Source organism: Phyllopteryx taeniolatus, chromosome 7 (assembly GCF_024500385.1).
Source record: "Phyllopteryx taeniolatus isolate TA_2022b chromosome 7, UOR_Ptae_1.2, whole genome shotgun sequence".
Taxonomy (NCBI): domain Eukaryota; kingdom Metazoa; phylum Chordata; class Actinopteri; order Syngnathiformes; family Syngnathidae; genus Phyllopteryx; species Phyllopteryx taeniolatus.
In genome coordinates this window covers 10,293,463-10,437,641 of record NC_084508.1, presented here as the reverse complement: position 1 = coordinate 10,437,641, position 144,179 = coordinate 10,293,463, and the positions used below count along the sequence as shown (strand labels likewise).

Below are 144,179 nucleotides of genomic sequence, written 5' to 3'. Positions count from 1 at the left end.
CCCTGTCGTAGTGCATTGAAAACATTAAATTTAAAGAACTAGATTTATTAAAAGCCACTGATGGTGTAGTGGTCCATTCGTCTGACTTCGGTGCAGGCACCACCATTTACCTGCTGGACTCCACTGGCAACGGGGAAGACGTTAGCCAAGCCTCGTTAGTTTCCTTGCTAGCTGGCCATTGCTCCGTCTCGCTCTGTAGCCCGGACCGCGTCCAAACCACCATCCGGCGCTTTATAACACTTATTAATTCACGCGAGTAGAATAAACGGTCGAGTTGTTGTTTACAAAAACGAAAGAAAACGAATGAGGATCATCTCCACTATGCTAACGTGCTGTAAACACGGACACTTCCGGTATGGATGAACCCATCCCAGTAGGTTAATACATTCGTAACGTGTAGAAATTCCTATTTACGTCTAGTTGTTGGAGGTATTCCATATATAAGGAAAAGAACAACTCTCACAATCAAAAATACTTCCTAAAATATCTTTTCGCTGATAAAATAAATCGGGACGAAATAAGAACCACCCCTGTTTGCAGTACTAATGGTCTTGACTACAGTGGTGTGAGGTAGTGACGCTTTGGCAATGTGACTTCTGCCATATTGTGGCCAAACAGTTTCTTAAAAGTTCTCCTTTTATTGAACTGATCAAAATATTATTAAAAGGAAAATCGTTTTATTTTATGCATGCACTGCAGGCTCTGGAATTATTCATGTTTTTGTTTTTTTTTGGCTTCAAGATGTTGATTTCAAGTGATAAAAGAACCTTTAAAGTGATATAATAAACTAATATAATATAAAATACCCCAAATATAGTCGTAAATAAAACACTTTTTTTTTTCAATTCCGTTTTTAAATGTTAAAATATTTATCAAACATGAATGCAGCAAAGAAAGTCCTGTGATTCGAGATGACAATTCTGGCTGCGGCCTTTCTTATGTGGTGTTTCTATATGGATCACACAGCAACATGGTGGTAAGGTTGACGTAAAAAGCATTATCCTTATAGCATTCTTGTACAAGTCATTTTCTTAAAGCACAAACTCAACAAACAAGAAGAGTCGAAGTTGCCTTAAACCTTTGCGGATTACCACAGATGATGTGAATTACTGAGAATCTGCGCAGACAAAGAAAAAAAAAATAAAAATTATTAGCAAGTTGTTTTTTTGTTTTTTTTTAACTGATATTGTGACAGTAAGTTAAAACTGACTCAGACAATTTTGCTATTAAACCGTCAAACTATTAAGTTAGGTCACTTTTTTTGTGATGGCTTTCACAATATGTGCATCTAAGGGATGAGTTTAAGTGGGGGAAAAAGAAATGTCTGAATTCAAAAATGTCAACAGAGGAAGTGAAGATATGACTTGTGGTTGGTTACTTTGGCAACAAAGCAGTTGCAGGAAAACAACATTCATGCAGTTCCATTCTGAGAGAAACATGGATGAGCTCGGTAAGGCAACTTTTTAATGTTATTTTCAGTGATTCTCAAATAACTCAGATGACCCTGAGTTTAAAGCAAAGTGATATGTACTCATGATTTAGAACATGTCTTATAGGCGATGTACATGTTACAGCGCATAAAAGTAGTTTCCCCCCGCTCACTAATGTCAATGTTGTCTTTTTTACAACTGCTTGCAGTTTTCGAATGACTAACTTAATGGTGCACTTTCACAGCCTAATGAGATTCAGTGCAAAAAAAGCTGGGCCCAAAATATGCATTAATAAAGTTAATAATGCTCACATTTGATTGACATTCTCAGCGGTATTCAATAAACATGATTGTTTTCGTGGTTCTTTCTAATATGACATTACGTAATATTTAGCAAAATGAGTATGGCAAAAACATTTGCAAAAGCTGTCAGTATAATGCCGAGCAGTTCCACACCACTGACAACTGTATCGTACAATCATCATAACAAACATGTTGTTCGATTAATACCATCATTAATATCTGTGCAGGTGCACCAAGCGTGAATAAACAGGGTTACATAATTGCCACGAGATTCTTTTAGCAAATTTTACTTCTCTAAAACGTTCTGACATCACTTCCTGAGGAAATGTTTGCACAAGTGAAACTCAAAAAGATGACAGAAACATCTTTTGCAATCCGAGATAGGCTTCACAGGAAACATAATCACACCAACCTGTTACACTGTTTACACTGCAAAAAGTGCCATTATTTTGGTGAATGTGTAGACTATAGCGTTTAAATGAATCCTTGTGAGTGTCTGAACGTGTTGTATCGTGTGCCAGATTTGCTTTTGGAGGAGCTAGCCCTCAATCCGACTGCTTCAGAAGGCAGTCATGCAACCTCTGGAGAGGTAAACGTAAAGCAAGCACAATATCCCACTCACACTGAACACAGCTTTCTAATAATTCATTCATTTAATGATTAAAGATCGTGTAAAGTAAATTTGTAAATTCACTCATTCATTCATTCATCTTCCGTTCCGCTCATCCTCACTAGGGTCGCGGGCGGGCTGGAGCCTATCCCAGCTATCTCCGGGCGAGAGGCGGGGTATACCCTGAACTGGTCGCCAGCCAATCGCAGGGCAAATTTGTAGATTTGTTTCGAAATACATATATACATTTTTAAAGATAATAGCTAAAAATGTGCAAAGACTGAGAACTATGTAGTACTCAATTGTGATGATATGCACCTTCCCTTCGGATAGTCCGCTGGCCTGGTGGCTTTAGAGCGCCTCGTTGTAGGCCGTGAGTGCACGCATTGTCAAGGGGCGAGGCGGAAGAGCTGTGACACTGGGGTAACTGGTTACTAGCAGTACCTTAAATGGCAGCCCCTGCTAAAGAAAAACAAATTTAAAAAAAACTGTTTTCGTTGCTGGTCTTGCTGGTGTCACCAGCTTGGTGTTGTTGCCATGTTAGTAGCTGGTGACACCACCAAGACCAGTACAAAAACACAACAAAAACAGCATATGCTGGTGAGCAGCACCTTGCTAGTTGCTGTTTTTTTTTTAGCAGGGTTGGAAGTGGTATTTGATTGACAGTTGACAGTGGAGCAGTGACATGCCCACAGCATCTGAGAGAGGCGAGAACGATTTTTCATGATTATTGAAGCCTCATTTTATATATCAGGTGATTATTATTTTTTTTTAATCATTCAAATTTGTCAGGATTGTTAACAACACTCTTCTCCGTGGTGCCAAATTTACAATTTACATTAATTTTCACTTTACAAAATGAATAACCACATTTGAATGAAAACATTTTAAGAGAAAAAAATGGTTAGATTAATGCAGCAAATATTACAGGACTCTTGATAATGTAAATGTTCGGGAGGCTTATGTACCCCGAGAGCCATACTTTGCTCATCCCTAAAAAAACATTGCTTCATCTCGACACTCTCTCAACCAACAAGTAAATAATTGCAGGACTGAATAGTGAAACATTATCGTTTAAAAGGAAAAACTGAATATTTTGTTGGTTTATTTTATTATTACTTGTTTTTCTGCAGGTGTCAGCTGAGACTAAAAAGGGGTCTTACCTGGGAATTTTCAGGTGTGCACTCATCTAAATACAGACAAATATAACATCCACAGTTGAACACAATCCATTTGTTGACGCTGGTCTGCTTGTTTAGACTTTATTTCTTTATTTGTTTTATTTTTTTCTTTGCCCGTTGACATCAATCATATTTGAGCTCATCCATCATGAACCCTTTACCTGTGCAGGGATTTGTCAAGTAATATTCTCTATATAAATCAATTGTACAATGAAATTAACCATGTAATGACATTAAATACAACTAACAAAAACAAAAGTACGAGCATGACATTTTAGCTTGGCACAAACAACACTGCTTATCACCAAAAGAACCTTCAGTTATATTTCTTTTTTTTGTATCACTCAAACCTGGTATTTGAACAGGGGTGTGTAGACTTTTTATATCAACTTTAATAGGGTATCTAATGTTTGTGGCTCTTATGATGTTTTAGTGAGTCACCCCCTCTCCAGGGAGCTTCCCAGGACTCACCCACCATAGAACTGGACTCAATTTTGCAAGATCTGATGAGCCTGGGATCAGAGGTGAGTCTTGTATTTCTTCACATCTACCTGACAGTCAAAGGTTCCGGGTTTGACCCTTAGCGCCGACCTTTCTGTGTGACTGGCAATCAGTCCAGGGTGTCCCCCTCCTCTCACCCAAAAGTCATCCTGAACAGACTCCAGCTCACCTGATAAGCAGTTAATGAATGAACGGATGGCTGAACTTGTGAACTTTACCACTCTCGTCAAAAGGGGGCAGTGTTGTTCCAATAAGCACACTGATGCAACACCATGTCGCCCTCCCTCAGCTGACCTTTGAGCAAGCGCCTCATGTCCGTCCTCTTATGTCCTCACAGGATGCGGCGGCTTCATCGCTTTTACAGGAGCAGTCTGTTGAGAAGAAAACAAAAGATGGATATCAGGATTTAGATGCAAATGCTTCAGCAAGGAACAAAGACACAGACAGCATTGATGATCTTCTCGGAGGACTGAGCACTGACTTGGAAAAGATCGGCGTCCACACTGCAGCCAAGGGCCACTGTGCCGCTTGTAACAAAGTTATTGTGGGGAAGGTACTAGAAGGCTGCACTAACCAACAACACGGCAACGTGTTGCTGTAGACTTGAATTTTAGGGAAAATATCTTGTATCACCTCTCGCACACACTACTGATATGCTCTCACGTGTAATAATGTATGAGAGCATTTTAGTAGTGTACGTTTGTGAGTAATGTGTGTGAGAGCATTTCAGTAAAGTGTGAGAGTATTAAACCAAATCATTACAGTAGTGTGTGTGAAAGCATTTCAGTAGTATGAGTGAGTGAAAAAACTTCCACGGTGTGTATGACAACGTTCTAGCAAGTGAATGCGAGTGGAAAAAAAAGTTTCAGTACTGTGAGAGTGTTTCAGTAGTGTGTGAGTGAAAATACGCAGTTGGCTGAGAGTATTTCAGTAGTGTCTGAGCATGTTTCATTCGTGTATGTGAGTGAAAAAATTCAGTAGTGCGTGTGATTGAGTTTCAGTTGTGTATTAGAATGTCAATAGTGTGTGTGTGAGAGAGAGAGAATCCTGAATGATGTCCTCGACAGAGCCTCATACGAACTGTTTCTGTGCCGTCTTGCTCAGATAATCACAGCAATGGGTGAAATGTGGCACCCGCAGCACTTTGTGTGTGCGGTGTGTAAGACGGAGCTGAGCACCACAGGCTACTTCGAGAGGGACGGACGTCCGTACTGCAGGAAAGACTACGAGCAGCTTTTCGCGCCGCGCTGCGCCTACTGCAAAGGGCCCATTGTGCAGGTGAAAGGTCATTCATTTGCAGTCATCTATATTAAACCAACAATGGGCACATATTGACAAAAAAATAAATAAATTCACTCCTATGGAAAATGTAGTCTTCAGTGAACCTAACATGCATGAGGGAGGAAACCTCGTACAAAGGAACATATGAAATATAGGACATCTATGCCATTACCATGACAACCCCAGATCACCAACGATAGTGCGGCGTAATGCAATGAACCCCCTCCTATTCGCAGTTTGCTATTCACCAATTCATTGTTGAGCGCCAAAGCCCTGACTAATTAGAAAGTTGCGATTGGTGTCAAGGAAGTGCAGTACATTGAATTCATACATCTTGGCTGTCAGGGAGGGCCTGGGTTGTTTGTCCAAGTTACGGAAAGTCTTAGTTTTGTAAGATGAGTTAGAAATGATAAAGTATTTTGTTATCACTGTTGAGTATATAGGCACTTCTAAAAAAATAAAATAAAATAAATAAATATATGTATATATATATATATATATATATATATATATATATATACATATATTATACAGAGCTGTATGCAGTGCTTCTACAAACTTTGCTTCACTCTTGAAAAATCCGATTTCATTCATATTTATACACATTCTTTAGCATGACTTAGCATCTAACCATTACTTTCCCAATTGGCAAAGGTGTGTTTTGCCTTTGCTGATGAGGCCATTAACATGAGCAGAAAGCCAAGCGTCTCTTATTGCTGCTTTAAAAATCTTTATATATAAGTACCTACCATAGCTAAGACAACATAAGCAACGTTATATGTTATGTAAACAGCCTATTTTTTCCATCCATTTGGGTGATCACGGGTGAGTTGGAGCCTATCCCAGCTTTCACACCTACAGACAATTTAGAGTCTCATGTAGTTTTATTCCACATTTAATACTGTACTTCTCACACTCAATAGAGTTATACAGCATACCAAAGTCAGTCATTGGGGATTAATGTCCAGTAAACTCTGCAAAGTCCAACATAATACCGTAGAGTTGGTAATGGCGATATTATAAGTAATTTGTTGATATTTTGTGTGGCAGAACGTCCTGACAGCTCTGGACCAGACATGGCATCCTGATCACTTCTTCTGCGCACACTGTGGAGACTTCTTTGGCGATGACGGTACCATGACGAAAGCTGTGCAAGGGGCCTTCTGAAAAAGCAGCAACTGAGGTCACTGCAAATGTGTGTTCAAAGGTTTCCTGGAGAAGGATGGGAAGCCTTATTGCTCCAGGGACTTCTACCGCCTCTTTGCTCCCAAGTGCGCAGGCTGCGGGGGGTCAGTGTTGGAGAACTACCTGACTGCAGCCAACGGCACGTGGCACCCGGAGTGCTTCGTCTGCGCGGTGAGCAAATGCTTATTAATACTTTGTTACTGTAATTTTTACTGTAGATTTTTAACTACGTATCTGTACTTTCTCCCACTTACTTTTTTCACCCTCAGCACATTCAAACACATTGAAATAAAAGAGGTAAATAGAGAGGGCTAACGGAAACCGCTGTTGAGAGCTTAATTGATTGAGAGCTTTGGGTTAGGCCCAAGAACAATTAGTGGTGAATGTGTGCTGTGCGTAAAAGCCACAAACATCTGGCGTGAAAAAAAAAATAAAAATCTCTGTTTAATCTGGGGAAAAAAAACAAAAACACATACAGGTAAGATGTATTTTTTTTTTTTTTAGCATAAAAGCCCCCCCATTGTGCCAAGCTATCAAAATAGGAATTGTATATTGACAGTAAAAATTAAATGGCTCTTAAAGTATTTTTTGTATTATTTTGTCACCAGATGGTAGTACCTTTTTATATTCTAAGCATGGAGCTGAATTTCACTCCTTCTACTGTTTTCTGTAACGGGGCCTTGCTACTGACATTATGTGTGTGTCACTAGTACTACTAGATTTTTAGGGTTCAAATTGTATATTTCGCCACAAGATGTGGCGCTACTGCTACTGTAGCTAGGTAGCTCAATTAAAAGGGAGCAGTGGACTTTAAACTGTCAACTGTCAATCAAATATTTCCTACGACCTGGAAAAATATTTGGGCTACTTCGTCTAGCACCTTCCTTATGCCTAAACCTCCCAACATGTTTGAGCTGTGAAAATATATTTGCTTAAAGCCTCCAGTGGCTGGAAAATATCCAACCTGGTCATCGCTGTGCTTTTCACTGCGACAATGAGGCGCTCTAAAGTGGCCACGCCAGTGCGAAGCCCCTAGCCACACATTGGTTGTCAAGTGAGACTTTTTAAAAATGTAATTCCCCCTTGCTCTGTCGTTTTTCCTCTGAGTGATGCGCACACACTCGCGGCCAACAACAAGGCGCTCTACAGTGACCACGCCATCAAACGATTTGAAGGGAAGATGTACTAACAAAACAACAACAAAAAACAGGAAAACTGAAATAGACATTTTAACGCTTTATCTCCGCAACTGTTCAGCAATTAGCTTCAAGCATGTATAATGTATTTAGAGACACATTTCTGAATTCACATACAGGATCTTTAAATAGTCTGTACTTTTTTTACGTTTAATGAAATAAGGAGTTGAATCGGTATTTGTTTTTACACAGCTATCAGTTGTTCTACTTTAAGTAGAGCGTGTTAAGTCCTTTTGCCACCTCTGCCCTTCCAGGACTGTCTGAAGCCCTTCCCTGACAGTCACTTCATGGAGCTTGATGGCCGCCCACTGTGCCAGACGCACTTCCACTCCCGTCAGGGAACTCTGTGCGGCGGCTGCCATCAACCCATCGTGGGCCGCTGCATCTCGGCTCTGGAGAGCAAGTTTCACCCGGAGCACTTTGTGTGTGCCTTCTGTCTGCAGCAGCTCAGCCAGGGAATCTTTAAGGAAAACAAAGGCAGACCATATTGCTCTGCATGCTTTAACAAACTCTTTGTGTAATGTGTAAAGGTGTAAAAACAGCAACATTAAGACTCGGGATTAATAAATGCTTTATCACTGAGGTTAGGATTTAATTGTACACCTAGGGGACAAAAATATTGGGCCACACCCTTTCACCCAAAGGAATCCTAGAGACATTTGAATGAATTCAAATAGCGTGTAGGTCGAATTTGCCAGGGGATATTCAGTTTTTCTTAAAACTAAATTTCATCTTTGTGGCTACACACAAACCCGACACATGTTAATTGAGATAAAAAAAACTGTTCCATTGAAAACCACTGATATTGGCAGTTTGCTGCCACACATTTATCTCAACACAAACCAACGCAGTCTTTAATGTTAAGATTTCAATTTGGTCTACTGCCCACTAGATGATGCTCCTTTTTTCCATTCAAAGCATGCAGCTTTATATTTCAAACTATATTCCGTTACCAGCTGGTGTTACTTTTGTTTTGAAGTTGTTTCAATATTTTGTTTGTGTTAAGTGTGCCTTACTACTGAAATAATAAGCGTGTCACTACTGTACAACTGGCTTTTCCAAGGTTATATACTTTGCCGCCAGATTGCGCTACGTATTCCCATTCAAAGCATGCAGCAAAATTATTATTTTTACTTTATTGTTTTATCTAAACGTGCCTTGCTTTTGAAATACTAAATGTATGTTGCTACAACTACTGGATTTCAAATTAAAAAAATTATCACTTTTCACATCCAAAGTTTCATACCTTCTACTCTTGTGGCGATCATACACAAACCGTGTATGGACAACAACTACTCGTCCTAACTGGTCTTTTAGTACCTGTTTTTGTTCGACGCACACGCAGGAAGACATTCAACTGATGTAGCATATGTAGATTTTGCTCAGGAAGTCTTAAAAGCGCAAATGCCACATCTGTGCTGTCCATGGTCCGCAATAGCCAGTTTGGCGGCGATGCACTAACATATGTCGACACTGAACAAATTCCACTTCTTCAGTCCCCATCCCTCCTCCAAAATAAAAAATTCAATCCATGGATATGTGGTGCATAGTGCGTAAAAGTCACCCAAACGTCTTTGTTCTGGCATTGACATACGGACAAAGACTGTATGCTGGGAGCACGACCGAGCAGCTGCATGCAAGCCTTACATCACCTAACACGTTGCCAAGCATCCAGTGGAGAGTTGAACTCTAGAGTAGTGGAAACTTAGCTTGTGGAGTGACGAAGCATAGTCAATCTACAGTATATGTACAAGTCTGATGGACGTGGCTGAGTTGGTGAATGCCAGGACGATGTTGGCTCTTTGTAAAGCTTGATAGATGAGGGATAATACTCGTCGTTTCAAGGTTGGCCTTAATTCCAGAGAAGGGAAATCACTGGAAATAAACAGACTGAGTAGAAATAATCCAAATAGTAAAAAAAAAAAAAAAAAATACTGTGTATATGTTAAGCTCGGTAACACACACATTCTTTCATGAATGTGATTGCTCCTCTCGCTAGTTATTAATGATGCCTGCCAGCTTGCATAATATAAGTAAACAAAACAATTCAAAATAAACATAAAAACACTCATATGTCAAATAATCTTTTAATAATATTGTACTTAATAAAAATATGCAGTAATGATAATTAAATAGAGTGTAAAGAATGAAATAGTTTTTGTCACACATTTTGCCTCAATCTAATGGACATTGTGCTGCTCCTTTGCAGGGGCAGTGTAATACATCCATCCATTTTCTGAGCCGCTTCTCCTCACTAGGGTCGCGGGCCTGCTGGAGCCTATCCCAGCTATCATTGGGCAGGAGGCGGGGTACACCCTGAACTGGTTGCCAGCCAATCGCAGAGCACATACAAACAAACAACCATTCACACTCACATTCACACCTACGGGGCAATTTAGAGTCTCCAATTCATGCATGTTTTTGGGATGTGGGAGGAAACCGGAGTGCCCGGAGGAAACCCACACAGGCACGGGGAGAACATGCAAACTCCACACAGGCGGGGCAGGGGATTGAACCCCGGTCCTCAGAACTGTGAGGCTGACGCTCTAACCAGTCGTCCACCGTGCCGCCTGCAGTGTAATACAGAGATATGGATATACATAGAGACAGAGGTGACATCACACCATCATCAGTAATATTAGTTGTTCCGCGCAGATTATTTAAATATCTGTTGCTTAAAGGTGTTATAACACCGCCAGAGAGATGCTACATGCTATGGTGATTCCCATTATCTGTAAGCATTAGCATTAAGCTACCGGCCTGAAAGGCTCAATGGTGTTCGTTTTAAATACATATTGTGTATTTCTCTTGGTTTTATGTTTAGTGTCGTTTTGGAAGTGTTCATGTCCAACTTCAATATCAGCAAGGAGGATTTTTTTTTCCCCCATGTTCTCATTTCAAGGAGTGTGTTCACAGACATGTTTGAAATGGGTGTTAGACATGTTATTATTTGCTCTCCATTAAACTGCTTTAATGTCCATATATCTTGATAGCTTGCATTGGCGGAGGCTGGCGTAGGATCACCACGCCAACCGGAGTTTCCTTTGACACCGATTGCCCCCCCCCCCCCCCACCCCAACACTGCACGCACTTCACCCTGCAGACGCCCTCTTCATCCTCCACACAGACTCCTTCATAGCAGCACGTGGAAGATTGAGGAGGGGACTTGAGTCAACAAATTCGTTTTTACTGTAGCTGTAGCGTCCAAACGTCACTGCAGCGCTCAAGCAACTCATTCCAGGTGACGACAGATGTTTAGCCCGCAAATTGCTCTCGTATTTTATTTTATTTTTTTAGGAAAACTGTACCGCTGATGTACTTTGCGTGTTGATTGATATGATTCATTCATTCCGATATAATAACAAATAACATCGTCTTGCATTTCCTATTCAGATATTATTAATCGACATTATCTTTTGTTTGCACCATTACAGACCATATTGCTAACTACAATATATTGCGGAAATCTGCAGTTTACAGTGACCTTATTTTTTTAAAATAGGTTTTTACTACATTTACATTAAAATAACCACACATCTACTGACGCGCTGGTTCTGAGGCGCCATGTACACTGTACTCTACTGTTAATTTTAAAAAAAAATTAAACCACCAAAACATGGCGTGATTGTCAAGGAAGAAGCAGCAATGAGCACCCCCATTCATTGATTGCACCCTTGCTTTTCGGCGACAGAGTCTCTTTACGCTTTGTTTTTTGGCCACAGGTACATCAGAAATTATAAATACAGTACAATGGTTCCTCACAATAATTATCAACAATGATTGAACAAGGTAGGAAACATCAGTATTTACATTTTCAAATGATCACTTCGACAACATTCCAATTGGAAGTCACAATGTCCCATAACTGGTGAGCAATTTTTTTTTAGAACAGGTGCTACTGTGCTTCTTAGAGTATGAAGTCCTTGGGGGCCACGTTGGTGGGGCCCCTGCCTTGGGCATTACTGCCATCTAGTACACGGCACCTATCAGTACTCTACAGCATTTTCTGGACATTTTATGCTTGCAAATTTTTGTATGTGTTCAAATACATTAACAATTTGTTTAAAAAAAAAAGAAAGTGTGTTTTAATCGCATTAAATGTGTTTGAAGTGTGTGCGAGGGGTAAACCTGTAAGAATATGTTTTAAAAACATGTTACATGGTCACGAAACATCAGAATTGTGGGGCAGATGTGCTATCACTAGCCACTGCACTGCTAAATTGTATCTTGCCAAATTAAATTATGACATAATACCAGGAACATATGTAACACTGAAACATTTTACTGAGTTATGAGAGTGCTGACATTTTAAAATTTGTTTTGTTAATGTTTTTGTATTTTTTTTTAATTTTTTTTTATTGCATCTTCAAATCTCCCGTTGTCATCAAACACAGCATTTAGGCCATTGGTCAACAAAGGTTTAAATACCTGTCCAGTTCTTTTCACACTGAGCCAAAAATGTTTATAAAGAAAGTAGGAAATAAAAAGAGACTGTTAAACTTCAGAAGTGCTAAGTAACATGGAGCCACGGTGCTCGCATAAAACTAAAAAAACCTGCACTTTTATTAGTCTAACGTCACTTTAGAACAACCTTCTTATAAAATGAGCTAACAGTGCCTTTAAGTTGACTCTTTCATTGTTTCGCCTAAGTGATATAATGTAGTTGGCCTTGCAGTGCAGAATCGTATCTTGAGTTGCCTGGTGCTTTTTCTTTTTCTTTTTTTGGCCCTGTGAGATGCTTTCCTTCAGCTTTTCTCTGTTTTCTCAGTTTTGTGAGTGCTTGCAGAGGTGGGCATTCATGATGCAGTCACCGCTCGATTCTATAGTGTGTATACGCCACGTAAGCCTTTGCATCATGGAAGAAGTGCTTAACGCTTCGTTAAGTAAAGTCCAACAATGTGGGTTTACTTCAAACCTCCAAATCATGATTATTGCTATACATTTGGGAATATATACAAGGAGTACATGAAAACTGGCAAGCAATATAACAATAATAAAATAATCTTTTTTTTTGGACGATATGCCTAAATTAAATATTTTAAAAAACGAATAAATGGAAAATGCAAATAATTATGAATTAATTTTAATGTAAAATTACAGAATTGCCCATTCGTTAAAAAGTCCCCTTCCATCAGAATCACTTTTTTTCTGCCGTTTTAAGCATAACGTTTAAGTTTGACATCTAAGCGGTTTGTCAATTGAAAGCAAAAGGGAATAAACGGAGTAAGCCTTGCAAAATGGGCAGATTTAAAATCGCCGACAGTGTGACGTAGTTTTGGCAATTCATATTCAAGTACCTGCCCACTTCATTCTTGGTACCACTCAACTCAGCTGAACAGTAACACGACATTTCTGGGTTTTTGAGTGGGCTAAATACAGTCTATACAGTCTATAAGTATGACTGGAAATAGAAAGGAAATAGCGAAGCTTAACAGCGTTCATGATTGTCATGACAACTTCCATTCACACGAATGGCAGCGGATGACGAGCTCAAAATATCCCCTCTTTTTATTTTTGCCCACGTCCCCTCTCAGCTCAATTAAACTAATTGAAAATTAAAATACATTTTCATGCGGACAAGCCTCCATACATGGATTTTTTTTAACTTCCATATTAAATATGTCATAGAAAAAAACTGTCCGGTTTATGAGAAAACACAACGATGAAGTAGAAAAATATGATAGGCAGAAAAGACGTCATGTAGAAAATACAACTTTTGTTCTCCAGCTAAATGGACAGCTAGAAGAGAGCTCGCTGACACGTAGTAAAAGGGAGCAAACATGAAATGTGAGCGTGGGTCTTTTTTAAAAGGGTGCTGAATAAAGGGCCGTGTGTGCGGATGGGATCAAGTGTAACTGAGGTGACATTTACAACAGTGAACCGGAGGAGGAAACGTTTTGGGTTGGGGTGCATTCATCCGTGAGATGCTTAGATGGGATGGGGGGGGGGGGAGTGAGGGGGCATAATTGACACTGTGGGACACAGGGTGAGGAGGGCAAGGAGGTGTAGTTGCAACCTCTGCTTGAACCACTGAAATCCAATCCACTTACCTTATCTGGCTCTCCTGGGGGTGGAGAGGTGGGTGGGTGGCGGGGCGTGTGCGGCGGTGGGGGGGGGGGGGCATTGGGTCCCTGCGGCCCCCACCAGGTGGGCTGTTGTCGGGGCCCCTCCGTGGGGCCGGCGGACCACCCTGGTTCCCTCAGTGTGGGACGTATCCCGTCCACCGGGCTGCTCTCGGGTGGACCCCTGGGCCCGATCGCGCCCCTCGATTGATTGGGTGGGGTCCTCAGCCTCCGCGGTGCGGCCACAGCAATTACAGGACACTTCTGTCTGTCTTTGTGCATGTAAAACGATGTCAATTCACTTGCATGTGTCTGCAGGCGCACACCCCTGGGACTCTTTCATTGGGTGTGGTACCACTCACTTATTGCGACAAATAACTCATGGATATGCGAATTGCTTGTGTATCCCCTCACTCATACTCTCGTCCTATAGACTTTTATAATGTACATAGTCAATGCCATCCCACTTCAGTTGTACAGCTGGGTTCACGACCCTTGTCCTGCATGCTTCTTCTCCTGTCCTTGTCCTGTTCTATCTTGTCCTGTTCTTCCCTCGCAGGGTGTAGCACTGCAGCACAATGCAGTGCTTTGTCTTTTGTTTTCGTTTCTCTCTCCCCTCGAGAAACTTTGTTCTGTTTGACTCTGATTCTCAATAAACTTCAATTATAATACTCAGAAACCACAGCGGAAGCTTAAGAACTGCACTGTGACTGAGTAAAACTGTTCCGGTATAAAAGGGATACAGATCTTCCATTCTGTTTGATCTAACAGCCGAACAGGACAAAACAATAAAAATAAATAAATAAATAAAAAGGAACGGTGGCCCGACCCACCCAAAAAGACCATGGTGGGCCACATCCGACTGGGCCCATCCTACCCTGTAAAATAACAGTTTCCATCAATACTCAGCCCACTATTGTCAAAGGGGGTCCAGTAAGAAATATCAATTTATCACTGTGATTGATAAACCAAACAGGAGAGGAATCTAAATCGAGAGTTTCTTCAGTATCCAAGAGCGCAAAATGTCAAATGTTTGCTCAGCCTTTCCAGTTTGAATTGCAGTGTAACCTTCGCACACTTTTCTCCAAAATGAAGAAGATCAGAGACGTGATGAAGTGCGAAATAAATCATTGGCATCTGTGCTGCTGGGCGAAGCCTTCAGCAAACCAGAAGTGTTTCCGTGTGAGTTCAAATGAGCGTGTTTAACCCATGTAAATATATATATATATATATATATAGCAACTTCAACACCTCAGTAATAACTTCCAGCCAGGGCGAGCTCCTCCACTTTTCTCTGGTGCTGGTGCAGGTATCGCACCTGATACCATGACTGCTTCCTCTGTCCAAAAGAAACATTGCGCTGTTCTCGAACTTTACATTGAGCACCTCTTAGCCATTGCATGCATGCATGCATGCGTGTACTCACTCACACACGCACACATATTACCTCCTCTAAATGTCTGCTGATCCTTAAAACAGTTTTTTTTTTGTCAGCTCCTGAGGGCCAAAACTATGGGAGGTTCTTACGAAAATGACAAAACATTAACTGTAATCCCTTTCCGTCTGTCAGACTCATCTTGCCAACGGCCCCTTGCCAATGTTTCTTGTTGGAACTCTGTGCTAGACACACACTGACGGTTTTGTGCAAAACAAGTGGTGGGGCACCAACCACTTAGGAAAACGTCAGAACTCTCTTACTCTCTTGTTTTTTTTTTCTTATTACCAGCTGCAATGGACTAAAGTAAAACAATAGAGGGTACAGCAACTCAGGGGCGGATTTAGTCATTTGGGGGCCTAGGTTTTTGATATTAATAGTTATCATTAACTTAAAAATGTAAATGTGAGAAAATGTTCCTATTTCCTGAGATAGATAAAGTCCTTAAAATCCTTCTTGAGGATTATTATCTAAGAGGTAAATCAGCTCAGTGCTTTTACTGTAACTGATGAGCATTAATCATCATTGAATATACTGTATAAGCCTAACAATTTTATTTTTGTCATTTCTAATTGTGTATCCTTACATTTTACAGTGGTATTGGCCTGGGCATGCTTGGAACTTAATGTTGCCCACAAAGCAAACTGGTTTGTGTTTCATTGGAAAGGAAGAGACAGCGAGATGTTTTTTTTTTCTTTTCTTTTTCCTCTGTCAGGATGATGGATGGCTTCATAACGCTGCGTTATTGTGTGCGTGTTTACATTACGGTGTTCCAGGGAAGCCTAAGATCGGTGGCACTGCATGTTCACTGAGAATGAAATCCCTCTTGGGAAGGTTCGAGATGGTTTTGAGTGTTAGTCTTTCCGGGTCTGTTGACTTAATCTACTTAATCTAATCGACTTGGATATTACAATTGAGGTCAAAGTTGTCTCCATTGTCACCATGTACATTTATTGATTCGGGAGATGGCTGTATTGCAGAAGCCTCTGAACCAGATCAAGTGTCAAGGCTGAGGTAGGGTTAAGGTTGTCAGACAACGACCTGAACAGTTTAAGGGCTGGTATAAGTCCAGTTGTAGATAGACTGCTATCCAAATCCACTGCCTGTGTGGCCGCCAGACTACACATCATTATGGCATTTGCTTGAAACAGTAATGGTTGCCTGTAATAACGCCCAAGAAAACTGATCTGCCTCTTGGTGTTTAAACAGTCTTGTGGTTTTCTCAAGGCTGGGAAGAAGAAGGCCTGCAAGGCAAGTCAAAGATCACTGCAAATCATTTGACAGATTACAGTCACGCCAGAAGAAGTTAGAAACGCTCTGCTCAAAACCTAAGAGGCAGACGTCAGGGGGTAGGTGTTCAGTCTTTTTTTGTTCTGAAAAAAAAAAGTACCAATGTACCCCACTGGACTAATCATGAACACCATTGAAACTATTTGTACCAGGGATGAAAAGGTTAAGGTGTGTTCTCTCAAGCTGCAAAAGCGTACAAACGTCAACCTTCATTGAAGTCCAGCTGTGTTTGATTATACTGATTGGACGTGATTAGGAAAGCCACACACCTGTCTATATAAGACCTTACAGCTCACAGTGCATGTCAGAGCGAATGAGAATCATGAGGTCAAAGGAACTGCCCGAAGAGCTCAGAGACAGAAAAAAAATGTCTGCTGCACTTAAGGTTCCTCAGGGCACAATGGCCTCCATAATGTTGAAATGGAAGGCGTTTGGGACAGCCAGAACCCTTCAGAGAACTGGCCATCTGGCCAAACTGAGCAATTGGGGGAGAAGAGCCTTGGTGAGAGAGGTAAAAAAACAAAAAACAAAGAGCACTATGGCTGAGCTGGGAGAAAGTTCCAGAAAGTCAAGCATCACTGCAGCCCTCCACCAGTCGGGGCTTTATGGCAGAGTGGTCCGACGGAAGCCTCTCCTCAGTGCGTGACACATGAAAGCCCGCATGGAGTTTGCTAAAAAACACCGGAAGGACTCCAAGATGGTGAGAAATAAGATTCTCTGGTCTGATGAGACCAAGATAGAACTATTTGGCCTTAATTCTAAGCGGCATGTGTGGCGAAAACCAGGCACTGCTCATCACCTGTCCAATACAGTCCCAACAGTGAAGCATGGTGGTGGCAGCATCATGCTGTGGGTATGTTTTTTTAGCTGCAGGGACAGGGAGACTGGTTGCAATCGAAGGAAAGATAAATGCGGCCGAATACAGGGATATCCTGGACGAAAACCTTCTCCAGAGTGCTCAGGACCTCAGACTGAGCCGAAGGTTCACCTTCCAACAAGACAATGACCCTAAGCACACAGCTAAAATACCGAAGGACTGGTTTCAGGACTGTTCTGCCCAACCAGAGCTCTGAATTAAACCCAATTGAGCATCTCTGGAGAGAACTGAAAATGGCTGCCCACCAACGTGCAAATCGCAAGGAGGAATGGCAGATGATCCCCAAATCCAGGTGTGAAAAACTCATTCATCATCATTCCCCAAAAGTCTCATGGCTGTATTAGCTCAAAAGGGTGCTTCTACTAAATACTGAGCAAAGGGTCTGAATACTTATGGCTGTGTGATATTTCAGTTTTTCTTTTTTAATAAATCTCCAAAAATGTCAACAATTACGTATTTATTGGGTGCTGTGTTTAGATTAATTAGGGGGGAAAATGAAAAATGATTTTACCAAATGGCTGCAATATAGAGTGAACATTTTAAGGGGGTCTGAATACTTTCCGTACCCACTGTGCGTGGTGGCACGGTGATCAACTGGTTAGCACATCCACCTCACAGTTCTGAGGACCAGGGTTCCAAAGGGTTCCACGCCTTTGTGGAGTTTGCATGTTCTGCCCGTGCCTGCGTGGGTTTTCTCCGGGCACTCCGGTTTCCTCCCACATCCCAAAAACATGCATTCATTGAAGACTCTAAACTGCCCGTAGGTGTGAATGTGAGTGTGAATGGCTGTTTGTCTATATGTGCCCAGCGATTGGCTGGCGACCAGTTTAGGGCGTACCCTGTCTCTCGCCCGAAAATAGCTGGGATAGGCTCCAGCACGCCTGCGACCCTAGTGAGAAAAAGCGGTACAGACTTCGGGCGAGAGGTGGGGTACCACCTAGCCATACCAATAGGGCAATTAGCATAAGCAGTATATACAGAGTATATATTGTGTTTTATACTTAGCTACTGTATATCTAAATTTACACACATCTAGTTATTTGAAGTAAAGTCCCAATGGCTGATGATTGATGACGACGATTACACTTTTCTCCACAAGGCGGAGGAGCGCTTTTGGAATCCTGTAATTGTGGTTGTGTATAACATTTCTTTGGACTATTTCCATCAAACTTTCATTTTAAAAAAGGTGCTGTAATTAGCGTAAAGACCATAATGTCATAATGTCCACTTGTAATTGTGTTGTGTATTTAAAAAAGAAGAAAAAAAAAACCCATACTCTGACCTAACTGGAGCTAAAGATAGGACATGGTGTCAAGGAAATCAATTGCCTAATTAATAAGGACAAACCAAAATAAATCCTCCAAAACCAGCACATTTTTACAACTTTGTTGTTTTAGCAAAATGTTCAATTTCCAAAATAATTAATGTCTTCTAAATATGCAACACAAGTTCTTCCAATCTTTTGTCACATCATTGTGTCATTTCCAGCCAGAAGATGCACAACCAACAGACAAAAAAAGCACTTACAGTAAATTTGGCCAGGATAGGAATCGTTTTGGGCTCAACTGTATGTGTCTGTCTCGGTATGGTAGCCAATAAAGCCAAACAAACAGGAACATTGGCATTATTCATTCATTTTTATCACTTTCCTCCATAATGTCTGTCTATGAAAATATTAAACCGTCAAGTCTCCATTAAAGGATTACAGCTCAAATTACTGACTGCGTGGCTCATTTATGCTCCCAATCCAAGTTGCTCGTGGACATGTTCAGTGATACAATAATAACATAAAATGCGAAACACATTTCAAAATAAGAGATTCTTCCCAGCATTGCTGGACTGAGGTTTTAATGTTGATGATGTTTGATATTTTAACACATCAAAAATGTGAAGGACAACACAGGAGGAGAAAATTGAGATGTGAATTTCCCTGAATGACTGAGCATGCATGGGAATATCTGTCATTGATATTGTGTGGTGTGCTGTTTGTTTTTTGTTGTAAAAAAAAAAAGGAAATGTAACATCTCAGGAGCAATACCGTAGCACTTTGGTCAGAATGTCTGCCTCACAGATTCTGGGTTCGAATCTGGTTCAAGCTCACCCTAATGAGGACAATTGCTATAATTTATATAATTAAAATAGTCCCAAGGCCACCGACTGTGACCGACTGGATAGCACATCTGCCTCACAGTTCTGGGGACCGGGGTTCAAATCCCGTCCCCGCCTGTGTGGAGCCTACATTTTCTCCCCGTGCCTGCGTGGGTTTTCTCCGGGCACTCCGGTTTCCTCCCACATCCCCAAAACATGCGTGGTAGGTTGATTAAAGACTCTAAATTACCCGTAGGTGTGAATGTGAGTGCGAATGGTTGTTTGTTTCTATGTGCCTGCGATTGGCTGGCGACCGGTTCAGGGTGTGCCCGCCTCCCGCCCGAGGATGGGTATGATGGGCTCCAGCAGCCCGCGAACCTAGTGAGGATAAGCTGTATAGAAAAATGGAGGGCTTGATGCAAGATTTCAAAAATCCCTGTGTGTGCCAGACCTAACTTAATGCTAACAAACAATGCAAAATGCCATAGACGAGCTAACAATTAGCATCAGTGTCGCTGTGTAATAACCCTCATAGCAATAGATATTTGAACACAAACGATGGTGCAACACGTGTGGAGATTAGGCACTGAACACAATACCCACATATTCTTTATCCTCTGTGAAGCGCGATTACTATTACTGCAGTTTACTGAGTGGGGGTGACCGTCTCCGTGTAGTCAAGTGTCCTGTATATCCTTATGTCTGTATTAGACTGCCCCCAGTTAGCCAAGGTGCACACCAAAAGGAGCAGCACGCCGTCCATTGAATTGAAACAAAAACCTTCTTTACATTTTATTTATGTCATTACTGTTCTGTATGTTTTTATGAACTTTTGTTGTTATTTTTGCGAGGCTGAAACAGATAAATAGACAAAAAATTGTTTGAGATACAAGTGTTTTGTCACGGAACATATTGAACTTGTATCTCAAGGCATCACTGTAATTGCTGATCCTTGGGGTATTTTGGCTGAAGCTTGCCACAGACACCTGGGAGCTGCCTTAACTTGCAGAAAGAAAAATCGCATAATGAATGAGTCTGCGGGTTAGGCGGCGAGGGGAATCTGTGGTTTCCGAGCCTCCGAGGGACAAAATCCAAACACCGCCCCGTAAGAACAGTAGAGTCAGTATCCTATACGCTCAGATTACTTAGTAAATGTTACGCTGTCAACTTCGTTGGGGAGCGCGCAATAGCAAAACAGAATCCAGTCATCTGTGGGTGGGTGCGGCATGATGGGTGAGGGGTCTGCAGGGCTAGCTCCGAAAGGGACTTTCAATCACCACGGTGCGCCCTGGACCCAAATACGGTGAAACGGGCTCAGTGCCAGCTCATAAATCAGTTCTGAGCTCCTAAGAGTGAAATCTATAATGTGACCCTCTTAGTGGTGGGTACAAATACAGTACCTCATTACTGTACTTAAGTAGATTTTTCGGGTAACTGTACTTTACTTGAGTATTTCTTTTTCTGGTGATTTACAGTGGCACTTCGACTTACAAGTGACCCGACGAATGAGTTTTTTGTCTGGAGTTGAGAGCAAAAATTTGAGTTACAAGCGCTAGCTATGATGGCAGCGAACTTCGAAACAAGCAGATTGGCAGATTGTGAACAATTCTTCATGCTCAAAAGCCGTTTATTGCCACTCCCAGTTGAAGTTTGCTTCCGAAAATAAAGAGAATTACGCATTGTGTATTTAAACAAAGCATTTTAACTTAGTCTAATGAAATTCTACTTGCTTAGTGCTAACACAAAATGCAAAACGCCATACATGAGCTAACTAGCATTGATGTCGCGGTAATAAACCTTTAAACAACTCTTGAAATGCTTCACAAATAAAGTTAGATTGGATTATATGTGAACACAAGCAGTAGCAACTCACGCAAGACAGAGTATACAACAATACAGCCATTCGTAATCCTTTGTGAAAAACTCATTATTGCAGATTAGTCACACGGTCTCGTGAGTTTTATTAAATCTCCGCGTCGAATGTCTGTATGAATTCTAATGCCCCCTGGTGGCCAAGGTGCATCAGCATCAGACTGAGCAGCACAATGTCCCATTGAATTATCACGATGCACAAACCGTTGAATTCTTTCCATTCCTTCATTCGTTCATGACTGCGAAGCAGTGAAGAAGACTAATGCTACTTTCTCTTAAAAAGCTATTTGTGTTGCCATCATCTTGAATGAGGAATGACACACTTGCAGATTAAATGCCCATAAAGCAATGTAATCCAATCAAAAGTATATCCACTATATGTGCATAAACCATATATTTCATATAAAAGCACAGTAGCCTGTTTGCGCATACAGTAAAGTGTGCGTCTGCCGATGCAGTTTGTGTACGCACGTGAGCGGCTCCCAGTTTATTAATGGCTTCCCTGGTGGCGAATAAAAGCGGCCTCTTGGTTCTCCACCTGGCGCTCCGTCTGAACCACGTCATAATTCAACACTTCTACGAGGCCCCCGTGGTGACTGGAGAATGTCTGTGGCATTATTCTTATTGATGGTCGCGCTTCAGTCACGCATTCAAGTTCATATAGAGGTGCATTTTTGTTGTTGTTTTTTTTTTTGCACTCAAGGTAGAAGAAATAGCTTTACTTATAGATATGCAGGGTCTTATTTGCATTTCAGAAGTTTATACTGTATGTTAATAATGCTCCACTGTTTATTTCTATTGTGCTTGATGGCTGTTTTCATGAATAACTGGCAAAATGAGCCATCATAGTAAATACAGGTCAAGTATATTGTGCACGTGTGACCGAGAGAGTTGTGCACTTTTCATTCTATGGATAATTTCTAGTCACTCTCTTTATTTTGACTGTGTAAGGTGGAGGTTATCACATAGGTCCTGACATGTTTGGAAATTTCTGAAAGCCTAACCCAAGCGAAGTAGGCGGTGACATCAGCAACACACACACACGCACACACACACACACACAAGGTAGAACCACACACAACGACTATAAACAGAGCTCGGGGCTAAAGCGTAAATAAACGTACATAAAGTTGGTGTATTTTCTTTTGTCAGTGTCTTCAAGTATAGATCACAGCCGAACACATGTTCGGGATCAGCTGAAGAAGCGGAAAATGACCTCACTCGACGTTTCCTATGAGAGTTCTGTGCGTGTATGTGTGTCCTTTATTGGAGAGCCCTCCAGTCATACAAGGAGTGCTGTTTCATATTTTTTTTCCCTCTCCGGACCTCTCTGTGCGTTTGTTTTTACGGTGCCATAGAAGCCATGTTGCTGATTGTTGACGTGTTTCATCTGGGCGCGCGTCTGTCGATCTGTGTTCATGTCACTGCGCACGCGCGTGTGTGTGTGTGTGTGTGTGTTTGTAGCACGATCGAGCCAGACTGTTTCCTAACAGGCTGCGTGCCTGTTGACAGCCCTTCTGCTCCCTGTCAAGCACCAGAACAGCTCTATGTGTTGGTGAAGAGGAGATACAAGAGGGATGCTCGAGTGCTATGCATGGCTGTGTGTGTGTATGTGTGTGTTATTATCATAATCCACAGCCAGGTTATTATTAGGAGACGCGGCTTCAAAAGCTCCTCTGCCCTCTTCGTACACACCATCCATTATAGTCACTTGAAAGCACAATTTAAATCAATGCATTATGTTGGGCAAACCTAATCTCATACATCTCTCTCAATAATATGCAATTACACTTCTTCCTGTACATACAGTACATAATAAAAATGAATGACACACACAGACAAAGATTCAAAATATAAGGAAAAAGTAAGGCAAGTTAAATAGAGATGTAGAAGACATTCACAACTGGCCACAATATTAGGTAGACCTGAGCAATTAGATCATTAGAGTGAATTCTGAGATTTGTTTCTGAATGCAGTGCAGATGTTTGCAGATAATTGCTGAAAGCGCGCAAAGGCTGAGAACTATGAAGTACGGCGTTGTGGAGGTAAAGCATGAACTGTTTTATACCATTTCCGTTTTCTTGATTTATTTATTTTTTTTTCGGTGTCGTGCGGCTAAAATGGTGCAGAGTTTTATTGCATATCATTTCTTGTCATCTGTCATGCACCATAAAAGAATTTGAGCGGTTTTGCTAGCATCACTGGTTATGCGGTACAATTTCGAGTGACTTGTTATTATTACTAGGCTAATTTCTACCACTACAGCGTGCTGTCAGCTTGCTAGCTACACCGTGAGAATGCATCTTACCTGGATGCCACAATGCACAGAACAACTCTGTGTTGATATTTAAATTCCCACAGTGATGGCACGGGTGAGCATGCTGCACATACACTGTCCGGGCAAAAGGAGCCCCAGAATCCTGTTAGCTCACGAGCTAGCTGGTGGCTAGCGGCGCTTGTCGCGGCGTGGAACATCCAGGATGGATTCTTTAAGTGGATATACCTGTATTTTCACTGCTCAAACATGTAGCAAGCATAGCATTCTAAAGCTTCATTTGATGCGTTTGGTAATTTTGTTTTTAAATATTCAAATGCGTCAGCGTTGTGAATAACACTCCTCTCTATTATGTGTCAAATTTAGAAGACATTTTCAGCTGGGCTCAGTACCCATCCATCGCAAATAGCGGGGGATTACCACACATCTCGAAAAGTCTCAATCAAAACTGAGTATTGTTATCTTCGCAAAGGGAGATTTTTGTTTGGAGGCATCTCTTGCATTGGGCCTCATTAGACTGTGCAGGTGTACCTAATGGTTATGAAAGCTTTTCAACTTTCTCCTGACAACTAACAATGTTACTCGACAGCGGATTACCGGCTGCTTCCTATCAATATCTTCATACACGTGTGAGCTTTGATGCCCTGCAGTCAGCATACGTGTGCCATAAAAGCCCCCTCACTAAGATAATCTTCAAAAGAAGCATGATGCCCGTCTTCAAAAGAAGTCCAAATCCTGACTTTTACGTCTTATAAGAGGAGTTCATGTGGAAGTCACGCGTGTGATTCATACAACACATGCTGTTCATGCAACACCCCCCGCCACCAAAACGGCAAAAGGCCTCATTTGGCACCATCATGTGACTAAAATGAGATTTTTACTGTATATATGTTTACTATTTCCATGATATTATGTAATAAATGGCCTCTTTTGTTCAGCACAAAGACTTGTAGCAAGGACAAGAGGGGAGAACATGATTATTCCTCCATATCTTAACCAGCCAAAAGGTAGATTTGCCGAACAGCAGGACGACTCTTCTTCACTCGCCTCCATCCATCCACTTTGCTTCTATTCAACGAGCCGAGCGAGAGAGAGAGAGAGAGAGAGAGACGAAATATGGTTATGGGATAATACAATTACTCACAATGGCCCGTGATCAGTGGGAGAGAGGATGCATCGCGGGGCGCCCTCGCCAGCCAGCTTTGATGTGCTGCAGTCCTGCATGAGGAGAGGCTGTAAGTGTGTGATGGGGAAAAAAAGAGGGGGGGGGGGGGGCACTATAATCACAATAGTTGATGTCTGAGGTCTGGTCAGGCTGTTGGGATAGTGCTTGTAATGGTATGTTTATACCCCATAGAAAAAATATATCCTTTATCTCTAATTAGTATTGAAGCGCAGAAAACATTTTTGAATCTTGGCCTCGATATAGAAATAACGTGCGCACAAAATGTGCCACCAAATACACATTTTTGGGCACAAAATTGGTATAGCATGCGCACAAAATACTACTTTGGAGCTACGAGGTAGCTGAGGCTTATTTTATATTCAGTACTTATGATTATTATTTTTTTTAATCATTCAAAGTTGGGTTGTTAACAAGACTCTTAGTGGTGTCTCAAATTTAGAAGACATACTTATTTTCACTTTACGGGGACGGAGATTCATTGACATGAGGTCGACTGGCAAAATGGATACATAGCGCGCCATTTTTCCATAAATCAAAACAGTTCCCAGATTTGTTAATTGCCAAGCTTAAAAAAAAAATACGGCGAGGATTAAGATTTGCAGCACCTTCCCGAAACAGCTCTTCAGTTCAGAGCAGCCGCTTTCGAAGCCCGTCCTCTCTCTTGAGAATGAGCTCCTGCTAATCCCGCCCCCTCTACTGCGGGTTGTGCCGAGTAGTACGACTTTGCGTTATCATCGAGACTACTGAGCGAGAAACACGGCTGTACAACAAGTTCAAGGGTCACGGCTACAACAGGATGCCACGGAATTGTTAGTTTGTCACTTTGTGGTCCTACTGTGTTTGTTGCTGCGTAAACAAAGTTCAAAATGTGTTTTTCTGACCGCGATGGATATGCGAGTCACTACGACCATGTATCGTTGTACAGCGTGCTCATGTCCCGGTTATCAGAAACCAACACTGATAATGTTGTTAACTAATCTGTGCATCCAACAACAATGTAGCTCTGCTAAGCTTTTGGCTTCGACGTGATAGCCAGAGAGCCAAATATGTGCACACAAGCAATTCAAATGTCACTTTTCCATAATATGGCCCCTTTAATTAGTTAACTCATTACTTTTTATCAAGTATTACATATTGAAACCACAACAAATAATTCATGTGATTCTCTTCTGACTTCAGCCCCAAACTATGAGAAGAAAAACAACTATCATATGAGACACATTGCTTTCAAGAAACAACCCCCAGTGTGACCCCTGTCACTTTATCTTTTCCCTGTCCTGCCTTTTGTCATGTTGACCCCGGAATGATGAAGATTAGACGGACAGGCATCCTGTGCGCATGTTGACGTGCCCTGAGGGGCAAGACTGTGCAGGGATCGGCGGGGAACTAAATGTGAATCAGAGAAAGACACAGGAAATCAATTGGTGGACACAATTTTAACATGCAAGATATTTTTTTTTATAGTCTCTCTAGAACAGCCTAAGATAGCACCAAGGTTAGCCAGACTTGCCTTCCACTTGCCTACCAGTCTCCAGCTGGCGGACACATTCACTCCCATACTGACGCTGTCCTCCTCCTCCTCCTCCTCTAGCGCATCCTAATTCCCTCTTTTTTCCCAAGCTATCTGGTAAGGGAAACCACAATAACATCTCACCGGAGACTGGGTCAATATTATTCTTTGACATCTTCAAAGCGGGACAGAGGATATTGGAGCCCAAGCTGGAGACGGGTGGAGATAGAGCACGAGAGTGTGTGTCTTGTATGTGTGTGTGTGTTTTCCAGCTGAAGGAAGACAGAGAGGCTGTTCAATTTGGCTGTCCCGATCTCTCAAGCATGGATGCCTGAAGCTATGAACCCCTCCTTGGTATCCATCATGTCTATCGTTTCTTTGAAGCTCTGTCTTTGCACCTCGGGGTCAACCACATATCACCCTCAATCGGCACAGCACGTGAGCCTGTGTTCTCCACTAGGGGGCCCCGTCCGTGTCTTAAACAACCCAGCGGTGCCTCATGTGGTGCGGTTTAGAGGGGAACAGAAGAAGCACCTCTTTCATTACACGCTCATAGACAAGTTATGGTTTCTTAGGCGGAGGCGGTGAGTTACAGCCGCATTTTTGAGGCACGATTTAGATTTAGACAGAGAGGCAGCCACGGAGCTACAAGGACAAGCAGACACTGGATCTTCACCGTTGGGGCCAACTTGAGTCCCTTTTCTGTCCATTTACGTTAAAATAGCTTCCATGAATTGGCATAATGGAAGCAGGATTCTGCTGCAGATCTTTAACAGCAAGAATAACCACCTTGGTGCCAATTTTCTAAATTATTACCACTTTAAGAGCTTCGCAAAGCAAAGATTCTTTGCCCAAACAAGACACAGAAAAGCTGGTTCACGTGTTCATTTTCAGTAAATTGGACTATTGTACGTGGGTTTTTACAGGTCTAAACAAAATGGCAATCCAAAAAGCTGCAACTGCTCGAGTTCTTTCTGGTAGAAGGAAACTGGTCAAAAATCTCTAGACTTGCTACCTGTGAGTCGAAGAATTTATTTTCAAATCCTGCTGTTGGTCTAAAAGCTCTGAATGGTCTTGGACCTAAATACATTCGAAAACCTTTGCGTTTGTGAGGATACTTCCAGATCCCTCAGGTTGTCGAGTGCAGCCTTATTGAGTGTTTCCAGAACTAGAACGCAGCGTTAGTTTTTTTTAATGCTCCTCTAATGTCGAACATACGTCCTGATCACCTGGGATCTGCTTCGATTATACAGTTAAATCTAGCCTGAAAACTTTATTGTTAACTACTGCTTTTCCATAAATGGGCTATAGCAAAGCACTATGGATTTGTCTTGTGTAAGAATGGTGCTATATTAATAAAATTGGCTTGCCTTAACATTTAGTCATTACTGACTGAAGAACTGGGGGAAATGTGAAAGAAGAAAAAAAAAAACATCCCTGTCACACAATGATAACAAAAATCCAGACGCCACCCTTTAGCTGGAGAGCTTTACGGAAAATGATTGTTGTTGCATAATCCGGCTCACTTACAAATGGCCATGAAAGCATAATCTCCTTGGTGGAGGTAATTACTCCTCTTGGGAAAATTCTGTTTACACTCGTTATTTTCAATGTCTCAAACTCATGATCTCTCCTGTATTCAGTTTTTTTTTTTTTTTTTTAAATGAGTCTAAAACTTCATCTTTTGGTTTGTAAATATTTGGCCTGCGATCCCTCCAAGAGCCAGTCCTGACCTTCGAATCCTGGTCCTCAAATCCATGGCCAGCAGTCAGTCTGACGCGTGCGATCTCGCCAGCTGGCACTCCCAAACCAAATATTGGACCACAATGGAAGTAATATTAGTAGTCGTAAGCAAGGCAAGGCCTCTCCCAGCGTCCAAATCTTAGTACCGGTAAGTGTTTGGCCCATTGCGAATCTCAAATCTGCGATGTCATCAGCGGCCATTCCCAAATGCCTGAATTCTGGCCCACAAATGCATATAGTGGGTCTCCACCCTGCAATCTCGCTAACATTTTTCTTGACTTGACCAAATTTGGGTTTCCAGCAGCGACCTCCAAATATCGGTTTGCAACTGAAAATCTCAGCGCTGCGATCACTTCAACTTAGTTCCTTTGGCGGCAAGTTGAGTTTTTTTTCCCCCAGCGAATACGTTCCACAGAAAAAAAAAAATTATTGTGGTACGATGAACCGTGATACAGGGAGGGGACACTAGATGAATTTGTGAATATTGAATCCCAAATATGCGTGGGATTACAGTACGCCCTCTCACCTGTGACGACCTGTTCACCCCCAGCCAAGTCTTGACATTCTCATCTTCCTATTCTCCCTAGATTTGTGCTCTTAACTGGACCACCGATTTCCAATATTTCAAGTTTAAAGCGTACTCTGGTCACTGGCTGGTGCGCAGCATGCCGTAAGGTCCTGGAGCTGGTCCAGGGATCTCCTGCAGCCAGCAGCTTAGAAGCCCACATTCGAAGCGGCCAAGAATGCGCCAGAGCTCCTTCGAAGGAGCGAAGTGCGGTTAAAGCAGGTACACCCGACTCCACAGGTGCCCACATTAGAGCCGCCGCAACCGCTAACTGAAATCTCACACCTGTACCAGAACAAAAGCAACAACAAGTGGACAAAGGGTAACACGCACACACACACACACACATACAAAAATATGTGGTTTAAAGGCTGCAGAAGAACACGGTACGCTTTCAGAAACCTCTTGATAAATAGTGCCTACGAAGAGAAAGACACAAGAGTCAGGGCTCAAGAGTTTTTTTTTCCCCAGCGTGAGACTGTTAAAAGACAAGCCGATCAAAAGAACGCATGATAAGTGTGGCGGAGGGCTGCTCGGACGGTCGAAGAAGACGCGAGGAGAACACGGCCGTGGACAAAGAAGCGCTTGTACCATACCACGTCCATCAGCTCCCAGTCCGCCGGGAGGGGGTCCCGGGGGCCGCCAGTGTGAGGCCTCTCTGTGATAAATGTCCCCGATACTCGATTCTGTCACCGGGCCCTCGGGACAATGGCCGGGGGTCAGAGCGCAGCAAAGGGACCACTTTCCCTCTCGCTGTTTATTTCAAATGAGTCTTGCTGGACTGGAAAGTAAACAAAACACTTCTCACTGTCTTTACTCAAGCCTGTTTATTTGTGACCATTCATCATCCCCGTAAAGACTCGGCGCTGGCCGCCGCAGTCGCGCTCTCGTGCCGCCGGCGAGTCAAACACAAACGCACATGACAACATTTGATGTCTGGTTCATTTACATTTGGGGAATGCTTTGAAAAACACACCCTACCGGACCTCCAATCAGATGGTTTCCCCTTAAGGCAAAATAGCACAGCAAAGTCAAGGTGCATATAATAAGTCTACACACCCAAATGCCAGGCTTTTTTATTTTTTGGGTGAAAATAAGTAATTTCACAACTTTTTCCAACCATTAATGTGGCCTATAACTTGTGCAACTCAGGGAAATTAAAAATAACTGAAATAATAATGCAGTTGCACAAATGTGCACACCCTCATAACTGGGATGCGCTGTGTTTAGCATTAACCAGTCTCATTCAAAGTCATGTTAAACCGAGTCAGCTGATCACCATTTAAAGTGCCTCTGTTTAACCTCAATTAAATTTCAGGTTTTCTATGGCTTTTCCTGATTTATTTATTTTTTGCTTCCTAGCAGAAGCCTTCAAGTTTAGAGCTAATATTGACTTATTTCGAACTGTTCATAATTTCCTCCACCTTGTCTAAAGCCCCAGTTGCAGCTGACGAAAAACAGCCCCAAAATACGATGCTGCCACCACCGAGCTTCGCTGTCGGTATGCTGCGCTTTTGCTAATGAGCAGTGTTGTGTTTGCACAAAACATACCGTTTGGAATTATGGCCCAGAAAGTTCACGCTTTCTTTCATCAGACCATAAAACGTATTCCCAAGTCTTTGAGAGATTTAGTTTTGGTCCAATTAAACCAAGGTTGAACTTTTGGCCGTTGTCGCATCACAAAAACCTGGGAATTGAACAGGGGTGTGTAAACCTTGGCTGTCCACTATAGAAGACACGTGCTACAATCATTGGCCACTTCGTGCACAGTAGCAGAAAATATGAGATCAGAAAAAAAACAAAAAAAATGAATGATAAAAAAAATTTCAATCGCAGGAGTAAGAATGAAGATCTCAGCCAGGGACAAATTTTTTTTTTTATCTTTCCGCCTATTTTGTGATTTTTTTTAACCTATCCTCCGTTATTTGCTGAAAAACTTGCATGTTTTTTTTTTTTGCTCAAGTCACAGCCTTGTCCAATATGAACATTTTGCTTTGGTTCCATCTTCTGGAATCTTGGTGCCAGGGAACTCTGTTAAAGTGAGGGGAGGCGCTTCATTTAGTTCAGCCAATGCCTCTTTTTAGGAGGCTCACAGATTTTGGCTATTCATGGCAGGTCTTGGTTTCCTGTCAAACACGAAGAGCGGCGGAACACTATTACCAGCAAATCTAATGAGATCGTATACAAAAATGCTGCCTTTACAACGATAACCACAATAGCCCACAGTTCAACGCAGACCTCCACCAAGGCCAAACAATTTTTAAAAAACATGCAAGTATATAATGTTTCACTCAACAACAAAAAAAAGTCCTATAAAGTAAAAATGCAGATTTTAAAATGACCTTTAATTCCGGGCAGCCTGAGGCACACCTGTGCAGTAATCATGCTGTCTAATCAGCATATATTGATATGCCAAATCTGTGAGGCGAATGGAGAATCCCAGCAAAGAAGTGCCCAATAACACAGATTTAGACAGACTTGTGAACAATATTTGAGAAAAACAGTGTAGCCTCCATATAGAAAGAGTCAAATTTTTGAGTTCAGTTCATTAAAATGGGGAGGGAAAAAAAAAACCTGTTGCACAATATATTTGTGTTCAGTGCATTTCAGCTCAATTCATGGTTTGGTATTGTCCATCCATTCATTTTCTGTACTGCTTTATTCTCACAAGGGCCGCGGGCGTGCCGGAGCCTATCCTAGCTACCTTCGGGCGAAAGGCGGGGTACACCCCGAACTGGTCGCCGGCCAATCGCAGGGCACATATAAACAAACAACCATTTGCACTCACATTCACACCTACGGGCAATTCAGAGTCTTCAATCAACCTAGCATGCATGTTTGTGTGATGTGGGAGGAAAACTGAGTACCCGGAGAAAACCCACGCAGGCATGGGGAGAACATGCAAACTCCACACATAAAATGTATACACTTTCGATAAAGTCACAGTCCAATTTATTTTTCCCCGCGGGAAATTTATTTTTACATTTTACAATAAAGTCACTTTGAAGATAATTTTTTTTTTTTAAAGGACATATATAGTGAGTAAATTTCACATTAATTTGTAAATGTTATTTAATTGACAATAGCTTTTTATCAAAAAATATCAGCAGACTTGAATATAACTGATCAATTTGTAAATGTATAGGCTGCATTCATGCTAGCAGAAAGCTTTGTGTGAGGCTAAAAATACTTCTGTTCTGGGGGGCCCCCCCCATGAACGGGCTAGAACCGCCACTGCTTGAAAATTGGCCTTCAAATGCATTCAGAGTTGACAGCAAACCTGTCATCCCCCGCTTAACCTGCGCCCACCCCACTTTCCCTCCTTTTAAAGAGGAGGCGGAGGCGGCGCAGGAGGAGGGGGGCACGCCACCTCCCACTCCTCCAGCACACGCAGAGACGCTCCAAACTTGTGGAGCGCACCGCGGAAACTTTTTAACAGTGGCTTTCCCCGCACCGACAGGAGAAGAAACGCTTTTGTGGCTCCGGGGAGGCAAAAGTGCCGCAAGTGGGATGGCGAGGAGGCGCGATGGCCACGCCGCCGCGCGGCTCATGTGAGACTTTCAAAGTCCACGCGGACAGAGCAGTGAAACACGGATTATAGGGCAAGCCGCAGGTCGTCCCCGTCACCTGGACACCATGGTGGTGTGTGTGCAGGGGCTCGCCTGGGTGCTCCTGAGCGCGCTCCTGCAGCCTGTGGCGCTCTGGGGCGCGCGGCCAGCCGGCAGACCGAGCCAGTGCGACGTGCCAAAGTTGGTGAGTGCGCGCCCTGCTTCCTTTGGAACGCACAACACTATCATACGGTCACTTTAAAGACAAAATGATTGTGGCCCTGTGAAAAGTTTGTTGAAACAGTTTATGATGCTGACAATTGCTGAATTTCATGAACAAATTGATGCGATAGCACCGTCATCATCCATCAGTTATACAGAAATAAATGTGATTGTAATATTATTCATCCAAATGCGTCAACTACTTTGAATAACAATAATAATATACAGTATCGCCTTGGCCTATGGGCCTTGGTGGAGGTGTAAGTGTAACAAACAACACAAAATCAAGTTGTATTATTAGAGAAGGTACAATCTTAATTTTGCCAGGAAGAAGTAAAATTGTGAGGAAAAGCAAGAATTAAGTTGAACAATGGTGGGAAAAGGATTGAAAACATACACATGAAATGAAAGTCACAATATTAAGAGAAGTAGGATAAAGGTGTATTATTGAGAGCAAAAATAGAAAACATTTGACAAGAATACTCATATCACAAGGAATAAGTCAAATCAAGTAGCACTATACTGTATACAGTATTGTGAGATTTTTGTTTTGTTTTACACTTTACAAGAATAGTCATATTACAAGAAAATATATAATATATTCTATTGTAGGGAGATTTCCAATAATGTAACATAAGAATTAAATAAAAAATGTGACTATTCTCACACCTCAAACCTTTTTCTTGAAAAGAAATTCCACTATTTGCATATGATTTCCCCCTCACTATAATGACTATATTCTCAAACTTTACAACTTTAATACCTGTCGCAATTTTTTGTAATATGAAAAAAATTAAAATATCTACATCTTTTATAATAGGAAATACAAATTCCACTCTCACTACTCCCCACTGCTACTGTATCACTTCTAATGTTGATCATAATATTGCAGGTTTCTTGTATTTGTGAAGTAAATTGTCACAATCAGAACGTTTTGGGAAATCTCTGGAAGTCATTGCCCAAGAGAAATGGCGACCTCTTCAGTTTTCAAAAGTGGTTTATGTGACAAGTGCAAGTGGGGAACTTGACTTCATTTGAAACATGGTTACCGATCAGCGCTAAGTGGCTTATTTAAAAAGATCCATTTAGCATATTCAGGCCAAATTTAGCATTTTCCACATTTAAAAAAAAAGAAAAAAAAGGGGAGCAGAAAATGCGGGTGTAGTCTCCTTAATTCATTCAACTGCAGCTATGATTAAAAAATAAAAAACAAATAAAAAAAAAAGATGAGTCATTTCCACAAGTGGACACAATTCATCCAAGATCATGAGCTTCAGGAGATGGTGCTCCATAACTTCACATGACTTTAACGCACAACGCCGCACTCTGGTTTGTGTTAAGAGTAATTACCGCCATAAAAAAAAAAAAAAAAAAAAAAAAAAAAAAAAGGAGCCCAGCGCGTCAAGGCTCTGTGGAGAGGTCCAGCACATAAGCTCACCACTTTTCCATGTCTTAAAGTCTTCACTTCAGTGTGCACGATCTTCTCACTGCGTGACATGATGACTAATGGCATGAGATGCTGCACATACACCCAAGAAAATGAAAATGCCTTCCACTTTGTCTGAAACTGAAAATTGAATTAAAGTTCTATATTTGCATATGTGCCACAAGGAACGACGACGCTCTGGATTAAATAAAGCACACTGGATTTATTTCGTCTGGACGGAAACGGTGCCAGATATTGCAATAGGTTCATCGCACTTAATTTTGATGATAAAAAGCAAGTCCCGCAAGACGAATAGTTTTTTTTTTTTGGGTGGACGTTCCCCTCCCCCAACGACAAATGCGGCGTTGGCAGCGTGCTATAATTGGAGCCGAAGGAAACCTCAGTCAGATGTTTGAAGTCCACAATTTCAAAGAATAACTTGAAATCCCGGCAATGGGCTTGATCCCTCAAATGCCTGATTACACCGTGTCTCCTAAGCCAGAAGATTGTTTATAAAAGCCAAAAGTGGCGATCGTGCCAATAGCAAAGTCGCAGCACATGCACTTTCGCAGAGCACTTAACAAGAACCATATTCATAAGGCAATATGGCTTTATGCTGCTTTAATTTGTTGTAACATAAGAGGTACACGTCACAAACAATGCAGTATGCTTGTCGGCAACAGAGCCCCGCCCCCCACCCCCAATGGTGTCACAAATGTCACAAACCAAAGGTCTCGCAGAGTCTTCCCAGTAAGGAACCGACTCCTTTCAGCTTTTTGGACTTTATGAGCTCCGCTCAGTATATTTGCACTGCGGCCTTCAAATGCTTCCCCAGGCCCAAAGAGCCTTTGGCAAGCGAGCTATTCGGAGCTCGACAATAAACGGAGGTCTGTTTACAGCCAAGAGGGCCTCTCTATAAACGGCAACATGGCAGCACAGCCTGATGGGGCGTCATATCTACTTAGCATCCCCAAAATGAGATCTTGGTCTTATTTGAGGTGATGAGCATGCAACGCTGTAGTCATGGCAACACTGGATCTGAGCTTCAAGAGGCATGAGTACCAAAGGGCTTCATTTTCACATGAATCTTTTAAACATTTATTGAATTGTTTGTTTTATCGGAGCTTTTGTAGGTAATGGGCAAACGTTTGGAAACAAAAACACTTTTCAGGAGAGAGTTGATTATTTGTCAGTATTGGAAACATTCATCAACCAACAGGCAGATCCTCAGCAGATTAGAAAGAACTGGCAAACAAACAGAAAGGACCAACAGAAGCTAATCGACACAAGATTAACAACAACAAAAAAAGACAGAGGCACAGAAAACTACTTACAGTCGACTGAGAATGAGGAAAGGCAACCAGAAACACTACATTAAGCACAATGAAAATAAAAAAAATAAAAATACAATAACATTTAAAAAAAAAAAAAAAAAAAAGGCAACAGTGGTAAGGCAACAGTCCGGCATTTGTCCCGTGCTTAAAAGCTAAGATGATAGCAATACGAGCCAGGTGGGCGCAAGAGGCTCTGTCCATCTATGACACCAATTGTAAAGAAAGAACAAGAGAGACCAGGCAGGCAGGATCACAGACTCATGAAACCGTCCGGCAAGCAGCAAATTTTGTGAGCTCTGCTGTGGCCGAGCCAGCTGCACTCCCGTAACGATGACGCTGCTGCACGGCGCGTTAAAGAAAGAGAAGTAAGCCATGGTGTGATAATGTATCTCTTCAGCTATCCTCTCAGGTTTTGGTTTTTTTTTTTTAATAAAAAAGAAACAGTCTTGTGTTTCTTTTTACTCTCACTTTGTAATTAACACACACATCCATAGCCCGACTTGCACAGCCACCAGGTTCGACATTTTTCTTCCTCTCTTATCGACCGTGCATGCAGCTTCTAAATAGTGCCCCCTAGTGTTCAGACTGAGACACCACATAACTGTATTGGCTTGTTTCACAGGCTATTCTGCAGTGAGACTGGGAAAAAAATGCAGTTTTGTTGTTAAATTGTCAGTAATGACAAATTGCTACATGTTATATTTCAATGGTATGCCATGTTCAAGGAAAGAAAATGTTTTTGAACAATATATCCATCCATCCATTTTCTACCGCTTATCCGAGGTCGGGTCGCGGGGGCAGTAGCTTTAGCAGGGACGCCCAGACTTCCGTCTCCCCAGCCACTCCATCCATCTCTTCCGGGGGGATCCCGAGGCGTTCCCAGGCCAGCCGAAGGATGTAGTCTCTCCAGCGTGTCCTGGGTCGTCCCCGGGGTCTCCTCCCGGTGGGACGTGCCCGGAACACCTCACCAGGGAGGCGTCCGGGAGCCATCCGAATCAGATGCCCCATCCACCTCATCTGGCTCCTCTCGATGTGGAGGAGCAGCGGCTCTACTCTGAGATCCTCCCGGATGACCGAGCTTCTCCCCGAGGGACACGGTCGAACGCCTTCTCCAAGTCCACAAAACACATGTAGACTGGTTGGGCGAACTCCCACGCACCCTCGAGGACCCTGCCAAGGGTGTAGAGCTGGTCCACTGTTCCACGGCCAGGACGAAAACCACACTGCTCCTCCTGAATCTGAGATTCAACTTCCCTTCTCTTGAACAGTATATGATGAAAATAAAATTGCAAAATCCAACAGCATTATCAAATATCGGAACTCGTTATGGGTGAGTACTCAAATGTAAGTAATTGTACTTGGATGGGAAAAAAGTAGTATGGGTGCATTTTCCATTCACATGCAACCCTAATGTAAACATGTCTGCCTATTCGGAATACAAACACCACAGCGGCTAAGGCCATGATGAAAACCATGAAACCGCAGTGTTATATTTTCATTCACATTGCTTATTTTTCTGGTTCCTCTGCTTCTTTCACAGCAAAGCGACATGAACTCTTTCCTGTGGAAAGTCAAGCGCACCCCCCCGCTTCCGCCTTCCTACCTGTACGGCACCATCCACGTGCCTTACACCCGAGTGTGGGACTTCATCCCGGATGTCTCCAAGCGGGCTTTCCACAGCAGCCGCAATGTTTTCTTCGAGCTGGACCTGACTGACCCGCTCACCGTCTCCAAACTGACCAGCTGCCAGCTGCTTCCCCACGGGGAGAACCTCCAAAGCCTGCTACCTCGAGACTTATACCGCCGCCTCAAACGCCACCTGGACTACGTCAAGCACATGATGCCGTACTGGATGACGGCGGACCAGCGCGGCCGCGGCCTCTATGCCGACTACCTATTCAACGCCATAGCGGGAAACTGGGAGAGGAAGAGGCCCGTGTGGGTGATGCTGATGGTCAACTCACTGACTGAGTGGGACGTGAGGTCCAGGGGGACGCCGGTGCTGGACTTGTTTTTGGCTCAGGAGGCCGAGAAGATGGGAAAAACAACGGGGGCGGTGGAAAGGGTGGAGGAGCAGTGTCACCCCCTCAATGGCCTCAACTTCTCTCAGGTAACGAGAAGAGCTTTTTCTTTGTTTTTGTACCTCTGCCAAGGAAGTTATGTTTGGCTGTTGGTTTGCAACTTCATGTAAATAGATTCACCTATGCGGGGTATTGATTCCAATTTTCCACTGATTGAAATCCCTATTGTTTTTCTGGGCAAAGCTTGAAATAAGTTCGGTACAGTGAACCCGAGCTATTTGCAGGGGATATGAACCAGGCCCCCCCCCCCAAAAAAAAAAACACCAAGTGATAGCACAAACTTTGGCCCATAAACATTTTAATATAATTTCTAACTCATTATTACTTTGGTACTTTATTACACTTACATTATTACTCAATGTCACAATTACAAATAAATGGCCATCAGATCATTTGACGCCACAAAGATTTACCGGAAGTGATAATGTATATCGCTTTGGCAATCTGTGAAAATACCAATTGTCTCAGCAATAACGAGATCTTTACTGTTTTTGGCTTGAGTTTTTAATAGCCACCAACAGCGAAGCCTCCCCAGGCCCTATTTTCATAGACCGCTCATCTGCAGCGGGGCTCAAACGCCAGCAGATTCTGATTTTCATGCAAGCTCTAGGCCTGCTGCTGTTTGCCAGTTTGTCAGATAACGAAAATAAGGCCCGCTGTAATTTCCGCTAACAACCCAGACTAAATTTAGCTCCTCTCTGAAATGCAAAAACCTTACAACAGTCAACGTGCTTCAGTTCAACATACTTCTTTGACACCAGTTACTACTTTCCTATTAGCCAGGGCTTTGGCACTATCGTGTGGCATCTTAGGGCATTTCAAAAAAAAGCACCAAAATGTAGATAAGAGTTTTGTTTTGTTTTCGACAATAGCTGAAGATATGTTCCACAGAAAAAAAAACGTTCAAAACATTCAACACTGTAGCTCCAAAACTTTTCCTCACTTAGAATAAAATATGTTAAAGTTAAATTTGTATCAGATTCAAATTGTAAATTTGGCAACGATGTAAATGTAACATGGCAAATTCCATTTACCAACGTCCTATGCATATACTGTGTCTCTCTCAGATCAGGTTGTAATTAGGCCTCTTGAAATAGCATTTTGTAATCCTTACGGCATTTTGAGGTTTTCTCATACTAAAAAAACACATTTTGTAATCTAGGTGAACATTTACATTTAAACCACATGAACCCCAAAAATCACTTTCTAGAAGACGTGTTTCAGTTTTTAGCCCTCAAAGTCAGTTTCACTGAGCAATATGAAAGTTGGTAGTCATGTTTATTACAAGAAGTCTCACAAAAAGTCACAAGAACCTGTGCCTGAAAAGACAGGAAATCATCCACTTTAGTTTGAAGCGACCATTTTAGGGTCAATAAGACAATATCCAGCTGTCCTTCAAAGACAAACATCCTCGAGAAATGTTGTTGGATTGCCCCCAAATTCGAATGGATACTAGACAGATAAGTGACACTAGATTGTGAAAGATTTGTGTGTGGTCGGAGCATGGCAGCAACCTTTGTCTTAATAGCTAAAAGGAGGTAAATTGGCAACGACATACCAGGCCTTTCGGGGGCATGAGAAGATACATACAAGCCAAAAACCATAAGGCACCAGAATCCAAAGGAGAAATTCAGCAGTGTGCCTGGATGCCTTTCCCAAAGAAATGTGAGAGAAGAAAACATTAGGAGGGGAAAAAAAGTGATTAAAACGTCTCTGTCGGTGACAGCTTTACGGTTATGGATCTCCCAGCGCCTGCGTCGACAAACACAGTGCACATAGAGGGTGTCAGGCTGACCGATGTTGGCAAAAAGAACAGATTGGACAAGGTGAGAAGAGCACAATGCTCTCTCTTCCATGAACGCAAACATGTTCTCTGGCTTTCGGTGGGACTTGTGATGAACGACCAAAAGATAACGGGAACTAACCCATCCCACCACGAGCAAAACACCAATCTTTAATTAATCGTTTTGGGATGAACAAATTAAGGGTGCGTGCAACGGATTAAATAATGAGCGATGCTAATCCTAAACTATTCCTCTCGTGGTGGGTCCCATAAAAATCAGCAAAGAGACCTGACAGCATGAGGAAGACGCCGCGTTGTAATTTATGTTCTCCTTCGCTCTTTGATCTCCACGGAGGAGGAGAAATATCTCAGTTATGCAAGACTCCCTCAGCTCCGCCACATGTGCTTTGTATGCACGCCATGTCCACACACACTCAACTCTCCATTTCGCACACAACGGAATATGTAAGGGCCTGATCATCCACGTGATAGGTCAAAGGGGACCCGGAGGCTAGTTTTAGGAACAAACTACCATCCCAGCATCTTCGCTTTCATCGGAACCTCCTAACGATGCTGTCAGTGACAATGTATGCGCGCCCCTTGCGTGCCAAGAAGCTTTGCGGCTCTCTAAATAAGCTCAGCAGTCCTCGTCAGCGTGGAGAAGGATGCTGTTGGAGGGCTTTGCAATTTGCACAGTTAGAAGATGGAATGCCCGAATTTAGTGCAGTAGTAAGCCAAGCATCCTTTTATACACTGCACGGACAAAAATATTGGCACTCTGGCCAATACACCCACAAAAAGTGAAAATGGAAGAAAATATGTTGTTGTGAGTGCTTTTCATATCTCTAACAAAATGTTAAGGTTCGGGGTTTGAATCTCAGCTCTGCTTTTCCTGTGTGGCGTTTGCATATATAGGCCTTAGATGATCACAATTTTTGGTACCGATCACCGACCGACTACTGAGTTTAATCATCGCCGATCCGATCTCAAGATGGAGCAATGTACTCTATGTATCCGTCATGTAGGCTCGTTGTTTATTTAGCCTGCTAGTCTTCTATTCATATCTATAGTTATAACGCTACATCAAACACGTAACCTGTGCGCTATGGCTAATGAAATTGGCATCTTTAGCCTTAACCTCATGTTAAAGTTTACAGCTACAAGCAAGTAGCGCGCCAACGTTGACATTTTAGCGGCTAACTAGCCAAATAGCTTACAGAGATGACTGTGCCTCCTTGTGAGAAATAGAATCAGCCAGAACGTGTTTCCTATTTACATGGTCGTCCATCACTGTCGTGCTGCTATTAAGGCAATTTCTGTCTCGAAGATTTTGCATCTTATCCTTCTTTACTACGGAACCTTCGGGCTTCGGTGCTAACAAGGATTAGCCGTGATTCTGGTAGCCGTAGGTCTACCGGTTATATCACGGTTGACCCGGATTACCACTACTGTGCATGTGTTTCAAGGACGGAAAGCATAAACACAAGTAGCTGTTGGACTCAAACATACACGACGCCGACAAGCAATGTCCCCACAGCAAACGAGATCGTGTCGGCTGTAATGTCTTAATTTGCTGTTCTGATGGGATCTGCGTATTAACACATTGCAGCGGATCACACAAATTTGCATGAAATAAAAAATATCGGCTGATCCGATCAACGAAAAGTCAAATATATATATATATATATATATATATATATATATATATATATATATATATATGTGTGTGTATGTATACATATACAGCATTATAACGATTAATGTTCGACGAACGAATCTGGGGTCCGGTCTTTTTCGAATTTTCTTTCCAACCCGAGAGAACCTGACATTCAATCTCTTTTCTTCCACACCACTCCAAACACAAATTGTCGACGCCAATTTGAAAGCATACAGTTGTCGAAAATGTCTTGAGGAGTTAAGGTTTAGAAGAAACTAATGCATGCAGTCAAACCCTGATTGGTTAAATGACTGATTAAGAGGCATGTCCCAAAAAAACTTTTGTCTAAACACTGTATCTGCCAAGTTTTTGCGATTACTGTACATCTCCAACACAACAATGGTTTAATAACAGTTGAGGCAGGGTTGGAATTACAGTATAACCTTGGCTCTATGGGAACTGGGTAGAAATGAACATCCATCCATCCATCCATCCATCCATCCATCCATTTTCTGATCCACTTCTCCTCACTCGGGTCGCGGGCATGCTGGAGCCTATCCCAGCTATCATCGGGCAGGAGGCGGGGTACACCCTGAACTGGTTGCCAGCCAATCGCAGGGCACATACAAACAAACAACCATTCACACTCACATTCACACCTACGGGCAATTTAGAGTTGTCAATTAACCTAGCATGCATGTTTTTGGGATGTGGGAGGAAACCGGAGTGCCCGGAGAAAACCCACGCAGGCACGGGGAGAACATGCAAACTCCACACTGGCGGGGCCGGGGATTGAACCCCCGTCCTCAGAACTGTGGGGCAGACGCTCTAACCAGTCGTCCACCGTGCCGCCATAAATGAACATGTAGGGGTCCAATAGTGTGTAATGTACTCCTTGTGTAAACTCCTAATTTTTGCCAAATGCTCAAATGTTTCAGTGCCATGGAACGTTTTGTTGAAGATCCCTTAGCTTCCAAGCTTGTTTCCAAATATGTGTGCGCAAGCCCAGCTGACATGGAAACCATTATTGTCAATTATAACAATTTGTGATTAAATCTGAACACAATGGTTGATTGGCTCCCTAAGAGCGACGAGGTCAGAGAGGTACGTCGCGGACAGACGTGAAGGCGGTGGGTGGGAATCAGAGGGAAGTCAAGTGAGATGGAGACCGACTGAGCTTGTGTGGTCGCTGCTTGAGCTAATCTGAAACATGAGCCACGTTAAAAAGGGAAATCCGTCTTGGGAACACTTCCAAACGCTGCTGGCCAACATGCTATTTGTTCCCAATAAAAGCAGCTTAAAATTTTCTGCGGCTGACTTTCGCAATGGACTCTTTAGAAACAAGAGAAGCGGTAATTCATCATCTGTAAGCACCTGGTCTCCGTACTGTTACTGCAGCCATGGTAGAGCCCTGTTTGTAGTGGCGATGGTGCTAATAGCGGCGAGTCGTCGGTGCATCAAAGCGGTCATTGTGCTCTAATGACAGCTCCGGTCTGCTCGGGACCTCTTCACAGGCCCTGGAGATCACAGCGAGGTGTGGCCGTCTCATCACGCAGGAGCGACTTCACAGAATGTGAAAACAATGGCCGGTCATGGCGCATGCTTCTTGTCTAGTTACGTTGAGACTGAAGTAGCTTGACAATCGGGTTCTGCGGTCAGCTGTGAAGACTGTTGCTTAATGCGCGCGGCACTCGGTCTGGAGAATGCGAAGACTTGTTAAAGGGTGCGAGCTGCACAACCGCAAAATTGTCTCTCTTCGAAGGCACATGGAGACCATATAAGTCAAAATGTAATAGCTTGAGATACGAGTGCCCTGACTTATGAGCAGTTTGGAAATGAAAATTCTGGAAATGTAGTTAGTTACAATTACAAGTTACCCTGTGGGAAATCTAATAGTAGTGTTAAGTATTTCAATTCCTAAATTAAAGATGAATTTGATTAAGATTAAAACCATAGATCATGATTTTGGAATTAACCACATATTTGGTCTTTGCACAAAAAAAAATAAACTGATACAGTAACACAACATGATGAAATGTGAAATACATAAAAATGTGTTTGCATATATAGCTATATATTGCGCTTTATATGACAACTCGGTGAATATTCCACGAAATAGTCAAAACGGTTCAAAAGTGTAACTATTAGTCTAACATTTTCAAAATCGCAGACAAACTAACAGATTGGACCACAAAGTGGCGCTTCTAGGTCATATTTGAAAAAATATGTCATGTTTGAGACTCCGGCAGAATGGCACATGACCAGAGTGAGCCAATCACAAGCGTCGGCTTTAGGAGGAGGATGTGATATGCAAAAAAATAACAAAATCTGAGCTTTTGCATCTATTTTTTAAATGTAACAAAAAATTGTAATCATGGAACTTTCCAAAAGCAACTGTCATTCATTTACACGTTTTCTCCCAGTAATGTAAAGAATTACAATTACATACATTTTGTCATCAAATTACGTAGGGCTACACAATGAATACAATTTTAAACATGATCGCGATTTTGGCTGCCATGATTAACTAACGGCATTTTTGATTTTTTTTTTTAACATTTAAAATGCGGGCGCTGCTAAGTATGAAAAGTGCTTCATTTGTAGCAGTGCCCACAACCAAGTCAGCCAGCCACCAGGGGGCGAACGTATGGTTAAGGCTTCATTACGCTCCGGCACTGCGCTCCGGTGCCAACTTCCAAAGCTTAAAAGCAAACTTTTCGGCTGACCTGCCTGCAATGAAAAAACCCTGAGAGTAAGTCGAAAGGGAAATCACTGTCGAGTTATTTACAGTTTTGTGACCAATCACAACTGACCAATGGTCCAGCAGAACAATGGCGACGTAGAGTCTTTGACAATTCACTCTATTGACAAAGAGGATTTTCAAATGAAAAGTCGATGCTTACAGCCTAATGTTATTGCATTTCATGGATTCACTGTATTTGCTGGTTAGAGCGTCCTCACAGTTCTGAGGAGCGGGGTTCAATCCCTGACCCCGCCTGTGTGGAGTTTGCATGTTCTCCCCGTGCCTGCGTGGGTTTTCTCCGGGCACTCCGGTTTCCTCCCACATCCCCAAAACATGCATGAATTGGAGACTCTAAATTGCCTGTAGGTGTGACTGTGAGTGCGAATGGTTGTTTGTTTGTATGTGCCCTGCGATTGGCTGGCAACCAGTTCAGGGTGTACCCCGCCTCCTGCCCGATGACAACTGGGATAGGCTCCAGCACGCCCGCAACCCTAATGAGGAGAAGCGGCTCAGAAAATGGATGGATGGATGCTTCCATTAAGTTGCAATTCATGATTGCACTTTGTAATAGTGCATTTATTCCGTTCAACCTTGGTCAAGTAGAATTTTTTAGGGTACATTTATTTTTATTAATGTCTATCATTTATTCTTATTTAAATATTCATGTTACATATTGTTTGTTGAAAAATAGTACAATCAAATAAAAACATTTCCCTGATGAGGAATAATCGTGATTAATAATCGTGATTACAATATTATGATGATTATTTTGGCCATAATCGTGCAGCCCTAAAATTACGTAATCTTGTTACATGTAATTACTTACGTTGGAGAGTAAGTAATTACATGCTGCTCATGAGTCATTCAAGATATGAGCAGTTGTTCCGCCGATTTATTGCTTTGACTTGCAAGCAAAAATGTAAGATACAAGCATTGTATGGTGGCAGTGAACTCAACTCAGTTCACAACAAGCTGCAGTTCGGAAGATAGTGAACAGTTCTCCAAAAAGGAGGCTTCAAGCCGTTTAAAGCCACTCCAAGTTAAAGGTTACTCTCAAACTAAACATTTACAACATATATTGTGTTATTGTCTAAAACCAAGGCCTCCACAGATAATGTTATTGCCATCACGGCCTATTGTTCAAAGACATAGATATGCCACAAAACAGCTCAGGTATCTCCAGGGTGGCTCCAGTCTGTGGGCCTCCCAGCAAATAAACACCCTTTTTATTTTCCCTGGGTCACATTGTAAGTTGAGGCCACCGGCCCGCGTCGGAGAAAAAAAAAAAGGATCATATCGGTGGCGCCTGACTCCTGGGCAGGGGTTCAGGGGTCACGTGGGAGGTGGTATGGGAGTCAGAGGTGCAGCAGAGCGCTTCGGAGACTGGCAGTTTGCCGGGGTCAGTCTGGGCAGCGGAGCACGGAGGCCAATCTTTGAGGAAGGTTTGCACCAGTTTGGACTTGAAAGATGTGACTAATTGTTGTTGGTGGACATCCGACTATCATGGAGGAGATGACAGCAGGAGGGTGTCGTCCTGCTGGTAAGGTGGAGCTCATTTGACAGCTTCAAGCAGAGTGCCCACTTCCATCAGTGTACCTTGACCGGAGTTGACCGGACAACTCCAAGAGTTGTTCTCAGATGGGGTCTTTAAGCAGTAACTTGGGGTCCACAAAATAATTTACAATAAATTATGTCATATCTTTGCATTGCTTTTACTGAATACAGGTGATCACAGAGGGCTACCGTCTGCTGTCACAAGCTATGCATTGTTTTTTTATTTTTTTATTTTTTTACATTAAACACACAGTTAGAGTAAGCCCAAATTAATTCCTAGCATGGCCGAATTTTGGAGTTTAAGTGATCTTTTTTAATGTTAAATATAGAGACTGGAAATAACACACATTTGCCCGTTTGATTGTTTTCTACAGTTTGAAAATTGTTGCTATCCCTGACAATTTTGAGGGAAAAAAAATCTTTTGCACAACAGGGGGTGGGCAAAGTATGGCCTGATCCATTTCTTAATACGGCCCACCATGCAATCACATTATCAATAGTCCTGCAATATTTGTTGCATTCATTTATTTTTATGTTTTCATTCAAATGAACGTATTTTTTTTATTTATTTTGTATTTATTACAAATTGTTCAGTTGATTTATTGTAAATAATAAAACAACAAATATTAGTAAAATAATTTGGCACACAAACATTTGTATTTATTGTATTCAATAATTGTCAATTGATTATAGTTCAATTAAATTCAAAAAACAATTAAAACTGTGGATTCTTTATTTTATTATTAAAATAAACCATTTTACTTTTGACTATGCCATCTGTTCAATTTAAAAATCAAACATTGCTTTTGAGGACTAAAGTCTGCACACCCCTGATCTAGAGTATTCTAATAGACTATAGAGTTAGAATTTTGGATATGTGCATGTATTGAGAAACTGATTAAAACAACAACAACAACAACAACAACTTCTTACAGTCTTGTCATTTACACCTTAAAAAAACAACAACAAAAACACATTCACCCCAAATTTGGCCAGGGTATGAATCATTTTGAGTGTTACTTCATTTAAACCCATTTCACACCCATGGAACATTTTAGATAATATATAATATGTTTTTGGACTGTGGGAGGAAGCTGATCGCTAAGGTGTTCCTAATGAAGCATCTGATGAGTCAGGGCTACAGAGAAGGATTCTGTGTTTGAACTTCTGCTGCTGCTTCTCCTCACTCAATCATTCTGCCTGACATGTCCTAAGGCTGCTGTTGTCCTGCCGCTCACCCACTGCTCATCTCCACACAACATACACACACACACACACACACACACACACAGGAAAAAGGGGGATGGCGGAGCAGGAGATTTGCTTTAAAGTGTGCAGGCATACGCGTTTCCTCTCTTTAAGCAGGACATCTGAGGTTGTTTCACATACAAGCTGTAATTACCTGCGCAAATATGTGGAAAAACTGCAAGGCAGTGTGTATCAACCCCGATCATCTGCTCGTGTCGGCAGGCAGACGGCGGTCCCACTGTTGCACTAATGACTTAATTGGCCCCCTTAATTACCAAATAGCCCGCTACCATCCAGAAGCATTTAGACAATTACATGCTGGCCAGGACTCTGCAGGCTGCCTGTGAGACGGAGATGCGGAGAAAACAAGGGACGTAAGTGTACTGGGGATAAATCACAGTGTTTTTACATGAATTGAATTTTACATGAATGAAGGAAAACATGCGATAAAACAAGAAAACACAGTGAAAGCCAGAAAACAGTCTGATTGCGGGCGGGAAAAATCAGTGAGGCGTCAAAGTCAAAAAGTCTTTTTGTCGAAAGTTGAAAGAGCTAAATAGACCAACTAATACAAAAATCTGAAGAAAAAAGGTGTTTGTTCTAAAATCTGAGAAAAGCAGCAGAAAATCAGGCCAAAATCCAGATGTAAGGGGGCGTGGCAGGTCATGAAACTAGTTGCATACTAGGTGCAGTTTAACCAAATTCGAGAGTATAGTAATAAGTCTTAATTGGAGATTTAACTAGAGGGAGCTGCTGTCATTTCTGTGAGTTTCAACACAAAGGTATTATTCTGTTGTATGAATGCCGGGCGTGGATACACAGGTTAATTGTACCTTCTGCCATCTAATGGAAGAGCATTTATTTGTTCTGCCTGTCATTATATGTCGCTGGCATGGGATAGAATAGAATAAAACAGAAAAGAAAACAATAGAATAGAACCTTATTGTCACTGTCACAAGAACAATGAAAATCAGTTTGGCATCCATAATTTGCAGTTTTGAGGTAAAAAAAAAAAAAAAAAAAAGAAATAAGCACAATTATCCAAAGACAGCATTTACACAACAAACAGTTGTTCACATTTGGGAGAATGACCATATTACTGTATATGTAGTTATGCATATGGGTATAGCACAATTTTTCCAGATATTTGTTGGGGTGAATGGGAGAGCAGTCATATGCAAATAGGGAGTAAAGGTGGGGGCTGAAGACACACCCCTGAGGTGTTCCCGTGTTCAGGATGAGAGTGGAGGAGGTGTTGTTTCCCATTCTGACATTGTGGGTTCTGTTGCTGAGCAAGTCCAGTGTCCTGGTGCGCAGTGACTGGCCGATGCCCAGGTTGCTCAGCTTTGTAACCAATTTATGGGGTACAAGTATGAGCGTATGTGCACAGCTGAAATCCACAAAGAGCATCCTCGCATAGATGTTCGCACTATCCAGGTGTGTGAGGGCTGTGTGGAGTGCTGTGCTGATTGCATCTTCTGCTGAACTGTTTGCCCTGTGTGCAAACTGATGGGGATCGAGGTCATCAGGAAGAGCGTCCTTGTTGTGAGACAGGATAGTCTCTCCAGACATTTGGTGTTAGAGCAACTGGGCAATAGTCATTCGGGGAGCTCACTGTATTTTTTGGGTACTGGGACAATGGTGGTTGATTTAAGGCAGGTGGAGACTACAGACTCCAATAGCGAGAGGTTAAAGATGGCTGTTCACACTCAGGAGAATGGAGGTAAAAATACACAAACAAACAAACAAAAAAAGCCTGCTAAAACTACTAACTTTGCTGCAACTTGAAGAGCGGCCGGGTCGCTGCGACTGCTTGCGCCGCCATCTTGCCATAAAAAGAGGAACAAAGATGTTTGTAAGGTGGAACCTCGATTTAACGGACTTAATAGAGGTGAGGCGTCGTCCGTTAAAGCCGTTTGTCCATGCATTTGAAGCACTTCTTTTCATGGCCTAAAAACATCCAGTAAAACAAAATTATTATTTTGTACTTTTTTTTCGGTGGTTTAAAAACAGCTCCAACATTATTATTGTAAGTAAATATAAAAAAGCGTGGACAGGTTTTGAAGTTTATCTGAGCAAAATTTAAACATTGCTGTGATTTTCTAATACTGCTGTGACTGTGCCGTTATCACTGTTGCTTGGGAGGGGTGGTCCCAGTCTCGGAAACTAGTTTCTGTCCATTAAATTCAAAGTCCGTTCTTTCCTGGTCTGTTAAATCGAGGTCCACTGTATTAAATACATTAATCATTTTGGAACCAAAATAGTGAAACTGGATAATTTCTTTAAGTACAGTGTTTGGGAATCAGGGCCTTAGACTGCATTCATGTACCACCAAGTACATGAATGCTCTCACAAGAATTTAGCAGATCATACGAAAAATGGGTTCTAATAACAATGCCGAGCGCTGCCCTACATTAACGCCATCCGTAATGGGCGCCCTGCGGCTTGGCCCACGCTTCACCACAGATGCCAGTACATTCACTCCCTGCCCGCCACATTCTGTTGGTCTCCCACATTTCTCACATTCTGTCAAGGCTTTCTACAGATAAAATGTGGACGCCGGACAGCTTTGGAGCCCTGGCACAGTCGAATTAAGCTCCTGTGCCAGGCCCGTCTCCAGGGGGCATATATTAGCTAATTTGTCGCCAGTTTAAAAATCTATTGGCCATCCCCGCATTGTCTCAAGCCCATCCAGTTTGGTCCACGGTGTCCTGAAACGGAGCCGTAAATGTAATGTAAATACCTAACCTGCAAAATCTTCGAATTAGATTTCCATTGAAAATATTCGACACTGAATTCTAACAAGAGCGGGCTCTTTGCTACAGTCAGCGCAAAGGCCATGAATTTCCCTGGGGATGAATAACAAAACCATCCACCATTGTACACTGCATTTCTGCTTTTCCAATCAAAGGTGACACACCAGCGGTGAGGGGTTGTTTAGGGATGGAAGACAGGTAGTTTTCCAGAAGGACTGCGTGAGGTTAATCTCAGGTTGTCTGGGCCACAGGCTGATTGATCACAGGCTGGAATGTGACTGACTGATTTCCTCTGAGACCCACTTGGCCCCTCTGGAATGTTGTTGTCTTTTGGGATGTCACTGTTTTATAACTTTAGTTCATCTTTAGTTGAAATAGATGAATGAGGTCCAAACCCAGGATAGCACCTTTGATGTGCGTGTGTATGTTTGAGTGTTTTTCTTACTATACAACAGACAGTACACCAGACCCACGGACCATGGAAATACTTAAAATAATGTCATAACAATATTTTTTGCTTGATTCCTGAAAGAAGAGGAGAGGTTGTACCTTGAAGATGCATGGAATGCACTATACAAGGTCTTCTGGCTAACACGGCAGCTGCTGTTCGACAAAACTGAAACAATAAGCCAAATACATCTTAACTGGCGTTCAATAATTTAGGTTAATGAGTCACATGCTGCTTAACCAAGTCTTATGACAAATGCAGCAAACCCTCGCCGATTCACAAGTTCCCCGATTTGCATGTTTTTTGTGAATCCTAGCTCAGCTATTTGCTGAACAACTCACCTATTTGTGTTTTTTTGTGCGCGTTCTGTAATTCCATAAAATGCCACAAGATGCCGCCAAAGCCCTCGCTAATAGGAAAGCAGTAATTGTTGTCGAGGAGGTATGTTAAAGTTATACACTTGTATGTCTTCGCTGCATTTGTATGTTTTTGCTCTGCTGCCCGGCTATTAAAAATATCAAGCTAACTAATGTTGGATGTCTAGTGATTGCTTGACAATTGGTATTTTTGCGGGTTTTGAAGGCGACATACAGGTGCATCTTCTATAGATTAAAACATCTGTAAGCCATTTTGAAGGGTTCTGTTGTGAGATGTGTTTGAAATGAAAAAAATGTTTTGGGATCATAGTTATCATATAGTTGATCATAGTTGTGGTATATTTACAATTGAAACTATTAATATAGGCAATTATAAACATTTTGGGGGCATCAATAATCCGAATACATGTAGCAGGCTATTCTGGTAAATTTCTATTACAAATATCAAGACAAATAGCGTTCCTATTAAGTGACAATAACTATGACAAAATGGTTAAATGGTTTATTATGGCCAAAAAGTGCAACACCTGAATTGGATTCATTCTTTTTCCATTATTTGAAATGAGGAAAAATAACAGCAAATCCAAAACAAAGCACCCAACAATCAATTAGGAGTTCTGAGGGTCCATTGTAGTTCTCTGCAGGTCAGTTTATAACGTTGATCTCGGGGTGTTTAACGCTGGACAGTGGCCTGCACATTCTCAAGAAAGTCTGTGTACGGCACAGGTGTGTGGAGGAACAAAAAAGATTTCCAGTGTGCCTAGGCATGCAACTTTCCATGTGGGACACTTGTTGGTCTCACATGAACTCAGCGTCCGGGGTCGTGCATACTAACACACCCCTCTCTCACTCTCACTCAGACACACACACACACACACACACTGACAAGCAGTCATAAATAGGTGCCAGCAGAGAGCTAGTGTATGTGTGTGTGTGTGTGTGTGTGTGTGTGTGTGTGCGCGCATGTGAGGCAGGCTTGTCGAGGATGAAGTGGAATTAGCGGAGCCCTCTCACTGAACCCACTTCTAATATGACCCATGCATCTCCTGTGCTCCCTTCGCCTTGCCCCCGTTATACACAAGCCAGTGGAGCGCTTCAGCAACGCCTTGCTCACCTCTCGACATCGTTTGGGCTCTCGTGTTCTGCGCCCTTCTTGCATCATGCCTTTTATTTTTAGCTGACCAGTCACTTGGAGGAGTAGGTTGGTAATTAGAGGCGGTTCACGTATGAATTTAGTAAGATTTTGGACGAGAGCAATACATTTCTAGTCATTGAAATTATTGGGGGGTATGACTTGAAAAAGGCAAATAAAACCCTAAAGCTTCAAAATGATGGGGGAAAACTATTACAAACATATTAGTAAATTAGTACACATAAATAGAACCTAGACTGCAGAAGCACTTTAACCAAGCTGACTAAATTCTCACTAGTGAGATTTTATTTTTCACAAAATGATGGTAAAACACAATATAAGTAATCCACAAAGGGCTCGTACGGAGCATCATTCAAGCCACGACCGCCAAAGGCCGGAGTACCCAGAGAAAACCCAAGACTCGAAACTGTCCCCGAGGGTAAATGCTTGTTTTTCCTATACTGCATTTGACCTGTGATTGGCTGACTACCAGTCCAGGTTGTACCCCGCCTCTCGCCCGAACTCAGCCGGGATCTAGCCAGAGTATTTGGAAAAGAATACTACGCAAGCAAGGGGAGAACATGCAAACTCCAAATACGAAGGCGTGAACTGAGATTCAAACCCAGAACTGCGAGGCAGACATGCAAACTACTATTCCACCTTTCCACCTCATGTTAAGAAAATGGACAATAGAGGAGCAAAGAAACAAAAAGGCAAGACAATATGAAGAGGAGGCAGTGAGGCCGAAGGTTCTGGTACCATTACACATCAGTTGATGTCCTACTGTGTTAGATGACACCCAAGAGTGAGTACGCAATAGCGTAGGGGTCGGTGGGGGGGGGGGCTTCTTCTTAAAACCCTGCGGGTCAGTTAGAATTCAAGGAAAACACTAAAAAAAAGAAGCCAGCTGTCTGTTCGGGACAGGCAGCCTCACGTTACATCAGCCTTCATTAAAATCGGTCTGATCCCGCTGGTTAATGGACGTGTTTTATGACGCTTTTGCCCAGCGACCGTTCCAGGAGAGAAGGGTGAGGGTGAGAGACGTCTACGTGTTCAGAACAGCACTTCAACCCCTGAAATTCCCAGGACTTTCTCTGAGCCTGATTGACTGAAGGGGGCGGTTGCCTCCCTCGTTAGCCTCCCTATGACCCCCCCCCCCCCCCCCCCCTATCCCTTTGGATAAACTCATAGTAGCCCCCTGAATTTACCCTCTCAAGCAGCTCAATGTGCAACGACACCACCCTGAGCCAATTAGTCTGCGCAGATGACATTTAATAGGATAGGCAGGTGGGAGAACATATCCAGATATTTGAGATATTTGGTGACGGTAACAATATCAGGATCATGAACAGGAAGTTGAATCATTGAATATTGTTGGATTCTTCTCCATCTCACATTCGGGAGTAGAGAAAGCAAAGATAATTTAGGATACCCTGCATTGGACGTGTGACCTGGTCAATCCTTACCACGGGAGGAAAGGAATCATGAGAAGGCGGGAATACAAAGGGTAGCAGAATATCAGAGTGAGGAAAATCACATAGTCCAGGTTGATGGTAGTGGTCTTAAGGGAGGAAAAGAAAAACAAAGCTGCAGGCAAAGATGAACAGGCCCTTACATGTCTGAATGGCGGAATTGACGTTAGAATACCGAATATGAAGAAAATCAGTGATAGTGAAAAAGTCGAGTTATTGCCTCCTCACATTTCACATTGTCACCTACAAGAAATTTGACCTGGGCTTGTGAAACTGAGTTATTATAGTTGAGCCTTTTAAGGTGAATAGTCAAATTTAGATGCAATGCAATGTTTAAAAAAAAAAAAAAAAGAGTTCTCGCCACTTAGCGCCACTCAACATCTCTATGAAAACATTGTCTATGAAGGACTACTGGAAATGGCCAAAATGACACTAACATTTTGGTTACATACTCAAATGAGTCTTAGGGTGGGACCAAGAACAAGATCTGACCTTGTGGAGATGGGTTATTACACTTTTCTGTTTCTTGTTGAGTCATCATATTTCGCTGCCACATACATCTGTCTATCTACAATCTGTCTAGTATATGTGGTTCAAATTTTATACTAGTGATTTGGTACTAAACCTCAAGAACTCGTTCATCTTTGAAGGACCTCTGCAAATGCCCCAAATGACCATAAAATTGCTGCTTTGAAGCAAAACAAGTCTCTTCAAGGCAACACATAACATACAAGACATTTGATCACAATCTAACCTTGTGGAATTGAGTGATTAAGAGTTTTGCGTTTTCTGATGAGTCATCAAAACTATGCTATCAAGCTGCGCTCACATGCCATGACAAAAACTCACATTTTTCACCAAACGTGGTTCCAATTTGGCAGCAGTCAGACAAAATCTTTAGGACGAATTCATTTTTGAAGGACCACTGGAAAATATCCTGAATAAGGGCGTGTTTTTTAGGTGAGTCACCAAACATTACCACTACCCCCCACCCACATGCAATACCGAAAATTCTAATGTTTGGCCATTTATTGTTGGTTGTCTGCCTATATACTTGGTTTCCATTCGGTAGCATTGGGCAAATTCTCTAGTAGTACTTTGTTTTTGAAGGACCTCCAAAATGGCCAAAATAACCTTTACACAGCCACTTCAAACCAAAATGGCAGACTTCCTGTCTTTTCAGACATGGGTTATTGAGACTTTTTCTGTGGGTCTATCCATGATAAACATGGTCACCAAATTTCAATGTTGATAAATGACACAGGATTTATGTATTATATATTTTTCAATTCGGTGTCATTAGCGAGATGGTTTTTGGGAGTTACAGAACTCCTACCAACATTTGTTGAGTTTTTGAGTGTGGGATATATATCTCGAAAAGTCAATTTATTGGACCTGATAAATAGAGTTGGGCGAGTACCGATACCAGGTATCGTATTGGGCTGATACCGGCCTCATTTCAAGGTATCAAGTGCTCGCGAAGGCTGCCGATACTTAAGGCAACACAAAAAAAAAAAAAAAATGTTTTTTTAAAAAATGGCTGAGTAAGCCTTCCTCGCCAATAGTTGGTGCTCCACTGCAGCGGTTTGACACATCAGAGAATCATCATGTATTGTATTTTCAAGAGGCACAAATTAGTTCATTGCGCACTGTTCTAAACACCGCATGTCAGTACCATCGTGAACTGAGGACCGTGTATATGCAAACAAAGTGATATCACAGTGAGGTCCCACTGTTTTCTCTTTTTTCAGTTGTATTCAAGGTGTTCTTCGTCCCTTCTGCGCCCTCACGCCCTCACGCTCAATTTCACCTGTCACTCGGCAGTGTGGCTTTTCCAGCACTGGAACAGTTTAGACGTAATATCGTACACATGGCAGAGTTTACCGAGAGCAAATGAGACGAGGAATCAAATGTACTTAGTGAGTCGTCTCAGCTTTCCGGGAAGGATGGGCGAGAGGAAGAAGATGGGAAAGATGAGACAATGCACGACGAGACTCGGTGGGTGGCTCACTTCTCATCTTCCTTCATCTCACGTCTTTTCCCGGTCGACCACCTCAGTGGCCCCAAACCTTTTAAGAAGCGGCAATTTTTCCACAGACCGGTTAAAAGAAAGTTATTCTTTCTTTTTGGCCCTTTACCAAATGATCCTCAACTCAGTACCGGTCTGCCAGGGGCAGGATGTGAATTTGGTACTTGTTTTTTTGAGTGGGGATTTACCCGACTTGATCTATCGCTTGGGAACACCACTATTCAAGTCGCAATTATAGACACTATCAATACGATGCAAAAAAAAACAAAAAAAACACCGCAATATAACTGCATGCAGCTAGGCAAGCTTTAAAAAGGGTATCCTGGGCATTTCCAACCTAAATTATCTTGCAAACCCGATAAAAGAACAAAGATTATGAAAAATATTTTAAAAAATAGACGGCATGGGACCTTTAAGGGTTTTTCTTCGATGATAATGTTTTTATGATCGTGAGGAGCCATAATTGAAATCCTGATTACATTTTGATAAATCGCACAGCCCCAACCCACCGGTGCGGTCCGCAGACCAGGGGTTGAGAACCACTGCACCGGACGACCGAGCGTGTGATTGGCCGTGGTTGGCGGCAGAGTTGTGCAAACAGATTAGCAGGGAAACATGTCAGCGTGCGAGTGCGCCGCCAGATGAATGCGCGCGCTGTGCCGCTCACACACGTGGGATTGTCCGCTTCTGATGGGGCGGAAGGCAAATGAATGACGAGCAGGTGGAGGGGGAGTCCAGAATATGCGCTGTCTTCGAATATAGAAGTCTATTAATACACAAATATTAATAGAGTGGAGTAAATCGCGTCTCTGGCAGGGAAGAAATCACCGAGTGGAAGTTATGTGCAAAAGGCCTCTGACTGCACGTTAAATGTGCTCTCGCGCGCCGTAGATATGACACTCAGCAGCCACTTTGTTAGGTACACCTGCGCGATGTAACGCGATGCCGATCGGCAGCGGTGAGGCCCCCGAATTCCTCTTTTGCATGAAGCGGCTTTTGTTAACGCTGCCAGTAGTGGCAATCATTTTACTTGATGTTCATTAGCGAGGGCCGAGTGGGTGGCTGCTCGTTGGTCTCTCGTCCACATGGAGTGGAATTTTATGGAGAGGTGTGTCAAGCATGCTGCCAACCTCCCGTATGAAAAATAGGAGCGCTACCTCAGGTCAGTCTAGACTATATTGATGCTATAAAAATATGAAATGATATACACTCATCTACTCGCAAAACAGTTTCTCAGCTAAGTCGGCCTAGACACGGCTGTGAAGTTCCGACCTCAAAGCATTCCACTAAAAACAAAAACAAAAAAATGGCTGACCATCTTGTGAATAGCTCATTGTACTGTCGGCACTTACAAATGAGACGTAATTAATTTTCTTTGCATACACTTGAACTAATAACTTAATAGAGAGATGATATAGCTATATATCTACATTGACATATAGATTTTTCCATGCAAAAATACTTCGGTGTCAAACAGCAAAATCAAAACGCAGATAATCATAGATTGTATTTTGTTGCGGGCTGTACGTGTCCACACGTGTAGTTTGGGCTTTTCCAGACGAATGCACTTAAATCACATTTGGTAACAGTTTGAATAGTACAACAGAGTACGGAAAAGAAATACAGCGGACCCCCGCTATTCACAGGGGATAGGGACCGGGCCGGACCACGAAAAGCGAAAACTCGTGGATAATTGACGCCCTTTTATAATTGCAGTGGGAAATTTTTTTTTTTTAAACTCCCAAAAAGATAGAATAAGGGAGAATAAACCACCAATGAGAGTTTTTTTTGGGTTGGTTCCGCCCAAAAAAAGAAAACTAACTAATAAATGAAAATTGAAAAAACTAACAAATCAAAATTTAAAACTGGGTCCCGAAGCGCGAGTATGCGGGGCTCCACTGTATATACTAAAACAATAAAGTCATAATATAGTAATATAGCTACAGGTAAATTTCCCATGCAAAACCTACTTGCAGTGGTAAATGGTAATATCTAATTAGTATAACCAATAATCCAGATAAATTGTATAAGATTTATATTGTCTTTTAGGCTGAGTCCACACTGCACACATTTCCCAATTTCATGCTGCCAAATAGAAAAAAAAAAATTAAAAATCCCCAAATCAGTCAGTTTTTCCCCACGAGCGACTGGCCTGTAAAATGAGGTACATGTTTGTGAACGCTCTCAAAACTGTGAATTATTTGTCCTTAGAATAACAATGACAACGAAACCCAAGAAATTCAATAGGGCCTTTGTTTCAGGTGCTCGGAGCCGAAAAAAAGTGAATGCCGTCATATGTCAGATTATTGCATCTCAATGAAGTCGGGAATATCAGTTTGCCCAGACTCTGAACTGCGTTCCAATACGCTTTTCCTCAACATTTTCTGACTTCCCAGTTGAATGGAATGCGGGTGGGTGAGATCTTTGGCCCAGTGCGGATTCCTGGTGCACAGCTGAGTAGACCGAGAATCAGAGAGCAGCAGATCAATCTAACCATCATTCCGTAGAGTTTAACTTGGCTGCGCGCACGCGCTTATTGCTTCTTGATGCATATGTCGACTCACTGAGCCAGACCACCCGCGCTACGGTCGAGGCAGCGTCCCATTATGAAGCCGTATTTCATCCTCCGACTCGTCTCGCTACAGTATAAGCGACTTATTTCCAGTGGGTGTCGGGTTTAAGGTCAATGTATGTTTGTACGGGGATCCGCTGTAATGGGCACAACATGGCTAACAAAGCATTGATTTGTAGTTCATAAGTAAAGTTCACTTTTTAGAGGTTCTTTTCGAGTATTAGGGCCACAGTGAAAAAAGAAAGAACTTACACCATGATGTTAAAGTCGTCCTCATATGAGAACAAAGTTGGGTATTTTTGAGAAAAAAGAGGACATTTTGTAAATTAAAGTTGTAATATTACAATGAAGTCATTTTTTTTTAATGAAAAGTTGTATATTTTCGACAAAGCCGTAAAATGACATAACATACGTTTTAGAATAGTTGTATTCTGTATTTGAGGGAAAAAGCTGTTTACGTTTTATAAAAAAGATTTTCTCCCAGTACTAGGAAAATAAAGTTAGTAAAGAAAAGTTAGCAAAGAAAATGTTCAAGATAAAAAGTTTAATATTTTTAGATTGACATAGTATTACAAGAATAACGTTGTATATTTTAAGATAAAAAGTTGTATACCTTTTAGATTAAAGTCGTAATAAGAGAGTAAAGTTGTATATTTTTTTATGAAAAAAGTTGTATATTTTCAACAAAGTTGTTAAAATCATGAGAATAATTTGATTGATGAACAATTTGAGAAAATAAAGATAAAAAGTTGTAATATTACAAGAATAAAGTTGTATACAGTAATTTGAATTTTTTTTTAAAATACAGTTGTATATTTGCCATTAAAGTCAGAATACGACGTGAATAAAGTTGTTTATTCTATAGAATACAGTTTTTCACCAGTGCTAAAACACATTTCTTGAAACCTGAACCCATTTTCTCGAAACCTTAAACACAAATTGAAAAATTCAAACTACATTCACAAAACCAAACTATTGCCTCAAAACAGACCCCCGAGTCAATCGAAATGAAAAATACCACTGAACAGTCACTACACACAACATGGAAAAAAAAAGAAAATGATTAAATTATAAAGCTATCGAAATCATTTTTATTGCTCACAGTAGAAATGCTTTTTGCAAAACAAAAAAGCTGTTTAGCACAAACAAGTATTAGGCCTAAAAGTATCGGTATAATTGAAAATTGACATATTGAAACACCTTTTTGTGTAATATATACACTAATCACTGTATTGAGTCACTCTGTAAACGTACATAACGAAAAAAGCAATTACCTTTTGTGGTTTAGCAATTGAGAAATACCATAATATCATCAGATTGTGAGAATCGAGTCATATTTTACCTGCATAAGAATGAGTCATGTAGATTGAAGAGAATCTTGTCAAGTTACACTTTAGGTTTAAAAAAATAAATAAATGAATTACTCAGTATTCTCTCACATCGACATCAGATTATCATCAATATCAGGACTTGAAAATCATTTTGACCTGTTGATTGAAAGGAGTAGTAGGTGTTAATTGGGATGGGGATTTTGAAATGTCCTTGTTAAAATGGGATTTATCTTGAAACAAATCTTTTTCTCTTGAAAATATGACTATTCTTGTAGAATTACGACTTGAATCTTTGAGCTTTGTTTTTTTCCCCCAGCGTGTCCATGACACTTCATATTTTATATACTGTAACAGAACTATTGCCTTGTCGTTGTGCTGCCATGTGGATCTGGAACAAATCACGGGTTCCCCAAAAAATTCTCCTCCCGTCCTTAGCTGATTGTCAAAGGTAATGGTTTCAACACGTCGGGAGACACAAGGCGCAGGCGAGCGTGCCGCTGTTGACAGGCAACCAGAAAAAATAAAACAAAACAAAAAAAAACTCAGTCTTTGTGAAAGAGATTGCATAGGGAGCGAGAGTTGGAGTGGAAACAAGTGTTTGTCATCAACTTGCCAACACGTAGAAAGGATGGGGGGGGAAATGAAGGTCACACAATTGCACTAAACTTCGGGGATGTCAGACTACTGCACATTGCCTTCCTTACCTTGTGAGAGCAAAGAATGAACTTGTCTGTGTCTTTTTCTTTGACTTTTCTTTCTTTTTTTTTTTTTGGGGGGGGGGGGCAGAACACAAATGGTGGAGCAACATAGGTAGACAGAAAATATAACAATACTCAGAGGTATATATTCTTTTTCCTTTGCGAAGAGAGACTAATATTATTGTGGCTTACTTAGGAGTTTTGTACTGGATATCTGCATATCTATTATACTGCCCTCAGGTGGCCAAGGTGCACACACCAGAAAGAGCAGCATATTGTTCATTAAACTGAAGTAAAAATGGGGCAAAAACTGTCGAATTCTTGACATTCTATTTCATTAGATCATTGCTGTAGGTTTTTTTTTTTTTATAAAGAACAATATTATAGAGTCCGATTTTCCTTATTTAAAAACGCTGAAACAGCCTAATTGCATTTCCATTCTTTTTGATGGGGAAGATGATTTGAGATATGAGTGTTTTGTGTTACGAGCGGGGTCAGGGAACAAATTAAACTCGTATTTCAAGGCACCACTGGACTTTTGTCCAGTGCGGCCATTGCTTGATATTAATGTTTTGTGGTTTGAACGTTATATAGAGGTACGCTCATTTTTACAACTTGTATGTCACTTAAGAATGTCAAAAATGTTACTTTAAAAAGTTAATAAAGGTGGGAAAATTGTGACAGACTAAGTCGGATTCATTCGTTCCGTTATTGTCTATGGGGAACAACTGGATGTTGACCAGGTGCGACTATTGTTGTTATGGTAATTTAAAACGGATGTCTTTTTGGTATTATTTTTGCCAGAAGAGGAGAGGTTGAATAGAGGAGATGCACGAAATGCATTATATAAGGTCTTCCGGCTCACACGGTAGCTGCTGTCTCAGACTTGTAGTTAACATTGAGCCACAAACACACGATTGCTTACAGTTACTTGGAACAGGGAGTCCAACTTTGGGCAATGAGCCACATGTTGCTTCACCAAGTCTGTCACAAAGAAGCTGCCAATGCAGCTTCCATTTTCACAATTCTCTTATTACGCCACGTTTCGCTTCCTTATTGAAGGTTATTGAAGCAGTTTTGTAGATGTTTTCTTCCGCTTTCTTTATGTACCGCACTGTAGATTCATTCACGCCATAATGGCGTGCCACAGATGCATAACGTCTGGCGTCTTGGATCAAACCGAAAAGTTTGACCTTTTCGCTGATGGTCATCATCTTCTTCTTCCTCTTGAGACGAGTCGGAGGAAGCTTTCGCAGGGGCACAGCGCTTCGGCAGCATTGTAAGGGCTTGCTTAACTTATCAAAAAAATGATGGCTTAAACAAAAAAAGTTATTGCGAACACAACAGCGTGGACGAGACTGGCGAGACACACTACAAGGGAAGATGCTGGGTGAGGCTGCGATGATGTGCAGACAATCAGCTCACGGGATAAATCCGCTCGTGCTCTCATTGGTCGATGTCGCGCTGGGAACCAATCAGTACAGGCATGTACAAAGCGTTTAGCCTTCGCAAGCTGTAATCATACTCATTTTCTAGCCTAACGAGACCGCCGTCTTTTGTTTTTCAATTTTAAGCTTGAGCGTTTTCATAGCCACTCAGCAGAACAAAAACACACCATCGCAAGGATTTTCCATAACTTCCATGCACAACCTCGGCTAATTAAACTGACTCCTCTTACAGTAGTTGAGATGTGTCACTTCAACATACTTCCTTGAGACCAATTAATACTTTTTTATTAGCCAGAGCTCCCTAGCATCTGAGTGTGTTACAGAAAGAGCAAAAAAAAAAAAATATGAGATGTTCCCCAGAAAAAACGTGACTTTGTGAATAGCCAATCGCGAATAGACAGCGGTTCACCGTAATAATATAGGCAAAATGTTTTTTAATGGGGGCGCTATTTGTGGCAAGCCTTGGTCCTCAACCCCCGCGAAGACCGTGGGTCGATTATAATTGCTTTGTCCTTGTAGACCATGAAGGCACCACCAGCACCGTGGCGGCAAGACTTAAACACAACATTTTCTTTGACTCCATGTCCATTTTTCTCCGTGCCTTTTTATTTCCCCCCACAAAGCTGACACATAGGACGACTCACTTATGTGGAAATCACAGCGGTAATTGCCTTCATTGCTCTCTCAACACCCCTAAGGAGTGTAGATTTATAGGCTGCTGAGAAATGAAGTCCAACGCAAGTTTGAAGTTAAGTATAAGATCAATGGCAAAAATCTGACACATTTGCACTCTTCGTTTGTTATTGCTAGTGTTGGACTGACACTTCAAACGTTTGATGGGCCCCACAGTGAGATCTTTTCCATTTTTCCTACATCTTTTACATCTGGCGATAGATAGATCACATGGCTTCCATTTTTACTTTTCAAGCCATGTCCACACACTTGGCAGATTACGGGCAACTGTAAATGATACTGTCTTTACACAAGTGACTGTACACGGGCTAATAATAGATTTAGCAGCACGCTGACTTTGTGTGCGTTAGCATTTGGGGGGGTTCCGACACCCATATCGCTGATTATATTTGTGCTCTGTTGCCAAGGCACACCAAGGTGTGTCAAATCCATTGAAATCCATTCTGGAAAAAATACCTGAAGATTTGGGAGTATTTTACCTGAACATAAAAACATTTCAGCCACGAAGAGAGACAGAATGCATTTCAGCAAAAATTATCTTGCTGCTGTTTGCTTCCGAATGAAATGCTCTGACCCAAAGAAATGCTGAGCATCACCTCTGGAAACTGAGACAAGAGACAGCCCTGCAAATGGGCTGGAGACACACGGTCTCACTCATCTAGTCTTATGCTGACTAGCTGTCATGTTCTCATAATTAGTACAATTATGGGTGAAAAGCAATGCACAAATTGAGGGAAATTGGTGCTAAAATAAAGAAAACAAACTTATTACCTTAATCCAAAACAAGAGGCAGTGAGCACAGACAGCAGCACGAACATTAGCGTCTATCCTTCTGGCACGAGCAAGGCTAGCTTGTCTCAGTGACTGTTTGAAAGAGAAGACATTTGTTGGTGACTCACGAGAAACAGCAACAACTGTTGTTTAGGTTAGCGTATACATTAGGGCAATAGGGACAGAACCCTGCCGCGAGTAACTGACGCAACCCCCCCAAAAAGGTTTACAATTACGTGTATTCATAGTTTTAACTAGAAATATACCACAGGCCCTGAACCAAAAACACTTTCATTTTAAACTCATTTTACAAGGTTACCCTTAAACATAAATCATAAACATAATATCAGTCTGTCAATTGAGATGCATCATTTCAACAGTATAAGACAACAATCATACTAGTACTACAACATAAAAAAATATGCAAATAACTTTCAGCAAATATCTGTGATAGGTTGCATAGAAAAAAAATGTAAGTCGACGAATTTGTGAATGGCGGACTGCGAATACGCAGGAGTTCACGGTATACTTATTTTAGGGGTCTCAGAGGCAACAACCCTAAAATGTATTGCGGAGAGTTAAAAAAAAATTCGACTGCATGCATGTTCATCATCATAACAGGACCTCTGCATATTAACAGCAAAGGTTGTTGGCCATTTTGATTTCTTGCCCTTTTCCATGGACTTTGGCCATTTGCAAAATCATACTATAACCAACTCCCCTCCTAGGGATTTTAGCCACTTGCCCTATATTTAATTAACAATACCATTACATTTATTGGTCGGGTTTGAATGTCAATTTTTGAAAAAAATGTTTACATGGGAATTTTCTTGGTGGATAATCTATCTATCTACAATATCTTGCTAGCTAGCTAGTAATACAAGTTTAAGTTTCCAGAAAGAGAACAAGTAGACTGCAATATGAATCTTCAAAAACTGGTTGTATGAACTTGAAGAAATATTGTGTTTGTTTTAAAGAGGTAGATGCCAGGGTAGGAAAACCAAAGTTTTCTTAGCGGCAGGAAAAACAAGCCCAAAAAGCGACGCTGGTCTCAAAAGGTTATTGGCGATTATGGACGCATCAATGGCTCTGGGTGAAATCATTATGATGGATGTCTGTTCGGGTTCGGCTCTTCTGCGGCCTCTCTGCCCACCCAGGAGGACAAGCCGCCAATGTGGCTCTTGTCCTTAAAAAGCAAATCTATTCCACTTTTTCCCCCTTGGAGAAAGACAAATAAATTTTGTTTTAATCAGCCGTGAGTTCTTCAGGGGCTCATCTGGAAGGAATGTAATTGATACTGAAGGTATCCTAATATTATTCATACGCAAATGCGCTCTCTGCGATGGAGTGGCTCCGATGAGGACGCGGTTGTTCCAAGTGGCACGAAATCCTTAACGTGAGTCACAAATCATCCAAGTTATTTCAGCAAATGATTACAATAACGAGAGGCCCTCGGCGTTCCCTTCCTGTCTGTCCTCTTTCCTCCCCACGTTGGCTCCCGCCGCTCTCTGGAAGTTCCTGATGCGGGGAAAAGGTTCTCCTCTGAAAAGAGATCCAAACCGCAGGTACAGGAACGCCAAGCCTAACAGGCTCTGACAGCTCATTGCACTGAGGCGCTTATGTGCGTCTTTAAGGGCCGCACTAGCGGGCCAAATATCTGTTTGCACTGGTTATGAAAAAGGCAAACATCCCTGGAGGAGCTCATTAACTCACTTTTCCTTTTTGGGGGATTAATTTGCTGGTTTTCCACACGTGTGCATGTAGGAATGCTTCCACACAAAAAAAACAAAAAACAAAAAAAAAACAGTTGGATGGTTATTCATAGTCAGAATTTGATAGGAAAGGATAAGTGACTTTCTTCTCCTTCTACTCTATCTCATCCAGCTCCCTCGTGGCCACAACCAGCAGACTCTCTGCTGTGTGATGAGAAACAGATGGGGGGGCAAAAGAGTGAGAGTCAGACACAAAAGGGGACAGGAAGAGGAATAAAATGGACATAAGTCAAACGGAGGCGATGGGGTGAGCAGATAACGGCAAAACGAGGGGTCAGGCAGGATGTAAGCGAACGCGCAGCTGCTAAAAGATGACGGTGCGTCTGCCTGTGACGATACACGCTGACAACTTGTTGGCTGTTTTGGCAACAGCAAAAGGGTAAATCTAGAACCATGAGAGTTTGCCGATAGAAACCATCACAAGCTCAACACCGCAGTAGATAGCAGCGCATCGCATCTGTGTTCCACTACACAGTAGCTACTCGGTCCGGCACGTTTGTACTCAGGCTTTTTGATCTTCGAAAACATGTCCTACAGTGTCCCCCCTCACTATATCAGTTCATCGTTCATGCTCCTGCTCGGTCACAGATTTTTAAGATTTTTTTTTTTTTTCTAATGGGTTACTACAGTATACAGCCAAGTCCAAATTAGGAGAAGAAACTCAAAAAGAAGAGGCAAATAAACTTCAGTCGTAGTCATTGTTCCCACAGAGCAGAGAGAATATATGCCGGTGAATATCATCGTATGCGGTGTTTGTATGTCGTTGCTCCATGTGTGTTAAAGTAACAGTTGTTTGAGGGTTTATATTTTCAATAACCTCTATGCTCATTTCAATTAGTCTGTCTGTGGTGTTTCACATTATGCTAAATGTTAGCATTAAGCTAGCAGACTTTTTATGTGCATTTCCCTTGTGGGTGAATAAAGTACCTACCGACCTACATACCTGTCTCCGTATATATATAAACGGTGAAGTGAAAGTATTTAGTAGCCGTTTGTCTGCTCACTCTCATTTCATCCTGACGCAGAGGATGGGAAGCAAGGAGCTCAGTGTTGACTCATCCACCGTTTTGGAGGGTTGCTATGGCCACTTTGGTGCAATGAACCAGGTGGGGGCGGGGGGGGAGGGGGTTGATGTGGAGGATAAAGAGACGTGGGGGTGAAAGTAAAGATATATTTAGGAGAAACACAGTGGAGAGCGAGGGAGTGTTTTGTTTTGGTGGAGTAAACATTCTCGTTCTCCAAGTGGCACAATGCAAACATATTCAATCTTTGGTCTAGCATGTGTTTGCATGCGTTTCCATGTGTGTAAACTCCTTTGTAATCTTCGCGCCGCACCAGAGTGTGTGAGTCAGTCACAGCACAGTCATCCCTTTTACATTCTTTTGCAATAATCCCAAAGTGTGCAAGACATCTGTCAGCATGTGTGCACATACATGCACCGCCCGTGAAACCACGGCCGCTCACCCGTAACCCATCGGAGAGCACATCAACACTCCCACTGCGGCGCTTCTTGATGTGGTTCCGTTTCTGTTCAGTAGACTTTGACAGTTTACAGCTACTCTTGGCAATGTTATAGTGTGCGTGTGTGGGTGTGAGATGTTAAGTGAGAGCTCTATGTGGCAAAGAACAGAAAAACATAGGTCCAGAGTGATGATAAGTGGATCCTACCAATGATACACAAGTGCATTGGTCCATCAGAATCAGAATCATCTTTATTGGCCAAGTATGTTAAAGCAAACAAGGAATTTGTCTCTGGTAAATGGAGTCACTCTAAGACGATAGCAAAAAAAAGACACTATAACAAATTATACATTTTGGACATAAACACAAATGTACGCTAGAAAGTACATTCAGCAATCTCAAGTCTCCGTGATGCTGATCAAATGTGCAAATGATGCAGAGTGGCCGATGCAGTCACAACTACTACAGACAAGACGCGTGACATTTTAACTCTTGAAGTTTTACATTAAAAGCTTTTATGCTTTTTTTTTTTTTTTTTTTTTTTTTTAGGCCGATTGGTATCTAGTGGGAATAGTCTGTTGAATGATTTTTATGACATGCTGTTTTACATCCTTATTTATAAGTCATTTTCATAAGTTGTATAATTCTTGAAGTGATATTTTACACTGTACAACCCGGGAGAATTTTGAAATATCTTTTCTTAACTAACATCTATGAATGGGTTTGAACCAATTGAAACAACAGTTTTAAAAAAACAATTGTACATTACAATCACCATTGTGCACAATAGAAATGAACAAAACTACAATAAACCGCACAAACTAAGCTCTAACTTTAAAGCTCTCAAATCAAAACAAAATATGCTTGTTCTTAAGACATTTCTTCTTACTGTTTTTTTTTTTTTTTGAAAGAGTATTTCACTTGAATCAAGCATTTCCCCCCTTAAATATCTTAAGTTATAACTTTTTTTTTTAGATTTTATTATTGAGTTTAGTTTAAAATAAGAAATACCATAAATCTATTGGTGTAGGTAGTATAAATACACTAAGACATGGGCGGACGTTTTTGAGGCTAGCCGTGTTTACTCGTTTTCAGAAATCTTGCCAAGTAAAATTTTCCTGTTCAATTGGCCGATAATTTAGCTTAAATCAAGAAATATATTGCTCATTTATTACTTGTTTTCGTTGCTTGCATTGTCAGTATGTGTAGAAATGACTCTGTGACAACCATCCTAACACTAGTCCAATTTTATTTACCACACGATTCACACATAACTTGTGTTGTTCTCACACAAAATGTATCATCCGCATCTATGAGATTCCTCAGCATCGCTGTGGTCCCTCTGATGATTTGTGGACCTTTTAAAGGCCGCAGTGCTGTGATGTGCTGACGGGGAGACCACAAAACCCCCGAGCATAGCTGCCCAAGTCTGCCCTTTGAGCCCCTCTGGGCTGCACGCACTGGCACACATACAAGCGTACACACACGCACACGAACATATGTGCGAGTGCCCTCGTGTTTAAACAGCGCGTGCACACATTCAAAACGCTCTCTGCCACTGGTCAACCCCCTTGTTCAGAAGCCAGCGTTTAGCTGCGGTTCAGAACCAATGTTTGCCTAAGAAGACGGTCTGGGTGCTAAAACGATCAAAGACAACAATCACACAGTTGTAATCGTATTGTATTTCTTCAGAGCATGCATTTTCCTGGAAGGCTGCAGGGCTGCCATCTCTACACGTGTGTTTTTGCGAGAGAAGAAAGAATGTCTGAAGGAGTCGGGGGGGAAAAAGGCAACAGTAAAAGTTAAAAGTTATTGCTGGCTGTCTGCTGAAATCTGTTTTATCTCATTCCAAGAGGGCAGCCTTTGTCAATTCCTTAAGTCATGAAGTCGTACCTGGCAATACCTGCTTTTATCAAACATACTTGTGCAGATGTGTTTTGCCAGGTCAATATGTTGGTCTGCGGCAAAGCGGACTTTAGGTGTTAAGTGGGCTTAAGCGCGGTTCAAATAGAGTATGCCTTAACAGTAAGCAGGAGCCAGAACACAACAAATGGAATTTCATACGCTTTCACAGGGCTGGAATATTCCTTTCCCCAGACCAATCGAAAATCATGTAAACGGTTCAATTGGAATTGTCAGGCTGCGTTCTGTCTGCGGATGTTCTGTCATGACGTGCATGTGCGGTGACGTCATTTACGCACTGGAAAATATGGCTGCTTCCAAACACAGCTGGTCTGCATTGGAGAACTTGTTTTTAACTAACTTGTTTTTTTATCAAGCCGTTACTTTCATAAAAGACTAAAAACAATCGCAACTACCGTGCTAAATAGATGACTGATTTCCATCTTGATAAATGAAGTGACATTTACATAGATCTATGCATGTCTCACATCTGTAGAAGGGCTAGTCTGATTAACTGTCATAGCCCAAGTAAATACAGGTAGACAAAAAAAAAAAAGATTTTCCAAATAATTCATAAATTCAAGGTACTGTATGAATGACTTTGTGTTTTGAAAACTGTCTTGTACGGACAATATAGTCACAACAAACTGAAAATGTTGTAATAAGCTTGCCAAGCCGGTAGTTGCAAATGTCACCTTGTAGAGAAACAGTATGTGAATGGGCAGCAATAGCTTGTACCGCCAGTGTTCTTATCTGTAAATTTGTCTGGAATTCCTTTTGTCAGGATGTACTTAAGTTTAAAAAAAAATGCATGTGCTTCACTTAAAAAAAAGAAAGAAAAAGAAACACTTATGCATGCATCTGTTCTGTTTTCACAGATGACCATTTTCACATAAACAGCCAACACCAATTTCTAAAATTCCGTTTTCAGTGGAAAATGTATGAATGGTTGTGGGAAGCCAGACACTGTAACACAACCAAGAGCAGAACATGTAGCAAAGTCTTGTAATGGAACAAACATATTTATCTTCAAAACAGATGAGAGAACTGCACTTGTTGCTTAGTTGCTCTTCTCGAACGATTGCTATCTATTGCTTAGAATGCTCAAAACACAAGCACACCCCCGTGTGAACTACACATACTTTCCATACTTTTATAAGCCTCTTATCACAGGATTCAACAAAAATGCAAAATTCATTGGGCTAAGAGTCGACATCCCACAAATGTTTAGTTTCTTGATAAATATGAAATCTCCAACATTCTCCAGCCCCATGCTTAGTGTCTGTCCCGAAAAGAGTCACAAGGTCTTCAAGAGAGCTCTCTGCCTAAAGAGCTGACCGGATATATTGGACGTACAGTAGGATGACCTCACTTTTGCCAGTCAAGGGCAGGAGAGTAAGGCGAAAGATCCCCTTTTTTTTTATTGAAACCATCACATGCCATTGACACCAGACACAGCATAGCAGTTAGAGACACACTGATGCAATCAAAGTTGAAGATGTACACATTCATACGCACTTTTCTAGCAGTCAAAGATTTAAAAAAACATTTATAATGAGCACACTTGCCACAGTCTGCATCCCCTTTGGTTGAAAAGACACCACCAATGCTCCTTGCCGGGTTTGTTTTTCCGCAGGCGCGACACGATTGCATGAAATTGAACATTTCTGCGCTGATTTGCCGTGACACGGTGTGCTTGTGAGGGATTACGCTACCTTAGCTCTCGCGACAGAGTCAAATAAGGGCTGCGAAGGTCTTCCTGCTCCCCAGGTCATGATCTTTTTTTACCATTGATATCAGTGTCACAATATGTGTGCAAACATCTGCAGAATCTACCAAGATAGCAGTCATACGAAGGCTATACTACATTGAAAACTATGGTTTTGTAAGAACAGGAATTCTGCCATTCTACTAGTGTGAGCAGGACTAGTTTGTCTCAGTAAGCGGAAGCCTCATGGTATCCTCACAAAAACCTTTGAGGCTTTGTCCTTTGCTCAAATGATCTTTGAATAATTTCTATTTTGGTGATTTGTAGTTGCAGAAAGTGATCAATAGCGTCTGCGTGCATGGAATCGCAGATGCATGTTTTAGGACCGATACATGGACAACAACTGGAGTTGATCAGCCAGTGGACCACATAGTAACTGTATGTGGTAAGATTGGCGCCCTCACAATAGGTTTAAATGTTGTTTTGGGGGGCTCTAGAATCCACAATCCATGCGAAAGTGCGCTAACAAGAACAATGTATTCCTGGTGGGTGTCGAACATTTTTCTCTAAAAAGGGGATTTGACTTGAATCCGTTCCACACGACTCGCATGACGTGGTCCGCCCAACGCTAGAAGGGCGTACGAGACGCAGGGATGTTCGCCACCGCCCTGACTTCAGTCACCTGGACCTCTCACAGGTGATTAGGTGGCGCTCTCACATTTCAGCCGCCCCTCTGAAGTGGACTTTGAAAGGGACAAATCATTCTTTTGGACTGATCGTGTCCAAAGCCGTAAGCCCAGGCAGATAAGAGAGGGGCGATGTTGGGATGTCTTAAACATATGCCAATGGTTCTCATCTGGTTTGGATAGTATCGCACACATTGTTGGAACCAATAAGATTTGTTTTTTGTTAAAGCGAAAAATGCGCTGTGTGAAATGTGTTGGGATTAGTGGAGGCCACGATGTTCGTGATGGGCGACAAGCTTTAAGAAAGCGATAAAGTTACCGCGACCTGATCTAGAAAGGATGCATAACTCGCACGATGAGGCCCAGAGACTAAAGGTTTTTAGGCTCCATTAAGCATTTAAAGGTCGTTTGCAGTTTTCAAAACAACAACAACAAAAAAACGTTTCTTTAGCCATACATGTTAAAACTGTGTGTATGAACTGAGAGTAGAATATTATTAAAATGATTGTTTGAAAAATCATCCCTGCCTCTAATTTTATTTGAATTATAATTTTATAACTTGGTACGGCGCGACAGGAACAGCCTATCAGAGACTGCGGAGACAGAAGGCATGACCGAACAGATGTCAATCATTTGTCTCAACACACAAGCAGCACGTGTGGCACGCCAGCTTCACGGTACACCCAGCACCCACCCACAGACTTTTTTATTTGCCTGAATTTTTTCCCTCCAGGTAGCAACAAAAGTTAAAAAGAATGAATTGTACAGATCCCAGCGTACATATAGACAAACAACCATTCACGTACACCCATTAGGACAATTTATTCTTCAATGAACCTAACATGCATGTTTTTGGAGTGTAAGAGGAAGCCCTTGCAAGCACTCAGAGAGGATGTAAACACCATTTCGAATCACAAACCTGATAACTGTGAGGCAGACAGCAAACAAATTGGACGGACGACGGCTCATATCTAAGCAAAACTTGACCACCATACAACTTTGTTTGTGGTCACAAGGCAGCTCATGTTGAATATACAGTAAGTGTGAAAGCAATTCTTGGCGCTTCCCAGGTGCGTATTACAGTCATATGGGACAATTATATTACTGGAAGCCAAACAATTGCTCACATATGCACATATTAACCTACTGAATAATTCACAGTGGTTTTGAAAACACTTCAAGGCACTCCTTTACCCTCGTAACACCTCATAAACACTCAATCGTGAGATGTGTTTGATTCCCTCAGTGGCCATTTTGAAGAGGCCGAACAGAAATCGTTTTATAGACACCAGCGTCTTAAGTGCGAGCTTCACTTCCGACGTGTTATAAAAACGTCAAGGAGTGTGGCAGCTCTGCGTTCACTTTTGGCCAGTTGGCATTGCAACAAGTTGTGTAAACAGACGGTGAAAAACACAGTCGCTATATTATCACCATAATAAGGACATTAAATGTTCATTAAGAGGTTCACTTGCTAACTGGCTGAGGTTTTTTTTTAGGGGATGCCGTCGTGGTTTTAGGAGGCTAGATTCACGTGTGAGGAAGGCTGGAAACTTTTAGGTAAATTATGAAATGGAAATTATCAATAACTTATTTGGCTGAGTACACTAAGAGAATAAAAGGGATTTTGGTCAGTTAAGTGTCTCTGGATGATGTTTTCTCCATGGAGCCAATTTCTTAGTTTTCGTGCAATGTCCGTGCACACACACACACACACACACACACACACACACACAGCCACAGCCACACTTCATTCCCAGCTCAGACACAGTTCCATTACTCGCTCACTCGTCCCTTAAAAGGGCCGCACATAGCACAACACAAGGGACTTTTTCCATTTTTCTTTTCCTTTTTACTATTCTAGAGAAATGTCACTTTATATTAAACTGTCCGTTTGATTTTGGCCAAGGATAATTGAGGTTTTCCACTGTTCTGGAATACCGTTGAAAGTAAAACAAAAACAAATGTGTTTTCAAGTCAGTGAAACTGCTTGAGATGATCCTTTAAAAACTTGAATTTTGGCAACTTGAACGCATGAGTTAGAGCCTTATGAATATTGTCAGCTAAAAATGGAGCTTGAAATCATATTTGATAAAAATGCCACAGAAATGTTTGTGTTATGTAGTAGCCTGATAGGGGGAAAAAAGGCATTATTGGACTGATTTCTTTTTTTGTTGATTGAGTTTACATATGAGTTTCATGTTCCAGGACTGTTGTCACAAAAGATATATTTCAAACTACACTGTGTTCCAAATGATTACGTGAATGATGATTTTTCCCAAATAGTTGATACAAATCACAGTCGGGATAATTGTCAAGTCATCAACCGTCAGACTATAATTAAAAGGTTTTTGAACAAACCTCCCAATGATAACTATTTTGTTTTTTAAAAAAAAAGTTGAAATGTACTGTGCTGTTCCAAATTATTACACACAACAGTCTGAAGACACTCGGCAGGTTTTAAGAACTAAAAATAGTCCTTTTTTGAATTTCTAGCGTAAGAAGGTCATACTTACTGAAATCAAAATCTATTTCAATCAAAAACATAAAAATCAAGTTACATTTTGACATAGGACCCCTTATTTGACAGCAGCTTCACAATTCTTCCATCCATCAAACTTGACTTTTTGGAGAGTTTCAGCTTGAATTTCTTAATGGTGCATTGTCATGCTTTCAGTAAATATGACCACCTAAAGATGCAAATTCAATAAATGACTATTTTCAGTTCTTTAAAACCTGTCAAATGTCTTGAAGCGCTGTTGTGTGTAATAATTTGGAACAGTGTATTTGAAGCTTTTTATTTATTATTGGGAGGTTTGTTCAATAACATTTGAATTATATTCGGACAGTTGTTGACTCGAATATTATGCCAGCGGTCAATTGCATCAACTATTCAGGAAAATCTGAGAAAAATATCATTCGCATAATAATTTCAACAAAGTTTATGTATTCTTCAACAAACAGACTTTTTGCTTGTCATTTGGTTCTCGGGGCCACCCAACATGCCTAAAATTCCATCGCTTCATGTTAATAAGGGGCAGTTGTGTCAGCTTACATTGATCCGTTTCAAAGTAAGACGTTTGCCACATCACCAGATGTAGGACCGAGTATCAAAAGAAAACAAAGATTAGCGAGATTTCACACTGTATTTTTCACTTCTCTTTCCAGCACTGGACTTCCACTGCGAGGGACCGGCTGTGAGCTTTTTCTGTGTGAATCAAGTGAAACTTTATTATGTTGGGTGTTTTCTGGGGGTGGGGAGCAGGAAAGCCGGGATGACCGGCGCAGCGGCGGCCCTGCCAAGTCAAACACCAGGGTTTATTTGTAGACAAGTATACAGAGAGCTGGGGCAACACCCAACACCCCCCACTCACTCACTTTGATTAAATGGAGAAGCAGGAGTCCTAGGAGCACAGGGGCAACCAGCGCCAACGGGGGAGAAACAATTGCAAGGTGCATGTGGAGAGACAGGAAGGATGGGAGACAAGCCGAGACGGGCATATCTGCCCTCCCCTGCCCCGGAAGGGTGGAAGGAAGACGGAAGGGGAATAAAACGAGGCTTTTCTGTGGAAGCTGCGAGCAGCAGGCCTCCGCCACTGGGATTGTCCCCGTGGTAATCCCTGGATTTCCTTCTCTAAAACAGAAGGTCGAGTAGGCACAGCGGTAGAATGAAGCAAAAAAAAGGAGAATTTGTATTTACGCTGGGGTGCGTTGGCATTAACGGGGGATAAAGAAAGACGGACGCGGGCGATGACTCATCGCGAGGCCGACGCCAGATGGGATGAGTTGAAAGTGCAGCTTACCTTCAAACAAGCGAGTCAAGTCCGCATTGCTGCAAGGCGCCAAGAGGCCGTAAAACGTCTTCTGGCGAGGTTCCGACGCAGGGAGGCGTTTAAATTCTGCCTTGAAAAGGCCCTGACAGGTTACATGGATCCCTGGAGAGCAGAAACCCAAGAACGTCACGAGGAGCCGCTGATAAAAGCGGATGAGAAAACGGCGGATCTATCGTGCGAGACTGTCCACATGACTTTGATGGGCTCTTGGGTGACACCATCGCTTCCTCTACTTAATGTATTCAAGGTGCTTCTCTGACTATAACATCAGACAATAGCAGGATTTGTCACTGCCAATTACACGTGCATGCATGAAGTCATATGAGATAGTACAGCTTTGATGGTAACGGCCACAGGGGCGTTTTAGCGCGTACACACTGTAGGCAATCGGTGCTGTGCTTGGGCCGACACAAACTCCAGAAGTTTCGCAATAGGTGTGGGACTTGAGTTATTTTAGTGAGAATTAAACAGTTTGCCCGTCACGATGTCATACATTCATTGTGCGACTGCTTCTGGTGTGCTCAACAATGGCCGCCGGGAAGCAGTGTGAAACATACATACAAGTATATACTGTACATGAAAAGAAAGGTTCACAACTGCTTAGTAAGCTGCAGTAATATTCGTCATTTTTTGAGGGTGTAAAGAATATGAGCCTGCGAGTATTGCTATATTGTCATTGTACATGTGCTAGTGCGCCATTTGGGTTCAAATATCCAACAGCTTGAAGCAAGCACTTGGCCTCTTATTTTGAAATTGTTCACACTCTGTCAAACTTTTGCTTGTTGTGAAGCGCTCGCAACTCCAATTTTTGCTCGCAGCTCGAGAAAAAAAAAAAATTGGCCGAGCGACGGCTCGTATTTTGAAAAACTCGGAAGTCTGCTCACTTGTAAATCGAGGTACTAATGTATACTGAAATAAAGATAATGTTAATAGTAATTCTGTTGTATGAATGCCAACAGTTGGATACAGGGGTTAATTTGACCTTCTGCCATCTAGTAAGAGTGTGAAATCATTTTACCTGTCACTAGACGTGGCTGGCACGGACAGATGAACATAATTACATTATTTGTAGTCAAGAAATACTTTTCTGGATCATTTCCCACGATAACCTGATGATCATCTCTCGCAGCACTGAGGATGGGACTCACTGGCCTTCATGCTTTATTTTCTGCTTCGCCACTGCGATCATGATGGGAACGTGCTCTCACCCAAGACGTTTTGGAGCTGCTGGGAACCCAGCACTGATCTCTCCTATTCTCGGGCTGCCCTGGATGTTATTTCAACTCCTTACCTAACTCTGGGCCCCGCAGGGTGCCGCGAACCCAATCCCCCCCTCGCCCTCTGTCCCCAGAGGGACGCAACGGTGCATGTCTTGGGGGTCAGGGGTCCAGCGAAGCCTTTTCAAGCCGTGAAACTCAAGCGGCTCTCTGGGGAGGCGAGAGCGGCCGAGGGGAACGTACCACCCTGTTTTTCTTCAATCAGCGCCTGATTAAATGACGGCGAGATAAAGACGCAGAGAAACGACTCTCCTCGGGTTTGGTGGGTCACCACAGAGTCTGAATATATCCGTGATTATGATAACAATAATCACACTGCATCCTTGTGAATTTAGGGGCTCTTGCTTGAAATTAAGACCACATTTCGCTGTCACGTAGTCGCTTTGTTACAAAGACAAACGAGAAGATTGTGAGTGCTCTATTTCCATTTAAGAACATGATCAACAATAACAAAACCTGTTTTTTAAATGTATTTATTTATTCAAATGTATAACTGGAGCAATCCCTGCATATTCGCAGTCCCCAAATTCACGTATTCACATTTTTTTTTCCGCAGAGGAATCTTTCCCCTGGCATTTTCTTTGCTGTTTGTTTGGTTTCGTCACTTCTGTTTCTTGTCTCGTGCACTGATTGGCTAGCAAACAGCCAATCAGCGTGACCAACTGTCACCAACGGCTGACGCCGTTTTGCATATTGAATCTGGCCAAAACTGGTCGATTTGATACAATTTTTCTCAGGAACACTTGTTACTGTTGTCAAATAGTGTTGGTATAATTTACCCTTTATTTTATAATTCATTTACTATCTAAAATAAGTACATTTTTGATTCTTTTCATGGATTACATTCACCACTTTCCAAAATCGTTTTGTTATTACTGGTAAGTACATTTCAACTGAGAGACAACTTTGCATGTTTGGGAGAAAATCCATCCATCCATCCATTTTCTGAGCCGCTTCTCCTCACAAGGGTTGCGGGAGTTGCAGGAGGCAGGGTACACCCTGAACTGGTTGCCAGCCAATCGCGGGGCACATATAAACAAACAACCATTCGCACTCACATTCACACCTACGGGCAATTTAGAGTCTTCAATCAACCTACAATGCATGTTTTTGGGGATTGAACCCCGGTCCTCAGCACTGTGAGGCAGACGCTCTAACCAATCGATTACCGTGCCGCCGGGAGAAAATCCAATCATCTCTAAACCATTTATTCTTTTAGGGTAATGTAAAATGAGTTTGAAATTATGTGATAGTGTTTGATCATAGCTTTCGGTATTTTTACAGTTTAAACTATTAGTATAGGCAGTTAAATACTTTTAGGAGGGGCCTCAATTACTCAGGTCTCACGAAAAGCGGGGATTTAGAGTATTCAGCAAATGGACGAACATCTGTGCAAAAGCAAGAAGAAAAGAGAGAAATAAATAAGGGGAAGGCATATGTTTGTTTTCTTGCACCTGATTTATAATAGCCTGCATGCGTGCAAAAACCACCGACCCAAACTCTCCACCACTTGGTAATCCTGGAGGATCATCGCTTCCATCTGCGCAGCACATGCTCCCCTCCTCAAAAACAAGCTTTTCATCCTATCGGACAATTCAGTCACATTTTACTCTCTCTTTGACTCAATTTAAATGCCCTTTCTTGAGGTTTCAAGGAAAGCATAAAGGGGAGCAGGCTCATGTGTATGTGTAAATGCAGTAATACGTAATGCTTTATACATTTTTATTTTTTCTTGTTGGACCTCATTTGTGGTTCGTAAAGTTCGCCACGCCCTCGCGCAAGCTGGCTAACATAATTCTGAGCCAACCACCAAATACTATATAAAGGCCAATCGCTGTGAATGCACGTAAACTTACTTTAACATGAATGATTTTTAACTGTTTGCTATCCAGAAATCTAATGAATTGTTGGACATCAGGTAAAAAAAGAAGAATGAATGAGATCCTCAGTGTGCGCTCCACTGTCCAGATCGGTTCCGTTAAAGCTTTTATTTGATGACAAAAATCTAGGCTAGAAAAAAAAATAGACGCTCTATCAGAGGCTGAGATCACTGGCCACTTCATTAGGTACACCACAGACTGACGGAGCTGTTTCGAATATTACAGCTACAGGAGTTGTATTTTTGTTTGTCTGAATTGTTCATTTTGAACATGAAAGCGAAACAATCAACAATACACAGTGTTCCATGTTTAAAAAGGAGCGAGAATAAGCCTGGATTTAAGAATTTAACCACTTTAAGTTCAGTTCAGTTAAGGTATATTCAGCATCTATCCCGCTTCCATGACAACAATGCTATAATGAAAAACGAACATGATCATATTAAATAATATAAAGAGATATTTACATCATCATTATGAATTGGCATGGAAAAAGGATCTAAACAATAACACATTCATCAGATAGACAAGTACCAAATAGTAAATGTAAATAAATAAAATACTATAATAACACCCTTGTGAACACCTGGCAACTATCACAACCAGGTTTCATCTGTGTATCACGTGAAAATACGATTTTTATATTTAGTTTTAAATTGCTTTAAGTTTGGACGTTGTTTTAAGCCCTCAATTAAACTGTTAAGCTAAATTAGTAAAATACATTAAAATGTTTAATCAGAGTTCTACACCACTAATAAACCTGAATGTGTTAAGTCATTAATTATAGAAAATTGTTAAATGTGTTATGACTGAAGCACTTCAAACATAAACTTGTTTCGGCGAGCACAGACACCGGAGCTTACGTTATTTTCTACTTGTAGTATGAGGGAGGCTTGTTTGGAAAGGTAACTTGTCGAAAAAGAAGTAATAGACATAATAATATGTATTGGGAGGCCAATGGATTTTTTTTATTATTGGATCAAAAGAAAATCTTAAATTGTTATTGCCTATATTGCAACAGCGTTTGAGTTGACAAAAAGTCCTTTTAAAAGCTTGAATTTTATGGATATTGTGAACAGTGTCCATCAAAACTGAGCCTTTTTAGTAAGCTTGTAAAGGTTCTTCTGTATAACCTCCGTCACCATGGCATCAGCTGCAGTTTCGTTTTGTACCCCGGAGAAAGACAATATTGAACTTGTACAGCAATACTTTCATTCACCAAGATTTCTGTGTTTCTTCTGGCTGTCTGGTTTGTTCAGAGAAGTGTTCTAAAGCATTGAGCAGGTGTTCTGACACTTTCATGTACTGACTCCAATCAAGGGTTTTTGTTGGGGGGGGGGGGGGGGGGGTGGAAATTCCAGTGGCAGTCAGGGATTTAAGAGAGTGGTCACTCATCTAGAGCAGCAAAATTAGCTTCTCTTGCAAATTTGTTGGAATTGGCCTCTTTGGGTTGTCGTTTTATGGACGATAGAAAGATAAATTGAAGTATGATACTATTATTGCCGAGCCAGAAGATCGAGGGCTGAGATATGATCTCAAAAGAAACACAGAAGGTAGTTATCTCTGCCAAAGAGGTTATATTTTTTGTTGCCGATTGTGGTTTTGTTAAATAGCAGAATTACATATAAAGGACTTTTGGGTTTTCTGCGGAAAAAAAAACAATGTCAAAAAAATTGAGTGATGCATCTGGTTTTGCGCTAGCTGTTTTTTTGCTGTATGGATTATTTCTAGTCCGTTCATTCCTATGGTGCAAATTGGTAGATATCATAAATAACTGGCGAAAGGAGCCGTTGCGTGAATTCATCCTATTTCTATGGATGCATAGCAGAAACGCATTACAGTGAACCCCTGCCCATTCGTGGTTTGCTCGTCATGAATTCACCTCTTCATGCTTTTTTCTGTGGAACCCAACTTCAGCTCTTTGATGGAAAGCTCACCAACTCTTGTTTTTTGTGCTCTTTCTGTAACACTCTAACTAAAATGGCTCAAGATGGCACCAAAGGCCTGGCTAATACAAAAGTAGTAATTAGGGTCAAGGAAGTATGTTGAAGTGTTCAATCTCAACGGACTTTGTGTGTTGGGGCGGAGCTAAGTTTAGCCTGGGTTGTTATGGAAGTGGAATGTACACTACAGAGCTTTTTTTTTTGTTTTGCTTTTTTTAAATTAAATAATCTGGAAGCCATTTATTTTTAAGGGGAATATTGTTACATGGTTTGAAATTACATTAAAGTGTTTTGATCGTAGTTTGTTGTGTATTTTGAACCTTTAATAAAGGCTATTATATAATTTTTTTACCAGTTTACCGGTGGTCCCTCCCTAGAAAATGGACTTGGGGATTTACTGTATCTCTTTTTGAGGGCACATCATTTGATAATGCTTTTGCACTGGCGCTCATTAAATTGTGCAGCTGTACCTAATGACGTGTCCGGTGGGCATACAGTATGGTTGCGAAAGCAACATGTAATTGTGTAAATTACGGCTTCAGGGTAAATGAGTTGCGCAGCTGTATCAGACTGTAACTGCTATGCGAATCATCTACATTCCAAAAGTTGACTTTCTTGGACGGCTCTCGTCCTCCAAAGCCAACTGAGATTTGAAGTTATGACGAGATGAGTCATTTGGCGTAATCAAGTCAGTTTAGGTGCAATGTAGAAGTGTGTGAAAGGGCTTCACGTGGGCCTCCGGTTCCTGTAGGGGAGCGCTCAGCGGCGATCAACTGCCCCGGCCCACGTCAGGCCGATCACATGTGGCACGGCACTGCAGGGGTCGGTGCGAGGCGGGGGGACGGCTTCGATTTGACCCATCGAGCGTAGTCGCTATGCTGAACGCCGGCTGCATGTAGTAAATTCTCTTTAAAGAGGGTTTACTTTTGCTATTAATGGCCGTTGTAGATTTACGGTGCCCCGGTGACAGAGAGAAAGGTTTTAAAGAACTCTTTCCAAACTTTCTCCTCCCTTCACCAGAAACACAGTGGTGTGCATTTGCGGTGGGGTTTTACCTGCAGCTGACCTCAAGGGAAAGTACCTTACAAATTGCTAAAGACAGGCTCTTTGACACAGAGATTCCACAACACAGTCGAGCAAGCCGCCATTTATTCATCAATTCAAAATATATATAAAAATCACCTTTTTGCATTTTTTTTTTGTCTTGAGCCTTCAGCTATTTGCTGGGAAAACTCATCTGGGTAGCTATCAATATGAAATGCCTTTGGTGTCCATTGTCATTATTGGGAAACCGCCGCTTCAAGAAGCCCTCTGATATTTTCTTTGATGGAGGCTGAAACAGTGGCTAGCTGCACAGTAAATATTTAAACTCATGTTTCACAATTTTCATCATATTAAGAGTGTAGGTTGGATGTCGTCAAACTTAATATGTGCACTCTGTCATAGTGAAATTTTAATTAACATAACCTAATGTTCAGAAAGATTTAATCCATCTGATGAACAGTTCGTAGTCTTCTTGCTAACTAAATCATGTTCCTCAGTGAAGGTGCACATTATATGCTAACATTAGCCAAAATTATCAACCCTGTCATTGTCTACGCTGTCAGCAAGCTCACATATTTTGCTGTTTGAATGTAAATTGCCTGCTTGCAGTATTATTATTTTTTTAATGAAAAAACATATATATGACTTGACCAATGTGCATTTCCAACAGCATACCATCTATTTAATACAATGAATATGAATATCTCGGCGTATTGTGCTCTTTCTGTAATGACTTAAAATGTGCAAGCTCTGGTTAATTGGAAAGTAATAATTGCTGTCAAGGAAGTATGTTGACGTTATACATCTCGACTGAGAGACTAAGACCTTTGTATGTCAAGGAGGAGCTAAGTTTTGATAGCGGAGGAGTCATGAGTCCAACAGTCTTGACTGTGTGTGTATATTTTTGCTCTGGTGAGTGCCTATTAAAAAGCTAAAGCTAACAAACAACAGAAGTCTCGTTACTGCTTGACAGTTGCTATTTTTACAAATTGCGACGGCAATATACAAGCAAGCATGGACAGCAGAGCTAATGTTAGCTTCAAGCCTACGAGTAAGGCAGGCTAGTTTGTCTTGGAATCAGGCTGAAAGAGAAGGAAGTGACTGACGCGTTGTGTTAGGTTTGTTGTTATTACGTAAAAGTAAAATAAAGAGAAAATTGAATCAGCGGACGCAAAATCTAATCTCCTCATCTGTCTGTGTGTTTCTTCCCTCAGGTGCTGTTCGCCTTGAACCAGACGCTGCTGCAGCACGAGGGTGTCCGAGCGGGCAGTCTGCAGGGCTCCTACACCACCGAGGACCTCATCACGCACTACAACTGTGGGGACCTAAGCTCCATCATCTTTAACCGTGACAACTCACAGGTCTGCATGATCTACCAAATCCCGTTATATCCCACGTTTTCATGGGCTATTCTGTATCCGACGATTGATAAAAATTGTTGTTATGTTTGTTTGTTGACATGACAACAGCATTCTGGAACCTGAAAATCGTTTTAAACAGCACTGTCTAAACACTGAAAATTGCCATCAAAGAGAGTTTAAAAGATGGCTCAGGATAAGACCTGGGTGGCCAGGCAGTTGGTCGTGTTTCTTTACAAGATAACATCACTGACTGCTGGTTTGACATCCATCCATCCATCCATCCATCCATTTTCTGAGCCGCTTATCTTCACAAGGGTCGCGGGCGTGCTGGAGCCTATCCCAGCTATCTTCGGGCAGGAGGCGGGGTACACCCTGAACTGGTTGCCAACCAATCGCAGGGCACACATAAACAAACAACCATTCACACTCACATTCACATCTAAGGGCAATTTCGAGTCTTCAATTAACCTACCATGCATGTTTTTTGGGATGTGGGAGGAAACCGGAGTGCCCGGAGAAAACCCACGCAGGCACGGGGAGAACATGCAAACTCCACACAGGCAGGGCCGGGATTTGAACCCCGGTCCTCAGAACTGTGAGGTAGACGCTCTAACCAGTCGACCACCGTGCCCTGGTTTGACATGTGTAGTGGATATGAAAAGTCTACACACCCCTAATTCAAATTTTATTTCATATCTTTTTTGTTTTTGATAAATCATTTCAGAACATTTTCCATTATTAATGTCACCTTTAACCTGTACCACGCAGTAAAAAAAAAAAAAAGAAAGTCAAATAACAACTGAGATCATGTGGTTTGCCCAAGTGTGCATACCTTCATAACTGGGGATGTGGCTGTGTTCAGAATTAACCAATCATTCCTGTTCAGTGGGGAATCAGCACACACCTGCCACAATTTAAAGTGCCCCTGATTAACCTCAAATAAAGTTCACATTCTCGTAGTGTTTTCCTTACCATATATTACGTCAATTTTGTAGGTCTGTAGAAACCAACATCATTTTGACAGTGTTGTCATTATGTCAATCTTTTCAAAAGCACAAAGAAAAAATAGATTTTTAACAGGTCTGTCATGAAAATCGGACCCTTTATCAAACATTATTTTGTGTTAAGCCTGGAAGCCACACAAAGATAGTTTTGAGCCCAATTCCCCTCTTCCAACCATCAATTCCAATTCCCCTGTAGCTGCTTGCAACCGGATCCAAGAGTTAGCGTGTCGACAGTTGGTAAAATAAATACAACAGACTCGCTACCAAGCGAGATAACTAGCTAACTAGCATGGCTAACATCAGTTCGATCCGCTCTGGCGTTGCTTCACAAAGTGGAGAAGAGCAGAGAAATAGCTTCAAGAAATAACTATTTTTCTGTCGTAGGCTATTACATTTATATTTGTATGTTTTTATTATGTATTGTTATGGAAAAATTCAATGGAAAAATATTATTATTTACCGAACTTCAAAATAATGCATTTTAGAGCTGTAATTGCAGTACTGTAATACTTTGGAACAGTGATATTTCTGCTCAGCTCACGGTTATAATACCGTCACAATCGGATACCGGCCCATGCCTAGTTGTATCTAAAGCGATAGGCTTGCGTGTTAGCTTGTAGCATTAGTTAACTAGCTTTGTAACTGACATGAAATTTGTAAATTATGATGTTTGCGTGAATTTGTTTTCAATGCAAAAACAAAACTGCAAAACAAGAATAATACCTTCACTTGTTCATGGCCACCCACACGCAGTTTGTGAAAATGTTTCTGTTTTTTGTTTTTTTGTTTAAACACAAGCAGAAGCTAACCACACACAAAAACAACACGACCATTTTTTCCCCTACATGGCAACCAGGCTCTTTGCATATGCACCACGCATACCAATCTCCAATTCTAAATAAATGTGAATGTCAAAAGATTCCATCCAATCTCTGAAACATCTTTATGTCCCAAATAAACTGCAGTTTTAGTGGGGGATTCCCCAACTTGTATTGCCGTAACTGTGACATAATAAAAAAATAACTCAAGGGACATGGATCAGGAAAAGCTTTGCTACAAAATTGTGTCCTCTTGATGATCAACAAAATACTGGAGCTTACAGCATTTTACGAGACACTGCTCTTATTTCAAAGAAAACAACAGTACTTTACAGCTTCTACAACCACACACACAAAATGTTGTCACTAGATCTTGACGCTCTCCAAAACTCACTGTAAGTCAAGTTTACCAGACACATTAAACCCAGCACACAATGTAACCTTAGCTTTACAAGTTATTCACACCAGGGACCCGCAGGAAAGTGTGAATGTCATGGAGGTGAAAAAAAAAATAAAAAATCACAAATATTTTCTCTCTGGCCTCTCTCGTGTCACTTTCGTGCTTTCTGTCCATTTGTCTTTCTTACTCAGTCGGCTCCCAGGAGGTTATTTCAGCACTCCTTTCACTGGAGTGGCCCACCGGTGGCCTCCTGCCCTTTAAATCAGAGCAATCGAGCCGTAATGAAATGACACGTAGTGGAGCTCTGCAGCACATGCTAGAGCCATCAGCATGGGGCTCGGAGCATGTGTGTGTGTATGTACATGTGTGTGTGAGAGAGAGCAGAGTTAACACTAAGGACTGCAAGTGAGCGACTGATTGGACCCAGTTCGGGGACCTCCAACATAGCTACTCATGTTAAAAACAGGTCAGGTATGAATTGTGAAGTAGCTAGTATCCAGCACTCATATAACACTATCATTTCAACACATTGCCTGCACAAATTCATGTAGCAGCACCCTGAAAGGAGATGCAATGGGGCAATATTCTAAAGTACTATAGAGAAGTTGTTCAACCTCCTATTTGTTCAGATTTCATACGGATGTTCTCCTAAGGAATAGTGGAAATGGAGAAAACTGCTCTCGGCTCATCAATTGCTGAATGTGTCTGTGAATGGGTGAATGTAGGGCTTTGTAAAGCGCTTTGGGCACTCTATGGTTGATAGAGCTATATAAATGCAGTCTATACCATTTAACATACTATTTCTACATCCTAGACGACACATCTCTGTACTACTGTCAGTGCTGTGCAACCTGTGTTTGTGCGTCCCCTCCAAGGGGCGAGTGAGAGAGTGCTATGTATTAATTAAGTGTTGTTATATGTGAATTTGGTTGGAAAAGTTAAAGTGCTGTCGACCAAAATGTAAAATGAAAAGAACAGTATCTTACATAATATAAATATAAAATGTGATTCAATAATTACTAAGCTGTGAACAATTTGTTTGCTGTTTGGCAAATCCTTGAATCTCCAGAATCTTTTTTTCCCCCAGGAAATTAATGGAAACGTCATCTTGCTTGGGTTACCAACACTGAATCCTTAAAGTTGGTATTACCTTATATAGGTGTCATATACCATTACGCACCATCATAAACACAATAATATGCACAATTTAATATGTGATAAAAATAATTAATTTATTACCCTGTCATTGATTGAATTGGTAGGATACATCGCCGGCCGTCCACATAAAATTTTGCGCTCACGCCGATCATCCAACCACACAAAAGGCCTTTAATACTTCAGAAAAGCAAACGACTGTGGTTACATCATCTTCCCCACTCGCATTTTCAAAAGGTCTTAAAGCCATGAGTCATTTAATAAATAAAACGAGCTGACTAAGCAGTGTAATCGGCAGAAATAAATCTGCATACACGCTTACCTTTGTGGCTGACCAGTTCCTTCTGCACTGAAGTATTACAGCGATTTACTTTTGACAAAACAGGCTTGCTCAAATCACATTTTAATCAAACTAAACAATTTTTTTTTATTGTCTAAAAACATCTCCTGACTTTCAGTCTTGAGGCGACATAATGCCGCACGGCTCCCGCAGAGTGAGGGAAGATGCAGAGTTTCACATTTCGCAGACCGTTCAAATGTTGAAGAGAGTTAATATATTTTTCAACACTATAAATTGGTTAATAATTCGTAAAAATAACGGACATTGTGGCAACAGACCAATAGTATCGATTTGTAAAATTGACCATTTTTAGACATACAGGGTTTCTGCCTGACAACGACGATATTCTTTTTGTTCTTCTCTTAACACGACTCATTGAGTCTCATCCTTCCTTTGGAACGTGTTCCATAAAAAAGCCAAAAGAAGAAGCGAGACAGATGGCAGTTTATCGCTTGCTACTTGCATCAGCCATGAAGCAACTGTCGGTTGTTTTCTGAATCTTACAATCTTAAGGGAGTTAAAAATCGAATGCTCCAGACTACAGCAGCCTATGTGAAACACAATACATTAGAGCTGTCAGTGAGCAAAGGCGGTTTAACAGATTTTCCCTTCATGACAAAACAAAGAATATTTACAAAGGTGTGATTCCTCAGTTGTTTGGATGGTTGGGGGGGTGGCAATATACTTTAAGCGTGAAGTCAAGAAGGTGACAGTTAAAAGATGGATGCGAGCGAGCAGGACTCGCTCACGCGTAGTTCAATAAATCTCTAAAGTGTCAAACTCATGAAACACTTCTGCGCTCACACCAAATGTCTGCCTCTCACCAGAAACTCGATAGCATTTCATTTGTCTTACTGAGGCATTGTGGGGATCTCTACACTGTACATGTATCAGTGATTCACTGCTCTTAAATAAGCTAATAAAATGTCACGTTGTTACCGGTGTTGACCGTGACCGCTCTGTGAAGTTTAACACCCGACAATCGCTGCCCACTCGCCTTTGTGTTGAAAGCAAGCGTTGCTGTCGCAGACGCTGGCGTCGCCACGCATCCGATGATCTAAATGCGTGCAGCTGCAGAAGCTGTGTAAACGGGCAATACGAACGTGGCAATGTCAGTGAGTTCTGTCTGAAAGGCACATGCCAGATCCAACATTATGCCTCTGATAGACCAATTTGGTGGACATTTTTTGTTTTTTGTTATTATTTGTGGTAGTAGTAGCAATAGTAGCAGCATGTCAAAGTTAAAAGCTAAGAAGAGATGGTGTGGTTGGATGCACAGATTAACATTATCCAAGAGCGTAATCAGTGTTAGCTTCTGATATCGGCATGTAAACACACTACGCTGTAAAAAAACGATTTTGGAGAGTGGTAAATTACCATGGTACTCAAGGGGGCGTGGGCGTTTTTTTGTTGTTGTAATAAATGAATGAGCTGTCGTCGGTGGGAAGTTTTCACGTGTGGCTCACACATTCCGTCCACTGCGTTTTTGCCAGATTCAATATGCAAAATAGCGTTGTCGCCTTTCCGCGACAACTGATCACTCTGATTGGCTGTTAGCTAGCGAATCACGAGAGATGATCTTCGCGGCATTCTACGCGTAGCAACAATTTTTGCCGTGTGTGCGGTCACGTGATTCAATGCGGGCGTTGGAGCACTGGAGTATAAAGAAGCCTTAAGTGTGCTGTATATGCACGTGAGGAAGTAATTTCCACAAACAACCCAGGCTTTAGCTCCCCCCCAATATATATATATATATATATATACATACAAAGCTTATCTCCCAGTGTTACGTTCACGTTCAACATACTGTAGTTCCTTGTCACCGACTTACTGCATGACTTTCCCATTTAGACAGGACTTGGACCGCGAATATGCGTGGGACTACTGTATTGTATGTCTCTGCCATGCTTACATCAAATGCCTACTATGAATGCCTTCCCAATAAAGTACCCTTTTGCTCTTCCTTTTTTTCCCCCCCTCACCCAGTTGCCCCACTTCATCAACAGTTCTCTGCCGGCTCATGAGCGCACCACAGCTCAACAGATCGACAGCTACTTTCGCCAGGAGCTCATCTACAAGCGGAACGAGCGCATGGCTCGCCGCGTGTCCGCCCTGCTGCAGAGGAATCCCAACCAGACCTACTTTTTCGCCTTTGGCGCAGGTGAGACAGTTAGCAGAGGGGGGGGGCACAGAATTTGCATATTAAAGGAACCCCAAGGAGACATTTTGGTTTGATTTAGTATGCAACGGAATAGCTCTGTGTTAATGTGTGTTTATAGTGAACAATTCACTCTGTTTGAAAGCATAACAAGCACAAAACGATGATAATAATAGCACACAATAGCTCCCAGACCTCTGGCATGGAAAACTGTGTTTATACATTTGTGCACACATACATAGACACACACAGCCATACACTCATAAGTCTTGATTACAGCTAGTACCCACCTCAGAAAAAGAACCGAGCTGTTGGTTTCAATTAGCATTCCTAGCTAATGCTGCTAATGTTGTTGCTAATGTGAATTGTATGTATGCACGGGTGTGTGTGTGTGTTTAAGACCCAAATACCACATTCACCAGCAATCAGTTTTAATGATGATTCTTACTCATGTTACACTCTTTGTCAAAAACAATGTAAAAACAATGTGATAATGTAAAAGAACAACATACAACATACCAAGTGTTTCCAATTACTTGTTACAAGGACTGCATGGTACCCCTTTTCAATGTGTTCTACATTTTTAACAGGGATGGACCAGCTATATTTTATTTAGGGCCTGGGCACGGGGGTGCAAAGGCGTTCTTGAAATTGTTTCGTACTGTATCGTTATTATTTCTAGGCTCCTATTCAAATATTCAAAAACTCACATTTCCAGCCATGAAAATGTTTTGGCCCTATCTCTAGGATAATCGGTTCTAAAAAGCTTTGATTGTGACAGGCGTAGATCAATTAGAACCTTTAAATTTGCATTGCGGAATCGACGATATGACGCGGTAATTTTTATAACACCGTTGTTATTATGTGTTAGCGTTAACCAAGCAGACTTCGAAAAAGACAAAGTTATCCGGTCGTTTTAAATACGCGTAATATTCTTTTTTTTTTTAATGGTAGATTTGACAGTCTTCAACTGGGAACTGAATTAAAGGCTTTGAATTGAATTGAAGGCTCTTTTTTTTAAATAATTTTTCACTATCTGCCAAACTGCTGATTGTCAAGTGAGTTGGTTGAGTTCACTACCACCATACGGTGTTTGGTCAAAGAAAAACTTCTCTGAAAAACTCAAAAAACTTAAAAACCACATCATGATGCTCACTCTATTTATAGGCAAAAGTGCTAATAAATGGTTTAAATGATTCGCTCCCATGCTCAAATCATAAAGCTTCTTGTCTCAACTTTTATTCCACTATTTAGGATATTGGCCTCTTTACAGTCCAGTAAGTTTCCCCGCTGTGTCTGTAATGGCGCATGAAGTTTTATCATCCACTTGGTGACATGAAAGGACCAAACAACAATCCAGGTTCACATTAGCCAGAGTAGCACAATGGAAGTTGCGAAATCGTGTCTGTTCGTACTTAACTGACTTTAATGAATCAACCGCAACACAACTTTGGGGTTTAGAAGGGAAATTAAAATTAAAAAAAAAAAAAAAAAAGAAAGTGTTGTAAGTATTGAAGGTTTCACCAGACATGCTTCAGAATATAAAACAGTCAGGGTACACTAAGGTTTCCTCATCTTTATGGTTACCTTGGCTTGTGTATCACTTCCAACATTGTGGGAACAGTTTTGGGGGAGACCGTTTTCTTTTCCCGCAAGACTGTGATCAAGTGCACATAGCAAAGTCCATAAAGGTGTGCAAGGGTGAGTCTGGTGTAGAATACCTTTGGGATTAACTCTAACAGAAATTGCGACCCATCCAAAATCTTGCAAAAAGTCTTCACACACGAGAATACCTGCAAAAGGGTGGACCATCGACCCCCCCACGCCCCCCCACCCTCCCCAATTCCACTTCTTGTATACAGAATAGTCAGATGTCGCAAGACTTTTATTCATTTAGAGTCCACATTGATTATTAAATGTTGTGAATTGCCTCAAAACCGTTTCGTCTGAGCAAAGTCCAGCATGGAAAAGCGAAACGAAAACAGGCTGCTCGGAAAGAAGAAAGAGTCTAGGCAGCGCTCAGGTCAAAAGCGTCTGCATTTGCAGCTGTTAAGGTCCCATCCTGGAGTTTTTGCACCGTGTGATTAAACTATACGACGTGCGCATAAAGTGGCTCAGCCTGGAAATCCATCTTTGACCAGATTCGGTCTGCACACCTACAACTTCCTGACTGGAAGTGCCTTTGTGTGCAAAGTGAATGCTTTTCAACTTGGGAAGGCTGATTTTCCCTCCCTCCAACTGGACAGATCTGCATACATTCTTAGATTCTGAATTCAAATGACAAAAGTGCAAAACAAAAAACAAGTGGAGAAGCATGAGAGACTTGTTCACTCAATGGATTTTGTTTGAGTGCAAATATTGTTGGATAGGATGGAGATTTTTGTGACAAAATTTTATGTACATTGTACACATTCCAAAAACACAAAAGTTAGGTTCACTGAAAACTAAATTGTCCTTTGGTGTGAATGTGAGTGTGAATGGTTGTTTTTCTATGGGTGCCCTGCGATTGGCTGAAGACCAGTTCAGGAGGTACCCTGCCTCTCGCCCAAAGGTGCCAGCACACCTGCGACCTGAGTGAGGATAAATTGTAGAAAATCTGAAATCATTATATAGAACCCTATAAATACATTTATTCCATGACTTTTTAAGCTACAAATAAATGAAATTTACAAAATGCAATGAAATAAAAATAAATTCCAATCAATGAAAAATACCAATAAATAATTATCATGTCATAAATCGGTCATGAAATAAAGAATTACTCAATGGATTACACAATTTATTAATTAACAGACAATTTTGGACATTGTAATTTATATTTAATCAATTTTGGCACAAAAATACCTCCATACGATAGCAGCTTTCTTACATTTTATATAGTCACTGAGCTACTGTACATTGGTTTGACTAGAAAACATGTGCATGGTTGGCCATGTATATAGCTAAATGTGACAGAGGTCAGTGGTGGTCATGAACATTTAATGCTAATCTACATTCCACATACACAAATTTATGAGAAACATGATCCACTGACAACAGACTGTCTTTAAAGTCACGCTTGTCCTAATGTCATCTGAGTCAATCTATTACACAATTTGCAGGGCATTTGTGCACCATGGCAAACTTTCACTACAAAAATTATCATATTGTTAAATTAATCCTAAACTATGTTGTTTTCAGCTTTGATTTACTACTGTTTTAAAAATATTTATACACGGTGGGTGGTTATTCAGCTCAGGCGGCAACTATTTCAGTTTCCTGCCAAGCTCTCTGACATGATTTGTGTTGCTGTAATTTTTATAGATTCTTATGTTTTGCAAGTGAGTATGTCGTAATATTTGTAAGACCTGTCAGTTCATGTAAACAACATCACTGAAGTGGTACTTGTACTAAGTTGAAAATAAGACGCTTTTCCACTGCACAGTACCGGCTCACCTCGGTAGTACACTTAACTACGAAAACTGTGCTGCATTGAATGCATCACTAGGCATGAGAGGCTAACAAACAACAACAACACGTGGGAATAAGGCTCTCCTGTACAGTAAACATCTGTTCAGAGGGGATAAGGACCCGTCGCAAAAAAAAAAAAGACCCCACATTTTTTATTTATTTTTTTACAATTGCTTGTATTCATAGTTTAAGATGTAAATATACAAGAAACTATCATTTCAAAACACTTTAATATTTTAAAGTCATCTTATAACAATAACCTTAAAAATAAATGTCTCAATGATTTTATTTGATTAGATTTTTTTAAACAATTCAACGAAAGCGCATGTGTTGCCTTCCCAACTTGTGGAAATATCAGTTGTCAAGCAATAACAATACCGCCATCACTCACCAGAGCAAAAAACAACAGACGGCTTTGGAACTTCCACTAACAACCCAGGTTAAATGTAGCTCCTCCCACACACGTAAAAGATCCTAGGTTCTCACTCATGATGTATCACTTCAGCATACTTCCTTGACACCAGTTGTTACTTTCCTATTAGGCAAGGCTTGGCAAAATCTTGTGCATTACAGAAACAGCACAAAAGTACACCAGAGCGCTGTGAATAAATGAGTTTAGTGATTAGCCGAGGATAGGTTCCACAGGGGGGGAAAAAAAAAAAAAAAAAAAAAAGCAAATACAGTGGCTCACTTCACAAAAAGCAGCAGTTTGGCAGGTTGTGAACAATTCATACAAAAAAAACTCCCATTTAAAGTTGACAGTCAAACTAAACTACAACTTTCTACTACAAGAAAGAGAATTACACGTTTATTTCAAACAACCACATAGCTCTGCCTGAGGAAAGTCCTGTTAGCTTAACCCTAATAATTTGTAACAACGCAAAACGCTATAGACAAGCTAACAGATAGCATCGTAACTTGTACGTTTCACGAAAAAAATTATACGTCAATTACCAGTATCCATATTGAGCAAGTTCGTACCATACAATGGAAAAGGAATGACTAAACAAGAAATGGATTTGTTTTCTGGAATTTCCCTGCCTATGCAATGGAATCTGAATGTCCCCTTACACAACCAGGTCCAAGCGGGAAAGACGCACACTTTCCAGCTTGACTTGCTGTCTTCTTCCTTACTCTCGCTCTCATGCAGTAGCACACAAAAGTTATGTTTAAGAGTTGCGTCGCACTAAGCAGCGTCTTGTTCTTTGTGGTGTGCAGCAGGTCCTCATTTGCCAGCTCTCAGCCTGCCGCCTTATTGAAAACATCCCGTGGAATTTCCTGACACAGCCGCAGCCGAGACGCCGCTTCACACGCTTGTACGTGTGTGCTGGCGAGGCGAGTCATGTGATCAGCGTGTAGTGCCAGGAAGAGTTGGCGCGTTCCAACATACACATGTACTCTAGGTTTGTTTGTTTGAGCCACTTTAATTTCCCTTCCCAAGAGCTGATTTGTCGCCAAAGCTCTGCCATGCGCGCTTTCAGGGGCCAAATAAGGGTCTATGTAAGTGTCATGTAGAAGAAGTTGCGCAAAAATGACTCAGTTCTATTTTTTTTTTTGTCCTGTTCGGCTGTTAGGTCAAGCAGAATGGAAAATCTGTATCCCTTATATGCCGAAACAGTTTTACTGTGTCACAGTGGAGCTCTTAAGCTTCCGCTGTGGTATTATAATTGAGGTTTATTGAGAATCAGACTTGATCAGTCGAACAGAACAAAGTTTCTAGAAGGGCAAAAGAAACAAAGACAAAAGACAAAGCACTAATTGTAAACAGGATGAGAGAAGTAAATAATTACATTATCGACAACAATGAAATGTTAAATTTGAGTGTTGCGTGGGGTTGTAGTCCTACACCCTTTGAGGGAAGGACAGGACAAGATAGAACAGGACAAATGACAGGAGAAGAAGCATGCAGGACAAGGGTCGTGAACCTGAAGTGTGGTGGCATTAATTATGTGAATTATAAAAGTCTACAGGACGAGAGTATAAGTGAGAGGATACACACGCGATTTGCATATTCATGAGTTATTTGTTGCAGTAAGGGGTGTGTGCCTGCGGATACAAGCAAGTGAATTGATACCGCTTTACATGCACAAAGACTGACAGAAGTGCCCTGTAATTGCTGTGGCCGCACCGCGGCGGGTGAGGACCCCCCCCCCCCAAACAATCGAGAGGCGGGATCAGGCCCCGGGGTCCACCCGAGAGCAGCCCGGCGGACGGGACACGTCCCACACCGAGGGACCCAGGGCGGTCCGCCGGCCCCACCGAGGCGCCCCGACAACCGAACACCCCACGGGGGCCGCAGGGACCCAATGCCACCCCCCCAGCCAACCACCCGACCCCCACCCACCGCTTTGCTTTATAAAAAATATACTTTAATGACATAATTAAATAGAATTAAAAACAATGGTTTTCGTCACACTGCAGCAGTTGAATGGCCATTGTACTGCTCTGTCCCACCTGGGGGCAACAGACATACGGATATACTGTTCATTGAGTCGTCTAAGCTCATCAGTACGGCACCAATATTAGTTGTTCTTCGCAGAGGATAAAGAATATGCAGTATGACTGGGAGTACTGTTGTGTTTTCTGTATACATTTGATGCTGCACCTAGATGCTTTTTAGTGTTAGCATTAAGCTAGCGGAATGAAAGGCTAAGCTATGTAGTTTTTTTCAATACACAAGGTGTAATTCTCTGTTTTATGTTTAGTTAGGCGGTAAACTTCGACAGGGAATGGCATGAAACAGCTTGAAGCCTCTTTTTTGATGAATTGTTCACTATTTGCCAACGTCACGCTTTTTGTGATGTGATTTGAGTTCACTGCCACGACACAGCGTATGTGTCTGAAGTCTGCGCTCAAGTCAAAGCCCCCCCCCCCCCCCCCCCCAAAAAAAACCAACTCATATCTCGAAAAACTCGGAAGTCGAGTCAGTCGTATCTCAAGGCACAACCGCATACTGTATATTGATACTACAGTTGCATCCATTAAACTACAAAATCCCAAACTTATTTTTCAGTAGTTCAATTCAAAAAGTGAAACTCATATATAATAGATATCAAAAGCTAACAAAAATCCCAAATTCACCATTGCAAGGAATTGGAATATTACATAAGAATCAATCAAAAGGATTTTCTAATATAGAAATTAGGTAGGAATTGGCTGACTGAAAAGTATTGTCGTGTGTCTTTAATGAATCTGTAAGTTTCATTTTTTGATCTGAATTCCGGAAATAAATGAACTTTTTTACCATTCTCCAATATACTGAGATGCACCTGTATAAATTTCCAAAGTAATGTTAGGCTTCCCACTGAAATGTCGCTCTATACGTGATATCATGGGAACAAGCTCTCATGCAGGCATGCACGTCACTTGTCTTTGTAGCGCTCCACCCGAGCGTGTTTGCCTTTCTCAGCCTTTACGTCTGTTTGTCTCTCTTTCTCCACTTTCATTCCATTTCCATGTCGCTCTGCCTCGGCTTTCGGGCTGTGTCCACATGTACCGGCTAAAATAAAAAGCCTTTACTCCAGGGCCAAAATAAATCTCAGTCGAGATTAAAAAAAAATACAAATCTGCCCACATGAGAACACATTTGCAGGCTGCCAAGAGAATGCCAGTGAAATAGTGGTGCTGTATAAGCTGACCTTAAAGTCGCTTTACATCCCTTTTTTATGCCTTGCTGAACTATATCGAGCGGGTGGTCCTGTCTCACTCATGAAAATGAGTCACTGCTCTCTCCGACCTTTCTACTGTGGGGCCAAAGCCGAGTATGAATTCCGTTGCCATGACGGCCAGGGGCTACTACTTGTGGAAGTGATATCCCAGAGTGTGAAGAGAAAAGCAAGCGCCCGATAAGACAGTAAAAAGCATCAATGTCCATTTCCATAATATGGTCCCTTTGAAACAACTAAAAAATAGTTCAGTGTCAATGTTGGAAAATAAAATAAAAATAACCCAACTTGGCCAAAGAAAATTTGGGGGAAATTTTCCAGAAATGTAGTGGAAATAGTCCTATTTTTTATACCTACTTGTCAAAGACAGAACTAGCGTGCAGACATGACATCAGCGTCTCCGTGTTGTCTTGTCTCAGTCACTTTTATAAGACTGATGACATCACAGACGAAACATTATGAAATCATGGACACACCTTCTTTGTATGTGAAGCTCATGAGTTCAATTATTGGCGACGTTCTTCCAACACTTTTTTGAACAAGACTAAGGTTTGGTCTTGAACCCTGACTTGTGTTAATGCGAGTTTGTGTCATGATTTCAAAACACTTTTCTCCCGGATAATGTTTCATTAAAGTATCTCCCCCTCCCTTTGGCCAGCTCTCAAAACCAACAAGGGTAATTTGCGGTTTAATATTGTCATTTAATTTCATGGCTATAAGTGTCTCATTTTCTACAACATATTAAGATCAGGAGTTGAACATCTTCAACGTGTGTAAAAGGGGCAAAATCAGACCCCCCAAAAAAATGAAGACATAAAAATATGGCTGATGCTGAAATACAGTACATTGAGTTTACTATAACTGGACAGTAGTGCGCATATCCCACAATGGATATTTCGATGTGAATGTCGAATGGCTTGTGCCGAAGTGGCGCTTTGTATTTGACCGTTCCATCGATGACATTTTATCATCGCATATCGCCCCAAAACCTGCTCTCTCAATGGTGCTCCTCATCTTTCTCTTTACCGTATTCTTTGTCAAAAGTTACCTCTTTAATTAAAAGGAGGGAAGTTTCCTTCTTGAGCTCACAATGACCTGGCTCTGTCCTTACTATACCCGGAAGGACAGCTGGCATTGGCTACAGCCACCCGCATTGGGGTAGAAAATGGATGGTTAGACTAAAATGCATGAGAATGTTTTATATTTTGAAGGTTATTTTTAACACTATGATTTCTGGAAATGTTTTATACTGTAAAATGTCAGTGGAATTATTCATTATTTATCATTTTAAGAATTGTCAGCTATGATTTACAGTATCTGCAAGCCAAATGCAGTCCTCAAAAGAGCCACATGGTTCCCAAACCCCGGTCTACGGTATAATCCGAGGATTCACCTCACTTATTGATATTAATGCAGCTCATTGGTTTGTTCACATATGCGCGTGATTAGCACGAAAGAGCATCATGTGTTAGCCTGGCCCGTCGTCTTAATGTTACATTCCGAAAATGCAATGTTCCGTGCCTTGCCTGCTTCAAGCTAAGTTGGCCTCAATTCCAACAGCAGAAGAAAATATTCATAGGGACGGTGCATACACGCACACACACCTGCACAATTATCTTTTCACCATCTTGGCAGGCTAGCAACAAACACACACACACACGTGCATCAATACAAAGCTGCCCTTAAAGAACAGAAATAAACTGTCAGAGAAGAAGTTTTAATGAAGGAACACGAGAATTGTTTGGAACTGCCATGAATAATAAACCGCAACTTGAATTAGTGGGCAGAGGTGTGTGTGTGCGTGTGTTAGTTGAACTAAACAAACAGCTGCTCCTCATACTCTTGTCTCAGCAGGGAAATACTGCGGCTGAAAAAACAAAAAAATGCAAACAAAAAGCAAACAATGGGGGCGTGTTTTGTTTTCCTTATATTCCTGCGCTAAATGTTGTCAGCTTTCCTCTACTGGGAGATGATTACATTCAGCAGTAGCAATATCGGAGCATTTAGACGAGCCATATTATGCCATTTAAAAAAAAAAAAATATTTACAATTTAAAACAGTTCCCAGGTGTCTTACTAAAATGTTTCGGACTTTCTTGACATATGATAAAGAATTACTGCATACTTAAGATCCACTTGGTCGCTCTGGTTGAAATCACTCGGGTCTTAGTGAGGGCGGTTGAGTCTCATGAAAATGCATAGTATGGCGTCCGTTACCATGACGACCAGCGTTGGAGCTACGGTGAAGCGAAGGCTACTCAGTGTTGCCAACTTAGCAACTTGATAAACAGGTCTTTTTTTAAAGCAAATTAGCAATTTGATAAACTAAATGGAATGTTTTTTTTTTGTTTTTTTTTAATTCTTAAAAAGTAGTCCGAAATCTGCCCGACAGAAACGATTTGTTAAAAGCAATACAAAAAAAAAAAAAAAAAAAAGTCCCATTTCCATAATATTGCACTGAACCGTGCAGGCCTCTCCTATTGCTTTTCAGTCAAGCTTTTTCGAGCTTTGCAAGTGATCGGAACATAAAACAGAACTCGAATGTGAGCAGCAGTCACTCGCGAGTCCCTAAGCATAAGTGCAATAGAGACAGTTATACAGACGTGGTCCTGCATTCATAGGAAGTGAAGTCATTATAGAGATGACGAATGAGTATGGGAGCTGAAGAGAAGCCATCCAGATTGTCCGAGCTGGACTGAGAGGCGGAATTTACCGTTTTAATCTGGAGCACCGTATGTAGTTTGGCAGCGCTCCACAGAGTTTTGAGTGATTTATAAAGGCGGTCAAAAGGGTAACCGTTAGATGCACAGCAAGGTGCACGGGTGTCGGCCTTTATTGAAATCTTTGAGGCACGTGTACACACACACACACACACACACACATCAATGGGCGATGCAGCGAGGGGAAAAAATGAATGCGTGGAAGGAGGAACCAAAGCAGATGCTTCCATTTGAGGTCACCAACTGTTTTTTCACTCACCGCACGTTTCAGATGAATTGAAACATTCTGAAAGGCTTTCAGGATCCTTGTGTTCTGATGCAAGATTAAAAACATGCCTCCAGGGATATGCGCGGGCCTTCGGGGAGTCTATGAAAAATAAGTAGACGTAGAAAAACCTTGACTACAACATTACACCTGCACAAGATCCAGTACAAGAGTGTTTTTTTTTGGGGGGGGGGGGGGGGGGGAAATGAGACCTTTGTGATTGACACTGACAGAATGTTATTCTTATAACTCTTAAAATGCTTATTAAATATCATTAATGCCTAGATAAGACTTGAAAGACAAACACTTTCTATTTACATTTATGCCAACATTACATATCGTGTTTAAATGAAAGTATGCATTTTTTCCCCTACAACTCCTAGGTACAAGAGTTTAGAGAATGTGAAATAATTTTCCTTCCAAAAAAAAAAAAAAGTGAATTATGCCCTATACAGGAGAAACTACAGTACTGTATGTATATGGCTTGGGGACGGCGCGGCGGCCGTTCTGTCTCATGCTTACTTAAAACCTGGAAATGTATTTTTAGCAGGAGTGAACGCTTATGTGCATTTTTTGGGGGGGGCTGTAACCTGTGACAGCGATTCAAATTTTGAAAACTGTTGCCAAACCACGCACACTGTGCAACAGTTCAGTCGAGTTCAGCCACGCTGCACAATGTGCGGCAGCCTTTCCATAAACGGTCTTAAATCGTTAAACACTCGTTTGCATTTAAACACAATAATAAATGTTAAGGAATGCAAGCAAATTGTAACGGCAAAGTAGACTGCTTGGGCTATTAGTAGCTGCATCGCGACAGAAGCAGAAACATGCTAACACTTTTGACAGCGGACAAGGCGCATTCGAGATTGAAAATCACAATCAACGAATTAAACCAAAGCCCACCAGATGGTGCTAAAGTAATACTTTTATTGCTTTGGCCAGAGCACCAAAATGACGAATAGATGAGATTTTCAGCGAATAACGGAAGAGAGTTCCCCCAGAAAATCTGTGAATATGCGACTTTGCAACTGCAGAATATGCAGGGGTTCAATGTACATTTTTTTTAAATCACCCATAAAAGGTCATGTTAACCAAGCTTCATACAATAGACAACAATGCAACAAGCTGATTCCAAATATGCCCAATAAATTCAAGAAGAACCATGAAATGTCACATCCGACGAAACAGGTTTCTGGCTTGTGGAGGATGTCAAAAATGGTCAAAGAAAAATGACTCCCCTCAAGAAAATTCCATCAGATCTCGTCTCCACTCCCTGCCGAAACAGCCAATCACGGCCCAGTTGTGAAGTTGTCCTGCCAAGAGCAACACGCAGTGCCCTTTTCAGAAACAGCGTCATGATAAATATGGCACAGGGGACGAGGAGATGACTAAAGGCAAGTGTGAAGCTTGGATATTTTGAAGGGGTTGTTAGCAGGCTGCAAAAAAGAGAGCTTTTTTTTTTTATTATTGAGTGTGTGGATGAACAGAAGGTGTGTGTTTGTAGAAGTGATGTCATGCAGTGTAGTCAGATGCTCTGAATGATAAGACGCTTGTCAGCTAGGGGCTGGGGGCCCACATATTTGGTGTAAGAGTGGTGGAATCATGCAAGGGGGTGAAGAGATGTGATGGCCAGCGAGACAACAGGTCGAGTGTCAACAACAAGCATTGTTATGGAGCAGGTTTGCACTTGATCTGCCCCTGCTATATTCCGCCATGGAGCGCTAGAAAATGAAGTTGCCATCTTACTATGGAGGAAGAAACAGATTTACAAAAGAGCACTGAGCATACGGTACTGAGCATACACTATAATAATAAATCATAATAAAAATACTCAATGGAAAACACTACAATTGTTGCTTATGACTTAAGAAAAGTTAGATTTTAGAAAAAGTGCTATTATTTTAAAAAAGTAAATCAAGAATAAAGCTGTATTTGTTTTCAAGAAATAAAAGTGGTATATTTGAAAACGAAACAGCTGTAATTGTTGTCCTTAAATATTTTAATCTCACGAGAGTAAAGTGGCATATTTTTGGGGGAAAAAAGGTGCATTATTGAGAGAGAAAAATGTACATTTTCAGGAAAAATGTTTTTTTTAAATTTAAGTCTTACCATGAGAATAAAACTTCTACGTTAACAAAAGTGCATTTTACGATAAAATGTTTTTTTTGTTTGTTTTTTTTGTTTTTTTTTTTAAAAAGAGTCAACCTTACATGAATGGAGTAGATTTTCTTAAAGAAAAAAAGTGGTACATTTGAGAAAAGTCACAGTACCAAGTGGCACAGCGTTTTTTTTTTGTTTGTTTGATTGTTTTATAGCAGAAGTCATCATGTTACAAGAATTACGTTTTTTTATACCAAAACTTGTAATATGAGAATTTGGTCAAAATGAATTCATAGCGCTTCATGTCTAGTCCCGTGCTTGGTTTAGTCCTGACTCGGCCTACTTTCAGGTCACTTCCTGGGGAACCACAGCGTGCTCGACATCCTCCGACACGACGGCTACGTGATCGATCACGTCACGCCGGATGACCAGCAGCCTGTGACACTGTGAGTACGCAGTAGATTGTAACAAATGACCGATTTGGTCCTGCAAAGACTTGGTGATGGTAATTGAGTCTGGAAAACAGAATGTGCCTAGTGTCTTTCAACGTCGCAGTAAATGTATTGAAGTGCAGTGCAAACATTGTCCAAATTGCGTTTTAAAAACCAAACAGAGCCCAGGAATCCTTTGATACTTCATCAGCTCACTCCCTTCCTCCCCAAGCGTTACCCCAGTGGCGCGCTGCCAGCCTTGCTTGTCTGTGCGCGGCAGTCAGTGGTACCGTGATCCAAACAAACGCGTGCACACACACGTGTATGCATGTGAAGACAGCAGAGTTGTGCCAAGAAGCATGGGAGACCCCCTGTGCCTGGTGTGTGTGTGTGTGTTTCCACAACAAGGGGGACTGCTTAACAGTTATTCTGTGGTTGAAACATTAAATCCTAAAAGTACAAGAGTGGTAAACAAGTTGTGCTTTTAGAGGAGACATTTTTTTCGTCACAATTGAAACTAGTTTTGTGTCTTAATAACATGACATTCTTTTCAACAAAATAACACAAAAATCAATACTTTTCCCAGTTGATTCTTAAGGCTCACTGAAATCAGCCTGTTTTGAGGGGGTGGTCCAGTCTCATAAAAAGGAGCCACTGCCCACCAGGCCCCCCTCCACTGCAGGGCCAATGCAGACTATTGCTTACCATAACGACCGGGGACAGAGTTAGGGTGTTGCAATGAGGAAAAGGCATAAAGTCAATACAACCATTGATTGTATTTTCACTCAGGGACACCGTACTTCATCACTAAAGCCGCTAAATTATGCTTGTCAAATAATACAGTTCAGTGACTCCTAAATTATTCAATTTGAATTATTTGGACCAAAAAGTATTATTCATTTACCGCAAATAATGTATCTTTGTTCATCTATCTGAACAATTAAATGCTCTTCCACTAGATGGCAGAAGGTAAAATTAACCCATGTACCCACCTGTTGCCATTCATACAACAGAATATTGGACTCTTTTACCGTTTCGAGATCCCATTAACAATACACACATTTATGGTATGTGCAGTTTCAACATTCCTTGATTTAAAACACACTATACATGGGTCAAATCTGAACCAGAACAGCCACAGTGTACGCACACTTACATGTACATTCCCTTTTTCAAATCTTTTCAGATTTTTGTATTTTGAATGTAAGGAAAAGTCATCAAATTTCAAGGTGGGGAAAAAACAAAACATCACAGGGTATTTTTATTGCTGTCAAATGTTAAAACAGGTATAATTTGAACTAAAAGTAATGTCAAACATCCACAGGCATTCATCCAGTTGTGCTTTTACAAACTTCACTGCAAATTACACGCGTAAACAGAACTCCCCTCCATCCCATGTGTGCGGGTGTGGGCCGACAAGCGGGCTGTTGACTGCGGTCACGCTCGCGCAACCACACAGCCGGCGTACGCACAATACAAGGTGGCATGACGGGGAAATGGGATTTAAATAAAGAAAAACAGAGCCACCACAAAGATGGCCACAGGAGAGGTGTTTACGAGCGTTGTTATCCTGGACGTTGAGGGAATCTGTGACTGACAGGCTTAGCTGAGCGCCGCTGTCTTTCAGCTTGCGTGGAAGCCAGACCACAGACCTGGAGCTATCATCACCCCGACCCAGCCATCAAAAATGCTGCATGGAGGCTTTTTAGAGGCCGTAAGAGGAGGAAAACCAGCTTGTTGAATACATTACAACATTATGAATGTGAGAAAAGGGTTGCAGGAAATCCCAACATGAGCATCACATAAACTTGAGTGGCTTTTCAGGCACAATAGAAACAGCACGAGAAGACATGCCAGCATTTCACGTTGCACTCGATACGGAATTACTGTATCTTGACGTTCTCGGTCTGCTATTAAAGAAACACAATGTAGTTTGTTTTAGGGAGCTTCACGTGCAAACCATATTGATGGAGGAAAAACAAGGGGGGAGAAAATATGAGTAATGGCTGGAAGAGAGAATAGCATGGCAGATTATTAATTCTGGGTGGTCCACTTTGAGCCAGATTGAGTTGTGATGCGAAAGCAGAACCAAATGACTTTCAACTTCCTGTGATTTTGGCGAACCTCTAAAAGGTTGAACACAACCTGTTCCGGGATGCTGGTCAATTATTACAAAATTCCCCATAGGAAATACTGGAAGTCATTAATTTTAATAGATAAAAGCTTGCCATCATAAAGCCTTTTTTCATTGTACTGACTATTTTAAATCAGGGATTCCAAACCTACAGTGCCCTTATCCAAGTTTACTTAATTGGTAGGGAATATGTTTGCTTCATATAATGCATCTTTTGTTAATCTATCTATGCCAGCGATGTATAGTGACAAGTAGGACAATGACATGCTCTTCCATTAGCTGTTACAATGTACACTTAACTAGTGTATCTACATCTTGCCATTCAGACAAGAAAATAATAATGGGTTCAACTTGAATTTCAACTTAGATAACATTTGAGCATTGTCACCTGTCAAAAAGAGTGCAGAGGCAACCAGCGGCTGAAGCCACGAAGGCATGGAGCACTGTTTCAAAGTGCTGCTGTGTAAGAAAAGGCTTCACATTTTGTCAGCTGTCTCAGGCGAAAGAAAATTAGGCTTAACTATTTACTAACTTGGCTAATTTTCTAACGAAAATAAATGTTGTTCTTTACAGATAATGTGAAAATAAGTGGGGAAAAAATGTCCTTAAGCCATGGCGTATGTAAACACGATCCCTAATCAATTTATTTAAATGTTCAACAGCATCAGAATATGAGCCGTCAAACTACATGGCAAGTATTATTACAAATACACAACAAATTGATGGATAACTCGTTTTGAAATCAGAAGCTAATGAAAACAGTTCAACTATTGTATATTTTAAAAGGGGGTCTGGTAACAAAAAATGCTTGCAATTTTCAAATGATGGTGTTTTCGCAAGTTTGACACCAAACTGGGGAGGTGAAGCAAGGGAACCTCGGCAAAATATTGGCCGCTTGGAAGTGCGTACCGCAAGTCAAATGTTTCCAACATGTCGATAAATCCCTGCTTTTGCAACGTAAAAATGGGCAAAAGTAGCCAAAGATAGGTATGCCAAGGTTGTGGCATCATGTTCAAAAAGACGGCTGCCAAAGGTGAATCAACAAAATATTGGGCAAAAGCTGTGAAGACTATGTTGTTGTTTTTCAATAAATTACAATCTCTTCAAATTTTTTACAAATCTAATCAAAATCAAATTACAATCAAAATGTAAAATGTAAAAATACTTATTTAATTTTGTGTGAGAATTTTGAGGGGAAGAAAACTGAATCCATTTTGTAATAATGTCATAAAATAACAAAATGTGGGAAAAGCTGTGAAAAGGTTCTGTGGAAGCACAGTAGTTTTTCTTAGAAACCCTGCTGATTTGTCTACTTGAACAGAATAACAGACCGCGAGCCAACCGGCGGCATGAGCACGGCTCCTCCCACCAGTTGGCCCACCGGATCGGGCGAGACGGTGCTCAGTAGCCTGCCTGGCGTCGGCGAGGAGGAGGAGCTTCCCCACATCCTGCAGCCGGACAGCCTGAGTCAGCTGGAGGAGTTCGGAAGGCACAAGCGTCCTCGAAAAGCTCACCGCGGCCACGGGAGGCCCCGCCTCTTCAGTGACCTCTGGGTTCGCTTCGGAGACGGGTGAGAATTGTACTACCGTCGTCGGTGATTCCCAACCGGTGTGCCGTGAAATCAGGCAATCATCAGGTGGGCCCTGGGATTGTATCCAGTTTCACTTAATTGGTCTGAAAATTATTCTTTATTTTCTACAAATAAGATAGCTTTGTTCATCTATGCCGGTGACATATAGTGACTGACAGACCAATAAAATGTTCTTCCACTAGATGGCAGAAGGTACTATTAACCTGTGTATCCCCCGGCTGCCATTCACACAACAGAATAAAGTATTAGTCGAACTAAACAGGCCCAAATTTCACAGAGTAAATTTGTGAGTATACAGAGAAGAGGTCAGCATTCATTTAGTATGTGTACTTTTTGGTGCCATCGTTGCTTGGTGGTGTGCTGTGAGAGTTTTATCATATAAAATATGTGCTTTGGCTCAATAAAGGTTGTGAAACTGCCAACTACGTGTAACAATAACTTGTAATTCATTAACATTGTAACATTCTTACTGTAATATTACTACAGCGTGAAAGGAATAATTGATTATTAGATGCATTGCGATTAAAACAATTCAATCATCCATCCTTTTTCTATAGCGCTTGACCTCATAAGGTTTGCGAGTAAGCTGGAGACTATCCCAGCTGACTTTTGGACTTGAATATGTATTCATTGTGCTAGCAAGAGGAGCTAAGAGGATGAGCTGTTTGTGACTTTTGAGTGTATGCTGTATTTTTTTTTTTTTTTTTTTTTTTTGTGGTAAGATAAACACTTCCTAGCCTACAACATTAAAACTATAAAACAAAATGAAAGGAAATCTAATTAAAACACATGACAAGTAATAAAATAAACATAGTGAAACAGTAGTACTGTGCTTTACTGTAAGGTGTTTAAGAGTATAGAAAGTGTTTATAAGAGTATAAGTGGAGAATTTGCACATAGTAGAGGTTAACAGGATTGTGGGAAAAAGTGTGGTGGGTTCATATAGCTGCTTGTTCGCTACTTTGTGGATTTCACCTATTTCCGGGGTGGTCTGGAACCTAACCCAGGCGATCAACAACAGTCTACTGTACAAGTAAAAGCTTGGTCTCAGAATGAATGAAACTCCCAAATCAAGGTATCACTGCGCTTCATTGACACCAATTACTACTGTCCTATTAGCCAGGGCTTTGGGGCCATCTTTTGTTTGAATTTATGGGTGCTACAAAAACAGCACAAAAATAGCTGGGGATAGGCTCCGCTAAAGAAAAAAAAAGAAAAAAATTCAACGAGGTGAATTTGTGAATAGCGGACCATATATAGGTGAGGGTTCATTATGCAGGAAAAGTAAACCGAATAAGCCTTTTGTGCTCCTCGTCCTGCAGCACCGCCTCGCCACCTAACGTGAGGATCATCAACGGTTACGTGACAGTGGAGTCCCCGCTCACCCACCCGGAGGACCACGCCATGGACAAACACCTGAGTCCGGACTCTTTCACACCACCCGGCCCCACCTCAGCGCAGCCACCTTCGTCAGCCCACGGTGCGCTATCGCTGACGTGCACTTTAGCCTGGCTGCTGTTGTACGTGCTGCTCACCTCCTGACCGCCACAGGGAACACTACCAGCAAAACAAAGATTCAAACCACCAACAATGCAGGAATGTTGTGAGCGACGCTGCCGAGCCCTTCAAAAAGCTGCCAATGCCTTCACACGTGAGTCAGCCATGATGCTCACCATGAGTGGACTACAATGGTCCAAAGGCCTCTACACCACAGGGAAGAAACTAAATGGAGAACTGGAACTATTTAGAGCTGGTGCGGTCGCATGTTGTGACCATTAAATCAGTGGTTCTCAAAGTGGGGTCCGTGAGCCATAATTTGGTGGGCCGCCAAAGGATTTTCAATAACTTTTGTCTGATCGTTTAAAGACGTGTGTATGGGGGACCGCCGCGCCAATAAAACAAACATAATAGGACAGTTACTCCTCTCTACTTTAGCTTTGGATTTTGGATGGAATTCAATTAGGATTGTGACATATAAATCCGACACCCCTTTATGAATAGTCAAACAAAGGGCGTATTTTTGAGAATGCAGTGGTGCCTTGAAGTAAAATGGACCCGACATCTGAGTTTTTCAAGATAAGAGTTCAGGTGACTTTTGTTGCTTTGACTTGCGAGCAAAAACTTGAGATACGTGCGCTGTAGGGTGGCAGTGACCTCAATTCACTTCACAAGAAGCAGCAGTTTGGCACATTGTGAACAATTCTTTCCAGAAGAGGCTTCAAGCGGTTTATCGTCGCTCCTTGTTGAAGTTTCTTGTCAAACTAAACAGAAAACTGAGAATTACACATTGTTTATTTAAAACTACCACATAACTTCGCCTTAATGCTAACACATAACGGTAAACACCATAAACTGGCTAACAAATGGCATCAGTGTTGTGGTGTTATAACCCTTGAAGCGACGGATATTTGAAGACAAATGGTGGAGAAACGCATGTAGACAGGTTGGACCACGAATAGCGAAAATCTGTGATGCCCATTATAATTGCATTGAAAAAAAAACCCAAAACCCAAAACAGTTCTTGAATTAGTGGTAATAAATCGCCAATAAGCATTTTTAGGTTTGTTCCCCTCCCCCACAAAAATGAAATTGTTCGACCTCCCTCCAAAAATAAAAAAAAATTAAAATTAAAAAAAATAAAAACCTAAAAAATGAAGAAAAAATATGTTATCTGTTTATTTTTATTATTTGAAAAACAATCCACAAGTAGGTTCGGAAAAACGAGTATGCGAGCATGGTCACTGAACGAATTCAACTCGTATCTCAAGGCACCACTGTATCGTCCTATCAGAGAATAAAGGCGGCTTTTCTAGAATAAAATATTTTAAATCACGAAAAAACAGCAGGATTTTTCAAATTAGCATTACAAGTTTCGTACCTTCTAAAATTTATTTTGACTTTGTATCACATTAACACTATCTTGGAAAAAAACAACTGCATTCTCATAAGATTACAAACTTTATCCTGAAAATCATGAATTTGTTATCGCAATGTTGCAAATTTTACTCAAAAATAGGCAACTTTTTAATTCATATGGCATTTAGAAGTACAATGTGGTAGTTATGTCTAGTTGGTGGTAAGAATTATCAGGTGATCCTTGGGGGGGGGGGGGGGGGGGGAATCTCTCTTAAAAAAGGGAACCAAAAAGTTTGAAAACCCCTGCATTAAATAATACTAAATAGACATGTTTGATTAACATTGATATTGAGAATACAACCTAATAACGACTATAACTCTGTGAGATAACACAGTCAAACAGTGCTGTGGTGGGGAGCACTTGGACTTCTTTGTGTAAATTGTGCATTTTGTCCATATATAAATATTGTATATTTATTATTGCTGAAAGAAAGAGTATATTTTCTTGCTTTTTAAAATACATAAGAAAATAAAGAGTCTTCGAAAGCTAATCATGTGACCTGAGTTTTCTTTCTAAGGTTATTTGGAAGGCAGAGGACTTTGGTTGTGTACTTTGGATGTACAATTTCTGATATATTTGAACATATTTACACAATCGATTTGTAGCATTTATGCTGCCAAAGAGACTTTAAAAACCCCATTTTAGTTGAATAAAGACATGACATCCTAGAAACATTTTGAAACAATCTTTACCAAAAAAAAAAAAAAACTCAACCCGTCTTGCTATGATTAATAAATACGCCATATTCACTTTTTACAAAATCTTTTTTCACCCCACTGAATCTGCAGACTTTGACCCCACATTTATCTCAACTTCTCGGTTTCAATTTGGACTGCAGACTTTCCATTTTCCACCAGATGGCGCTACGTTTCCCCAATCAGGGCATGCAGCAAAATGTCCCACCTTTTATCATTTTCTGCACGTGCCCTGCCACTGAAATGATGACTCACAAGAGTTTTCCCTTAGCGGTCCACATTCTGCATTATAAACCAATTCAATCATAAAGGGTAGTAATTCATATTTGATGTAATTTCTTTTTTTTTAGGCTTTAGGATTTGTCATTGAGGATAAATAAGGGAGGAAATGCAACGAACATTTTCAGGGTCAAACAAACGCACAAATCTGATTAGTGGTCATTAAAAAAAGGAAAAAAAAGAAAAAGCAAAGGTGTGAATACTTGACTTTTTTTCTTTTTTCTTTTTTCCTGTTATGCATCTTAATAAGCACTTTATAGAACCGAATAACTGTGAAGCAGATTTAACACTTGTAAATAACCACATTTATTCGACAATGTCAATAAAACTGAGCGTCTTCAACGTAAATTCAGCTTCAATATAGGAACAGACTGCCATCTGCTGGCTACAATGAGACACGAAAGAAATCAACTGAACAGTTGCCGTTTGGATTGCAAACAAACGAATAAACACTTCAAATTGCTGGCACCAACACATACAATTAAAAGTATTTCAAAAATATATATATGTAGTCAAAACTATTCACAACACAAATGTTCCATTCTTTTTGTCGATGTGAGCAGTCGCTTTCTCATCGAGCAGTGATATGGGCCAGAGGCTGTAATTTGTATTCTCAACACTGAGGGGCGCCAGTGTCACACGACAACTTCAGCTACTTTGCAACCAAAAAGAGCTGCCAATGTGCAAGTTACGGCGCCCATACAATGTTTCGACCTGAGGAGTAAGCGCAGTGGTTTATGAATACGTGCTCACGCACCACAAGATGCTATAGGCTCAGTTACCGCCGGAGTTGTTGCTTTTTAAATGTTATAATAATAATAATTATTATAGATAGATAGATAGATAGATAGATAGATAGATAGATAGATAGATAGATAGATAGATAGATAGATAGATAGATAGATAGATACACACACACAGTCCCCTCCAAAAGTATTGGAACATAAGTATTTATTTCATGGTATTTACATCTAGATGTGTTAAACAACTCAGAACAGAGCACGTTTTGTTTGAAGCCACGCACTTTTCAAGTAAGCAAACGTATTGGACCATGTGACTGATGGGTGTTTCTCGTTGCTCAGGTGTTGCCTTTTGGATTGATTGCTTAAACATTAGCTAGTGCTTGTTTTTGGTTTTGAGTTTCACCTGTGAAAACTGCATTTGCTGTTAAGCAAACATGAAGACCAGAGAGCTTTCTATGGGTGAAAAGCAAACCATTTTGAAGCTGAGGGAAGAGGGAAAATCCATCAGCGCTACTAGTCTTTCTGGATGTAACTCATGATGGAAGCAGCAGAATGAATTCTGAAGTCTACAATACCCTTTTGTCTGGAAATTTACAGAAAAATGCATCCAAACTTATTGCAACAAAATGCATCCAAACTTATTGCAACAGGGCAATGACCCAAAACAGACTGCCAACACAACAAAGGACTTCATCGGGGTGGGGGGGTCAATCATCAGACCTCAACCCAATAGAGCATGCATTTTAACATTTTCATTTAACCTCCTAGCCAGGTGAAGAGGAGACTGAAGGGAGAAACCCCCAGAAAGAGACAATAACTGAGAGGCTGCAGTAAAGGCCTGGAAAAGCATTTTGAATGAAGAATGCAACAGTCTGGCAAAGCTAATGGTTTGCATGCTTGATGCAGTTATTGCAAGTAAGGGTTATGCCACCAAATATGAAATGGTATTCACTTTAAGTTAATTTAATTTAACAATGTCTGTTCCAATACATTTGCTCACTTGAAAAGTGGGTGGATTCAAACAAAAGGTGCTCTGTCCTGAGTTGTTTAACACATCTCAATGTAAATACCATGAAATAAACGCTGGAATTCTTAACTTTTGTCTCATATTCATCTTTTGATCTGAAACCTAAATGTCTTCAGTATACAACAAAAACAAAGGACTTGACCTTGCCGTTCCAATACTTTTGGAGGGGACTGTATATATAATTTTTTAAATAAATAAATAGCAGGACCCATGTAAGGTTTATGACACCATTTCCCTAAATAAACAGCATTCATAACTACCAAAATAGTATAAAAGCTGATATTAAAATATTGTTACCCATACATTTTCAAATGCACTGTCTAATGCACAGGTATCAAATTGGTGGCCCGGGGGCCAGATCCGTCCCTCCACATCGTTTTAGTTGGCCCGTGAAAGCAAATCAAAATTGTGTTCTGGTATAATACCATTGAGATATTTGCAAGCATTTTTTTGTTGCCAATCCCCCTTTGAAAAGAAATGTAATCGTTGAAAAACATGTTTTTATAGGCTTCTGATTTCAAAACTGGTTATTCATCAATGTGTTGTGTATACTGTATGTAATAACAGTATATGAGGTAATCTTTCATTTATATGGGTTCACAGTCGTCATAACTACGATGTGGCCCGTGACAAAAATGAGTTTGACGCCCCTGGTTAAATGGGGAAAAAAAAAAAAATTTTTTAAAGCATTTGATTATGTTGTATTATATTATTGACCTGCAGTCCTGAAAAAAAAGTAATTTTTGTCTTCTTAAATTTGGCAGCAAAAAGGTGAATTCACTTTGAAACTGTCAAAAGAGGATGAAAATGAAAAAGTCCATATTACAACCCTTTGTAATGCTTGAAGCTCAGATGAAAAGGCGGTGGTAATCAAAAAAGTTCAATTAAAAAGGCAAGGGACTGGAACTGGTTCTTGCATCTAGGCAAGATAATTCAGTTCATATGAAAACTATTGAAACGGCATATTATTACAAAACAATTTATAATTATATAAACTATAAACTGTGGCTAATGTATACAGATACTGTATTATAGTTGCCTCCAGGAATTCAACAGGCTGACCTCACATGGTGCAAAGTAATAGATCTACTGCAGTTTACATTTGACTGAAAATACCCCTCGATATTAATTTTGATGGTGAGACTAAGCACTGAGGAAAAAATAAATAATTGAATTAATCTGCACCTTGATCGACGAGGAAGGACGAGAAAGGCAGAATTTTTTTTTCCGAACAAACAGCTTTTCCGCCCCTTAAGCCGAGACAGGCCAATATTTGCCTTCGCAACAATACCATTTTCCCTGGGCTTTGGAGGTGTTGTTTGAGCGGCTGGAGGCCTTGACAGGCTGCTCTCGAGCTTTGACCCTCACTCTGCTGGGGACGCGCCGCCTGCCGCATATAAATAAAAGATTACAGTGGAAAAATCAATTTCAGGGCAAACTCATTAGAAATGCCCCTCACCTTAAATGATTGTCATTTCCTTCCATTCAACCTGCTAGGCCCGCCCCGCACCCCCCAAACCCCGTCTTCTTCATCTGCCCTCCCTGCTGGTAATTACTTGCACAAGTCGTTTTTCGCCCTTTGATTTGCAGCGTTTCGCAAATGAAGGTTAAGTTTGTTTAACCGTGTTGGATTTGCCAGTCATGTTAAAGCATATAATGTGGCAGGCCCCTGGCTTCTCCTCACACCTCCTCCTCTGTTGCATCTGTGAAGGTGGAGGGGAGGGGGAGGGTGGGCATGCAGGGTCCAAGGTGAAGGCTTATTTGGAAGGAGCAGCACAGACATTGATTTCAACCCAAAGAGGACAAGGAAGTTGTTAAAAATCACCTCTGCTCAACGGATTCAATCTTTGCCCTGATTGGAGGATTATTCGTGCCTCTCGTCAAGGTCTTGCTCATCTAAATCACAGCGCATGTACAATGCAGTAAAACTTAAGCAAAAATAAATAAATAAATAAACAACAATTGATGTTCCCCCATTAAAATGTACCCTATATATATATATATATATATATATATATATATATATATATATATATATATATAAGTGGTGCCTTGAGATTTAATCAATGTTGCCATCTAATTCATTGTGTTGCTCCTTCAGGTGTGCCCGCCTCAGCCACTGGGTGGCAGTGTAATACTACAGTATGCCGATAATAAAGACGCATAGTACTTTTTCCTCTCCTACTACTGCAAGTGACTCCGTAAGATTCAGTAATATTTGTCATTTTTTAATAGAACATAAAAGATACATGCCTGTGAGTACTGTTGTATTATCTGTCTACATGTGTTGTATCACCATTTGTGTTCAAATATCCTTTGCTTCTATAGCAGCGACTAATGATGCTAACATTAGCATGTCAGTGGTGTTTTGCCTTTTTAGTTAGCATTAAGCTAAGTGGACTTTCCTAAGGCAAAGCTGTGGTTGTTTGAAATTTACACTTTGTATGGGGGGGTCGCACATCCGCCATTCTGGTTAGGACTCTGTCACTGTGTATATCAAATAAATTTAACATATTGAAATTAATTGAAATGCCTTACGGCATCCCGCTCCCCCCCAAAAAACAGCACAATTTTGTTTTGTTTTAATAAAGAAAACTAACATATTATTGTATAAAAACCTAAGAGAATGTAAAATAAACAGGATTTGTTTTTTAAAAGTGTACTTACTGTAGCATCCGTGAGTCGGATGAGGGGTGACCGAGCGAGTGACGTCAAGAGCTGGAGTCGTGTTGGCTGGTTACTTCAGTGTGAGGGACTGAGTGTGAGCTGTAGCCTACAGCAGCTACAGTATTTGTGAGTGTTCTCATTTTGTATTTTTGTGTCTGACTATTTGTCCTGTTTGAATAAATGGCTGAAATTGCATTGGCGACGGTGGCTGTCCTTGTCCACATGCATTACCTTACTGTAAATTGCTCCAGGTTTTTTTGCACTTCACCTGAAGCTGACTCGTGCCTCAAATTTTGTCTCGCCACTCAAAGCAAAAAAAAAAAAAAAAAAAAAAACTTGAACAAGCGATATAGCCGTAACTTGAAAAACTCATAAGTTGGGTCACTCGTAAGTCAAGGTACCACTGTATTAATAATTGAAACCCTAAATATACAACAAACTATGATCCCAAAAGAGTTTACTATAATTTCAAATTCATCTTACGGCACCTTAAAAAAATGGCTCACAGATGGTTTGACTTAAGACAGAACGCACAGGAAGTGTGCATGTGCGTGAACATGCACATGGGGTGAAGACTCTCCACTAACAACCCAGGCTAAATTTATCTCCTCCCTGACAAACATGTTAGTCATTCAGTTGAGATGTGTCACTTCGACATCCATCCTTGACACCAATTACTACTTTCTTATGGCTTTAGAGCCATTTTGCAGCATCTTAGAGCATTATATAAAGGGCACAAGTGGAGTTTTTCAGCAAATAGCGAGGGACAGAAAAAAACAACTGAATTTGTGAATAGCGAACCACAAATAGGCGGGGGATATTGTACATACAATATAATTACCTAAACACAATGATATTCTTTCCAGCAAAAAAGGGACGGGTGCACAATAGAGAAAGGTCACATGAGCGTGGCCGTGTTTTCTCAATTCGCAAGGTTGATCGATTCCCCCCCCCCCCCCACCCAAAAAAGTCCCAAGTCAAGGTGAACCTCTATCGATCCAAACGATGCCATTAAGAGCCTTTCAAACGTGTCGCACTCCAACTGTTGAGCTGCGCTGATCTCAGGAATAACACAACGGAGCCAAACAAGAGACGGTCTCCGTTTGCAACTGCACAATGTTCTCCTCCCTTTCTTCTTCTTGTTTATGACGTGTTGCTTTTTAACGAGCGATGTAATTACGAGGTAGAGTAAGGCGCCACGTATTACCCCACGTTTCCCCGAAAGAGCTTTCGGCTCTCCGCTTCAAGCCGAGCTTGGCCGTAAAAGGCTTTGGGACAACAAAAGTGCGTTAGCAGACGAAGCAGATAGAGCCGCTCTCTGTCTCTCTTTAGATAATCCTGCTGATAGCGAGCGCAAGGCCACACTGTTTGGAGAGTGCTTCCAACTCAAAGCTTGGGTTTGTTTGTGCTGGATGAGACATTATTCCACTCCATTGTCCTGACACCCTTGAAGATGTGCAGCTCGGAGAAATTGAGTTGAGCCCGGTGGCCTTGGGGAGTCTTAACCGTGGTTCAGGTGCATGCGTCAAAAGGCATAGAAATGCACTTGCAAAGAACTGGGTTGCCTCAACGTTTTCAGCTCATGAGCCAAATTGGAAAAACCAGCGGTACTGTCATTACGTACAGCAAAAACAGACAATTTATTACAACAAACACAAACCAAAAATCCATCTGGCAAGAATGGCAGTTTCTACACCAGCTCCCATTCAGCTAGAGAATAGACTTTAAAGTTCTGCTACTGGTCTATAAATCACTAAATGGTTTAAGTCTTGAATGCGTGAAAGAAATGCTAATGGAATATCAACCCAGTAGAGCTCTGAAATCTGCAGACTCAGGTCAGATAGGTGAGCACAAAGTCCAAAGCGAACATGGCGAAGCAGCATTTAGCGGTTATGCTGCACACATGTAGGATAAGTTTCCCACAGAAATGAAGTAAGTGAATGTTTTTAAGCGCAGGTTAAAAACTATTGGGTTTTTTGTTGTTGTTTGTTTTGTTTTTTTAATTCTTATAATGTGTACCTGCTGGACACGATTTTTACTCGGACTTTCCCAATAAAAAGTGACCCAGATCCCAATCCCATTGTTGGAAAAGCCAAGCAGGGAGGTTATAGTTAATTATCGAAATTAAGGATGTCCAGATCACATTTTTTTGCACCCGAGTCGGAGTCCAAATCACTTGAGTTTGATCAATCCGCCGATACCAAGTCCAGATCGCATACCTCGGCAATGCATTACGTGAAAAAATGAAAGCCACCCAAATTGCCTCAACTGTGTTAAAATTATTTCATTCAAATAAAGATATCCCAACATGATACTTTTCTTGGCACGGCTATACTGTAAGTCTATTGTAGCAGTGGTTAAAACCAAGTAAACAAAATATTTTTATAGCATAGTAGTGGCACAGCAGAATATAATGCAAAAAAATTACATTTAAATATCCCATCTTTAAATAAAATTAAAATCTAAAACAAATTTCGGAAATTTTCCACAAAAACCTTCACGCCACCACAGGAATGTTACATTGTGTAATATAAAACTCATCTATTGTTGTTCCATTTGGCAGTGCCTATTTACCTCAGCATTATTCCGTCATTTTAAGGCCTATAAAAATTAGGAAAATAAAAAAGTCCAATCTTTTTTTTTTTTTGAAAATTACATAAACGGGCCCCGATTTCTGATCAGATTATAGGGACAGAATAACTTTAATCTTCTTTTTATGTAACTGTGAAAAGGACAATGGGTATGGTTGGTAATTGAGCCTTTGCTCAAGAATTTTAGTAGGATTTCGTATAAAAAGCAGTGTACTGTAACTGGTAATTACAATTCTCCGGATGTTTTTAGTGTAATGTATCTTTGAAAATATAATCCTTGTCATCTTTTAAATTATGACAACATAATTACAGTATATTACAGAGCCCCAGACACGACATAGGGAAGCAAAATTTAATTGTGGCAACATAGCTATAACATGCACAGAAAATGCTAATTTGGGGGTTTAATATCATCATTCCACTGTCGTGGTCTGTGCATTTGTGTTGGAAAAATAGTCTTGAACAAAACACAGGTGTACTTTGATTTACGAGTGCAGAACTAAGTTCGAGTTACTTACTCTCTAATTTCTTTTCTTTGTGTTGCCAGTCAAAACGAGTTACAAGTGAGCTGCTCCAATGAAGTGTAAGTACTGTAATGCCTTGCATGTGAGAAAGGAGAGGTTGCCAATACACTTTCAGTCACAGACACATTTTCAGTCATTAATTGAATGGGATCAAAAGCCAAACACACAAATGCAAAATGAGAACACTGGCAACAAGCACTGCAGTTGGCCAAAACCTCCGCCCAGATGTTGAGATCCTAACACCACTCACTAGGTCACACCCCTTAAAGGCACACATTCAACACCCGCATACTACAGTACGTATAGTAATTGCACTTCATAAAACCAATGTACTTTTAAAAAATTGTTTTTATTATGTTGTCAGTTTTTATTCAATACAGTGCTATTTTAATTTTTTTAAACGACAAAATACTGTGGTGTTTTTTGTTTTTGGGGGGGGGGGGGTCTGGAACAGATCAATTGCATTTGAATTCATTTCAACAAAGACAATGCATTTAATAAGTGTGTAACTTGAGTAAGGAGCTATGTACAAACTTGAAGTAAACGAGATACGACTGTATTGGAAAATTTATTACTAACACTTCATGAAAAATATATTTGATCTGTGTGCTGTTATCAACAAGGTCCAAAGCATTGGCCCCATCCGAAAAAACCCTTGGCCCCAGTTTGGCCACCCCACTAAAATCGGTTTAGAACCGCTACTGATCCAGTCTCCTTGTACAAAACCTAAACTCAGCACTAACACTCCTTTTCACACTTGTTTTAATTGATATGATAAAAAAAATTACATTTTGTACAAATGACATCAATGTAAAAATATATGTGAATGTGACGCGTGTATGCATGCAATATAATGTTTTCTATGATGAAAACAGAAGGGATAGTTGATGCACACATTGCATTACATGTTCGCTTTAGTGTTGCTGCACACCGCAAACTAAAGTAATTGTGCTTTTGCCAAGAAGTGCAAAGAAGCTACAAAGGAATCGGGACTAGTGCGTTCGAGTACATATTGCCACGCACACGAATGCTAGCGTGCGCATTAAAGGCGGGTGCTGAGAGTGTTGTGTTTCACAGTTTTTTGCCATGATATACTGCTTTATTATTCCGGACAAGGGGCACTTCACATGTGGAATGGCTTCTCTTTGATATCGACAGCAGCTTGAGGGAGAGAGTGCACTCAAACACAGGCACAGGCGAATTTATTCTGCGGTGGGGGGGGGGGAACAGATAGTTGTGTACTTCCCTGGCAGCGGTTAGTGCCCATAGGCGACAAGCAGAGCGCTTTGATGCCACGGCGGTGACACTCCACGCGCTAATGAAATATGGTAATTACAGCCACATGAAAGCCCTCCTGGACGCAACTGGACAAAAAGGTATTAAAAAAAACAACAACAACAACAACAACAAATATGACTTACCCACTGTGATTATTAGTCATTTTTATACACACATTCTATGCAGGTCATATGATACAAAGCAGTGGGCCATCGGTTGACCCAGGAACACGTTCGTGGGGGTGCAAAGGTCCACTGATTAGGAACCTCATTGTTCCATTTCAATAGAAAACCTGGTCTCAGTGGGAGAATGATTTGAAAAGACATCTCTGTCCCTCTAAGTTCGGGCAAAAGATGTCATTTAAGATTAACATAATGTAGACTGCCTGCATTTGGATCAAAATAGTAGATTCAAGACGAGACAAATTACGTTTATGGGTCTGCAGTTTATTGCAGGAACCTATAAAGTGAGTATAAGTGATTAGGGACGATGGTACATGTGCTTGCAGCCATTTTAAAGTTTAAAAAAAAGGCTGCTATTTGTGTTTTGTGATAAGAAGATGAGGAATCCAATCCTGAAATCAGATCGCACGGTTCTCGCGACACAATTGCGTAATAGCAATATTAAGTCAACAAAACCTAGAATCAAACATCCTCAAATCGGAATACGGCCTCTTTCACGTGTGGATAAAATGAATCAGATTATCTGACAATGCGAGTGTCGCGTAAACACGCAGCTCGGATATACCTCGTAAATGCAAGCCTGACATCATAGAAATCTGTGATGTTCTGTATAGACACCCGCGTCTGCTCAAACAACACAAATAAACATAACTCGCTGAACTCCAGCAAAAGCATACACCATGAAATATAGTTGAAATATGGCGGCCAGTGGCCAGTAAAATCTGGCTATTCGCCGGAAAAAGTAATTGATGTCCCACTAAAATAGTTAATTGCGTATACTATAAATACACCACACAATAGGACCCCATAACATTTAAATATCATTTCAAACTCATCTTAAAACACTGCCATTAAAAATAAGGGACGTACATTATTTTATTTAGGAAAAAATAAAAATAACCGGTATGTGTATGTCTCTTTCGAAACCTGTAAAAACCAAATTTTTAAGCACGAATGAGAACTACGTCATTTGTTAGCTTGAGCTTTTTAATAGCCACTCATCAGAGGAAAAACATGCGCATATTTGAAAGACCCCATAAATTCCGCTAACAACCCGGACTAAACTTAACTCCTCCTCAACATACAACGATCTTAGAACAGTAGAAATGTATCCACAATCCAGTATCCTGTTTCCACAACACTCATTCCAAAATGCCCCCAAGTCAATGAAGATTAGTGCAAAAAATAAAAAAGTGTTAAACTGCACACATCTGTGGTAGAATGACATTTTGCTCCTTCGACTTGACACATAGCTGAACGTAATTAGCTGAAGTAACACAATGCACTTAATGTCAAGAGGGAGACCGAGGAGAGAGGGGGGTCGGGTGGGGGGGGGGGGGGGGCGGGGTATGGTGGCAATGTGTTTGACCATCAGTGTTTGCACTAGGCCAGACGGCAGAACACCCCCACCTGGCCCAGTCACACACGCACACACACACACTTTCACCTCACTGACCAGTCCTCCCAAGAGATGGGGCGCTGGAGGTCAGGGAGAAGGTGGAGGTCAAATGGGCCCTGATAAGTCCTACTAATAGGACAGTGTGTGTCCAGCTAACTGAGGCTAAAAGCTATGTGAACAAACACACAATGTTGTTCTCACACACACACACACACACTACTCATGAACGACGTATGCGTGCGTGTGCAGTCTTTAAGGTCAGAGCACAGGGTGAGAATGTTAAATGGCCTAGCTGGGGAGGAGTGTGGGTGGGACATCAAATATTTTCCAAGCCATCACGATGAGCAAATCTCCTGGCTGAGATGTGCTGGAGGAGATGTGCAATGAGCAAGATTGGCTTCACGGTGGTGAAAGGATGCACACCGAGCAACGCGACCCAACGCAATTTACCGATCCAGTTACGTTGCGCAGTCTGCGTAGTTCGGCAACTAGTTGTTATTAGTTGTGAACGTCTACTCAGCTGTTTATGGTTAATTAAAATGCCAGCTTATATCACATGATCTTGATCATGATCAACAAAGGTACAAAGGGTGTCATGATCCTGTGTTGTGATACTGTATTTTTCCAGGCTCTGGGCCTGCTGACATTCAGTATTTTTCCTTTGCCTGGCCTTGGTGGATGGGCAGAGCCTCCAGCCCATACCCGCTTGGCATCATGATAAGGTTAGCTTCTTAAGCACCGAATAGATGGGCGCTAGTTGCCGGAATATTGTCGCCCATTGCCATTAGCCTGTTCGAACGAGTGTTTTTGCTTCCACGTTTCGCCTCGCACTTGTTTTCCCCCGTATTTCCGGTTTTCCTTAGTGCTAGTACGATCTTTTTTTGTGTAGATTAGACTTTTATCTTGTTCTGTTCAATTCTCTGGAGTTATGTAGTCCAGGAACTGCTACCTTAGTTTGCTTTATTTCTCCTTTGCTTTTAACACAGTGTTGGCTCTGCTTTGGGGTTCAAAGTTCTGGACACACGATCGGGTCGGACGGTGATCCAGGCTGCCGAACCAAGCCGTACCAATACAACCCCAACCTCGCAAGTGACTATTCTCTTTTTTTTGGGTCGAACCTAATCATCTATTTGCTGAAAAAGCCACCTTTTGGCAGTTTTTGTGCGCTTTCTAAAATGCTCTAAGATTCCACATGATGCTGCTTAAGCCCTGTCTAGATTGGAAAGTAGTACAGTAACAGGTGTAAACGAAGTATATTGATATTGTCAGGGAGGAGCTCAGGTTAGCCGGGGTTGTTATTTGAAGTTCGAGAGTCTTCAGTGTATGTGTATGTACATGCGCGCTTCCATTTTTTTTCTTCTTTCCCAAGCTCAAGGTGGTCGTCAAGGCGACCTGTTTGGAGTGGCCAACACCAAGACGGCTGTGATCCTAGAAACATTCCTTCCAGGAGTGCATGAAGGCATAGCAGAGAAGGCAGGCAAAGGGGGTTAGACTTCGGGAGAATTACTTGGGAAAGCTTGGAGTTTGGATTTGAAATACATCTTTTGTGATACCAATCCTGGAACCTTTATGAGACACCTCATTTTTGTTTTTTTAAACGACTTAACTATACTTTATTTAAAATATAATATGTACCTGTGGCTAAAAAGCATAGTCTCATGGAGTCTTTCTGCTCCCAAAATGGATCATTCATTCATTCATTGAATGAGGCTATCATTGCCAGAAGCCTCTCAGATACAGTATCTCTCGATGCATTCTGGAGACATTTGTAAAGGATGCCATCATGAAACCTGGTGAAAGGATTCCCCTTTATCGGCATGAAAACATTTGTCCACAGTCTCACCTTCTCGCTCTTTCCTTTCTTTGTTTCAATCTGTTTTCCCCTTGACAATCACACCATGTTGTGTGCAGTTCAATAAAATAACTTCAAAACGTTGTTTCCCGATAAGAGATGGTATTTTTGTTGTCGAGTTTGTGTGAGGGTCGGTTGGTGACTAATCTCTTTGCGATTGTACCATCCAGTCTAGTGTGCGGCTGCCTTTTGAGTCACTCCCACAGACAGACAGACAGACAGACAGACAGACAGACAGACAGACAGACAGCTGTGCCGTGTGCGGGCGCCATCGCGCAGACAGACAGACAACTCGAACGTCTCGTTCCCATCCTGTGCAAGTGAACACTCCCAGTTCCTGTTATCGCTCTCCTTCAGGTGTATCCAGGTAACTCCAAGGCCAAGCTGCTCTTAAAACCGCGACAGTCAAGGTAACGGCTAATTGCGTAATGGTCCTCGTAAAATAACATGTTTGCCTACGACTAAGCTCCAACCCCACAACCCCCATAAGATGCCAAGTTTACGGGGCTGGAAGCAAAAGCTTATAGGATGATAGTTTTTACTTTAAACCTTTTTCACTGTCTTTTGTTGTGGGGGGGGGGGGGAATCGTCCATTTTCCACACATTTCCCAGTGTTTCGTCAAACTCAAAAGTATACAGGTGATGCTCTGTACAAAAGTATAGCTTTGTAGCAAATTTTCAAATGCAAGAGATGGTTGAAAAAGTTAAGAGGATAAAAATAATAAATAAATACTCAAATAGTATATACAATATCAACATACATTACTCAAGTACAACCCCAATTCCAATGAAATTGGGACGTTGTGTTAAACAAAAACATGTTCAACCTATATTTAATTGAATACACTACAAAGACAAGATATTTAATGTTCAAACTGATAAACTTTATTGTTTTTAGCAAATAATCTTAGAATTTTATGGCTGCAACACGTTCCAAAAAAGCTGGGACAGGTGGCAAAAAAGACTGAGAAAGTTGAGGAATGCTCAACAAACACCTGTTTGGAACATCCCACAAGTGAACAGGCTAATTGTGAACAGGTGGGTGCCATGATTGGGTATAAAAGGAGCTTCCCTGAATTGATCAGTCATTCACAAGCAAAGATGGGGAGAGGTTCACGTCTTTGTGAACAAGTGCGTTAGAAAATAGTCGAACAGTTTAAGGACAATGTTCCTCAACGTACAATTGCAAGGAATTTAGGGATTTCATCATCTACGCCATCTAGTTCAAAAGCCAGCATCTGTGATGGTATGGGGCTGTGTTAGTGCCAATGGCATGGGTAACTTACACATCTGTGAAGGCACCTTTAATGCTGAAAGGTACATACAGGTTTTGGAGAAACATATGCTGCCATCCAAGCAACGTCTTTTTCATGGACGCCCCTGCTGATTTCAGCAATCCCAAACCACATTCTGCACATGTTACAACAGCGTGGCTTCGTAGTAAAAGAGTGTGGGTACTAGACTGGCCAGCCTGAAGTCCAAACCTGTCTCCCATTGAAAATGTGTGGCGCATTATGAAGCGTAAAATACGACAATGGAGACCCCGGACTGTTGAATAGCTGAAGCTGTACATCAAGCAAGAATGGGAAAGACTTCCACCTACAAAGCTTCAACAATTAGTGTCCTCAGTTCCCAAACGTTTATTGAATGTTGTTACAAGAAAAGGTGATGTAACACAGTGGAAAACATGACCCTGTCCCAGCTTTTTTGGAACGTGTTGTAGCCATAAAATTCAAAGTTAATGATTATTTGCTCAAAACAATAAAATCTATCAGTTTGAACATTAAGTATCTTGTCTTTGTAGTGTATTCAATTAAATATAGGTCGAACATGATTTGCAAATCATTGTATTCTGTTTTTATTTATGTTTAACACAACGTCCCAACTTCATTGGGAATTGGGGTTGTATATACAGTGGAGTACATACTCATGAATTACTCATTTACATCTAGCAATATGTTTAAAAGAAAAAAAAAAAGTCAAGTTTGACAAGCTTGGTTTCTTAAATGCACACATTTCTTTTTTTGTCTTGGGTGTCATCTTCCCCTTCACTTTTCTTACATTTAACACTTTCATCGCCCCTCCGGTGTCCATATTTCTCAGACTTTTATGACCCAACTCTGGCTCCCTCCCTCTTTTAATGTTTGATTCTTGTGATAAGAGACGACCGAAGGATGAGTCTGACGGCGACGGTTAATGTGGTCAAAGGGCAGAGGCTGACACATGGGGGGTGGGGGGGGGGAGTGATGATGGGCGACTTCGGCCGGACCGCGTTCAACCTTAAAAACAGTGAATTGTTGCTGCCAGCACGCATACACACAGTAAAAAAAAACGCTCATATCACAGCTCTTGCGAATAGCTTCCTTTTGAGTTATTATCCAGCAGCCCATCAAGATATGGATCAAGAGTTTGTATGCATCGACTGTCACATGTACTTACCCTCTGAACAGTGATAAGATAACAGTGAACTCCTGTTAATCGCAGGGGATACGGTCCACGCCTACCCGCAATAGGTGAAATTCCACAATAGAGAAACCATTTTTTGTTTGTTTGTTTTAACCCTTGCACACTTTAAACACATATACTTAAAAACACAAACATAATTGAACACAAGAACAAATTCCTATAAAATGTATAGAAAATATCATGTCAGTGTATTTGCGTGTGCCTTTAAGAGGCGGAGTATGGGGGAGTGGCTTGTGAATGTCGGCAACTCTGAGTGTGAGTGTCTGGGCGTGGGCCGTTGCTGACAGCAACTCCCGTGTTAGTGTTATTACTATGTTTGTTTGTGTTTTATTGTTCTCCCAGTATTTAAAAAAAAAAAAAAAAAAAACCTGAAACGTGCATTGGTGATTGTGGCTCTCCTTTCCCACATGTGAGGGCATTCCAATTAAATGTAATGTAAAAACATATATTTAAAAAAAAAAAAAAAAAAAAAGATTGCTTAAAAAATCTTGATATAGCAACAACACTGACAAGCGTTCTCAATGCAATGGCCACATAACGCCGTCCTTCCCGAAGCATATCCTGGCATTTAATCGCCACCTGAATGGTCTGGCGCATAGCCTCACGACCAGAAGCCCCAACGCGGGACGCTTGAGGCTCATCATGGTGCTTAAAATCAAACTAAATTGTTCTATGTAAGAATGCGTGATGTGACCAGCAGCCAATCAGAGCCCAAGAGAATGAAAACTCTGCAAGGTTGCTTAAATGTTCATTATTTTGTATCTATACTGACTTCTTACTACTTTTTAATCAATATGGATATGTTCTCAATATTGTACAGTGTGTACATTAATGTAAAAAGCTGTGAAAACACACACAAAAAACTACAAAGTGAAGATTTCTACGACAGACTACGATATTCCTGTCGTGGTGCAGCGGTTGGTGAACCGCCATATAGCAGAGAAACACTGAACTTCTGTGTACACGTTGGCCCACAAACACACAGCACACGTACATGAATGGATGCGCTCTCTCGTGTCACACTCGGCCACAAACAAACAACCAACCAAACCCTCGCACGTATCCGGCAGCCACCCAAGCAGCAGCTAAACTCGCCTGGCTTCGCCCTCGCTTGTCCTCCATAACCCCATCTGATTCGGGCATTACAAATACATCGTATGCGGCCGCTGCTGATTGAAGTGATGAGCCGCCTGATGGAGGGTGCTGTAGCAAATAGCCCAACGGTTCTGTTTAGATAACACTGACCTTTCGCAAAAAGCTGCCACGTCTGCAGTGAGCTTTGGTGGCACATGCTGTCATCTCTGAGCGAACACACAACAAGGTTCTATATTCTAGAAATAGAATAAGGCAATGTATATTACTGAAAGAAAACAAAACATAAGAGTCATACCTGATAACTGTAACAGAAGTATTCAAATTATGGTAAGAAGTAAAACAATGCTCCCGAGACATTTTACTAATTCAGGTCCCACAACATATGTAATCTAAGCATATTATTGGCCAATAGAGAAATAGAACCACTCATGGGGAAAAAATAAAAAGACCAGGAACAGGCAGTTGGTTGTCCCACTAGCTACAATTCTTCCTTCGGAGAAAATTACTTGTATGCAGTGTTTGGAAGATTACTGTGGAAAACTAGTTGGTTACAGTTGCAAGCTGCCCCGTTGAAAACATCATACTATTGAAAGTATTTCAATTACTTTTTCAAAGTAATATTATTCATTACATTTGATTCATTTTCTTAATTTTGAATGAATGCATCAACAGGAGCCTTCGATGTTTCCTCCAAAAAAAGTGGCTTAAAAGCCTAGATCATTTTAGAATTAACCACCTTTGTTCTTTACACAAATATGAAATTGATAACAAAACATGATCAAATGTAAATACATAATACAAAACAGCGTTGTGTACAGCATGCGGAAAACCACCATAAAACTCATTGTTGACCACACAAACGTGCACAATATTGCTTCATATTGCTTCATATCACAACACAGATAAATGAATGTTCCATAAAAAGACAAAAAATATAAAGTCTGTTCTTTTATTTGTTCAAAAGTGTAACTATGAGTCCAACCTAATCAAAATTTCACAAATAGATCGCACCAAAAGATGGTGCTTTAAGGTCAAATTTGGAAAAATATGTCACGTTTGAGACTTCAGCAGAATGGTCCTTGACCAGAGAGAGCCAATCACAAGCGTCGGCATTAGAATGAGGAAGTGACACGAGGGGGGGGTAATAAAATACAAATCTGAGTTGTGGTTATTTTTCAAATGTAATTAAAAATTTAAATAATGGAAATGTCCTAAAGCAACTGTAATTTAATTACACATTTTCCCCCAGTAATGTAATGGATTACAATTAGATAAATGTTTTAATTAATTTACATAATCTCATTACATGTAATAGTTACTCCCCAATACTGTTTATACAGTGTTCCCTCGACTTACAACTTTGTGTTTCATGAATTGCTTTTTTATTTTTCATTTCAATAGAGTGGCAGAGTATCTTAAGATCACTTGTAACTTAAATTCTGGCTGGTTCAATGCCAAAGAAATGTATGTTTTATCTTGTGTTTACCTTTCCATAAAATGAAAAACAAAATAGAACTCTGACTTGACCTCATCCATAACCAAGCTTTCTATTTGTATTTTTAGTTTTGTTTCGGCAGGTTTTTTTTCTTTAAACGTTTTCGTCATTCTGAAAGGAATAAAAAGAATGTTGGTTAAAAAGAAATAAATAAAAATTGAAGGCAAAGGAAGAATTCAGAAGCATTCAGTGAACAAAAGTGTTCGTCATCATCAGGATGAAATCTAAGGGGGGGGGGGGGGGGGGGGGTGGACAAGAGGCCGGAACCCCTGATCTGCATTCTGCCCCCGTGAGGTTACCAGGGTAACGAGTACAGTACGTCGCGGGGCGAGGAGGGCGGAGGGGAGGGGCATGGAGAGGGCACTCACCCTTTCCCTTAGAAATTGATATTCATGCTTTTGTGGAGCAGGGGTTACAATCGTCTTGATTTGGAGGGAACATTTCAAAGGCTCCGAGCCTCGCTGATGGAGATGTACGAGTCCCCTGCCAGATCTCCTCAAAGGCCAACAGCAGACCAGAAAAAAAACTGTTTTATTACACATTATAAACAAACACCGTCTCATTTAGTAGAAAATGAAGCACTATGTTACACAGCCTGGCAAAGTAAAACTCATAACGTTCATCCTGTGTCAATGGAAGCACTAATTAGCCTCTACATACATACTGGCTTAAAAATATTCACAACCGAAAGGTGGAGAAAATCAGATAGTCACTGTAGAGTCAAATTATTGAGAGAATCTTATTTTTTTTCACTTTTCTGGCCAATATTAAAACTCAACAACTGGAACTTTGTGGTGTTTTGTATGTGATATGTTGTATTTGTATCTCTATTTTCGCCTCGGCTTTTTGTATGCTAAAACGTATACAAACAAAAACACTTTGGACGAAAACAACAAAGACAAAAATAGTGCCACTAAAACTCATTGAAATAATATACAGTATACACGTATGAACATACAATATACATGAACGTTTTTTTTGGGGTGGGGGTTCAGGAATGCAGGGCAATAACTAATATGACATCATCAAGAAAAAATTTTTTTAAATGTCTTTTCCATTAAACAGTGCATTTAAAAATGGATAACAATAATGATGATATTTTAGTATTAAAAATATCAACTTTTATACTGGCGGCACGGTGAATGACTGGTCAGAGCGTCTGCCTCACAGTTCTGAGGACCGGGGTTCAATCCCCGGCCCCGCCTGTGTGGAGTTTGCATAAATTAATTAATAAATTGCCCGTAGGTGTGAATGTGAGTGCGAATGGTTGTTTGTTTATGTGTGCCATGCAATTGGCTGGCAATCAATTCAGGGTGTACCCCGCCTCCTGCCCGATGATAGCTAGGATAGGCTCCAGCACGCCCGCCCCCCTAGTGAGGATAAGCGGCTCAGTAAATGGATGGATGGAACTTCTATACTTTCTATTTACAAAAATAAATTTAAAAAAAAATGGTAGTTATGAATGCTGTTGATTTAGGGCAAAAGTGTCACAAACCACCTGCTCTATTTTTTTAAATACACTTTTTTATATTAAATATTAAACTCACACATACTATACAAATATTCTATATCATCAATGTTGTATTATTTAAATATTAGTAATTACGTTTTGTGCAACTCCCACTAAATTCACATGAATAGCGTATTATAAAAAATAGTGCAATGCATATTTCACCCCGTCAGTCTATTCTTCTTAATAATAACAACAACTAGGATTGACATCATTCAATAATTTAATGTGGTAAAATGTTCATATCACAGGGGTTGGGTGTAAACCTCCCATGTCTAAATTTGGTCAATTTCATATATTTTTTTCCACAAATCTATTACATTGGGTCTGTTATTTACCAATCAAAAGTTTTGAAAATGGCCTGCTCCTCTGCCTCAATACATGTGCTTCTTTTTCTTTTCTTTGGGGGGGAGGGGTCCCCTGAAAAGTGATGGTTTTGGAAATAAGAGAATTCTGCCCGATATCAATACGGGGAATTTGCATCACAGTAATCTATTAACTAACACTAATCTATCACTGTGTGTTTTACAATTGCTCCAAAATATGCCTCAAATTTGTGATATGCGTCAAATATTAGTGCATGTGTCCTGGTTGTCGTCGTGAAAGAGTGGCCGGACCCGTGGCCTTGGGATTTAGTACCCACTTTATGGTCCACAAAAACACACACAGGCGGACACACACAAAGTGTGCATTTGAAAAGAATGGTCTTTGGCGTTATGCAACCTATTGCGCACACATGGGGCCCGCTTTAAAAGTTACAGGGGGCAATGCTATGGTTCATCTTTGAAAGCTGTGGGCTGTAAAACAACACTGCGACTACCTTATGAGACAAGGTGTTTTAATAACACACCAGTAAAAAAAAAAAAAAGCTTTTGAAAGAGAATGAGCCATTGAGGGCATAAAGAAAAGAGTCCATCCCAACACACACAGCATTCCTCACTGCCCTAAGATAATGTTGTTCTTTAATTAAACTATCTCTGCCGTGCAGCGTGAAGTAGTGGGGGAGACGGCAGAGACGTATGGTGAGTTTGGAGGAGTCCAGGCAATCAATTCTGCATGGATTGCAAAGGGGCGATATTAGCACTGGTGATTGAGAGCATTTGGAAAAATGCATGCATTGACGCCACATATTTGTGTGCGTATGCGTGTGCGTGTGTGTGTGTGTGTGTGTGCGTGTGTGTGTACACGTACTTTTTCCGGACTGATTGCCAATTAAAACAGGCCGAGTGGAGACTGAAACTGACTCTCGCAATCACAGTTCCGCATCAAGCGTCAAAGCGGACAGAAGGAAGGAATGAGGTGAGCAGCTTCAACTTCCAACAAAAAGAATATGATCTCATGCGCATCTACGAATGGGTGGTAAAAAATATTCTCACACCGTACTTAAGCAGAAGATAACTATGTACAAAAATATATATAATAACACAAATTCGCAAATTCAACCAATGTAGATTTTTAGGTTACTGTCCAACTATACAAAGAGCATTACCAGTTGTGTATTTAAGGTAACCACATAGCCTCGACTACTTGAAGCTAACATACAATGAAAAACTCCATCAGCACACAGGCTAAGAATTAGCATTTATGTGGTGGTGATGGTGTTACCCTTTAAGCCACAGATATCTTAAACTGTACAACAATACGTAGACAGACATATGTAGCACATATTCTTTATCCTCGAAGAAGAAGGACTACCATTACTGCTGACTGAGAAGAGAAAGCTGAGCGATTTTAACTCAAGGCATCACTGTATTAGTATGCATTTCCTCACCACTGCAGAACTTTTGCACACATTTCAGAAATGACACATTGAAATATTTTTTGTGTCCCGCTGTCAATTTGACCCATTTGTAAAAACCCCATCCTCCTCTTCCTGAAACTGCTTTGACCTGAGTGTCAATTTAAACTCTGAAATCCACTTTCAGGTTTTTTTTTTTTTTTTTGCTTGAAGTCTGATTGCCTGACACACAGTGCAGCAGCAACCTGAGCTTTTACAGCCAGTCTGCACTTCCTCTCAGCTCAAGTGCTGCTGGGGCAGATCGACTACTGCTGAGAGTTGAGTGGAATAATTCCGCTATCGCAGTGCTGATCCGTGTCCTGCGGTTTTGTCCACCCGGCCCCCGGGCTGCTGCCGCGTGAACAGAAAGTTGGCCGGCGGTGCCGAGTCTGCCGACAATTTCGCTACTATTCATTCAGACAGGGGGTCGACCCACCGCCGCCGCCGCCGCCGCTGTCGTTGACACACGACGGCTGTAATTCGGGCAGCGAGCCTCCTTGTACTTCCCGCTGCGGTCACTAGGAGGAGGTATGAATGAGGTTCTGGCTCCAGTGGAAGAAGGACCACACACTGAAATGACAGCGTGCTCAAGTTCTATGTCTGTACACTCACCAGATACTTCATCCGCTCAAATTAGAAGAGCTGCATCCAAATGTGTTTGGCTTACAAAAAAGAATGTTCTGATTTGATTGAGGGGTATTAATTTAACTGTTTGTTATTGTGGCTGAAGTTTGCGGTGATGTAGAATTGCACTGCATCATACTGAGATCTGTTTCTAATACAGTAGAGTGGTACCTCGACTTGCTTAGTTGAAGTCATTTGTATATCAAATAAATGTTCTGTTTCTAACCCTGCAAAAACACCACACTTTTTAAACAAAATTAACACTATATTGTAAACTATAAATATAAATGAGAATATATATAACTGGTTTTATTATATATATATATATATATATATGCTGACAAAGAGCAACCACATTTTGACTTTTAATCATGGCGAGATATTAGTTTTTGCAGTGCAGCTGATATCATTCGTTTCTTTCTACAGCAAAGTAATCAAGAGTAAATCAACAGCGCCTCTGCTGGATGGATGGACGGAGTCTCGTTTAGGATTCAGGATTTCCATCAGGCCAGCCTGAGTGCGACTTCTCACCCATTGTCCTGCCGGTCATCTCATTTGCTGGAATGCAAATGCGGAGGTCTGTAGCTGGTGCGCGGCGGCCAAGCCATTGATTGGAGATGAATATAGTGGCTACTCTCAGGCCCTTCACGGTTATTAGGACTAATAGAGGAACCTAAAATAGTGGAGGAGGAGGTACAGATCGGGACAAATAACTCTTAAAGCGGCTGTCCGCGGGCCTCTCGGAGTTTGGCTTGCGATTTGCATTCCTTTGTGTGACAACTTGTAATCCTCCCCCTCAGCATGCCAAGAAACACACAACAGATTTATTGTGCCGGTCAACAAATCGTTTCAGTCAGGGATTCTCAAACTTTTCGGGTCCCGGGACCCCTTTACTTGGGAGCAATTTTTCCAAGGATGCCCCTCATAATCCTCACGCCAATTAAACGCAACTACTACGTGTACTCCTAAATGGCATAGAAATTATAAGTCGCCTACTCTGTAGAAAACAAGTAATACTATGATAAATTTATATTTTTTGATTTTTTTTTTTTTTTTAAAGTAGACCAATTACATACAAGTACTGACCACTCGTCAATACAGAGTACTGTACACATTTGATAATGCCATGCAAATTTTGATGAAAATGTTTTATTTTCATAAACTATTTTTCAAAAACTTTTTTTTTTTTATTCAACATGGCATGAGTTATATATATATTTATATCTACAAGTAAATATTGTTTAAAAACAAAAACAAGCACTCTTTGCCAAACTATGTGCCAAACTGCACACCGCACGCTCAGGGAGGAAAGAATAGTATAGTACGTATATGACATGCTGGTATCGGGTGTCACAGTATCGAAGTACTTTTTTGAGTACAGAGATACTGTATCGGTACCGTGCATCCCTATGGTTGTATTACAAGAACAGTCGCATTTTAATAAAAACTAAATCTTGTCGCGAGAGAGTCAAATTTTCCCGTGATAGTCGTAATATGATATTCAAGTCAAACTCATTTTAACAAGCAAATTCAAAAAATGCCTTACTTTCATATTACACCTTTTATTCTGGGAAAACAAAATCTGACTATATTTAAAAAAAAAAAAAAAAAAAAAGGCATACTTTTTTTTTTGTTCTTGAAAAATAATACACTTTATTCCTGTAGTAATATGCCTTTTGTTCTTAGAATAAAAAAATACAACTTTATTCAGGTGGGATTTCAGATTTACAGTATGTGGGAGGAGTAATTGGTTTTATCGTAACAGCCCCATTTGTCGGTGTGCACTTCTTAAAATGATACACCATGCAAATTATTCGGCAGACCCCCAAGCTATTGGTTGCAGTTTGAGAAGCGCTTGGTTGAGATCATCCCAAACAACTTACTGGCAAATGGAGAGTACACAAACACCCCCTCCTCAACCACTGGAGGCTTATTTTGCCCACAAGCCTACTGGACCCCGGCGGAGCGGCAGGCCCATCTCGCTCAGCCCGGGAGTACAGTAAAGCGTGATATCGAGTCCGTGCGGAGCCGAGCGGACATGCGGTTTTCACGCTGCGGGCCCACACAGGCTGCGAAACAGAGGCGCCGCACGGCTCTAAGTGCACGTTTGCGGAAGGCGCAAAGGGCCTACTTGCTGCGGTAGAATAACTGCAAATTAGCTACACAACCCACACCGCGCGTTTTGGAAACGTTTCAACACGCATCTAAGTGAAAAGTAGGCATGGAAGGGAAACTTGACATGGCTTTCTTGGCGTCTTGAAATAGCTGCTCCTCATCTCTCCCCTCCTTTTATAGTTCCTGTTGGGATCATCTTTCTCTTTACGCGACAATTGCAGCTGAAGGCATGGCTGGCATGTTGAGCAAATCTTTGCGCTCGCTTCGCATTGTTTTTGCAAAACACGGCCAGAGCGTGACAGCTCAGGCCTGTTATTGTGTTTGATGGGTTGCAACCACATCCTCACGTGTCTGCTGGGGAAAAACGAGAACACTGGATTTCTTTTTTTTTTTTTTTGCTCGTCTGGGACAGGCGTGAACTGACTGACCGATCTTCAGCTTGTTTGTTGCGAGACTGAGGCAAAAGGGAAGTAGAGGGGAGAAGACACAAATACTAAATTGTCACGATAATTTGCTCATGTTACCAATCTCAATGGTTGCAAGAATCGATAAAGACTAGACTACATCCACATTTGTTTAAAAATGATTTAAAAATACAAAAATGCGAATGAAAACTATGATTATCAAAACCATGGAAAAATACGATCAAGTCAGAATTCTGAGAAGAATTTCAGAAGGGTCATATTACTAGCAAAATAATTTTATGAGAAGTCTAAAGGTCTGTAAAGACAAACAGCAGATGTTGGCTGAGACTGTTACGACTTCTCGCAAAAAATACCAACTATTTTTCAGAAAAAGAACTGCACTCTCGTAATATGACTTAAAAAGCCGACTACTCTTGCAAAATGAGTTACTGCACCATGTTGTATGAAACAAGATTTATTACAGGTAATGGGTGTAGAATAGCTGGTGGTCTATGTGCACCAGTGTTACACAGGCTCAGTCTAGTGGTAGGCGAAGAATCACTGAATGAAATGTTTCAACGCTAAGTCATGTTAGTTTTTTTTGTTTTTAGTCCAGTACAGTACATTTGAATACAGCTCAGTTGTATTAAACTTATGCACAACAAGCTTGCATTTCATCTTTTAGAACTGTTTTCAAAGATTTATTAATGAACAATTTGTATTTAATTGTTCATTATTGAAGTACAGTTTTTTTTGGTTTTTCTTTTATTTAACTGTGGTGTTGCTGTCCAACGTGTGTTAATGTTAGTGGATTACAATAATATTGACTATACTTTTTAGGAATAAAGTCTCTGCCTCATTTGTACAGATCACTTAGGCCTACTACACGACTGTATTTTAATGCTGGTCACAATGGTGTTACTTGGAAGTATGTTTTTTAAATATTTTTGGAGGTAGTAATAGGTGACCACAACCCATTATGCCACAGCTTTCCATAAATGAACAGGGTTAATACAGTAATTACCCAAATATTTCCTGTAACAGTTATTACAGATGTATGTAGGAGCTTTTTAACCCAAATGATGTTGGGAATTTCCCTCTGGATTATTTTTATTGCTCAAATTTTCAGTTTTATAAAAACACTGAAATTGTGAAGCATGTGAATATTTTGTAATGAAGATGTCAAATCATAGCAATTTGCTTGCATTCAGGAGCAGAAAAAAAAGTTTTCCTTGTTGATCGTTACAGTTGATTTATTTCTGACTTGTAGTCTGAAATTATTCCTGGTCAAAATGGTCAAACGACGAGCTCCTAAAAGTGAAAGAGTCCGCATTAAAGTACTTCATGATGCAGCATTTGGCATCAGAGAAAAATATTGATGGTCTGAAAAGTTTGTCAAGCTTATGTGTGCACATGGGCTTTTATTGGTTTATTTTTATTTCAGCTAGGTTTTCATTAGAAACGCCACCTTCAGGAGCCACAAAGTATCGACCCGTGAAGAAATCATGAGACGGAATTTGAACATATTGAAAAACTATGGATATAAAGTGTAAAAATGGATAGAAATGCGATAATTTGCGGTACCATTATTTTGCCGGCACTATCACAGCGAGCATGCGAAGACAGAAGAAGAGCAGTGAAGTGCAAAGTCATTGAGCTGAATGAAAGTGAACTGGATTCACGGGAGTTGAACTGGGACTAACGGATAATGAAAGCGAGGCGAGGGGAGGGCGAGAGCGGCCCATCTGCACGTCTCGGGCCCGCGCGGCAGGACTCAAACGCCGGGTCAGCTCACAGAGAGAAGCGGCGCTCCCTCCCTCGCCCACCAATCATCTTCCCACAAACACAACCGGCCCTTTGACTCGTTTGTTTGGACACACACATTCATGTCTAATTGTTGTTTTTCTTTTTCAGTCCGCCCCACAAGGCGCGCAAGGCAGCACATATGGGGCCCTAAAACTGGGGCCGAAACCACACTAAACGACACCGGGTTTTGTTTTGTTTCCCCCCCGCCCCCCATCGCATGCAGAGGAGTAGGCGCGGGAAGTGTCCTCCTTGCTCTCATAGACATCAGTACGGCCATAATTATAATGAAGTGCGGTGTCCCTTTCAGCATCAAACACAACCTTTGTGTCGAAACAAGTCACGCAGCACGTGTGGGCGAATTAAAGACTTTTTTTTTTGTTTTTTTTAAATGCTAAACTAATTGTCTGTGTTCTTTGTATGGACTCACAGTAATGTTTTATGTCTTAAAATAACAGATTAGTTAATGTGTTAAACTCAACGTGAAAAACTATTTGTTATACAACCCCAATTCCAATGAAGTTGGGACGTTGTGTTAAACAAAAACAGAATACAATGATTTCCAAATCATGTTCAACCTATATTTTATGGCTGCAACACATTCCAAAAAAGCTGGGACAGGGACATGTATACCACTGTGTTACATCACCTTTTCTCTTAACAACATTCAATAAACCTTTGGGAACCGAGGACACGAATTGTTGAAGCTTTGTAGGTGGAATTCTTTCCCATTCCTTTCGTGATGTACAGCTTCAGCTGTTCAACATTCCGGGGTCTCCGTTGTCGTATTTTACGCTTCATAATGCGCCACCCCTTTTCAATGTGAGACAGGTCTGGACTGCAGGCAGGCCAGTCTAGTACCCGCACTCTTTCACTACAAAGCCACGCTGTTGTAACACGTACAGAATGTGGTTTGGCATTGTCTTGCTGAAATAAGCAGGGGCGTCCATGAAAAAGACGTTGCTTGGATGGCAGCATATATTTCTCCAAAACCTGTATGTACCTTTCAGCATTAATCGTGCCTTCACAGATGTGTAAATTACCCATGCCATTGGCACTAACACAGCCCCATACCATCACAGATGCTGGCTTTTGAACTTTGCGTCCATAACAGTCCGGATGGTTCTTTTCCTCTTTGGCCCGGAGGACACGACGTCCACAATTTCCAAAAAGATGAGCTCGGGGACCAGAGAAGCCGGCAGCATTTCTGGGTGTTGTTGATGGCTTTTGCTTTGCATAGTAGAGTTTTAAGTTGCACTTACGGATGTAGTGCCGAACTGTATTTACTGACATTGGTTTTCTGAAGTGTTCCTGAGCCCATGTGGTAATATCCTTTACACATTGATGTCGGTTTTTGATGCAGTGCCGGCTAAGGGATCGAAGGCCATGGGCATTCAATGTTGGTTTTCGGCCTTGCCGCTTACATGCAGTGATTTCTCCAGATTCTCTGAACCTTTTGATGATATTATGGACCATAGATGATGAAATCCCTAAATTCCTTGCAATTGTACATTGAGGAACATTGTCCTCAAACTGTTAGACTATTTTTTCACACACTTGTTCAGAAAGAGGTGAACCTCGCTCCATCTTTGCTTGTGAATGACTGAGCAATTCAAGGAAGCTCCTTTTATAGCCAATCATGGCACCCACCTGTTCCCAATTAGCCTGTTCACCTGTGGGATGTTCCAAACAGGTGTTTGTTGAGCATTCCTCAACTTTCTCAGTCTTTTTTGCCACCTGTCCAAGCCTTTTTGGAACGTGTTGCAGCCATAAAATTCTAAGTTAATGATTATTTGCTAAAAACAAAGTTTTATCAGTTTGAACATTACATATCTTGTCTTTGTAGTGTATTCAATTAAATATAGGTTGGACATGATTTGCAACTCATTGTATTCCGTTTTTATTTGTTTAACACAATGTCCCAACTTCATTGGAATTGGGGTTGTAATTATAGTAATTACCAAGGAGTCAGATTGCTTGAAAATGCTCCAATTTTTATTTTTTTGTAAACTAAATTCCACAGGCTCATTGACAAAATTAATCAGTCAAATACACAACAAATGAAAACCCTTGTGAGGAGCACAGAGAATGTTTTGAGGGGCACATGGGTTTTCAGGTCATTTCAATGGGGAAAACTGATTGTCTACACGAGTACATCCAGTTACAAGCTTGGAATGAAGAAACCTCGCAAGCATGACTTAAATTGAACTGTTTTGCTCAACCGCCACAGTGGTTAGTAACTAGTTTCCCAGAGTTACTAACCACTCAGCATTTTCACTAGTCACAATTTTGTTGTTTGATATTAGGGGTTACGCGCAACCAGCTTCCCCATTTGTTAAAACAGGTCGAAGCACTTCCTTCCGGTTAAAGGTGACTGGCTGAGCCCCGTGGCAGGAGACGACGACGAAATAAAGACCAGGACAAAGATTTGAAATATTAAACGTCTACACTGTTTATTCATCTTACAGTATACATGACTTTCAGCTTCAATACACTATAAAACCAGTTTATTTCTTGACATCTATTTTAGATGTTTTTTTATATTTACACTTTAAAATACATTGCTATTTTTCTTTACCAAAATGTAACCAAAAAGTTGGGGGTGGGCTAACGGCAGTACGACCTTATATGCAATTGAGTTATGGAATTAATAAAACTCACCAGTCAAGATGCCACCGTACACAAATGCAATTAAATAAAGCAGTTAAGAAAATAATTATCCTGTGCAAATGTGGACCTTGTTTAAACGGTTCAAACACCATTCATTAGATAATTACTGTTTGATGTTATATGAACACATCTCGCTTGATCAACTGGCAATAATAAATGATTCACATAGACTCATGCATACATATGGGCTTTATCAACGATCTAAAAACCATGGGCGATTATTGGCCCTAAAAGTAGTAGTACTTTTTCAAATTGCAAGCACATAAAAATAAATACAAACAGTGAGCTGCATGCAAGACGGAAGTGGCCCACTGGTATGAATTTATGGTGACAACCTGAACTCTCAGTTTGAGCATGTTAACAAAATAAAGGCAGCTTTAAGGGGGACACTTGGGCTGGCTGACAGAAAAAAAGCTTTCCCAGAGTACTTCAATAGTCTTTTGGTTTCTCTTCCTTTTTGTGCCGTGGATTTCGGACAAATGCATTAAAGCGAAATAAGTGTAAACACTTGACAATTAGCAATGCAGTGTAAACATCAGATAGACGCTAAAACATCTTTTAAATGCATCGGCCTCCAATTGTAACCTAATCGACACGCATCGAGAGCGAATGCATTGTGTGCATGTGTGCACAGGTGGCCAGTTTGTCTTTTGAGACACTTCCGACAGATTCAGCACGCGACTCAACGTGTGAACGGTCGATATGCTGTCCCGAGCCTAATGAATAAATGCATTATTCAGTTATCTAGGAAGAATCCAATGCAGTGCACGGGTAGATTAAGGAAAAAGGAAATTTGCTGCGGAGGGTAAAAAATTGGGAGACTTTCAGTGGTTGTCGCGCTAAAAGAGGATTGCTGTTGACTCATTTTGTAGCGGCACTTCACCTCGTTGTTCTCCTGGGTGACCTCCCCGTCCCAATCATCTTCCTCTTCTCCTCCCCCTCCTCCTCTTCTTCTTCTTCTTCTTGGGCCTTCGATCAAAGCTGGCCTTTCTGCCACAGCAGCCCATCAGGGAAGCTCCTCACCCTCACCTACAACAACACTGCATGCTGGGAGTCGCTCTCTGATGCGGAGCACACTGGGGCACATGCAAGAACGCACGCACACGCATTCACTCACTCACTCACACACTCTTGCTCTCTCTCAGTCACTCTCACACGTGCACACACTCTGTCTCGCACATAAACACACGGCGAGATGTTCTTCCTCAAAAGGTGAATTACTAATTTGCGAGCGAGAAGGGAAGGGCGCCGAGCCTCCTTTAGCGTGCGCAAACAAAGCTCGCAGTGAGCGAGGCGGGCCGGGGAATGTTGTCCAGAGTACACAGCATGCTCGGACTGAGCAAACACATTATGCTTTGGGAGCTGCATTTTCCGCATACAAACAGACACCAGAACAAACAAGCGCCACAGCTTGCATGCATATGTACGAGCGCGCTCGCTCGCACCTGTAAGCTTTTATCTGAAGGTCTGCTGCCTGAGCTACTTCCTCCTCTGTTGTTGACCTCAAACACTCCTCTCATTTGGGTTGTGTCGCCCCAATTAGAGACCCGAGAAACACTTTGGTCTGCCCTCCAGAGACACTAGGCATTGAACGTTTTACAAGCCCTGATGCGCTACTAATCATGGCAGCAAATGTTTGTTGACTGCTTTTCTTTGTCTCGTTTAATAGAGGCTTGTTGGGTTCTCTTTCAAAAGTGCAGAGTTCTTCCTGAGGACTGGAAGTCATCCTGTCGAAACATCTGGTGATGACTCAGGCTGCAAAATCAGAAACACATCACATGCGATTCATTATCCTGAGGTTGGCCTGTACAGGGCAAATTGGATTTTGTATATTTTAAGGCTGTCCCATACATATACATGGGACCGGACTGTGATGACACATCAGGCCGATGAAAGTGTTTCCAGTGTTTGTGTCTGACTTCAAAGGGCGGATGGGTACCTCCACTGGAGATGTGACACAGGAAGCACTCTGGGCCAATCCTCTCCAACCTCACCTGCACCCCCAAAAGCCCCTGGTTACATTTAAACCCTGCTTCCCTTTTTTGAACAACACCGGGTGTCAATTAACTCATTACATGTTGAAGAAGGCATTGAGTACTACCCAAGGGTTGCACTATGGATCCTGCCCCCCCCCCCCCCCCCCCCCCCCCCCCCAAGTGTCAAGAGCTATGGAAAGTGCAGTCTTCAATAACTCTTTAATACAAACTAAATATATGAAAAATACATTAATTCCTACATTAACTAATGTTACAGTGTATTACTAAATTACAATATGCTGCATCTGATCAACATCAAACCGACATTTTCTTTGCAAAGGGCTTTTGATATGCACTTAGCCTGTTCTTGATCACCAGTTTAAAATCAAGTGAGAAATTAAACAACCAAATAAATCCATTGTTGGCCTATTTCAAAATTGAGTCTGTGAGCGAGCCGTTCTAAGTTTTGATGTCACAATTAGGCTAATTTACATAATAATCCCGTCTCTCTCAGTTTCTCCGCCAATTACTTGGCAGTGAGGCTAGGCGAAGATCCTTCCATTTTCAAGTGACAGCCAGACCACATCAATACCAGAATGTAAGCGGGGCTGCAGTGAATTTTGTTGGATGCGCAATGTTCGCTGCATGTGCCACATACACTGATCTGCACACTAACTGACCTGTATGAAGTGCTGCATCTATGAATGAAAATGCTTTATGGGCAGTCACTTTTTTTTACCCCCATAGTCTGGGCTCTGCTACCGACCAGTCACCCATTTTCATGAATTAGGACACAGTAGTTGCATGATTACATTATTAAATAATATTGCATAACATTTACTCAAGATACAAACAACTGTTTCATTTCCAATATGTTATAAATATTTCGATTTTCAAGTGTGACATGCATGGAATGAGTCAGCTGAAACGTATATTGTCCATGCAGCATCGTCCCTACTCATTTGCAAATTGAAGATTTGATGTCTAGTTTGGTCAAATTAAAAATGGAGCATATGTCAATGTACTAAGTAGAAATACTCAATTGGACCCCCCAAAAAAAACAAAGTGTTAGGTGTTGCAAAGTTAAATCGTTATTCTTTATGAAATACGAATGCAGTACTTCAGTGTCTTCACATGGATCAAGTCAAAATATATTTTTTAAAGTGTGTGTATGTGCGTTTAGAGATGCTAAAAGTCTACTTATCTTTCTGATCAGCGCTACTCTACACCCATCTGGCATCTAGTGTTGACCAAGGGATGCAATGATAGTTATTATTTAACCCAAGTTGGTTCGCGTCACACCTCACGCAGACAACTTTTTAACACGTCGAAACTCTATGCCAAATACAGAGTTCTCTCTGTGAAGGATTTGTGTTTTTCCTCTTATGGACCCCTGCGGCTACCTTAAACCATCGCTGGTCAAAGTTGAAGGGGGGGACGAGCGAGTCAAAGCGGTAGAAGACATCCATACTACTGCATGACGAAAAAGTGGTTTTGCGACCCTGCAATCATGTACAGTAGCTTAGGTGTGAGGTCATTTCATTTTTAGATTTATCTGTAATTTAAAACTCCAGTGTACAAGACCCTAAATGCTTTCCTTATGGCAACACAGTAAACGTCAGCTATAGCGAAGAGCAAAAAAAAAGTTTAAATAATAGCCTATAGGTTCAACCGTAAATATACCTCTCTGAGCCCAAAACACTTTTGTACCATTGCAAACTCATCTTACATTACCTTAAAAAAAGAAATGGATTACAGGTGATTTGACTTTGGAAAAGTAGTTTTTCAAATGCACTGGAACTGCACGTGTACAGTGTTTCCTTTACAATCTGTAAAAATGCCAATTGTCAAACAAAGATGAGACTCCCGTAGTTTATCGTCCACTTTTTAATAGCCACTTAGCAGAAAAAAAACCATACACATTGTGAAGACTCTCTGTAACAACCCAGACTAAACGACAAAAACTAAGCTCCTTCTCAACATAAAAAAAAATCTTGAGTAAAGTCAAGATCACGACAACATACTTCCTTGCATCCTTAGTAACCTGGGCTTTGGCGACATCTTGTAGCATTTTAGGGTGTTACAGAACGAGCACAAAAAAAAGCATACAGTTACGAATTGATGAATTAGTGAATAGCTAACCTCAATTAGGTGGGGGTTCACTGGAGTTTGCGGGCGCGAGAGACAGCTGTGAATAACAAACAACCGTAATTGAAATGGCCTATATCAAGAGCGTAGATGGTAAATATTAGAGCTATGAACAAGTTGGTGGTAGGTCAAATTCACTCAGAAATGTGCCAGAAAAAAACTCATGCCGAATCATAATTTCCACATTTTAATCAAAGAATTAGGGATGTCCCAATCCAACTTCTTCAGTTCCGATCCGATACAAATAGTGCAGCCTTGAGTTTCGGCCAATGCCGATGTCGGTCCCATCCGACATCGGCAATAACCATACATACTTCACTTATTTTGTAGGATGGAGTGTTAGAAAAGGCTTGATCAAGTGATATTACTGAAACAGAGAACAATCAGCAACAGTATGAGAAAAACATGAAAATGTACCACACATGAATAAAACTAAATTATATTAGGAAATCCTGAAGAAGTTTAGTTTTACAGTAAACTTCAACTGGAGTGTCAACAAACTACTTGCAGGCAACATTCACTCTTACTCCTTGCTCCTATGTTAGCACCTTAGCAACCAGTCGTTGTGATCACGTGGGATCAAGTTATGCAAGACTCATGCAACACGTGAAGGCAGATAATTGCCAAAGGCTAGTGGCTAACTAGCAGCTAGTAAAGCAGTAGTTCCCAGCCAGCGAGCGTGGATTTACACATTTTACGGCACTGAAATCGGAGCGAAACAGACAACGGCCACGATGCGGCAAAGAATCCTGGTTTTAGTAAGCCCATTTAAAATAAAAAGCATTTTGGTGTGAAGCGGCTGTCAAAAAGCGCCAGCCAAAATGTGTCAGAGAGGCGTTATTAGGATTGATACTTTCCGGGCAGGACATGCCCTGCTCCAATATGACAGACTGGCTGCTGCATCCCAGTAGAACACGCCCTACTGCATCCAAATAAAAAAAGAAGTATGTGACTTAAGTGTTTCCCACTAACCCTAACCTTATTAACTCATTCGAAACCACATTAAGCCCCAACCCTAGCCCTAAAAAAAAAAGTGTTTTTATTTTGTTCAAATGTGACAGTAAATGTTTGGGATGGTCATCTCGTTACATCTGCGTAGCCTGCCCTTCCTGCGACGCAGCGGGGCGTGTCCTGCCTGGAAACTATGTGGGAATCCTAATAAATCAGCGACTCCATACTTTGTTTTTGTTGTTGTGACAAAATCTGCGACCCAAAAAAAAACTGCAACCAGGGGAGCTATAGATAGTTTGCAAATAATGAAATTGGATTTTTCTTTTGTTGCACAATGCCATCTTTATTTCAGAATAGTACAAGGAGTAACGATTCAAATGTGATTCGCTAGTTGTTCATTCTGGTCAATGCAAATAGCAAAGAGAGATTTCGACGAGTCAGAGCCATAGTAAATGTACCACAAACTACGATCCCAAAGCAGTATGACTACTACAAGATGCAAAGGTCCTGTCAAATAGAAAAGTACGACTACGTTCCTATTAGACAAGACCAGCAAATTAACACCTTTTTCAGAGAATAATTGAGGTTAAAAAAAAAAAAAAACGTGTGGGTGTATTCGTAAGTAGCAGGCCACAAATAGGTGGGGAAGCGTACTTTAATTTTCATCTGCTTTTCTCCTCTCTCACACCCATGTCAAAATGTAGTCTGTGACCTACACGCAGCTGTGATCCAACTTCCCATCTCTGTCTAATCTTACTGAGGATGTGAAAGGGTGAGCTCGGTCCCAACAGAATTCATGGATGCGTTTCCCCTGCACTTACAGTAAGATGACCGCCGAGCCCAGGCCCCCCGCCCCCTTCGCCCATGTGTTTACCCAGGCCTGCCGCCGACTCACTCTTCCTCAGGTTCACGTAAAGTTCCGGGGTTTTAAATGGCCGGGTGACGGCGGCGTCAAGATCACATCATCGCGACATGGCAGAGCGGCTGGCGAGAATAGAAGAGCGAGGAGTGTGTTGGCTGCAGATAAAATGACTCAGACTGTGGTAACTAAGTGATGTAATCCTTGCTGAGTGAGTCGCTTTAGCGTGACTATGTAATTTATTCATCTTTTCAGCATGGAAGACCTGGCTATTGCACCTAGAGGAAGTGAAAATGAAACTTGCTGTTGGAGTTGGCTCTACACGCACAACAACTTCCTCTTGTCTTCTGGAAAGAGTTTCTTCGAAGAGTATGTCAGGATTTTTCGTACATTCATCCATGCGAGAGAGCCCCTGATGGATTAGAGTCCACTGACGTTCATCCCTACTGTATAAACACTGGCAGAGAATTCTAGAAATAAGGTTTTGCAGATTAATTTATTGTGAAAAATCATTAACATGTTCAGTGTCTGCACATCATTATATCATTAAGATATAACAACATATTAAATGTAATTTGAGCAAATTTGTTATTTCAGAAGTGTGTATCAAACTGGTAGCCCTTTGAATTAATCAGTACCAAGTAGCAGCTCTCAGTTTCAAAAAGGTTGGTGACCCCCGATATAGACAACTATGCACACCCTTGAGAGGCTTCCATCAATTTTCGGAATGTGGGAGGAAGCCACAGTACCCGGCAAAAACCCACACAAGCACGAGGACAACAAGGATTTCTAAAATGTTCTTCTCTCACTAGGCAAAAATGAATGACAGATATTGGCAATGTATATCCAGTTTAACTGTTAGATGTTAAAAAGGGCTTGCTTGCCATAGTAGTCATGATACATTAGGAATACTTAATGGCAACTGTTATTATTCAAGTCTCAGTATTTACCTCCATATTCAGTCAAAAGTACAAATGAAAGTTGTATTGTCATTTTTAATATTTGGATTGTTTTCTTCTTTTCATTGTTTTTGACAAACTGTGTCAACAATAGAGCCGATGTTATTTATTTATTTATTGTCACATTTCTGCGGGACCAATTATATATTACTCGTGCACTCGCTGTGGTAGTCTCGCCACGCCGCACTATTTGCATATCTGTTGTTGACCAATACTGGCCACTCATGCCAGAGGAGCATCTGCCCCATTTGCACACTGATTGAGGAGTATCTGCAACATTTGCACAACCAACATTGTCCCAGATTATTGCGCTACTCGTCACTTTAAACTGCATCCGCTCCTTGAAGTCTCGGCGCCCTTTGCACAATGGTCATTGCACCGGACTATTGCAATATTAGTCATTCGAACTGCTCTAAGTGCTAGAAGACCCTGCATCTTTTGCACAATTGTCAAAGAGAAAAAACATAAATAAATGTACCAACTAGAAACCCTTTATTGCTCAGTGACTGTTTTTTGTCAAGGTCTTTATGTCTCCAAAGTGCTCTCTGTCAATTGACTGTCTGTTGTCGTACTAGAGCGGCTCCAACTACCGGGGACAAATTCCTTGTGTGTTTTTTGGACATAGTTGGCAAATAAAGATGATTCTGATTCTGATTTACTTTGTTTTAATAAACCGTGTGCTGAACACCTTGGATAATGACCAAAATGTTCTGAACTGACGATAAATTATTAGTTCCATTGCAAAAAAACCTATATCGTTACTATTCAATTCCCAACCCTAAGAGAAGGGTTTTAACGCCATGGCTTCCAAGGAATTAAAAATCGTTAAGAGGATGTGTCCCACCCCTTAACAGTTTTAAAAAAAAAAAAAAGGGATCAAGACAAGGAGTGTAACACGAGACAACAACTGTGGCATGCCATCGTCATTCTCTCGCAATGTATACAAGTATACACTCAAGCACGCCAATGGACAATCCGAGGAATGCTGCCAACTGCTGCTCACATGCCTTCAGTGGCGAGCGGAGGGAATCTAGGAAGCGCTACCACCAGGAATTCCACATATCCGAAGCAATCGCTCACTTTCCTCCAGGCGAAGGAATTCTAGCCGTTTCTGAAACATCTGAGACTCATTCGTCAACCGACGCAGCTTGCGCTCGCCGCACTCGAATAGAAAGGCGCCAGCTAAAACAAATGCTTCGCTTCTATGGGCAGGTCGCAGGTTAACACTTAAACCAGCAGCCCTTTTATAAAATATTAGCCTCCGTGATCTGACTCCGCTCTCTCTGCGTCTCTTTATCTCCGGCCTCTCCTCGGCCGCTTGTTTCTTCTGGCAACGAACGCGCCTGTCTGCATGCATCAACAAACACAAGAGGAGGAACCAGCAACTGTATTAACAGATGGCCAGAGTCAATAAAATACGCACAAATCATGCATTGGACACATCTGTCGTACGCGGAGTCCTCGGCTAATCTTTCTGTGTGGCTCCGGTGCGGTGATGGAATCACAGCAGGATGGCGAGATTAGGGGACGGGGCCCATCGCCCAGGGGACACGGACCGGCTTTGTGATGGATCGTAGTGTGGGGGGAAAAAGGCCAGAGGGGACATGTTTTAGTTCAATTGAGTCAGTAGCTCGTTTAAAAGAGGCCCAAATAAATCCACTGCGAAGCTGTCCCCTCGATTGATAGAGCATTCGTTTGAGTTTCATTTATATTTTTCTCAAGTGAAGGGTATAACAATTGATGAGAATACTGTGGAACAGAGTGTTGATTAATCGTCTTGAAACTACAGAGGCAAAATGCGGTACTTGGATTTTCTCAACCAGTGTGTGGTCTAAAGCGGACCTTTGCACCATGGACCAGTACAAACAAATTCATAACAATAAAACTCACCATTACGCTGAATGTAGTAGTTGTAATTAGTGGACAGCCAGTCCCATCTTAGGGTAATGGGAGATGATGATACACCAAATGTGTTACTTATTGTTCTGGTCGCCATCATTGCAAAAAAATTCTGGTTCAACAAAATAGGATTTTGGGAAATGGAAGTTATTTAGTGCTTTTTTTTTGTGCAGTTTTTTAGGCTTCATTGCCTCATTTGAGTGCCAACCGCCACATATTATGCAGAACGGACTTTGTAAGTGAGAATCGCTGATAGATCACTGATCACTGA

The 144,179-nt window shown here is 41.2% G+C and overlaps 3 protein-coding genes and 1 long non-coding RNA gene across 6 annotated transcripts in view; 2 read left to right on the top strand and 2 right to left on the bottom strand.

The window, feature by feature from the left end:
* scyl3 (SCY1-like, kinase-like 3) overlaps positions 1 to 415 on the bottom strand; it is a 10,234-nt gene extending 9,819 nt beyond the window's left edge. The window contains exon 1 of the mRNA XM_061780006.1: positions 111 to 415. The gene's annotated coding sequence lies outside the window, so the exon portion shown is untranslated. The remainder of the gene's footprint in view (positions 1 to 110) is intronic.
* Positions 416 to 1,312: 897 nt separating this feature from the next.
* lpxn (leupaxin) lies at positions 1,313 to 8,915 on the top strand. Of its 3 annotated transcripts, XM_061780499.1 has the most exons (9): positions 1,313 to 1,450; positions 2,254 to 2,321; positions 3,476 to 3,519; positions 3,957 to 4,047; positions 4,362 to 4,577; positions 5,129 to 5,302; positions 6,356 to 6,437; positions 6,513 to 6,661; positions 7,941 to 8,915. In XM_061780499.1, the coding sequence occupies exons 1-9, from the start codon at positions 1,321 to 1,323 to the stop codon at positions 8,205 to 8,207; spliced, it is 1,221 nt and encodes a 406-aa protein (XP_061636483.1). In that variant the 5' UTR covers positions 1,313 to 1,320; the 3' UTR covers positions 8,208 to 8,915. The 3 variants fall into 3 exon arrangements, with proteins under 3 accessions (XP_061636483.1, XP_061636485.1, XP_061636484.1); XM_061780501.1 differs by lacking the exon at positions 3,476 to 3,519 and having other exon boundaries at positions 1,321 to 1,450; XM_061780500.1 differs by lacking the exon at positions 2,254 to 2,321 and having other exon boundaries at positions 1,356 to 1,450.
* A 23,071-nt stretch (positions 8,916 to 31,986) lies between these two features.
* On the top strand, positions 31,987 to 106,103 carry trabd2b (TraB domain containing 2B). Its single transcript, XM_061780541.1, has 7 exons — positions 31,987 to 32,342; positions 36,660 to 37,229; positions 80,627 to 80,773; positions 86,477 to 86,651; positions 99,197 to 99,293; positions 102,734 to 102,982; positions 104,326 to 106,103. Exons 1-7 carry the CDS (start codon positions 32,226 to 32,228, stop codon positions 104,543 to 104,545), a joined length of 1,575 nt encoding a protein of 524 aa, XP_061636525.1. The 5' UTR covers positions 31,987 to 32,225; the 3' UTR covers positions 104,546 to 106,103.
* A 28,770-nt stretch (positions 106,104 to 134,873) lies between these two features.
* The window catches only part of LOC133481363 (uncharacterized), a 79,593-nt gene continuing 70,287 nt past the window's right edge, over positions 134,874 to 144,179 (bottom strand). Inside the window, exons 2-3 of the long non-coding RNA XR_009789538.1 lie at positions 136,968 to 137,110; positions 134,874 to 136,871 (exon numbers count right to left, since the gene is read on the bottom strand). This is a non-coding gene — a long non-coding RNA (uncharacterized LOC133481363). The remainder of the gene's footprint in view (positions 136,872 to 136,967; positions 137,111 to 144,179) is intronic.

Bases quoted from the DNA above. Each gene is read 5' to 3' on its own strand.
- lpxn (XM_061780499.1), top strand. From the start codon at position 1,321: ATGTCTGAATTCAAAAATGTCAACAGAGGAAGTGAAGATATGACTTGT. The intron at 1,451-2,253 runs GTAAGGCAACTT...ATCGTGTGCCAG, and splicing joins GAGAAACATGGATGAGCTCG to ATTTGCTTTTGGAGGAGCTA. The intron at 6,662-7,940 runs GTGAGCAAATGC...CTGCCCTTCCAG, and splicing joins CGGAGTGCTTCGTCTGCGCG to GACTGTCTGAAGCCCTTCCC.
- trabd2b (XM_061780541.1), top strand. From the start codon at position 32,226: ATGGTGGTGTGTGTGCAGGGGCTCGCCTGGGTGCTCCTGAGCGCGCTC. The intron at 37,230-80,626 runs GTAACGAGAAGA...TTCTTCCCTCAG, and splicing joins ATGGCCTCAACTTCTCTCAG to GTGCTGTTCGCCTTGAACCA. The intron at 80,774-86,476 runs GTCTGCATGATC...CCCCTCACCCAG, and splicing joins TTAACCGTGACAACTCACAG to TTGCCCCACTTCATCAACAG.